This window comes from Pan paniscus, chromosome 16 (assembly GCF_029289425.2).
Source record: "Pan paniscus chromosome 16, NHGRI_mPanPan1-v2.0_pri, whole genome shotgun sequence".
Classification (NCBI taxonomy): domain Eukaryota; kingdom Metazoa; phylum Chordata; class Mammalia; order Primates; family Hominidae; genus Pan; species Pan paniscus.
In genome coordinates this window covers 11,861,375-11,997,962 of record NC_073265.2, presented here as the reverse complement: position 1 = coordinate 11,997,962, position 136,588 = coordinate 11,861,375, and the positions used below count along the sequence as shown (strand labels likewise).

Here is a 136,588-nt window from a genome sequence, read left to right as displayed (position 1 = left end):
TTCCCACACACAAACACACACACACTGAATTTTCCCACTTCCACAATGTGAAGAAACTTGTGGAAGGAGAGTATGTTAGTTTTAGGTCAATGCAGAACGAATTCTCACCAATTTGGGATATTTAAAACAAACACCAGCTCACAGGTCAGAAGTTCTGCTAGGCCAAGTGACCGCCTCCTGCTCAGAGTCACACGAGGGACCTCCAGGATGGGTCTGGCTGTGTGGTCGTCGCCTCCACCCGAGAAGGGTCTGGCTTCGATCCGATTCGAGTTGGTGGCAGAATTCAACAATGCCTTAGGGTTGTGAGCCCCAGGCCCACTTGTTGGTTCTGCCGGCTGCCGTGAGGATGCTCTCAGCTCCTACCCGTGTTGCCCAGGTCTCGGCTGTGAGGCTCCCTGGGTGTGCACAGCCAGTGCTGGGGAATCTCCCACAGGGGAGCGTAATCACAGGGGGGTTCAGTCCTCCCTTACAAAGGGCTCAGATGACTGAATTAGACCCAGCCCTTAGCAGCCATTGGTTCAGGATAGCCCTAATCTAATCAGGAAGTTGGGCCGGCACATCAATTCATGCTTCCGCCCACACCCAAGGGAGGGGAAGACACAGGGCGAGTCTCTGAGGGGCGGGAAATGCAGGGGGCATTTCAGAATTCAGTCTCCTTCACAGAATCGCAAAGTTCACATTTCACAACAGTAAAGAAACTATTTACAGTAAAAAATGAGACATTTTACGAAGTTGAGCATTAGAAAACTTCGATGTCTGAGAAAAAAAAACTCTCTAACGCACAGGGAAACAAGCGGTTTATCAAATACTCTGAAAATAAAATGGGCTGGGTGAGGGAAACGTGAAAATATTATTTCAATTTTATTTTACGTCATTTTATCTTAGTTTAGTTTGGTTTATTTGTTTATTTCTGAGACAGAGTCTCGCTCTGTCCCCCAGGCTGGATTACAGCGGCCCGCTCTCAGCCCACTGCAGCCTCGGCATCCTAGGCTCAACGGATTCTCCTGCCTCAGCCTCCAGAGCGGCTGGGACTAAATGTGCGCGCTGCCACGCCGGGCAAATTTTTGTATCTTTTCAAGTAGAGACGAGGTTTCACCATTTTGGCCAGGCTGGTCTTGAACTGCTGACTTCAGGTGATCTGCCCCACTTTGGCTTCCCAAAGAGAAGGGACTATAGGCGTGAGCCACCGCGCCCAGACTATGAGAGTTTCACGCTGAAGCCCGAAGCTGCTCTGCCTTAGGATTTTTCCTGAGTTTTACTTTCTTGTCAGGATGAGTTGCTAGTTCATCTTTCCTGTTGGATCTTCTAGAAAGGCATTACTGATGAGATTATGGCTTTCTCACAAGAAATACTACTTTGGTGAAACTCTATTGAAATTATCAGTACCTTCAGTTTCCAATACTTATCAAGTACAATAGTTGAACGTGGCATGGTAGCTGAAAGGGTAAGAGGCAGAATTTGGCAGACTCCGTTTTTTTCAGTTTCGATGGTTTCAGGTTTTTTGGTTTCAGCCAAACTAAAGAATGTCCTCACGAGCTGTCAATTCACAGGTCACTACAGAGAATTTTTGAGACGGAATCACAGGGTAATTTTTGGCGTATGATCTGTGAGCTGTGCTGGGAAGGTTCACGCTGATTCCATAATAAATCTCGGGTTTTTACTCTATAGCGAAAAATTACTCTTTTCCATCACGAAGGTAAAGCAGAGTATGTACAAGTAGAGTGTGGAATAACTTTGTCACTCGTGACGAACCGACTTGGTCCAATAGTTTAACGACTTCTCCAATGTCTCCGTACTCAGGTTTGATTTTCTGAGCGGATCATCGGTAGAATGAATAAAATCAAGAATCCTCTAAGGCAATGTTTGGAACTAAATTTCAGTGTCTCCGGAAGCACTGGAAAAGTCACCACGTGTAGCGACAGTGAAGTATCAATGGGCTCTCTCTGTGTCCTTTAAACCGCCCATATGATCGTTACAAATGGCGGCTTGAGGAAAGGTGGTTTTGGAATTGGTTTCTCTCTAGTCTTACATGATGTATCTATACTATATTGCATTATAATGCAGGAAAGGGTCACTTGCTGACATAAAGCACAGCAGGCAGGAATAGAAGAGTCAACTTAGGGGGAAAAAAAGTGCTTTGTGATTTCATTTTGATGTCTGCAGTTTGGAAATCAGTTGATCAGTTTAACTGTTTTCGTGATGGCTCACAAAAATACATATGAGCATTGAAAAGGTACAGGAGAACAACAATCGGGGAAACGTTTCTGCAAGCTCCAATCACTGGAACCCAGACAGAAGCATACAAGCTAAGAGACAGCTACACCAGGCTTCAGCGGGAAACCATACAGATCTCCTGGGAAGGGCTTCCCTCTCTGAATGCGGCTGCCTGTCCACGGGATGCTCTGGGCCCAGGCACCTTGAGTCCTCCAACTGGAAAGACATAGAAAAACGCCTCCACATCCCATTAAAATGCCCAAAGATTTAGCCAAGGCTCCTATGAAGCGATCTGCTGTCTTCATCCAGGTAAGGGCAACTGCACATTTTAAGACACTGAGATCGTGGGTAAATCCAGGTGGGACTGAGATGCAGGAGCTCCAGCACACACACTCCTGTCATTGGAAGATGAACGCGGTACTTCTTCCTGCACAAACAGACCCTGCCCTCTGGCCTCGGGCCTAGAACATGATTCTTTTGCAGTTGCTGTTGGGGAAGAGGCCCTTGGGCTTTAACCTGCGAACGGCCTCCCTTAAATGCTTGGGCTGCAGCGGGGGCGTCTCTCCCCACATCTCACACACGTCCAGGGCCTCTTCCACCACCTCTCCGACAAAGACCTTGGCTATTCCAGCCATGGCAATGGCCGCGTTCTCAGACACCGAACCGCCAGTGATAGCCCGCATCAGACCCGCGATGCGTGCTCTCGGGAAAGCTGACCGGCGACACACTTCGTAGCGGGACAGCTGCTCCTCAGACATGGCAGACAGCAGGGTTGTCATCCTCTGAGCCTCCTCTGCATCCACGGTGGGCTTCCTCTCCTTCTTGCCTTTTGTATGTGTTTTCCGTCTTTTGGCTGCAGGAGGAGCTGAGGCTGAGGCCTCATTGTCACCTTCTGGGAGGTCCATGACATCCTCACTCCTGAGCTCACCTTCCTGATCCCTGGGTTCTTCCGAGTTCCCATCTAGGTCCTCAGGGATTCCATCCTTCTTGCTGCCCTTCAGACCTCGGGGCATGGCGAGCATCTCAGCAGACACACCTGTTTGCCTGCCGGTCTCCATGGGTGAGATTCAAGCCTGCTCCGTGACAGCAGCTGTACAGGCAGAAGTTCCGGCTGGGGTGGTTTGATTCTGGATCTGCGATGAGAACCTTTCAGAGATTTTAGCTGCCGTGCTTCTGCTGAGCCAGTTTCGCCGTAACCGGACACGGCTCCCGGCCTCCCCTTCCCACACACAAACACACACACACTGAATTTTCCCACTTCCACAATGTGAAGAAACTTGTGGAAGGAGAGTATGTTAGTTTTAGGTCAATGCAGAACGAATTCTCACCAATTTGGGATATTTAAAACAAACACCAGCTCACAGGTCAGAAGTTCTGCTAGGCCAAGTGACCGCCTCCTGCTCAGAGTCACACGAGGGACCTCCAGGATGGGTCTGGCTGTGTGGTCGTCGCCTCCACCCGAGAAGGGTCTGGCTTCGATCCGATTCGAGTTGGTGGCAGAATTCAACAATGCCTTAGGGTTGTGAGCCCCAGGCCCACTTGTTGGTTCTGCCGGCTGCCGTGAGGATGCTCTCAGCTCCTACCCGTGTTGCCCAGGACTCGGCTGTGAGGCCCCCTGGGTGTGCACAGCCAGTGCTGGGGAATCTCCCACAGGGGAGCGTACTCACAGGGGGGTTCAGTCCTCCCTTACAAAGGGCTCAGATGACTGAATTAGACCCAGCCCTTAGCAGCCATTGGTTCAGGATAGCCCTAATCTAATCAGGAAGTTGGGCCGGCACATCAATCCATGCTTCCGCCCACACCCAAGGGAGGGGCAGACACAGGGCGAGTCTCTGAGGGGCGGGAAATGCAGGGGGCATTTCAGAATTCAGTCTCCTTCACAGAATCGCAAAGTTCACATTTCACAACAGTAAAGAAACTATTTACAGTAAAAAATGAGACATTTTACGAAGTTGAGCATTAGAAAACTTCGATGTCTGAGAAAAAAAAACTCTCTAACGCACAGGGAAACAAGCGGTTTATCGAATACTCTGAAAATAAAATGGGCTGGGTGAGGGAAACGTGAAAATATTATTTCAATTTTATTTTACGTCATTTTATCTTAGTTTAGTTTGGTTTATTTGTTTATTTCTGAGACAGAGTCTCGCTCTGTCCCCCAGGCTGGATTACAGCGGCCCGCTCTCAGCCCACTGCAGCCTCGGCATCCTAGGCTCAACGGATTCTCCTGCCTCAGCCTCCAGAGCGGCTGGGACTAAATGTGCGCGCTGCCACGCCGGGCAAATTTTTGTATCTTTTCAAGTAGAGACGAGGTTTCACCATTTTGGCCAGGCTGGTCTTGAACTGCTGACTTCAGGTGATCTGCCCCACTTTAGCTTCCCAAAGAGAAGGGACTATAGGCGTGAGCCACCGCGCCCAGACTATGAGAGTTTCACGCTGAAGCCCGAAGCTGCTCTGCCTTAGGATTTTTCCTGAGTTTTACTTTCTTGTCAGGATGAGTTGCTAGTTCATCTTTCCTGTTGGATCTTCTACAAAGGCATTACTGATGAGATTATGGCTTTCTCACAAGAAATACTGCTTTGGTGAAACTCTATTGAAATTATCAGTACCTTCAGTTTCCAATACTTATCAAGTACAATAGTTGAACGTGGCATGGTAGCTGAAAGGGTAAGAGGCAGAATTTGGCAGACTCCGTTTTTTTCAGTTTCGATGGTTTCAGGTTTTTTGGTTTCAGCCAAACTAAAGAATGTCCTCACGAGCTGTCAATTCACAGGTCACTACAGAGAATTTTTGAGACGGAATCACAGGGTAATTTTTGGCGTATGATCTGTGAGCTGTGCTGGGAAGGTTCACGCTGATTCCATAATAAATCTCGGGTTTTTACTCTATAGCGAAAAATTACTCTTTTCCATCACGAAGGTAAAGCAGAGTATGTACAAGTAGAGTGTGGAATAACTTTGTCACTCGTGACGAACCGACTTGGTCCAATAGTTTAACGACTTCTCCAATGTCTCCGTACTCAGGTTTGATTTTCTGAGCGGATCATCGGTAGAATGAATAAAATCAAGAATCCTCTAAGGCAATGTTTGGAACTAAATTTCAGTGTCTCCGGAAGCGCTGGAAAAGTCACCACGTGTAGCGACAGTGAAGTATCAATGGGCTCTCTCTGTGTCCTTTAAACCGCCCATATGATCGTTACAAATGGCGGCTTGAGGAAAGGTGGTTTTGGAATTGGTTTCTCTCTAGTCTTACATGATGTATCTATACTATATTGCATTATAATGCAGGAAAGGGTCACTTGCTGACATAAAGCACAGCAGGCAGGAATAGAAGAGTCAACTTAGGGGGAAAAAAAGTGCTTTGTGATTTCATTTTGATGTCTGCAGTTTGGAAATCAGTTGATCAGTTTAACTGTTTTCGTGATGGCTCACAAAAATACATATGAGCATTGAAAAGGTACAGGAGAACAACAATCGGGGAAACATTTCTGCAAGCTCCAATCACTGGAACCCAGACAGAAGCATACAAGCTAAGAGACAGCTACACCAGGCTTCAGCGGGAAACCATACAGATCTCCTGGGAAGGGCTTCCCTCTCTGAATGCGGCTGCCTGTCCACGGGATGCTCTGGGCCCAGGCACCTTGAGTCCTCCAACTGGAAAGACATAGAAAAACGCCTCCACATCCCATTAAAATGCCCAAAGATTTAGCCAAGGCTCCTATGAAGCGATCTGCTGTCTTCATCCAGGTAAGGGCAACTGCACATTTTAAGACACTGAGATCGTGGGTAAATCCAGGTGGGACTGAGATGCAGGAGCTCCAGCACACACACTCCTGTCATTGGAAGATGAACGCGGTACTTCTTCCTGCACAAACAGACCCTGCCCTCTGGCCTCGGGCCTAGAACATGATTCTTTTGCAGTTGCTGTTGGGGAAGAGGCCCTTGGGCTTTAACCTGCGAACGGCCTCCCTTAAATGCTTGGGCTGCAGCGGGGGCGTCTCTCCCCACATCTCACACACGTCCAGGGCCTCTTCCACCACCTCTCCGACAAAGACCTTGGCTATTCCAGCCATGGCAATGGCCGCGTTCTCAGACACCGAACCGCCAGTGATAGCCCGCATCAGACCCGCGATGCGTGCTCTCGGGAAAGCTGACCGGCGACACACTTCGTAGCGGGACAGCTGCTCCTCAGACATGGCAGACAGCAGGGTTGTCATCCTCTGAGCCTCCTCTGCATCCACGGTGGGCTTCCTCTCCTTCTTGCCTTTCGTACGTGTTTTCCGTCTTTTGGCTGCAGGAGGAGCTGAGGCTGAGGCCTCATTGTCACCTTCTGGGAGGTCCATGACATCCTCACTCCTGAGCTCACCTTCCTGATCCCTGGGTTCTTCCGAGTTCCCATCTAGGTCCTCAGGGATTCCATCCTTCTTGCTGCCCTTCAGACCTCGGGGCATGGCGAGCATCTCAGCAGACACACCTGTTTGCCTGCCGGTCTCCATGGGTGAGATTCAAGCCTGCTCCGTGACAGCAGCTGTACAGGCAGAAGTTCCGGCTGGGGTGGTTTGATTCTGGATCTGCGATGAGAACCTTTCAAAGATTTTAGCTGCCGTGCTTCTGCTGAGCCAGTTTCGCCGTAACCGGACACGGCTCCCGGCCTCCCCTTCCCACACACAAACACACACACACTGAATTTTCCCACTTCCACAATGTGAAGAAACTTGTGGAAGGAGAGTATGTTAGTTTTAGGTCAATGCAGAACGAATTCTCACCAATTTGGGATATTTAAAACAAACACCAGCTCACAGGTCAGAAGTTCTGCTAGGCCAAGTGACCGCCTCCTGCTCAGAGTCACACGAGGGACCTCCAGGATGGGTCTGGCTGTGTGGTCGTCGCCTCCACCCGAGAAGGGTCTGGCTTCGATCCGATTCGAGTTGGTGGCAGAATTCAACAATGCCTTAGGGTTGTGAGCCCCAGGCCCACTTGTTGGTTCTGCCGGCTGCCGTGAGGATGCTCTCAGCTCCTACCCGTGTTGCCCAGGACTCGGCTGTGAGGCCCCCTGGGTGTGCACAGCCAGTGCTGGGGAATCTCCCACAGGGGAGCGTACTCACAGGGGGGTTCAGTCCTCCCTTACAAAGGGCTCAGATGACTGAATTAGACCCAGCCCTTAGCAGCCATTGGTTCAGGATAGCCCTAATCTAATCAGGAAGTTGGGCCGGCACATCAATTCATGCTTCCGCCCACACCCAAGGGAGGGGCAGACACAGGGCGAGTCTCTGAGGGGCGGGAAATGCAGGGGGCATTTCAGAATTCAGTCTCCTTCACAGAATCGCAAAGTTCACATTTCACAACAGTAAAGAAACTATTTACAGTAAAAAATGAGACATTTTACGAAGTTGAGCATTAGAAAACTTCGATGTCTGAGAAAAAAAAACTCTCTAACGCACAGGGAAACAAGCGGTTTATCGAATACTCTGAAAATAAAATGGGCTGGGTGAGGGAAACGTGAAAATATTATTTCAATTTTATTTTACGTCATTTTATCTTAGTTTAGTTTGGTTTATTTGTTTATTTCTGAGACAGAGTCTCGCTCTGTCCCCCAGGCTGGATTACAGCGGCCCGCTCTCAGTCCACTGCAGCCTCGGCATCCTAGGCTCAACGGATTCTCCTGCCTCAGCCTCCAGAGCGGCTGGGACTAAATGTGCGCGCTGCCACGCCGGGCAAATTTTTGTATCTTTTCAAGTAGAGACGAGGTTTCACCATTTTGGCCAGGCTGGTCTTGAACTGCTGACTTCAGGTGATCTGCCCCACTTTGGCTTCCCAAAGAGAAGGGACTATAGGCGTGAGCCACCGCGCCCAGACTATGAGAGTTTCACGCTGAAGCCCGAAGCTGCTCTGCCTTAGGATTTTTCCTGAGTTTTACTTTCTTGTCAGGATGAGTTGCTAGTTCATCTTTCCTGTTGGATCTTCTAGAAAGGCATTACTGATGAGATTATGGCTTTCTCACAAGAAATACTGCTTTGGTGAAACTCTATTGAAATTATCAGTACCTTCAGTTTCCAATACTTATCAAGTACAATAGTTGAACGTGGCATGGTAGCTGAAAGGGTAAGAGGCAGAATTTGGCAGACTCCGTTTTTTTCAGTTTCGATGGTTTCAGGTTTTTTGGTTTCAGCCAAACTAAAGAATGTCCTCACGAGCTGTCAATTCACAGGTCACTACAGAGAATTTTTGAGACGGAATCACAGGGTAATTTTTGGCGTATGATCTGTGAGCTGTGCTGGGAAGGTTCACGCTGATTCCATAATAAATCTCGGGTTTTTACTCTATAGCGAAAAATTACTCTTTTCCATCACGAAGGTAAAGCAGAGTATGTACAAGTAGAGTGTGGAATAACTTTGTCACTCGTGACGAACCGACTTGGTCCAATAGTTTAACGACTTCTCCAATGTCTCCGTACTCAGGTTTGATTTTCTGAGCGGATCATCGGTAGAATGAATAAAATCAAGAATCCTCTAAGGCAATGTTTGGAACTAAATTTCAGTGTCTCCGGAAGCGCTGGAAAAGTCACCACGTGTAGCGACAGTGAAGTATCAATGGGCTCTCTCTGTGTCCTTTAAACCGCCCATATGATCGTTACAAATGGCGGCTTGAGGAAAGGTGGTTTTGGAATTGGTTTCTCTCTAGTCTTACATGATGTATCTATACTATATTGCATTATAATGCAGGAAAGGGTCACTTGCTGACATAAAGCACAGCAGGCAGGAATAGAAGAGTCAACTTAGGGGGAAAAAAAGTGCTTTGTGATTTCATTTTGATGTCTGCAGTTTGGAAATCAGTTGATCAGTTTAACTGTTTTCGTGATGGCTCACAAAAATACATATGAGCATTGAAAAGGTACAGGAGAACAACAATCGGGGAAACATTTCTGCAAGCTCCAATCACTGGAACCCAGACAGAAGCATACAAGCTAAGAGACAGCTACACCAGGCTTCAGCGGGAAACCATACAGATCTCCTGGGAAGGGCTTCCCTCTCTGAATGCGGCTGCCTGTCCACGGGATGCTCTGGGCCCAGGCACCTTGAGTCCTCCAACTGGAAAGACATAGAAAAACGCCTCCACATCCCATTAAAATGCCCAAAGATTTAGCCAAGGCTCCTATGAAGCGATCTGCTGTCTTCATCCAGGTAAGGGCAACTGCACATTTTAAGACACTGAGATCGTGGGTAAATCCAGGTGGGACTGAGATGCAGGAGCTCCAGCACACACACTCCTGTCATTGGAAGATGAACGCGGTACTTCTTCCTGCACAAACAGACCCTGCCCTCTGGCCTCGGGCCTAGAACATGATTCTTTTGCAGTTGCTGTTGGGGAAGAGGCCCTTGGGCTTTAACCTGCGAACGGCCTCCCTTAAATGCTTGGGCTGCAGCGGGGGCGTCTCTCCCCACATCTCACACACGTCCAGGGCCTCTTCCACCACCTCTCCGACAAAGACCTTGGCTATTCCAGCCATGGCAATGGCCGCGTTCTCAGACACCGAACCGCCAGTGATAGCCCGCATCAGACCCGCGATGCGTGCTCTCGGGAAAGCTGACCGGCGACACACTTCGTAGCGGGACAGCTGCTCCTCAGACATGGCAGACAGCAGGGTTGTCATCCTCTGAGCCTCCTCTGCATCCACGGTGGGCTTCCTCTCCTTCTTGCCTTTCGTATGTGTTTTCCGTCTTTTGGCTGCAGGAGGAGCTGAGGCTGAGGCCTCATTGTCACCTTCTGGGAGGTCCATGACATCCTCACTCCTGAGCTCACCTTCCTGATCCCTGGGTTCTTCCGAGTTCCCATCTAGGTCCTCAGGGATTCCATCCTTCTTGCTGCCCTTCAGACCTCGGGGCATGGCGAGCATCTCAGCAGACACACCTGTTTGCCTGCCGGTCTCCATGGGTGAGATTCAAGCCTGCTCCGTGACAGCAGCTGTACAGGCAGAAGTTCCGGCTGGGGTGGTTTGATTCTGGATCTGCGATGAGAACCTTTCAAAGATTTTAGCTGCCGTGCTTCTGCTGAGCCAGTTTCGCCGTAACCGGACACGGCTCCCGGCCTCCCCTTCCCACACACAAACACACACACACTGAATTTTCCCACTTCCACAATGTGAAGAAACTTGTGGAAGGAGAGTATGTTAGTTTTAGGTCAATGCAGAACGAATTCTCACCAATTTGGGATATTTAAAACAAACACCAGCTCACAGGTCAGAAGTTCTGCTAGGCCAAGTGACCGCCTCCTGCTCAGAGTCACACGAGGGACCTCCAGGATGGGTCTGGCTGTGTGGTCGTCGCCTCCACCCGAGAAGGGTCTGGCTTCGATCCGATTCGAGTTGGTGGCAGAATTCAACAATGCCTTAGGGTTGTGAGCCCCAGGCCCACTTGTTGGTTCTGCCGGCTGCCGTGAGGATGCTCTCAGCTCCTACCCGTGTTGCCCAGGACTCGGCTGTGAGGCCCCCTGGGTGTGCACAGCCAGTGCTGGGGAATCTCCCACAGGGGAGCGTACTCACAGGGGGGTTCAGTCCTCCCTTACAAAGGGCTCAGATGACTGAATTAGACCCAGCCCTTAGCAGCCATTGGTTCAGGATAGCCCTAATCTAATCAGGAAGTTGGGCCGGCACATCAATTCATGCTTCCGCCCACACCCAAGGGAGGGGCAGACACAGGGCGAGTCTCTGAGGGGCGGGAAATGCAGGGGGCATTTCAGAATTCAGTCTCCTTCACAGAATCGCAAAGTTCACATTTCACAACAGTAAAGAAACTATTTACAGTAAAAAATGAGACATTTTACGAAGTTGAGCATTAGAAAACTTCGATGTCTGAGAAAAAAAAACTCTCTAACGCACAGGGAAACAAGCGGTTTATCGAATACTCTGAAAATAAAATGGGCTGGGTGAGGGAAACGTGAAAATATTATTTCAATTTTATTTTACGTCATTTTATCTTAGTTTAGTTTGGTTTATTTGTTTATTTCTGAGACAGAGTCTCGCTCTGTCCCCCAGGCTGGATTACAGCGGCCCGCTCTCAGCCCACTGCAGCCTCGGCATCCTAGGCTCAACGGATTCTCCTGCCTCAGCCTCCAGAGCGGCTGGGACTAAATGTGCGCGCTGCCACGCCGGGCAAATTTTTGTATCTTTTCAAGTAGAGACGAGGTTTCACCATTTTGGCCAGGCTGGTCTTGAACTGCTGACTTCAGGTGATCTGCCCCACTTTGGCTTCCCAAAGAGAAGGGACTATAGGCGTGAGCCACCGCGCCCAGACTATGAGAGTTTCACGCTGAAGCCCGAAGCTGCTCTGCCTTAGGATTTTTCCTGAGTTTTACTTTCTTGTCAGGATGAGTTGCTAGTTCATCTTTCCTGTTGGATCTTCTAGAAAGGCATTACTGATGAGATTATGGCTTTCTCACAAGAAATACTGCTTTGGTGAAACTCTATTGAAATTATCAGTACCTTCAGTTTCCAATACTTATCAAGTACAATAGTTGAACGTGGCATGGTAGCTGAAAGGGTAAGAGGCAGAATTTGGCAGACTCCGTTTTTTTCAGTTTCGATGGTTTCAGGTTTTTTGGTTTCAGCCAAACTAAAGAATGTCCTCACGAGCTGTCAATTCACAGGTCACTACAGAGAATTTTTGAGACGGAATCACAGGGTAATTTTTGGCGTATGATCTGTGAGCTGTGCTGGGAAGGTTCACGCTGATTCCATAATAAATCTCGGGTTTTTACTCTATAGCGAAAAATTACTCTTTTCCATCACGAAGGTAAAGCAGAGTATGTACAAGTAGAGTGTGGAATAACTTTGTCACTCGTGACGAACCGACTTGGTCCAATAGTTTAACGACTTCTCCAATGTCTCCGTACTCAGGTTTGATTTTCTGAGCGGATCATCGGTAGAATGAATAAAATCAAGAATCCTCTAAGGCAATGTTTGGAACTAAATTTCAGTGTCTCCGGAAGCGCTGGAAAAGTCACCACGTGTAGCGACAGTGAAGTATCAATGGGCTCTCTCTGTGTCCTTTAAACCGCCCATATGATCGTTACAAATGGCGGCTTGAGGAAAGGTGGTTTTGGAATTGGTTTCTCTCTAGTCTTACATGATGTATCTATACTATATTGCATTATAATGCAGGAAAGGGTCACTTGCTGACATAAAGCACAGCAGGCAGGAATAGAAGAGTCAACTTAGGGGGAAAAAAAGTGCTTTGTGATTTCATTTTGATGTCTGCAGTTTGGAAATCAGTTGATCAGTTTAACTGTTTTCGTGATGGCTCACAAAAATACATATGAGCATTGAAAAGGTACAGGAGAACAACAATCGGGGAAACATTTCTGCAAGCTCCAATCACTGGAACCCAGACAGAAGCATACAAGCTAAGAGACAGCTACACCAGGCTTCAGCGGGAAACCATACAGATCTCCTGGGAAGGGCTTCCCTCTCTGAATGCGGCTGCCTGTCCACGGGATGCTCTGGGCCCAGGCACCTTGAGTCCTCCAACTGGAAAGACATAGAAAAACGCCTCCACATCCCATTAAAATGCCCAAAGATTTAGCCAAGGCTCCTATGAAGCGATCTGCTGTCTTCATCCAGGTAAGGGCAACTGCACATTTTAAGACACTGAGATCGTGGGTAAATCCAGGTGGGACTGAGATGCAGGAGCTCCAGCACACACACTCCTGTCATTGGAAGATGAACGCGGTACTTCTTCCTGCACAAACAGACCCTGCCCTCTGGCCTCGGGCCTAGAACATGATTCTTTTGCAGTTGCTGTTGGGGAAGAGGCCCTTGGGCTTTAACCTGCGAACGGCCTCCCTTAAATGCTTGGGCTGCAGCGGGGGCGTCTCTCCCCACATCTCACACACGTCCAGGGCCTCTTCCACCACCTCTCCGACAAAGACCTTGGCTATTCCAGCCATGGCAATGGCCGCGTTCTCAGACACCGAACCGCCAGTGATAGCCCGCATCAGACCCGCGATGCGTGCTCTCGGGAAAGCTGACCGGCGACACACTTCGTAGCGGGACAGCTGCTCCTCAGACATGGCAGACAGCAGGGTTGTCATCCTCTGAGCCTCCTCTGCATCCACGGTGGGCTTCCTCTCCTTCTTGCCTTTCGTATGTGTTTTCCGTCTTTTGGCTGCAGGAGGAGCTGAGGCTGAGGCCTCATTGTCACCTTCTGGGAGGTCCATGACATCCTCACTCCTGAGCTCACCTTCCTGATCCCTGGGTTCTTCCGAGTTCCCATCTAGGTCCTCAGGGATTCCATCCTTCTTGCTGCCCTTCAGACCTCGGGGCATGGCGAGCATCTCAGCAGACACACCTGTTTGCCTGCCGGTCTCCATGGGTGAGATTCAAGCCTGCTCCGTGACAGCAGCTGTACAGGCAGAAGTTCCGGCTGGGGTGGTTTGATTCTGGATCTGCGATGAGAACCTTTCAGAGATTTTAGCTGCCGTGCTTCTGCTGAGCCAGTTTCGCCGTAACCGGACACGGCTCCCGGCCTCCCCTTCCCACACACAAACACACACACACTGAATTTTCCCACTTCCACAATGTGAAGAAACTTGTGGAAGGAGAGTATGTTAGTTTTAGGTCAATGCAGAACGAATTCTCACCAATTTGGGATATTTAAAACAAACACCAGCTCACAGGTCAGAAGTTCTGCTAGGCCAAGTGACCGCCTCCTGCTCAGAGTCACACGAGGGACCTCCAGGATGGGTCTGGCTGTGTGGTCGTCGCCTCCACCCGAGAAGGGTCTGGCTTCGATCCGATTCGAGTTGGTGGCAGAATTCAACAATGCCTTAGGGTTGTGAGCCCCAGGCCCACTTGTTGGTTCTGCCGGCTGCCGTGAGGATGCTCTCAGCTCCTACCCGTGTTGCCCAGGACTCGGCTGTGAGGCCCCCTGGGTGTGCACAGCCAGTGCTGGGGAATCTCCCACAGGGGAGCGTACTCACAGGGGGGTTCAGTCCTCCCTTACAAAGGGCTCAGATGACTGAATTAGACCCAGCCCTTAGCAGCCATTGGTTCAGGATAGCCCTAATCTAATCAGGAAGTTGGGCCGGCACATCAATTCATGCTTCCGCCCACACCCAAGGGAGGGGCAGACACAGGGCGAGTCTCTGAGGGGCGGGAAATGCAGGGGGCATTTCAGAATTCAGTCTCCTTCACAGAATCGCAAAGTTCACATTTCACAACAGTAAAGAAACTATTTACAGTAAAAAATGAGACATTTTACGAAGTTGAGCATTAGAAAACTTCGATGTCTGAGAAAAAAAAACTCTCTAACGCACAGGGAAACAAGCGGTTTATCAAATACTCTGAAAATAAAATGGGCTGGGTGAGGGAAACGTGAAAATATTATTTCAATTTTATTTTACGTCATTTTATCTTAGTTTAGTTTGGTTTATTTGTTTATTTCTGAGACAGAGTCTCGCTCTGTCCCCCAGGCTGGATTACAGCGGCCCGCTCTCAGTCCACTGCAGCCTCGGCATCCTAGGCTCAACGGATTCTCCTGCCTCAGCCTCCAGAGCGGCTGGGACTAAATGTGCGCGCTGCCACGCCGGGCAAATTTTTGTATCTTTTCAAGTAGAGACGAGGTTTCACCATTTTGGCCAGGCTGGTCTTGAACTGCTGACTTCAGGTGATCTGCCCCACTTTGGCTTCCCAAAGAGAAGGGACTATAGGCGTGAGCCACCGCGCCCAGACTATGAGAGTTTCACGCTGAAGCCCGAAGCTGCTCTGCCTTAGGATTTTTCCTGAGTTTTACTTTCTTGTCAGGATGAGTTGCTAGTTCATCTTTCCTGTTGGATCTTCTAGAAAGGCATTACTGATGAGATTATGGCTTTCTCACAAGAAATACTACTTTGGTGAAACTCTATTGAAATTATCAGTACCTTCAGTTTCCAATACTTATCAAGTACAATAGTTGAACGTGGCATGGTAGCTGAAAGGGTAAGAGGCAGAATTTGGCAGACTCCGTTTTTTTCAGTTTCGATGGTTTCAGGTTTTTTGGTTTCAGCCAAACTAAAGAATGTCCTCACGAGCTGTCAATTCACAGGTCACTACAGAGAATTTTTGAGACGGAATCACAGGGTAATTTTTGGCGTATGATCTGTGAGCTGTGCTGGGAAGGTTCACGCTGATTCCATAATAAATCTCGGGTTTTTACTCTATAGCGAAAAATTACTCTTTTCCATCACGAAGGTAAAGCAGAGTATGTACAAGTAGAGTGTGGAATAACTTTGTCACTCGTGACGAACCGACTTGGTCCAATAGTTTAACGACTTCTCCAATGTCTCCGTACTCAGGTTTGATTTTCTGAGCGGATCATCGGTAGAATGAATAAAATCAAGAATCCTCTAAGGCAATGTTTGGAACTAAATTTCAGTGTCTCCGGAAGCACTGGAAAAGTCACCACGTGTAGCGACAGTGAAGTATCAATGGGCTCTCTCTGTGTCCTTTAAACCGCCCATATGATCGTTACAAATGGCGGCTTGAGGAAAGGTGGTTTTGGAATTGGTTTCTCTCTAGTCTTACATGATGTATCTATACTATATTGCATTATAATGCAGGAAAGGGTCACTTGCTGACATAAAGCACAGCAGGCAGGAATAGAAGAGTCAACTTAGGGGGAAAAAAAGTGCTTTGTGATTTCATTTTGATGTCTGCAGTTTGGAAATCAGTTGATCAGTTTAACTGTTTTCGTGATGGCTCACAAAAATACATATGAGCATTGAAAAGGTACAGGAGAACAACAATCGGGGAAACATTTCTGCAAGCTCCAATCACTGGAACCCAGACAGAAGCATACAAGCTAAGAGACAGCTACACCAGGCTTCAGCGGGAAACCATACAGATCTCCTGGGAAGGGCTTCCCTCTCTGAATGCGGCTGCCTGTCCACGGGATGCTCTGGGCCCAGGCACCTTGAGTCCTCCAACTGGAAAGACATAGAAAAACGCCTCCACATCCCATTAAAATGCCCAAAGATTTAGCCAAGGCTCCTATGAAGCGATCTGCTGTCTTCATCCAGGTAAGGGCAACTGCACATTTTAAGACACTGAGATCGTGGGTAAATCCAGGTGGGACTGAGATGCAGGAGCTCCAGCACACACACTCCTGTCATTGGAAGATGAACGCGGTACTTCTTCCTGCACAAACAGACCCTGCCCTCTGGCCTCGGGCCTAGAACATGATTCTTTTGCAGTTGCTGTTGGGGAAGAGGCCCTTGGGCTTTAACCTGCGAACGGCCTCCCTTAAATGCTTGGGCTGCAGCGGGGGCGTCTCTCCCCACATCTCACACACGTCCAGGGCCTCTTCCACCACCTCTCCGACAAAGACCTTGGCTATTCCAGCCATGGCAATGGCCGCGTTCTCAGACACCGAACCGCCAGTGATAGCCCGCATCAGACCCGCGATGCGTGCTCTCGGGAAAGCTGACCGGCGACACACTTCGTAGCGGGACAGCTGCTCCTCAGACATGGCAGACAGCAGGGTTGTCATCCTCTGAGCCTCCTCTGCATCCACGGTGGGCTTCCTCTCCTTCTTGCCTTTTGTATGTGTTTTCCGTCTTTTGGCTGCAGGAGGAGCTGAGGCTGAGGCCTCATTGTCACCTTCTGGGAGGTCCATGACATCCTCACTCCTGAGCTCACCTTCCTGATCCCTGGGTTCTTCCGAGTTCCCATCTAGGTCCTCAGGGATTCCATCCTTCTTGCTGCCCTTCAGACCTCGGGGCATGGCGAGCATCTCAGCAGACACACCTGTTTGCCTGCCGGTCTCCATGGGTGAGATTCAAGCCTGCTCCGTGACAGCAGCTGTACAGGCAGAAGTTCCGGCTGGGGTGGTTTGATTCTGGATCTGCGATGAGAACCTTTCAGAGATTTTAGCTGCCGTGCTTCTGCTGAGCCAGTTTCGCCGTAACCGGACACGGCTCCCGGCCTCCCCTTCCCACACACAAACACACACACACTGAATTTTCCCACTTCCACAATGTGAAGAAACTTGTGGAAGGAGAGTATGTTAGTTTTAGGTCAATGCAGAACGAATTCTCACCAATTTGGGATATTTAAAACAAACACCAGCTCACAGGTCAGAAGTTCTGCTAGGCCAAGTGACCGCCTCCTGCTCAGAGTCACACGAGGGACCTCCAGGATGGGTCTGGCTGTGTGGTCGTCGCCTCCACCCGAGAAGGGTCTGGCTTCGATCCGATTCGAGTTGGTGGCAGAATTCAACAATGCCTTAGGGTTGTGAGCCCCAGGCCCACTTGTTGGTTCTGCCGGCTGCCGTGAGGATGCTCTCAGCTCCTACCCGTGTTGCCCAGGACTCGGCTGTGAGGCCCCCTGGGTGTGCACAGCCAGTGCTGGGGAATCTCCCACAGGGGAGCGTACTCACAGGGGGGTTCAGTCCTCCCTTACAAAGGGCTCAGATGACTGAATTAGACCCAGCCCTTAGCAGCCATTGGTTCAGGATAGCCCTAATCTAATCAGGAAGTTGGGCCGGCACATCAATTCATGCTTCCGCCCACACCCAAGGGAGGGGCAGACACAGGGCGAGTCTCTGAGGGGCGGGAAATGCAGGGGGCATTTCAGAATTCAGTCTCCTTCACAGAATCGCAAAGTTCACATTTCACAACAGTAAAGAAACTATTTACAGTAAAAAATGAGACATTTTACGAAGTTGAGCATTAGAAAACTTCGATGTCTGAGAAAAAAAAACTCTCTAACGCACAGGGAAACAAGCGGTTTATCGAATACTCTGAAAATAAAATGGGCTGGGTGAGGGAAACGTGAAAATATTATTTCAATTTTATTTTACGTCATTTTATCTTAGTTTAGTTTGGTTTATTTGTTTATTTCTGAGACAGAGTCTCGCTCTGTCCCCCAGGCTGGATTACAGCGGCCCGCTCTCAGCCCACTGCAGCCTCGGCATCCTAGGCTCAACGGATTCTCCTGCCTCAGCCTCCAGAGCGGCTGGGACTAAATGTGCGCGCTGCCACGCCGGGCAAATTTTTGTATCTTTTCAAGTAGAGACGAGGTTTCACCATTTTGGCCAGGCTGGTCTTGAACTGCTGACTTCAGGTGATCTGCCCCACTTTGGCTTCCCAAAGAGAAGGGACTATAGGCGTGAGCCACCGCGCCCAGACTATGAGAGTTTCACGCTGAAGCCCGAAGCTGCTCTGCCTTAGGATTTTTCCTGAGTTTTACTTTCTTGTCAGGATGAGTTGCTAGTTCATCTTTCCTGTTGGATCTTCTAGAAAGGCATTACTGATGAGATTATGGCTTTCTCACAAGAAATACTGCTTTGGTGAAACTCTATTGAAATTATCAGTACCTTCAGTTTCCAATACTTATCAAGTACAATAGTTGAACGTGGCATGGTAGCTGAAAGGGTAAGAGGCAGAATTTGGCAGACTCCGTTTTTTTCAGTTTCGATGGTTTCAGGTTTTTTGGTTTCAGCCAAACTAAAGAATGTCCTCACGAGCTGTCAATTCACAGGTCACTACAGAGAATTTTTGAGACGGAATCACAGGGTAATTTTTGGCGTATGATCTGTGAGCTGTGCTGGGAAGGTTCACGCTGATTCCATAATAAATCTCGGGTTTTTACTCTATAGCGAAAAATTACTCTTTTCCATCACGAAGGTAAAGCAGAGTATGTACAAGTAGAGTGTGGAATAACTTTGTCACTCGTGACGAACCGACTTGGTCCAATAGTTTAACGACTTCTCCAATGTCTCCGTACTCAGGTTTGATTTTCTGAGCGGATCATCGGTAGAATGAATAAAATCAAGAATCCTCTAAGGCAATGTTTGGAACTAAATTTCAGTGTCTCCGGAAGCGCTGGAAAAGTCACCACGTGTAGCGACAGTGAAGTATCAATGGGCTCTCTCTGTGTCCTTTAAACCGCCCATATGATCGTTACAAATGGCGGCTTGAGGAAAGGTGGTTTTGGAATTGGTTTCTCTCTAGTCTTACATGATGTATCTATACTATATTGCATTATAATGCAGGAAAGGGTCACTTGCTGACATAAAGCACAGCAGGCAGGAATAGAAGAGTCAACTTAGGGGGAAAAAAAGTGCTTTGTGATTTCATTTTGATGTCTGCAGTTTGGAAATCAGTTGATCAGTTTAACTGTTTTCGTGATGGCTCACAAAAATACATATGAGCATTGAAAAGGTACAGGAGAACAACAATCGGGGAAACATTTCTGCAAGCTCCAATCACTGGAACCCAGACAGAAGCATACAAGCTAAGAGACAGCTACACCAGGCTTCAGCGGGAAACCATACAGATCTCCTGGGAAGGGCTTCCCTCTCTGAATGCGGCTGCCTGTCCACGGGATGCTCTGGGCCCAGGCACCTTGAGTCCTCCAACTGGAAAGACATAGAAAAACGCCTCCACATCCCATTAAAATGCCCAAAGATTTAGCCAAGGCTCCTATGAAGCGATCTGCTGTCTTCATCCAGGTAAGGGCAACTGCACATTTTAAGACACTGAGATCGTGGGTAAATCCAGGTGGGACTGAGATGCAGGAGCTCCAGCACACACACTCCTGTCATTGGAAGATGAACGCGGTACTTCTTCCTGCACAAACAGACCCTGCCCTCTGGCCTCGGGCCTAGAACATGATTCTTTTGCAGTTGCTGTTGGGGAAGAGGCCCTTGGGCTTTAACCTGCGAACGGCCTCCCTTAAATGCTTGGGCTGCAGCGGGGGCGTCTCTCCCCACATCTCACACACGTCCAGGGCCTCTTCCACCACCTCTCCGACAAAGACCTTGGCTATTCCAGCCATGGCAATGGCCGCGTTCTCAGACACCGAACCGCCAGTGATAGCCCGCATCAGACCCGCGATGCGTGCTCTCGGGAAAGCTGACCGGCGACACACTTCGTAGCGGGACAGCTGCTCCTCAGACATGGCAGACAGCAGGGTTGTCATCCTCTGAGCCTCCTCTGCATCCACGGTGGGCTTCCTCTCCTTCTTGCCTTTTGTATGTGTTTTCCGTCTTTTGGCTGCAGGAGGAGCTGAGGCTGAGGCCTCATTGTCACCTTCTGGGAGGTCCATGACATCCTCACTCCTGAGCTCACCTTCCTGATCCCTGGGTTCTTCCGAGTTCCCATCTAGGTCCTCAGGGATTCCATCCTTCTTGCTGCCCTTCAGACCTCGGGGCATGGCGAGCATCTCAGCAGACACACCTGTTTGCCTGCCGGTCTCCATGGGTGAGATTCAAGCCTGCTCCGTGACAGCAGCTGTACAGGCAGAAGTTCCGGCTGGGGTGGTTTGATTCTGGATCTGCGATGAGAACCTTTCAGAGATTTTAGCTGCCGTGCTTCTGCTGAGCCAGTTTCGCCGTAACCGGACACGGCTCCCGGCCTCCCCTTCCCACACACAAACACACACACACTGAATTTTCCCACTTCCACAATGTGAAGAAACTTGTGGAAGGAGAGTATGTTAGTTTTAGGTCAATGCAGAACGAATTCTCACCAATTTGGGATATTTAAAACAAACACCAGCTCACAGGTCAGAAGTTCTGCTAGGCCAAGTGACCGCCTCCTGCTCAGAGTCACACGAGGGACCTCCAGGATGGGTCTGGCTGTGTGGTCGTCGCCTCCACCCGAGAAGGGTCTGGCTTCGATCCGATTCGAGTTGGTGGCAGAATTCAACAATGCCTTAGGGTTGTGAGCCCCAGGCCCACTTGTTGGTTCTGCCGGCTGCCGTGAGGATGCTCTCAGCTCCTACCCGTGTTGCCCAGGACTCGGCTGTGAGGCCCCCTGGGTGTGCACAGCCAGTGCTGGGGAATCTCCCACAGGGGAGCGTACTCACAGGGGGGTTCAGTCCTCCCTTACAAAGGGCTCAGATGACTGAATTAGACCCAGCCCTTAGCAGCCATTGGTTCAGGATAGCCCTAATCTAATCAGGAAGTTGGGCCGGCACATCAATTCATGCTTCCGCCCACACCCAAGGGAGGGGCAGACACAGGGCGAGTCTCTGAGGGGCGGGAAATGCAGGGGGCATTTCAGAATTCAGTCTCCTTCACAGAATCGCAAAGTTCACATTTCACAACAGTAAAGAAACTATTTACAGTAAAAAATGAGACATTTTACGAAGTTGAGCATTAGAAAACTTCGATGTCTGAGAAAAAAAAACTCTCTAACGCACAGGGAAACAAGCGGTTTATCAAATACTCTGAAAATAAAATGGGCTGGGTGAGGGAAACGTGAAAATATTATTTCAATTTTATTTTACGTCATTTTATCTTAGTTTAGTTTGGTTTATTTGTTTATTTCTGAGACAGAGTCTCGCTCTGTCCCCCAGGCTGGATTACAGCGGCCCGCTCTCAGTCCACTGCAGCCTCGGCATCCTAGGCTCAACGGATTCTCCTGCCTCAGCCTCCAGAGCGGCTGGGACTAAATGTGCGCGCTGCCACGCCGGGCAAATTTTTGTATCTTTTCAAGTAGAGACGAGGTTTCACCATTTTGGCCAGGCTGGTCTTGAACTGCTGACTTCAGGTGATCTGCCCCACTTTGGCTTCCCAAAGAGAAGGGACTATAGGCGTGAGCCACCGCGCCCAGACTATGAGAGTTTCACGCTGAAGCCCGAAGCTGCTCTGCCTTAGGATTTTTCCTGAGTTTTACTTTCTTGTCAGGATGAGTTGCTAGTTCATCTTTCCTGTTGGATCTTCTAGAAAGGCATTACTGATGAGATTATGGCTTTCTCACAAGAAATACTACTTTGGTGAAACTCTATTGAAATTATCAGTACCTTCAGTTTCCAATACTTATCAAGTACAATAGTTGAACGTGGCATGGTAGCTGAAAGGGTAAGAGGCAGAATTTGGCAGACTCCGTTTTTTTCAGTTTCGATGGTTTCAGGTTTTTTGGTTTCAGCCAAACTAAAGAATGTCCTCACGAGCTGTCAATTCACAGGTCACTACAGAGAATTTTTGAGACGGAATCACAGGGTAATTTTTGGCGTATGATCTGTGAGCTGTGCTGGGAAGGTTCACGCTGATTCCATAATAAATCTCGGGTTTTTACTCTATAGCGAAAAATTACTCTTTTCCATCACGAAGGTAAAGCAGAGTATGTACAAGTAGAGTGTGGAATAACTTTGTCACTCGTGACGAACCGACTTGGTCCAATAGTTTAACGACTTCTCCAATGTCTCCGTACTCAGGTTTGATTTTCTGAGCGGATCATCGGTAGAATGAATAAAATCAAGAATCCTCTAAGGCAATGTTTGGAACTAAATTTCAGTGTCTCCGGAAGCACTGGAAAAGTCACCACGTGTAGCGACAGTGAAGTATCAATGGGCTCTCTCTGTGTCCTTTAAACCGCCCATATGATCGTTACAAATGGCGGCTTGAGGAAAGGTGGTTTTGGAATTGGTTTCTCTCTAGTCTTACATGATGTATCTATACTATATTGCATTATAATGCAGGAAAGGGTCACTTGCTGACATAAAGCACAGCAGGCAGGAATAGAAGAGTCAACTTAGGGGGAAAAAAAGTGCTTTGTGATTTCATTTTGATGTCTGCAGTTTGGAAATCAGTTGATCAGTTTAACTGTTTTCGTGATGGCTCACAAAAATACATATGAGCATTGAAAAGGTACAGGAGAACAACAATCGGGGAAACATTTCTGCAAGCTCCAATCACTGGAACCCAGACAGAAGCATACAAGCTAAGAGACAGCTACACCAGGCTTCAGCGGGAAACCATACAGATCTCCTGGGAAGGGCTTCCCTCTCTGAATGCGGCTGCCTGTCCACGGGATGCTCTGGGCCCAGGCACCTTGAGTCCTCCAACTGGAAAGACATAGAAAAACGCCTCCACATCCCATTAAAATGCCCAAAGATTTAGCCAAGGCTCCTATGAAGCGATCTGCTGTCTTCATCCAGGTAAGGGCAACTGCACATTTTAAGACACTGAGATCGTGGGTAAATCCAGGTGGGACTGAGATGCAGGAGCTCCAGCACACACACTCCTGTCATTGGAAGATGAACGCGGTACTTCTTCCTGCACAAACAGACCCTGCCCTCTGGCCTCGGGCCTAGAACATGATTCTTTTGCAGTTGCTGTTGGGGAAGAGGCCCTTGGGCTTTAACCTGCGAACGGCCTCCCTTAAATGCTTGGGCTGCAGCGGGGGCGTCTCTCCCCACATCTCACACACGTCCAGGGCCTCTTCCACCACCTCTCCGACAAAGACCTTGGCTATTCCAGCCATGGCAATGGCCGCGTTCTCAGACACCGAACCGCCAGTGATAGCCCGCATCAGACCCGCGATGCGTGCTCTCGGGAAAGCTGACCGGCGACACACTTCGTAGCGGGACAGCTGCTCCTCAGACATGGCAGACAGCAGGGTTGTCATCCTCTGAGCCTCCTCTGCATCCACGGTGGGCTTCCTCTCCTTCTTGCCTTTTGTATGTGTTTTCCGTCTTTTGGCTGCAGGAGGAGCTGAGGCTGAGGCCTCATTGTCACCTTCTGGGAGGTCCATGACATCCTCACTCCTGAGCTCACCTTCCTGATCCCTGGGTTCTTCCGAGTTCCCATCTAGGTCCTCAGGGATTCCATCCTTCTTGCTGCCCTTCAGACCTCGGGGCATGGCGAGCATCTCAGCAGACACACCTGTTTGCCTGCCGGTCTCCATGGGTGAGATTCAAGCCTGCTCCGTGACAGCAGCTGTACAGGCAGAAGTTCCGGCTGGGGTGGTTTGATTCTGGATCTGCGATGAGAACCTTTCAGAGATTTTAGCTGCCGTGCTTCTGCTGAGCCAGTTTCGCCGTAACCGGACACGGCTCCCGGCCTCCCCTTCCCACACACAAACACACACACACTGAATTTTCCCACTTCCACAATGTGAAGAAACTTGTGGAAGGAGAGTATGTTAGTTTTAGGTCAATGCAGAACGAATTCTCACCAATTTGGGATATTTAAAACAAACACCAGCTCACAGGTCAGAAGTTCTGCTAGGCCAAGTGACCGCCTCCTGCTCAGAGTCACACGAGGGACCTCCAGGATGGGTCTGGCTGTGTGGTCGTCGCCTCCACCCGAGAAGGGTCTGGCTTCGATCCGATTCGAGTTGGTGGCAGAATTCAACAATGCCTTAGGGTTGTGAGCCCCAGGCCCACTTGTTGGTTCTGCCGGCTGCCGTGAGGATGCTCTCAGCTCCTACCCGTGTTGCCCAGGACTCGGCTGTGAGGCCCCCTGGGTGTGCACAGCCAGTGCTGGGGAATCTCCCACAGGGGAGCGTACTCACAGGGGGGTTCAGTCCTCCCTTACAAAGGGCTCAGATGACTGAATTAGACCCAGCCCTTAGCAGCCATTGGTTCAGGATAGCCCTAATCTAATCAGGAAGTTGGGCCGGCACATCAATTCATGCTTCCGCCCACACCCAAGGGAGGGGCAGACACAGGGCGAGTCTCTGAGGGGCGGGAAATGCAGGGGGCATTTCAGAATTCAGTCTCCTTCACAGAATCGCAAAGTTCACATTTCACAACAGTAAAGAAACTATTTACAGTAAAAAATGAGACATTTTACGAAGTTGAGCATTAGAAAACTTCGATGTCTGAGAAAAAAAAACTCTCTAACGCACAGGGAAACAAGCGGTTTATCGAATACTCTGAAAATAAAATGGGCTGGGTGAGGGAAACGTGAAAATATTATTTCAATTTTATTTTACGTCATTTTATCTTAGTTTAGTTTGGTTTATTTGTTTATTTCTGAGACAGAGTCTCGCTCTGTCCCCCAGGCTGGATTACAGCGGCCCGCTCTCAGCCCACTGCAGCCTCGGCATCCTAGGCTCAACGGATTCTCCTGCCTCAGCCTCCAGAGCGGCTGGGACTAAATGTGCGCGCTGCCACGCCGGGCAAATTTTTGTATCTTTTCAAGTAGAGACGAGGTTTCACCATTTTGGCCAGGCTGGTCTTGAACTGCTGACTTCAGGTGATCTGCCCCACTTTGGCTTCCCAAAGAGAAGGGACTATAGGCGTGAGCCACCGCGCCCAGACTATGAGAGTTTCACGCTGAAGCCCGAAGCTGCTCTGCCTTAGGATTTTTCCTGAGTTTTACTTTCTTGTCAGGATGAGTTGCTAGTTCATCTTTCCTGTTGGATCTTCTAGAAAGGCATTACTGATGAGATTATGGCTTTCTCACAAGAAATACTGCTTTGGTGAAACTCTATTGAAATTATCAGTACCTTCAGTTTCCAATACTTATCAAGTACAATAGTTGAACGTGGCATGGTAGCTGAAAGGGTAAGAGGCAGAATTTGGCAGACTCCGTTTTTTTCAGTTTCGATGGTTTCAGGTTTTTTGGTTTCAGCCAAACTAAAGAATGTCCTCACGAGCTGTCAATTCACAGGTCACTACAGAGAATTTTTGAGACGGAATCACAGGGTAATTTTTGGCGTATGATCTGTGAGCTGTGCTGGGAAGGTTCACGCTGATTCCATAATAAATCTCGGGTTTTTACTCTATAGCGAAAAATTACTCTTTTCCATCACGAAGGTAAAGCAGAGTATGTACAAGTAGAGTGTGGAATAACTTTGTCACTCGTGACGAACCGACTTGGTCCAATAGTTTAACGACTTCTCCAATGTCTCCGTACTCAGGTTTGATTTTCTGAGCGGATCATCGGTAGAATGAATAAAATCAAGAATCCTCTAAGGCAATGTTTGGAACTAAATTTCAGTGTCTCCGGAAGCGCTGGAAAAGTCACCACGTGTAGCGACAGTGAAGTATCAATGGGCTCTCTCTGTGTCCTTTAAACCGCCCATATGATCGTTACAAATGGCGGCTTGAGGAAAGGTGGTTTTGGAATTGGTTTCTCTCTAGTCTTACATGATGTATCTATACTATATTGCATTATAATGCAGGAAAGGGTCACTTGCTGACATAAAGCACAGCAGGCAGGAATAGAAGAGTCAACTTAGGGGGAAAAAAAGTGCTTTGTGATTTCATTTTGATGTCTGCAGTTTGGAAATCAGTTGATCAGTTTAACTGTTTTCGTGATGGCTCACAAAAATACATATGAGCATTGAAAAGGTACAGGAGAACAACAATCGGGGAAACATTTCTGCAAGCTCCAATCACTGGAACCCAGACAGAAGCATACAAGCTAAGAGACAGCTACACCAGGCTTCAGCGGGAAACCATACAGATCTCCTGGGAAGGGCTTCCCTCTCTGAATGCGGCTGCCTGTCCACGGGATGCTCTGGGCCCAGGCACCTTGAGTCCTCCAACTGGAAAGACATAGAAAAACGCCTCCACATCCCATTAAAATGCCCAAAGATTTAGCCAAGGCTCCTATGAAGCGATCTGCTGTCTTCATCCAGGTAAGGGCAACTGCACATTTTAAGACACTGAGATCGTGGGTAAATCCAGGTGGGACTGAGATGCAGGAGCTCCAGCACACACACTCCTGTCATTGGAAGATGAACGCGGTACTTCTTCCTGCACAAACAGACCCTGCCCTCTGGCCTCGGGCCTAGAACATGATTCTTTTGCAGTTGCTGTTGGGGAAGAGGCCCTTGGGCTTTAACCTGCGAACGGCCTCCCTTAAATGCTTGGGCTGCAGCGGGGGCGTCTCTCCCCACATCTCACACACGTCCAGGGCCTCTTCCACCACCTCTCCGACAAAGACCTTGGCTATTCCAGCCATGGCAATGGCCGCGTTCTCAGACACCGAACCGCCAGTGATAGCCCGCATCAGACCCGCGATGCGTGCTCTCGGGAAAGCTGACCGGCGACACACTTCGTAGCGGGACAGCTGCTCCTCAGACATGGCAGACAGCAGGGTTGTCATCCTCTGAGCCTCCTCTGCATCCACGGTGGGCTTCCTCTCCTTCTTGCCTTTTGTATGTGTTTTCCGTCTTTTGGCTGCAGGAGGAGCTGAGGCTGAGGCCTCATTGTCACCTTCTGGGAGGTCCATGACATCCTCACTCCTGAGCTCACCTTCCTGATCCCTGGGTTCTTCCGAGTTCCCATCTAGGTCCTCAGGGATTCCATCCTTCTTGCTGCCCTTCAGACCTCGGGGCATGGCGAGCATCTCAGCAGACACACCTGTTTGCCTGCCGGTCTCCATGGGTGAGATTCAAGCCTGCTCCGTGACAGCAGCTGTACAGGCAGAAGTTCCGGCTGGGGTGGTTTGATTCTGGATCTGCGATGAGAACCTTTCAGAGATTTTAGCTGCCGTGCTTCTGCTGAGCCAGTTTCGCCGTAACCGGACACGGCTCCCGGCCTCCCCTTCCCACACACAAACACACACACACTGAATTTTCCCACTTCCACAATGTGAAGAAACTTGTGGAAGGAGAGTATGTTAGTTTTAGGTCAATGCAGAACGAATTCTCACCAATTTGGGATATTTAAAACAAACACCAGCTCACAGGTCAGAAGTTCTGCTAGGCCAAGTGACCGCCTCCTGCTCAGAGTCACACGAGGGACCTCCAGGATGGGTCTGGCTGTGTGGTCGTCGCCTCCACCCGAGAAGGGTCTGGCTTCGATCCGATTCGAGTTGGTGGCAGAATTCAACAATGCCTTAGGGTTGTGAGCCCCAGGCCCACTTGTTGGTTCTGCCGGCTGCCGTGAGGATGCTCTCAGCTCCTACCCGTGTTGCCCAGGACTCGGCTGTGAGGCCCCCTGGGTGTGCACAGCCAGTGCTGGGGAATCTCCCACAGGGGAGCGTACTCACAGGGGGGTTCAGTCCTCCCTTACAAAGGGCTCAGATGACTGAATTAGACCCAGCCCTTAGCAGCCATTGGTTCAGGATAGCCCTAATCTAATCAGGAAGTTGGGCCGGCACATCAATTCATGCTTCCGCCCACACCCAAGGGAGGGGCAGACACAGGGCGAGTCTCTGAGGGGCGGGAAATGCAGGGGGCATTTCAGAATTCAGTCTCCTTCACAGAATCGCAAAGTTCACATTTCACAACAGTAAAGAAACTATTTACAGTAAAAAATGAGACATTTTACGAAGTTGAGCATTAGAAAACTTCGATGTCTGAGAAAAAAAAACTCTCTAACGCACAGGGAAACAAGCGGTTTATCGAATACTCTGAAAATAAAATGGGCTGGGTGAGGGAAACGTGAAAATATTATTTCAATTTTATTTTACGTCATTTTATCTTAGTTTAGTTTGGTTTATTTGTTTATTTCTGAGACAGAGTCTCGCTCTGTCCCCCAGGCTGGATTACAGCGGCCCGCTCTCAGCCCACTGCAGCCTCGGCATCCTAGGCTCAACGGATTCTCCTGCCTCAGCCTCCAGAGCGGCTGGGACTAAATGTGCGCGCTGCCACGCCGGGCAAATTTTTGTATCTTTTCAAGTAGAGACGAGGTTTCACCATTTTGGCCAGGCTGGTCTTGAACTGCTGACTTCAGGTGATCTGCCCCACTTTGGCTTCCCAAAGAGAAGGGACTATAGGCGTGAGCCACCGCGCCCAGACTATGAGAGTTTCACGCTGAAGCCCGAAGCTGCTCTGCCTTAGGATTTTTCCTGAGTTTTACTTTCTTGTCAGGATGAGTTGCTAGTTCATCTTTCCTGTTGGATCTTCTAGAAAGGCATTACTGATGAGATTATGGCTTTCTCACAAGAAATACTGCTTTGGTGAAACTCTATTGAAATTATCAGTACCTTCAGTTTCCAATACTTATCAAGTACAATAGTTGAACGTGGCATGGTAGCTGAAAGGGTAAGAGGCAGAATTTGGCAGACTCCGTTTTTTTCAGTTTCGATGGTTTCAGGTTTTTTGGTTTCAGCCAAACTAAAGAATGTCCTCACGAGCTGTCAATTCACAGGTCACTACAGAGAATTTTTGAGACGGAATCACAGGGTAATTTTTGGCGTATGATCTGTGAGCTGTGCTGGGAAGGTTCACGCTGATTCCATAATAAATCTCGGGTTTTTACTCTATAGCGAAAAATTACTCTTTTCCATCACGAAGGTAAAGCAGAGTATGTACAAGTAGAGTGTGGAATAACTTTGTCACTCGTGACGAACCGACTTGGTCCAATAGTTTAACGACTTCTCCAATGTCTCCGTACTCAGGTTTGATTTTCTGAGCGGATCATCGGTAGAATGAATAAAATCAAGAATCCTCTAAGGCAATGTTTGGAACTAAATTTCAGTGTCTCCGGAAGCGCTGGAAAAGTCACCACGTGTAGCGACAGTGAAGTATCAATGGGCTCTCTCTGTGTCCTTTAAACCGCCCATATGATCGTTACAAATGGCGGCTTGAGGAAAGGTGGTTTTGGAATTGGTTTCTCTCTAGTCTTACATGATGTATCTATACTATATTGCATTATAATGCAGGAAAGGGTCACTTGCTGACATAAAGCACAGCAGGCAGGAATAGAAGAGTCAACTTAGGGGGAAAAAAAGTGCTTTGTGATTTCATTTTGATGTCTGCAGTTTGGAAATCAGTTGATCAGTTTAACTGTTTTCGTGATGGCTCACAAAAATACATATGAGCATTGAAAAGGTACAGGAGAACAACAATCGGGGAAACATTTCTGCAAGCTCCAATCACTGGAACCCAGACAGAAGCATACAAGCTAAGAGACAGCTACACCAGGCTTCAGCGGGAAACCATACAGATCTCCTGGGAAGGGCTTCCCTCTCTGAATGCGGCTGCCTGTCCACGGGATGCTCTGGGCCCAGGCACCTTGAGTCCTCCAACTGGAAAGACATAGAAAAACGCCTCCACATCCCATTAAAATGCCCAAAGATTTAGCCAAGGCTCCTATGAAGCGATCTGCTGTCTTCATCCAGGTAAGGGCAACTGCACATTTTAAGACACTGAGATCGTGGGTAAATCCAGGTGGGACTGAGATGCAGGAGCTCCAGCACACACACTCCTGTCATTGGAAGATGAACGCGGTACTTCTTCCTGCACAAACAGACCCTGCCCTCTGGCCTCGGGCCTAGAACATGATTCTTTTGCAGTTGCTGTTGGGGAAGAGGCCCTTGGGCTTTAACCTGCGAACGGCCTCCCTTAAATGCTTGGGCTGCAGCGGGGGCGTCTCTCCCCACATCTCACACACGTCCAGGGCCTCTTCCACCACCTCTCCGACAAAGACCTTGGCTATTCCAGCCATGGCAATGGCCGCGTTCTCAGACACCGAACCGCCAGTGATAGCCCGCATCAGACCCGCGATGCGTGCTCTCGGGAAAGCTGACCGGCGACACACTTCGTAGCGGGACAGCTGCTCCTCAGACATGGCAGACAGCAGGGTTGTCATCCTCTGAGCCTCCTCTGCATCCACGGTGGGCTTCCTCTCCTTCTTGCCTTTCGTATGTGTTTTCCGTCTTTTGGCTGCAGGAGGAGCTGAGGCTGAGGCCTCATTGTCACCTTCTGGGAGGTCCATGACATCCTCACTCCTGAGCTCACCTTCCTGATCCCTGGGTTCTTCCGAGTTCCCATCTAGGTCCTCAGGGATTCCATCCTTCTTGCTGCCCTTCAGACCTCGGGGCATGGCGAGCATCTCAGCAGACACACCTGTTTGCCTGCCGGTCTCCATGGGTGAGATTCAAGCCTGCTCCGTGACAGCAGCTGTACAGGCAGAAGTTCCGGCTGGGGTGGTTTGATTCTGGATCTGCGATGAGAACCTTTCAAAGATTTTAGCTGCCGTGCTTCTGCTGAGCCAGTTTCGCCGTAACCGGACACGGCTCCCGGCCTCCCCTTCCCACACACAAACACACACACACTGAATTTTCCCACTTCCACAATGTGAAGAAACTTGTGGAAGGAGAGTATGTTAGTTTTAGGTCAATGCAGAACGAATTCTCACCAATTTGGGATATTTAAAACAAACACCAGCTCACAGGTCAGAAGTTCTGCTAGGCCAAGTGACCGCCTCCTGCTCAGAGTCACACGAGGGACCTCCAGGATGGGTCTGGCTGTGTGGTCGTCGCCTCCACCCGAGAAGGGTCTGGCTTCGATCCGATTCGAGTTGGTGGCAGAATTCAACAATGCCTTAGGGTTGTGAGCCCCAGGCCCACTTGTTGGTTCTGCCGGCTGCCGTGAGGATGCTCTCAGCTCCTACCCGTGTTGCCCAGGTCTCGGCTGTGAGGCCCCCTGGGTGTGCACAGCCAGTGCTGGGGAATCTCCCACAGGGGAGCGTACTCACAGGGGGGTTCAGTCCTCCCTTACAAAGGGCTCAGATGACTGAATTAGACCCAGCCCTTAGCAGCCATTGGTTCAGGATAGCCCTAATCTAATCAGGAAGTTGGGCCGGCACATCAATTCATGCTTCCGCCCACACCCAAGGGAGGGGCAGACACAGGGCGAGTCTCTGAGGGGCGGGAAATGCAGGGGGCATTTCAGAATTCAGTCTCCTTCACAGAATCGCAAAGTTCACATTTCACAACAATAAAGAAACTATTTACAGTAAAAAATGAGACATTTTACGAAGTTGAGCATTAGAAAACTTCGATGTCTGAGAAAAAAAAACTCTCTAACGCACAGGGAAACAAGCGGTTTATCAAATACTCTGAAAATAAAATGGGCTGGGTGAGGGAAACGTGAAAATATTATTTCAATTTTATTTTACGTCATTTTATCTTAGTTTAGTTTGGTTTATTTGTTTATTTCTGAGACAGAGTCTCGCTCTGTCCCCCAGGCTGGATTACAGCGGCCCGCTCTCAGCCCACTGCAGCCTCGGCATCCTAGGCTCAACGGATTCTCCTGCCTCAGCCTCCAGAGCGGCTGGGACTAAATGTGCGCGCTGCCACGCCGGGCAAATTTTTGTATCTTTTCAAGTAGAGACGAGGTTTCACCATTTTGGCCAGGCTGGTCTTGAACTGCTGACTTCAGGTGATCTGCCCCACTTTGGCTTCCCAAAGAGAAGGGACTATAGGCGTGAGCCACCGCGCCCAGACTATGAGAGTTTCACGCTGAAGCCCGAAGCTGCTCTGCCTTAGGATTTTTCCTGAGTTTTACTTTCTTGTCAGGATGAGTTGCTAGTTCATCTTTCCTGTTGGATCTTCTAGAAAGGCATTACTGATGAGATTATGGCTTTCTCACAAGAAATACTACTTTGGTGAAACTCTATTGAAATTATCAGTACCTTCAGTTTCCAATACTTATCAAGTACAATAGTTGAACGTGGCATGGTAGCTGAAAGGGTAAGAGGCAGAATTTGGCAGACTCCGTTTTTTTCAGTTTCGATGGTTTCAGGTTTTTTGGTTTCAGCCAAACTAAAGAATGTCCTCACGAGCTGTCAATTCACAGGTCACTACAGAGAATTTTTGAGACGGAATCACAGGGTAATTTTTGGCGTATGATCTGTGAGCTGTGCTGGGAAGGTTCACGCTGATTCCATAATAAATCTCGGGTTTTTACTCTATAGCGAAAAATTACTCTTTTCCATCACGAAGGTAAAGCAGAGTATGTACAAGTAGAGTGTGGAATAACTTTGTCACTCGTGACGAACCGACTTGGTCCAATAGTTTAACGACTTCTCCAATGTCTCCGTACTCAGGTTTGATTTTCTGAGCGGATCATCGGTAGAATGAATAAAATCAAGAATCCTCTAAGGCAATGTTTGGAACTAAATTTCAGTGTCTCCGGAAGCACTGGAAAAGTCACCACGTGTAGCGACAGTGAAGTATCAATGGGCTCTCTCTGTGTCCTTTAAACCGCCCATATGATCGTTACAAATGGCGGCTTGAGGAAAGGTGGTTTTGGAATTGGTTTCTCTCTAGTCTTACATGATGTATCTATACTATATTGCATTATAATGCAGGAAAGGGTCACTTGCTGACATAAAGCACAGCAGGCAGGAATAGAAGAGTCAACTTAGGGGGAAAAAAAGTGCTTTGTGATTTCATTTTGATGTCTGCAGTTTGGAAATCAGTTGATCAGTTTAACTGTTTTCGTGATGGCTCACAAAAATACATATGAGCATTGAAAAGGTACAGGAGAACAACAATCGGGGAAACGTTTCTGCAAGCTCCAATCACTGGAACCCAGACAGAAGCATACAAGCTAAGAGACAGCTACACCAGGCTTCAGCGGGAAACCATACAGATCTCCTGGGAAGGGCTTCCCTCTCTGAATGCGGCTGCCTGTCCACGGGATGCTCTGGGCCCAGGCACCTTGAGTCCTCCAACTGGAAAGACATAGAAAAACGCCTCCACATCCCATTAAAATGCCCAAAGATTTAGCCAAGGCTCCTATGAAGCGATCTGCTGTCTTCATCCAGGTAAGGGCAACTGCACATTTTAAGACACTGAGATCGTGGGTAAATCCAGGTGGGACTGAGATGCAGGAGCTCCAGCACACACACTCCTGTCATTGGAAGATGAACGCGGTACTTCTTCCTGCACAAACAGACCCTGCCCTCTGGCCTCGGGCCTAGAACATGATTCTTTTGCAGTTGCTGTTGGGGAAGAGGCCCTTGGGCTTTAACCTGCGAACGGCCTCCCTTAAATGCTTGGGCTGCAGCGGGGGCGTCTCTCCCCACATCTCACACACGTCCAGGGCCTCTTCCACCACCTCTCCGACAAAGACCTTGGCTATTCCAGCCATGGCAATGGCCGCGTTCTCAGACACCGAACCGCCAGTGATAGCCCGCATCAGACCCGCGATGCGTGCTCTCGGGAAAGCTGACCGGCGACACACTTCGTAGCGGGACAGCTGCTCCTCAGACATGGCAGACAGCAGGGTTGTCATCCTCTGAGCCTCCTCTGCATCCACGGTGGGCTTCCTCTCCTTCTTGCCTTTTGTATGTGTTTTCCGTCTTTTGGCTGCAGGAGGAGCTGAGGCTGAGGCCTCATTGTCACCTTCTGGGAGGTCCATGACATCCTCACTCCTGAGCTCACCTTCCTGATCCCTGGGTTCTTCCGAGTTCCCATCTAGATCCTCAGGGATTCCATCCTTCTTGCTGCCCTTCAGACCTCGGGGCATGGCGAGCATCTCAGCAGACACACCTGTTTGCCTGCCGGTCTCCATGGGTGAGATTCAAGCCTGCTCCGTGACAGCAGCTGTACAGGCAGAAGTTCCGGCTGGGGTGGTTTGATTCTGGATCTGCGATGAGAACCTTTCAGAGATTTTAGCTGCCGTGCTTCTGCTGAGCCAGTTTCGCCGTAACCGGACACGGCTCCCGGCCTCCCCTTCCCACACACAAACACACACACACTGAATTTTCCCACTTCCACAATGTGAAGAAACTTGTGGAAGGAGAGTATGTTAGTTTTAGGTCAATGCAGAACGAATTCTCACCAATTTGGGATATTTAAAACAAACACCAGCTCACAGGTCAGAAGTTCTGCTAGGCCAAGTGACCGCCTCCTGCTCAGAGTCACACGAGGGACCTCCAGGATGGGTCTGGCTGTGTGGTCGTCGCCTCCACCCGAGAAGGGTCTGGCTTCGATCCGATTCGAGTTGGTGGCAGAATTCAACAATGCCTTAGGGTTGTGAGCCCCAGGCCCACTTGTTGGTTCTGCCGGCTGCCGTGAGGATGCTCTCAGCTCCTACCCGTGTTGCCCAGGACTCGGCTGTGAGGCCCCCTGGGTGTGCACAGCCAGTGCTGGGGAATCTCCCACAGGGGAGCGTACTCACAGGGGGGTTCAGTCCTCCCTTACAAAGGGCTCAGATGACTGAATTAGACCCAGCCCTTAGCAGCCATTGGTTCAGGATAGCCCTAATCTAATCAGGAAGTTGGGCCGGCACATCAATCCATGCTTCCGCCCACACCCAAGGGAGGGGCAGACACAGGGCGAGTCTCTGAGGGGCGGGAAATGCAGGGGGCATTTCAGAATTCAGTCTCCTTCACAGAATCGCAAAGTTCACATTTCACAACAGTAAAGAAACTATTTACAGTAAAAAATGAGACATTTTACGAAGTTGAGCATTAGAAAACTTCGATGTCTGAGAAAAAAAAACTCTCTAACGCACAGGGAAACAAGCGGTTTATCGAATACTCTGAAAATAAAATGGGCTGGGTGAGGGAAACGTGAAAATATTATTTCAATTTTATTTTACGTCATTTTATCTTAGTTTAGTTTGGTTTATTTGTTTATTTCTGAGACAGAGTCTCGCTCTGTCCCCCAGGCTGGATTACAGCGGCCCGCTCTCAGCCCACTGCAGCCTCGGCATCCTAGGCTCAACGGATTCTCCTGCCTCAGCCTCCAGAGCGGCTGGGACTAAATGTGCGCGCTGCCACGCCGGGCAAATTTTTGTATCTTTTCAAGTAGAGACGAGGTTTCACCATTTTGGCCAGGCTGGTCTTGAACTGCTGACTTCAGGTGATCTGCCCCACTTTGGCTTCCCAAAGAGAAGGGACTATAGGCGTGAGCCACCGCGCCCAGACTATGAGAGTTTCACGCTGAAGCCCGAAGCTGCTCTGCCTTAGGATTTTTCCTGAGTTTTACTTTCTTGTCAGGATGAGTTGCTAGTTCATCTTTCCTGTTGGATCTTCTAGAAAGGCATTACTGATGAGATTATGGCTTTCTCACAAGAAATACTGCTTTGGTGAAACTCTATTGAAATTATCAGTACCTTCAGTTTCCAATACTTATCAAGTACAATAGTTGAACGTGGCATGGTAGCTGAAAGGGTAAGAGGCAGAATTTGGCAGACTCCGTTTTTTTCAGTTTCGATGGTTTCAGGTTTTTTGGTTTCAGCCAAACTAAAGAATGTCCTCACGAGCTGTCAATTCACAGGTCACTACAGAGAATTTTTGAGACGGAATCACAGGGTAATTTTTGGCGTATGATCTGTGAGCTGTGCTGGGAAGGTTCACGCTGATTCCATAATAAATCTCGGGTTTTTACTCTATAGCGAAAAATTACTCTTTTCCATCACGAAGGTAAAGCAGAGTATGTACAAGTAGAGTGTGGAATAACTTTGTCACTCGTGACGAACCGACTTGGTCCAATAGTTTAACGACTTCTCCAATGTCTCCGTACTCAGGTTTGATTTTCTGAGCGGATCATCGGTAGAATGAATAAAATCAAGAATCCTCTAAGGCAATGTTTGGAACTAAATTTCAGTGTCTCCGGAAGCGCTGGAAAAGTCACCACGTGTAGCGACAGTGAAGTATCAATGGGCTCTCTCTGTGTCCTTTAAACCGCCCATATGATCGTTACAAATGGCGGCTTGAGGAAAGGTGGTTTTGGAATTGGTTTCTCTCTAGTCTTACATGATGTATCTATACTATATTGCATTATAATGCAGGAAAGGGTCACTTGCTGACATAAAGCACAGCAGGCAGGAATAGAAGAGTCAACTTAGGGGGAAAAAAAGTGCTTTGTGATTTCATTTTGATGTCTGCAGTTTGGAAATCAGTTGATCAGTTTAACTGTTTTCGTGATGGCTCACAAAAATACATATGAGCATTGAAAAGGTACAGGAGAACAACAATCGGGGAAACATTTCTGCAAGCTCCAATCACTGGAACCCAGACAGAAGCATACAAGCTAAGAGACAGCTACACCAGGCTTCAGCGGGAAACCATACAGATCTCCTGGGAAGGGCTTCCCTCTCTGAATGCGGCTGCCTGTCCACGGGATGCTCTGGGCCCAGGCACCTTGAGTCCTCCAACTGGAAAGACATAGAAAAACGCCTCCACATCCCATTAAAATGCCCAAAGATTTAGCCAAGGCTCCTATGAAGCGATCTGCTGTCTTCATCCAGGTAAGGGCAACTGCACATTTTAAGACACTGAGATCGTGGGTAAATCCAGGTGGGACTGAGATGCAGGAGCTCCAGCACACACACTCCTGTCATTGGAAGATGAACGCGGTACTTCTTCCTGCACAAACAGACCCTGCCCTCTGGCCTCGGGCCTAGAACATGATTCTTTTGCAGTTGCTGTTGGGGAAGAGGCCCTTGGGCTTTAACCTGCGAACGGCCTCCCTTAAATGCTTGGGCTGCAGCGGGGGCGTCTCTCCCCACATCTCACACACGTCCAGGGCCTCTTCCACCACCTCTCCGACAAAGACCTTGGCTATTCCAGCCATGGCAATGGCCGCGTTCTCAGACACCGAACCGCCAGTGATAGCCCGCATCAGACCCGCGATGCGTGCTCTCGGGAAAGCTGACCGGCGACACACTTCGTAGCGGGACAGCTGCTCCTCAGACATGGCAGACAGCAGGGTTGTCATCCTCTGAGCCTCCTCTGCATCCACGGTGGGCTTCCTCTCCTTCTTGCCTTTCGTATGTGTTTTCCGTCTTTTGGCTGCAGGAGGAGCTGAGGCTGAGGCCTCATTGTCACCTTCTGGGAGGTCCATGACATCCTCACTCCTGAGCTCACCTTCCTGATCCCTGGGTTCTTCCGAGTTCCCATCTAGGTCCTCAGGGATTCCATCCTTCTTGCTGCCCTTCAGACCTCGGGGCATGGCGAGCATCTCAGCAGACACACCTGTTTGCCTGCCGGTCTCCATGGGTGAGATTCAAGCCTGCTCCGTGACAGCAGCTGTACAGGCAGAAGTTCCGGCTGGGGTGGTTTGATTCTGGATCTGCGATGAGAACCTTTCAAAGATTTTAGCTGCCGTGCTTCTGCTGAGCCAGTTTCGCCGTAACCGGACACGGCTCCCGGCCTCCCCTTCCCACACACAAACACACACACACTGAATTTTCCCACTTCCACAATGTGAAGAAACTTGTGGAAGGAGAGTATGTTAGTTTTAGGTCAATGCAGAACGAATTCTCACCAATTTGGGATATTTAAAACAAACACCAGCTCACAGGTCAGAAGTTCTGCTAGGCCAAGTGACCGCCTCCTGCTCAGAGTCACACGAGGGACCTCCAGGATGGGTCTGGCTGTGTGGTCGTCGCCTCCACCCGAGAAGGGTCTGGCTTCGATCCGATTCGAGTTGGTGGCAGAATTCAACAATGCCTTAGGGTTGTGAGCCCCAGGCCCACTTGTTGGTTCTGCCGGCTGCCGTGAGGATGCTCTCAGCTCCTACCCGTGTTGCCCAGGACTCGGCTGTGAGGCCCCCTGGGTGTGCACAGCCAGTGCTGGGGAATCTCCCACAGGGGAGCGTACTCACAGGGGGGTTCAGTCCTCCCTTACAAAGGGCTCAGATGACTGAATTAGACCCAGCCCTTAGCAGCCATTGGTTCAGGATAGCCCTAATCTAATCAGGAAGTTGGGCCGGCACATCAATTCATGCTTCCGCCCACACCCAAGGGAGGGGCAGACACAGGGCGAGTCTCTGAGGGGCGGGAAATGCAGGGGGCATTTCAGAATTCAGTCTCCTTCACAGAATCGCAAAGTTCACATTTCACAACAGTAAAGAAACTATTTACAGTAAAAAATGAGACATTTTACGAAGTTGAGCATTAGAAAACTTCGATGTCTGAGAAAAAAAAACTCTCTAACGCACAGGGAAACAAGCGGTTTATCGAATACTCTGAAAATAAAATGGGCTGGGTGAGGGAAACGTGAAAATATTATTTCAATTTTATTTTACGTCATTTTATCTTAGTTTAGTTTGGTTTATTTGTTTATTTCTGAGACAGAGTCTCGCTCTGTCCCCCAGGCTGGATTACAGCGGCCCGCTCTCAGCCCACTGCAGCCTCGGCATCCTAGGCTCAACGGATTCTCCTGCCTCAGCCTCCAGAGCGGCTGGGACTAAATGTGCGCGCTGCCACGCCGGGCAAATTTTTGTATCTTTTCAAGTAGAGACGAGGTTTCACCATTTTGGCCAGGCTGGTCTTGAACTGCTGACTTCAGGTGATCTGCCCCACTTTGGCTTCCCAAAGAGAAGGGACTATAGGCGTGAGCCACCGCGCCCAGACTATGAGAGTTTCACGCTGAAGCCCGAAGCTGCTCTGCCTTAGGATTTTTCCTGAGTTTTACTTTCTTGTCAGGATGAGTTGCTAGTTCATCTTTCCTGTTGGATCTTCTAGAAAGGCATTACTGATGAGATTATGGCTTTCTCACAAGAAATACTGCTTTGGTGAAACTCTATTGAAATTATCAGTACCTTCAGTTTCCAATACTTATCAAGTACAATAGTTGAACGTGGCATGGTAGCTGAAAGGGTAAGAGGCAGAATTTGGCAGACTCCGTTTTTTTCAGTTTCGATGGTTTCAGGTTTTTTGGTTTCAGCCAAACTAAAGAATGTCCTCACGAGCTGTCAATTCACAGGTCACTACAGAGAATTTTTGAGACGGAATCACAGGGTAATTTTTGGCGTATGATCTGTGAGCTGTGCTGGGAAGGTTCACGCTGATTCCATAATAAATCTCGGGTTTTTACTCTATAGCGAAAAATTACTCTTTTCCATCACGAAGGTAAAGCAGAGTATGTACAAGTAGAGTGTGGAATAACTTTGTCACTCGTGACGAACCGACTTGGTCCAATAGTTTAACGACTTCTCCAATGTCTCCGTACTCAGGTTTGATTTTCTGAGCGGATCATCGGTAGAATGAATAAAATCAAGAATCCTCTAAGGCAATGTTTGGAACTAAATTTCAGTGTCTCCGGAAGCGCTGGAAAAGTCACCACGTGTAGCGACAGTGAAGTATCAATGGGCTCTCTCTGTGTCCTTTAAACCGCCCATATGATCGTTACAAATGGCGGCTTGAGGAAAGGTGGTTTTGGAATTGGTTTCTCTCTAGTCTTACATGATGTATCTATACTATATTGCATTATAATGCAGGAAAGGGTCACTTGCTGACATAAAGCACAGCAGGCAGGAATAGAAGAGTCAACTTAGGGGGAAAAAAAGTGCTTTGTGATTTCATTTTGATGTCTGCAGTTTGGAAATCAGTTGATCAGTTTAACTGTTTTCGTGATGGCTCACAAAAATACATATGAGCATTGAAAAGGTACAGGAGAACAACAATCGGGGAAACATTTCTCCAATCACTGGAACCCAGACAGAAGCATACAAGCTAAGAGACAGCTACACCAGGCTTCAGCGGGAAACCATACAGATCTCCTGGGAAGGGCTTCCCTCTCTGAATGCGGCTGCCTGTCCACGGGATGCTCTGGGCCCAGGCACCTTGAGTCCTCCAACTGGAAAGACATAGAAAAACGCCTCCACATCCCATTAAAATGCCCAAAGATTTAGCCAAGGCTCCTATGAAGCGATCTGCTGTCTTCATCCAGGTAAGGGCAACTGCACATTTTAAGACACTGAGATCGTGGGTAAATCCAGGTGGGACTGAGATGCAGGAGCTCCAGCACACACACTCCTGTCATTGGAAGATGAACGCGGTACTTCTTCCTGCACAAACAGACCCTGCCCTCTGGCCTCGGGCCTAGAACATGATTCTTTTGCAGTTGCTGTTGGGGAAGAGGCCCTTGGGCTTTAACCTGCGAACGGCCTCCCTTAAATGCTTGGGCTGCAGCGGGGGCGTCTCTCCCCACATCTCACACACGTCCAGGGCCTCTTCCACCACCTCTCCGACAAAGACCTTGGCTATTCCAGCCATGGCAATGGCCGCGTTCTCAGACACCGAACCGCCAGTGATAGCCCGCATCAGACCCGCGATGCGTGCTCTCGGGAAAGCTGACCGGCGACACACTTCGTAGCGGGACAGCTGCTCCTCAGACATGGCAGACAGCAGGGTTGTCATCCTCTGAGCCTCCTCTGCATCCACGGTGGGCTTCCTCTCCTTCTTGCCTTTCGTATGTGTTTTCCGTCTTTTGGCTGCAGGAGGAGCTGAGGCTGAGGCCTCATTGTCACCTTCTGGGAGGTCCATGACATCCTCACTCCTGAGCTCACCTTCCTGATCCCTGGGTTCTTCCGAGTTCCCATCTAGGTCCTCAGGGATTCCATCCTTCTTGCTGCCCTTCAGACCTCGGGGCATGGCGAGCATCTCAGCAGACACACCTGTTTGCCTGCCGGTCTCCATGGGTGAGATTCAAGCCTGCTCCGTGACAGCAGCTGTACAGGCAGAAGTTCCGGCTGGGGTGGTTTGATTCTGGATCTGCGATGAGAACCTTTCAGAGATTTTAGCTGCCGTGCTTCTGCTGAGCCAGTTTCGCCGTAACCGGACACGGCTCCCGGCCTCCCCTTCCCACACACAAACACACACACACTGAATTTTCCCACTTCCACAATGTGAAGAAACTTGTGGAAGGAGAGTATGTTAGTTTTAGGTCAATGCAGAACGAATTCTCACCAATTTGGGATATTTAAAACAAACACCAGCTCACAGGTCAGAAGTTCTGCTAGGCCAAGTGACCGCCTCCTGCTCAGAGTCACACGAGGGACCTCCAGGATGGGTCTGGCTGTGTGGTCGTCGCCTCCACCCGAGAAGGGTCTGGCTTCGATCCGATTCGAGTTGGTGGCAGAATTCAACAATGCCTTAGGGTTGTGAGCCCCAGGCCCACTTGTTGGTTCTGCCGGCTGCCGTGAGGATGCTCTCAGCTCCTACCCGTGTTGCCCAGGACTCGGCTGTGAGGCCCCCTGGGTGTGCACAGCCAGTGCTGGGGAATCTCCCACAGGGGAGCGTACTCACAGGGGGGTTCAGTCCTCCCTTACAAAGGGCTCAGATGACTGAATTAGACCCAGCCCTTAGCAGCCATTGGTTCAGGATAGCCCTAATCTAATCAGGAAGTTGGGCCGGCACATCAATTCATGCTTCCGCCCACACCCAAGGGAGGGGCAGACACAGGGCGAGTCTCTGAGGGGCGGGAAATGCAGGGGGCATTTCAGAATTCAGTCTCCTTCACAGAATCGCAAAGTTCACATTTCACAACAGTAAAGAAACTATTTACAGTAAAAAATGAGACATTTTACGAAGTTGAGCATTAGAAAACTTCGATGTCTGAGAAAAAAAAACTCTCTAACGCACAGGGAAACAAGCGGTTTATCAAATACTCTGAAAATAAAATGGGCTGGGTGAGGGAAACGTGAAAATATTATTTCAATTTTATTTTACGTCATTTTATCTTAGTTTAGTTTGGTTTATTTGTTTATTTCTGAGACAGAGTCTCGCTCTGTCCCCCAGGCTGGATTACAGCGGCCCGCTCTCAGTCCACTGCAGCCTCGGCATCCTAGGCTCAACGGATTCTCCTGCCTCAGCCTCCAGAGCGGCTGGGACTAAATGTGCGCGCTGCCACGCCGGGCAAATTTTTGTATCTTTTCAAGTAGAGACGAGGTTTCACCATTTTGGCCAGGCTGGTCTTGAACTGCTGACTTCAGGTGATCTGCCCCACTTTGGCTTCCCAAAGAGAAGGGACTATAGGCGTGAGCCACCGCGCCCAGACTATGAGAGTTTCACGCTGAAGCCCGAAGCTGCTCTGCCTTAGGATTTTTCCTGAGTTTTACTTTCTTGTCAGGATGAGTTGCTAGTTCATCTTTCCTGTTGGATCTTCTAGAAAGGCATTACTGATGAGATTATGGCTTTCTCACAAGAAATACTACTTTGGTGAAACTCTATTGAAATTATCAGTACCTTCAGTTTCCAATACTTATCAAGTACAATAGTTGAACGTGGCATGGTAGCTGAAAGGGTAAGAGGCAGAATTTGGCAGACTCCGTTTTTTTCAGTTTCGATGGTTTCAGGTTTTTTGGTTTCAGCCAAACTAAAGAATGTCCTCACGAGCTGTCAATTCACAGGTCACTACAGAGAATTTTTGAGACGGAATCACAGGGTAATTTTTGGCGTATGATCTGTGAGCTGTGCTGGGAAGGTTCACGCTGATTCCATAATAAATCTCGGGTTTTTACTCTATAGCGAAAAATTACTCTTTTCCATCACGAAGGTAAAGCAGAGTATGTACAAGTAGAGTGTGGAATAACTTTGTCACTCGTGACGAACCGACTTGGTCCAATAGTTTAACGACTTCTCCAATGTCTCCGTACTCAGGTTTGATTTTCTGAGCGGATCATCGGTAGAATGAATAAAATCAAGAATCCTCTAAGGCAATGTTTGGAACTAAATTTCAGTGTCTCCGGAAGCACTGGAAAAGTCACCACGTGTAGCGACAGTGAAGTATCAATGGGCTCTCTCTGTGTCCTTTAAACCGCCCATATGATCGTTACAAATGGCGGCTTGAGGAAAGGTGGTTTTGGAATTGGTTTCTCTCTAGTCTTACATGATGTATCTATACTATATTGCATTATAATGCAGGAAAGGGTCACTTGCTGACATAAAGCACAGCAGGCAGGAATAGAAGAGTCAACTTAGGGGGAAAAAAAGTGCTTTGTGATTTCATTTTGATGTCTGCAGTTTGGAAATCAGTTGATCAGTTTAACTGTTTTCGTGATGGCTCACAAAAATACATATGAGCATTGAAAAGGTACAGGAGAACAACAATCGGGGAAACATTTCTCCAATCACTGGAACCCAGACAGAAGCATACAAGCTAAGAGACAGCTACACCAGGCTTCAGCGGGAAACCATACAGATCTCCTGGGAAGGGCTTCCCTCTCTGAATGCGGCTGCCTGTCCACGGGATGCTCTGGGCCCAGGCACCTTGAGTCCTCCAACTGGAAAGACATAGAAAAACGCCTCCACATCCCATTAAAATGCCCAAAGATTTAGCCAAGGCTCCTATGAAGCGATCTGCTGTCTTCATCCAGGTAAGGGCAACTGCACATTTTAAGACACTGAGATCGTGGGTAAATCCAGGTGGGACTGAGATGCAGGAGCTCCAGCACACACACTCCTGTCATTGGAAGATGAACGCGGTACTTCTTCCTGCACAAACAGACCCTGCCCTCTGGCCTCGGGCCTAGAACATGATTCTTTTGCAGTTGCTGTTGGGGAAGAGGCCCTTGGGCTTTAACCTGCGAACGGCCTCCCTTAAATGCTTGGGCTGCAGCGGGGGCGTCTCTCCCCACATCTCACACACGTCCAGGGCCTCTTCCACCACCTCTCCGACAAAGACCTTGGCTATTCCAGCCATGGCAATGGCCGCGTTCTCAGACACCGAACCGCCAGTGATAGCCCGCATCAGACCCGCGATGCGTGCTCTCGGGAAAGCTGACCGGCGACACACTTCGTAGCGGGACAGCTGCTCCTCAGACATGGCAGACAGCAGGGTTGTCATCCTCTGAGCCTCCTCTGCATCCACGGTGGGCTTCCTCTCCTTCTTGCCTTTCGTATGTGTTTTCCGTCTTTTGGCTGCAGGAGGAGCTGAGGCTGAGGCCTCATTGTCACCTTCTGGGAGGTCCATGACATCCTCACTCCTGAGCTCACCTTCCTGATCCCTGGGTTCTTCCGAGTTCCCATCTAGGTCCTCAGGGATTCCATCCTTCTTGCTGCCCTTCAGACCTCGGGGCATGGCGAGCATCTCAGCAGACACACCTGTTTGCCTGCCGGTCTCCATGGGTGAGATTCAAGCCTGCTCCGTGACAGCAGCTGTACAGGCAGAAGTTCCGGCTGGGGTGGTTTGATTCTGGATCTGCGATGAGAACCTTTCAGAGATTTTAGCTGCCGTGCTTCTGCTGAGCCAGTTTCGCCGTAACCGGACACGGCTCCCGGCCTCCCCTTCCCACACACAAACACACACACACTGAATTTTCCCACTTCCACAATGTGAAGAAACTTGTGGAAGGAGAGTATGTTAGTTTTAGGTCAATGCAGAACGAATTCTCACCAATTTGGGATATTTAAAACAAACACCAGCTCACAGGTCAGAAGTTCTGCTAGGCCAAGTGACCGCCTCCTGCTCAGAGTCACACGAGGGACCTCCAGGATGGGTCTGGCTGTGTGGTCGTCGCCTCCACCCGAGAAGGGTCTGGCTTCGATCCGATTCGAGTTGGTGGCAGAATTCAACAATGCCTTAGGGTTGTGAGCCCCAGGCCCACTTGTTGGTTCTGCCGGCTGCCGTGAGGATGCTCTCAGCTCCTACCCGTGTTGCCCAGGACTCGGCTGTGAGGCCCCCTGGGTGTGCACAGCCAGTGCTGGGGAATCTCCCACAGGGGAGCGTACTCACAGGGGGGTTCAGTCCTCCCTTACAAAGGGCTCAGATGACTGAATTAGACCCAGCCCTTAGCAGCCATTGGTTCAGGATAGCCCTAATCTAATCAGGAAGTTGGGCCGGCACATCAATTCATGCTTCCGCCCACACCCAAGGGAGGGGCAGACACAGGGCGAGTCTCTGAGGGGCGGGAAATGCAGGGGGCATTTCAGAATTCAGTCTCCTTCACAGAATCGCAAAGTTCACATTTCACAACAGTAAAGAAACTATTTACAGTAAAAAATGAGACATTTTACGAAGTTGAGCATTAGAAAACTTCGATGTCTGAGAAAAAAAAACTCTCTAACGCACAGGGAAACAAGCGGTTTATCAAATACTCTGAAAATAAAATGGGCTGGGTGAGGGAAACGTGAAAATATTATTTCAATTTTATTTTACGTCATTTTATCTTAGTTTAGTTTGGTTTATTTGTTTATTTCTGAGACAGAGTCTCGCTCTGTCCCCCAGGCTGGATTACAGCGGCCCGCTCTCAGTCCACTGCAGCCTCGGCATCCTAGGCTCAACGGATTCTCCTGCCTCAGCCTCCAGAGCGGCTGGGACTAAATGTGCGCGCTGCCACGCCGGGCAAATTTTTGTATCTTTTCAAGTAGAGACGAGGTTTCACCATTTTGGCCAGGCTGGTCTTGAACTGCTGACTTCAGGTGATCTGCCCCACTTTGGCTTCCCAAAGAGAAGGGACTATAGGCGTGAGCCACCGCGCCCAGACTATGAGAGTTTCACGCTGAAGCCCGAAGCTGCTCTGCCTTAGGATTTTTCCTGAGTTTTACTTTCTTGTCAGGATGAGTTGCTAGTTCATCTTTCCTGTTGGATCTTCTAGAAAGGCATTACTGATGAGATTATGGCTTTCTCACAAGAAATACTACTTTGGTGAAACTCTATTGAAATTATCAGTACCTTCAGTTTCCAATACTTATCAAGTACAATAGTTGAACGTGGCATGGTAGCTGAAAGGGTAAGAGGCAGAATTTGGCAGACTCCGTTTTTTTCAGTTTCGATGGTTTCAGGTTTTTTGGTTTCAGCCAAACTAAAGAATGTCCTCACGAGCTGTCAATTCACAGGTCACTACAGAGAATTTTTGAGACGGAATCACAGGGTAATTTTTGGCGTATGATCTGTGAGCTGTGCTGGGAAGGTTCACGCTGATTCCATAATAAATCTCGGGTTTTTACTCTATAGCGAAAAATTACTCTTTTCCATCACGAAGGTAAAGCAGAGTATGTACAAGTAGAGTGTGGAATAACTTTGTCACTCGTGACGAACCGACTTGGTCCAATAGTTTAACGACTTCTCCAATGTCTCCGTACTCAGGTTTGATTTTCTGAGCGGATCATCGGTAGAATGAATAAAATCAAGAATCCTCTAAGGCAATGTTTGGAACTAAATTTCAGTGTCTCCGGAAGCACTGGAAAAGTCACCACGTGTAGCGACAGTGAAGTATCAATGGGCTCTCTCTGTGTCCTTTAAACCGCCCATATGATCGTTACAAATGGCGGCTTGAGGAAAGGTGGTTTTGGAATTGGTTTCTCTCTAGTCTTACATGATGTATCTATACTATATTGCATTATAATGCAGGAAAGGGTCACTTGCTGACATAAAGCACAGCAGGCAGGAATAGAAGAGTCAACTTAGGGGGAAAAAAAGTGCTTTGTGATTTCATTTTGATGTCTGCAGTTTGGAAATCAGTTGATCAGTTTAACTGTTTTCGTGATGGCTCACAAAAATACATATGAGCATTGAAAAGGTACAGGAGAACAACAATCGGGGAAACGTTTCTGCAAGCTCCAATCACTGGAACCCAGACAGAAGCATACAAGCTAAGAGACAGCTACACCAGGCTTCAGCGGGAAACCATACAGATCTCCTGGGAAGGGCTTCCCTCTCTGAATGCGGCTGCCTGTCCACGGGATGCTCTGGGCCCAGGCACCTTGAGTCCTCCAACTGGAAAGACATAGAAAAACGCCTCCACATCCCATTAAAATGCCCAAAGATTTAGCCAAGGCTCCTATGAAGCGATCTGCTGTCTTCATCCAGGTAAGGGCAACTGCACATTTTAAGACACTGAGATCGTGGGTAAATCCAGGTGGGACTGAGATGCAGGAGCTCCAGCACACACACTCCTGTCATTGGAAGATGAACGCGGTACTTCTTCCTGCACAAACAGACCCTGCCCTCTGGCCTCGGGCCTAGAACATGATTCTTTTGCAGTTGCTGTTGGGGAAGAGGCCCTTGGGCTTTAACCTGCGAACGGCCTCCCTTAAATGCTTGGGCTGCAGCTGGGGCGTCTCTCCCCACATCTCACACACGTCCAGGGCCTCTTCCACCACCTCTCCGACAAAGACCTTGGCTATTCCAGCCATGGCAATGGCCGCGTTCTCAGACACCGAACCGCCAGTGATAGCCCGCATCAGACCCGCGATGCGTGCTCTCGGGAAAGCTGACCGGCGACACACTTCGTAGCGGGACAGCTGCTCCTCAGACATGGCAGACAGCAGGGTTGTCATCCTCTGAGCCTCCTCTGCATCCACGGTGGGCTTCCTCTCCTTCTTGCCTTTTGTATGTGTTTTCCGTCTTTTGGCTGCAGGAGGAGCTGAGGCTGAGGCCTCATTGTCACCTTCTGGGAGGTCCATGACATCCTCACTCCTGAGCTCACCTTCCTGATCCCTGGGTTCTTCCGAGTTCCCATCTAGGTCCTCAGGGATTCCATCCTTCTTGCTGCCCTTCAGACCTCGGGGCATGGCGAGCATCTCAGCAGACACACCTGTTTGCCTGCCGGTCTCCATGGGTGAGATTCAAGCCTGCTCCGTGACAGCAGCTGTACAGGCAGAAGTTCCGGCTGGGGTGGTTTGATTCTGGATCTGCGATGAGAACCTTTCAAAGATTTTAGCTGCCGTGCTTCTGCTGAGCCAGTTTCGCCGTAACCGGACACGGCTCCCGGCCTCCCCTTCCCACACACAAACACACACACACTGAATTTTCCCACTTCCACAATGTGAAGAAACTTGTGGAAGGAGAGTATGTTAGTTTTAGGTCAATGCAGAACGAATTCTCACCAATTTGGGATATTTAAAACAAACACCAGCTCACAGGTCAGAAGTTCTGCTAGGCCAAGTGACCGCCTCCTGCTCAGAGTCACACGAGGGACCTCCAGGATGGGTCTGGCTGTGTGGTCGTCGCCTCCACCCGAGAAGGGTCTGGCTTCGATCCGATTCGAGTTGGTGGCAGAATTCAACAATGCCTTAGGGTTGTGAGCCCCAGGCCCACTTGTTGGTTCTGCCGGCTGCCGTGAGGATGCTCTCAGCTCCTACCCGTGTTGCCCAGGACTCGGCTGTGAGGCCCCCTGGGTGTGCACAGCCAGTGCTGGGGAATCTCCCACAGGGGAGCGTACTCACAGGGGGGTTCAGTCCTCCCTTACAAAGGGCTCAGATGACTGAATTAGACCCAGCCCTTAGCAGCCATTGGTTCAGGATAGCCCTAATCTAATCAGGAAGTTGGGCCGGCACATCAATTCATGCTTCCGCCCACACCCAAGGGAGGGGCAGACACAGGGCGAGTCTCTGAGGGGCGGGAAATGCAGGGGGCATTTCAGAATTCAGTCTCCTTCACAGAATCGCAAAGTTCACATTTCACAACAGTAAAGAAACTATTTACAGTAAAAAATGAGACATTTTACGAAGTTGAGCATTAGAAAACTTCGATGTCTGAGAAAAAAAAACTCTCTAACGCACAGGGAAACAAGCGGTTTATCGAATACTCTGAAAATAAAATGGGCTGGGTGAGGGAAACGTGAAAATATTATTTCAATTTTATTTTACGTCATTTTATCTTAGTTTAGTTTGGTTTATTTGTTTATTTCTGAGACAGAGTCTCGCTCTGTCCCCCAGGCTGGATTACAGCGGCCCGCTCTCAGCCCACTGCAGCCTCGGCATCCTAGGCTCAACGGATTCTCCTGCCTCAGCCTCCAGAGCGGCTGGGACTAAATGTGCGCGCTGCCACGCCGGGCAAATTTTTGTATCTTTTCAAGTAGAGACGAGGTTTCACCATTTTGGCCAGGCTGGTCTTGAACTGCTGACTTCAGGTGATCTGCCCCACTTTGGCTTCCCAAAGAGAAGGGACTATAGGCGTGAGCCACCGCGCCCAGACTATGAGAGTTTCACGCTGAAGCCCGAAGCTGCTCTGCCTTAGGATTTTTCCTGAGTTTTACTTTCTTGTCAGGATGAGTTGCTAGTTCATCTTTCCTGTTGGATCTTCTAGAAAGGCATTACTGATGAGATTATGGCTTTCTCACAAGAAATACTGCTTTGGTGAAACTCTATTGAAATTATCAGTACCTTCAGTTTCCAATACTTATCAAGTACAATAGTTGAACGTGGCATGGTAGCTGAAAGGGTAAGAGGCAGAATTTGGCAGACTCCGTTTTTTTCAGTTTCGATGGTTTCAGGTTTTTTGGTTTCAGCCAAACTAAAGAATGTCCTCACGAGCTGTCAATTCACAGGTCACTACAGAGAATTTTTGAGACGGAATCACAGGGTAATTTTTGGCGTATGATCTGTGAGCTGTGCTGGGAAGGTTCACGCTGATTCCATAATAAATCTCGGGTTTTTACTCTATAGCGAAAAATTACTCTTTTCCATCACGAAGGTAAAGCAGAGTATGTACAAGTAGAGTGTGGAATAACTTTGTCACTCGTGACGAACCGACTTGGTCCAATAGTTTAACGACTTCTCCAATGTCTCCGTACTCAGGTTTGATTTTCTGAGCGGATCATCGGTAGAATGAATAAAATCAAGAATCCTCTAAGGCAATGTTTGGAACTAAATTTCAGTGTCTCCGGAAGCGCTGGAAAAGTCACCACGTGTAGCGACAGTGAAGTATCAATGGGCTCTCTCTGTGTCCTTTAAACCGCCCATATGATCGTTACAAATGGCGGCTTGAGGAAAGGTGGTTTTGGAATTGGTTTCTCTCTAGTCTTACATGATGTATCTATACTATATTGCATTATAATGCAGGAAAGGGTCACTTGCTGACATAAAGCACAGCAGGCAGGAATAGAAGAGTCAACTTAGGGGGAAAAAAAGTGCTTTGTGATTTCATTTTGATGTCTGCAGTTTGGAAATCAGTTGATCAGTTTAACTGTTTTCGTGATGGCTCACAAAAATACATATGAGCATTGAAAAGGTACAGGAGAACAACAATCGGGGAAACATTTCTGCAAGCTCCAATCACTGGAACCCAGACAGAAGCATACAAGCTAAGAGACAGCTACACCAGGCTTCAGCGGGAAACCATACAGATCTCCTGGGAAGGGCTTCCCTCTCTGAATGCGGCTGCCTGTCCACGGGATGCTCTGGGCCCAGGCACCTTGAGTCCTCCAACTGGAAAGACATAGAAAAACGCCTCCACATCCCATTAAAATGCCCAAAGATTTAGCCAAGGCTCCTATGAAGCGATCTGCTGTCTTCATCCAGGTAAGGGCAACTGCACATTTTAAGACACTGAGATCGTGGGTAAATCCAGGTGGGACTGAGATGCAGGAGCTCCAGCACACACACTCCTGTCATTGGAAGATGAACGCGGTACTTCTTCCTGCACAAACAGACCCTGCCCTCTGGCCTCGGGCCTAGAACATGATTCTTTTGCAGTTGCTGTTGGGGAAGAGGCCCTTGGGCTTTAACCTGCGAACGGCCTCCCTTAAATGCTTGGGCTGCAGCGGGGGCGTCTCTCCCCACATCTCACACACGTCCAGGGCCTCTTCCACCACCTCTCCGACAAAGACCTTGGCTATTCCAGCCATGGCAATGGCCGCGTTCTCAGACACCGAACCGCCAGTGATAGCCCGCATCAGACCCGCGATGCGTGCTCTCGGGAAAGCTGACCGGCGACACACTTCGTAGCGGGACAGCTGCTCCTCAGACATGGCAGACAGCAGGGTTGTCATCCTCTGAGCCTCCTCTGCATCCACGGTGGGCTTCCTCTCCTTCTTGCCTTTTGTATGTGTTTTCCGTCTTTTGGCTGCAGGAGGAGCTGAGGCTGAGGCCTCATTGTCACCTTCTGGGAGGTCCATGACATCCTCACTCCTGAGCTCACCTTCCTGATCCCTGGGTTCTTCCGAGTTCCCATCTAGATCCTCAGGGATTCCATCCTTCTTGCTGCCCTTCAGACCTCGGGGCATGGCGAGCATCTCAGCAGACACACCTGTTTGCCTGCCGGTCTCCATGGGTGAGATTCAAGCCTGCTCCGTGACAGCAGCTGTACAGGCAGAAGTTCCGGCTGGGGTGGTTTGATTCTGGATCTGCGATGAGAACCTTTCAGAGATTTTAGCTGCCGTGCTTCTGCTGAGCCAGTTTCGCCGTAACCGGACACGGCTCCCGGCCTCCCCTTCCCACACACAAACACACACACACTGAATTTTCCCACTTCCACAATGTGAAGAAACTTGTGGAAGGAGAGTATGTTAGTTTTAGGTCAATGCAGAACGAATTCTCACCAATTTGGGATATTTAAAACAAACACCAGCTCACAGGTCAGAAGTTCTGCTAGGCCAAGTGACCGCCTCCTGCTCAGAGTCACACGAGGGACCTCCAGGATGGGTCTGGCTGTGTGGTCGTCGCCTCCACCCGAGAAGGGTCTGGCTTCGATCCGATTCGAGTTGGTGGCAGAATTCAACAATGCCTTAGGGTTGTGAGCCCCAGGCCCACTTGTTGGTTCTGCCGGCTGCCGTGAGGATGCTCTCAGCTCCTACCCGTGTTGCCCAGGACTCGGCTGTGAGGCCCCCTGGGTGTGCACAGCCAGTGCTGGGGAATCTCCCACAGGGGAGCGTACTCACAGGGGGGTTCAGTCCTCCCTTACAAAGGGCTCAGATGACTGAATTAGACCCAGCCCTTAGCAGCCATTGGTTCAGGATAGCCCTAATCTAATCAGGAAGTTGGGCCGGCACATCAATTCATGCTTCCGCCCACACCCAAGGGAGGGGCAGACACAGGGCGAGTCTCTGAGGGGCGGGAAATGCAGGGGGCATTTCAGAATTCAGTCTCCTTCACAGAATCGCAAAGTTCACATTTCACAACAGTAAAGAAACTATTTACAGTAAAAAATGAGACATTTTACGAAGTTGAGCATTAGAAAACTTCGATGTCTGAGAAAAAAAAACTCTCTAACGCACAGGGAAACAAGCGGTTTATCGAATACTCTGAAAATAAAATGGGCTGGGTGAGGGAAACGTGAAAATATTATTTCAATTTTATTTTACGTCATTTTATCTTAGTTTAGTTTGGTTTATTTGTTTATTTCTGAGACAGAGTCTCGCTCTGTCCCCCAGGCTGGATTACAGCGGCCCGCTCTCAGCCCACTGCAGCCTCGGCATCCTAGGCTCAACGGATTCTCCTGCCTCAGCCTCCAGAGCGGCTGGGACTAAATGTGCGCGCTGCCACGCCGGGCAAATTTTTGTATCTTTTCAAGTAGAGACGAGGTTTCACCATTTTGGCCAGGCTGGTCTTGAACTGCTGACTTCAGGTGATCTGCCCCACTTTGGCTTCCCAAAGAGAAGGGACTATAGGCGTGAGCCACCGCGCCCAGACTATGAGAGTTTCACGCTGAAGCCCGAAGCTGCTCTGCCTTAGGATTTTTCCTGAGTTTTACTTTCTTGTCAGGATGAGTTGCTAGTTCATCTTTCCTGTTGGATCTTCTAGAAAGGCATTACTGATGAGATTATGGCTTTCTCACAAGAAATACTACTTTGGTGAAACTCTATTGAAATTATCAGTACCTTCAGTTTCCAATACTTATCAAGTACAATAGTTGAACGTGGCATGGTAGCTGAAAGGGTAAGAGGCAGAATTTGGCAGACTCCGTTTTTTTCAGTTTCGATGGTTTCAGGTTTTTTGGTTTCAGCCAAACTAAAGAATGTCCTCACGAGCTGTCAATTCACAGGTCACTACAGAGAATTTTTGAGACGGAATCACAGGGTAATTTTTGGCGTATGATCTGTGAGCTGTGCTGGGAAGGTTCACGCTGATTCCATAATAAATCTCGGGTTTTTACTCTATAGCGAAAAATTACTCTTTTCCATCACGAAGGTAAAGCAGAGTATGTACAAGTAGAGTGTGGAATAACTTTGTCACTCGTGACGAACCGACTTGGTCCAATAGTTTAACGACTTCTCCAATGTCTCCGTACTCAGGTTTGATTTTCTGAGCGGATCATCGGTAGAATGAATAAAATCAAGAATCCTCTAAGGCAATGTTTGGAACTAAATTTCAGTGTCTCCGGAAGCACTGGAAAAGTCACCACGTGTAGCGACAGTGAAGTATCAATGGGCTCTCTCTGTGTCCTTTAAACCGCCCATATGATCGTTACAAATGGCGGCTTGAGGAAAGGTGGTTTTGGAATTGGTTTCTCTCTAGTCTTACATGATGTATCTATACTATATTGCATTATAATGCAGGAAAGGGTCACTTGCTGACATAAAGCACAGCAGGCAGGAATAGAAGAGTCAACTTAGGGGGAAAAAAAGTGCTTTGTGATTTCATTTTGATGTCTGCAGTTTGGAAATCAGTTGATCAGTTTAACTGTTTTCGTGATGGCTCACAAAAATACATATGAGCATTGAAAAGGTACAGGAGAACAACAATCGGGGAAACATTTCTGCAAGCTCCAATCACTGGAACCCAGACAGAAGCATACAAGCTAAGAGACAGCTACACCAGGCTTCAGCGGGAAACCATACAGATCTCCTGGGAAGGGCTTCCCTCTCTGAATGCGGCTGCCTGTCCACGGGATGCTCTGGGCCCAGGCACCTTGAGTCCTCCAACTGGAAAGACATAGAAAAACGCCTCCACATCCCATTAAAATGCCCAAAGATTTAGCCAAGGCTCCTATGAAGCGATCTGCTGTCTTCATCCAGGTAAGGGCAACTGCACATTTTAAGACACTGAGATCGTGGGTAAATCCAGGTGGGACTGAGATGCAGGAGCTCCAGCACACACACTCCTGTCATTGGAAGATGAACGCGGTACTTCTTCCTGCACAAACAGACCCTGCCCTCTGGCCTCGGGCCTAGAACATGATTCTTTTGCAGTTGCTGTTGGGGAAGAGGCCCTTGGGCTTTAACCTGCGAACGGCCTCCCTTAAATGCTTGGGCTGCAGCGGGGGCGTCTCTCCCCACATCTCACACACGTCCAGGGCCTCTTCCACCACCTCTCCGACAAAGACCTTGGCTATTCCAGCCATGGCAATGGCCGCGTTCTCAGACACCGAACCGCCAGTGATAGCCCGCATCAGACCCGCGATGCGTGCTCTCGGGAAAGCTGACCGGCGACACACTTCGTAGCGGGACAGCTGCTCCTCAGACATGGCAGACAGCAGGGTTGTCATCCTCTGAGCCTCCTCTGCATCCACGGTGGGCTTCCTCTCCTTCTTGCCTTTTGTATGTGTTTTCCGTCTTTTGGCTGCAGGAGGAGCTGAGGCTGAGGCCTCATTGTCACCTTCTGGGAGGTCCATGACATCCTCACTCCTGAGCTCACCTTCCTGATCCCTGGGTTCTTCCGAGTTCCCATCTAGGTCCTCAGGGATTCCATCCTTCTTGCTGCCCTTCAGACCTCGGGGCATGGCGAGCATCTCAGCAGACACACCTGTTTGCCTGCCGGTCTCCATGGGTGAGATTCAAGCCTGCTCCGTGACAGCAGCTGTACAGGCAGAAGTTCCGGCTGGGGTGGTTTGATTCTGGATCTGCGATGAGAACCTTTCAAAGATTTTAGCTGCCGTGCTTCTGCTGAGCCAGTTTCGCCGTAACCGGACACGGCTCCCGGCCTCCCCTTCCCACACACAAACACACACACACTGAATTTTCCCACTTCCACAATGTGAAGAAACTTGTGGAAGGAGAGTATGTTAGTTTTAGGTCAATGCAGAACGAATTCTCACCAATTTGGGATATTTAAAACAAACACCAGCTCACAGGTCAGAAGTTCTGCTAGGCCAAGTGACCGCCTCCTGCTCAGAGTCACACGAGGGACCTCCAGGATGGGTCTGGCTGTGTGGTCGTCGCCTCCACCCGAGAAGGGTCTGGCTTCGATCCGATTCGAGTTGGTGGCAGAATTCAACAATGCCTTAGGGTTGTGAGCCCCAGGCCCACTTGTTGGTTCTGCCGGCTGCCGTGAGGATGCTCTCAGCTCCTACCCGTGTTGCCCAGGTCTCGGCTGTGAGGCCCCCTGGGTGTGCACAGCCAGTGCTGGGGAATCTCCCACAGGGGAGCGTACTCACAGGGGGGTTCAGTCCTCCCTTACAAAGGGCTCAGATGACTGAATTAGACCCAGCCCTTAGCAGCCATTGGTTCAGGATAGCCCTAATCTAATCAGGAAGTTGGGCCGGCACATCAATTCATGCTTCCGCCCACACCCAAGGGAGGGGCAGACACAGGGCGAGTCTCTGAGGGGCGGGAAATGCAGGGGGCGTTTCAGAATTCAGTCTCCTTCACAGAATCGCAAAGTTCACATTTCACAACAATAAAGAAACTATTTACAGTAAAAAATGAGACATTTTACGAAGTTGAGCATTAGAAAACTTCGATGTCTGAGAAAAAAAAACTCTCTAACGCACAGGGAAACAAGCGGTTTATCGAATACTCTGAAAATAAAATGGGCTGGGTGAGGGAAACGTGAAAATATTATTTCAATTTTATTTTACGTCATTTTATCTTAGTTTAGTTTGGTTTATTTGTTTATTTCTGAGACAGAGTCTCGCTCTGTCCCCCAGGCTGGATTACAGCGGCCCGCTCTCAGTCCACTACAGCCTCGGCATCCTAGGCTCAACGGATTCTCCTGCCTCAGCCTCCAGAGCGGCTGGGACTAAATGTGCGCGCTGCCACGCCGGGCAAATTTTTGTATCTTTTCAAGTAGAGACGAGGTTTCACCATTTTGGCCAGGCTGGTCTTGAACTGCTGACTTCAGGTGATCTGCCCCACTTTGGCTTCCCAAAGAGAAGGGACTATAGGCGTGAGCCACCGCGCCCAGACTATGAGAGTTTCACGCTGAAGCCCGAAGCTGCTCTGCCTTAGGATTTTTCCTGAGTTTTACTTTCTTGTCAGGATGAGTTGCTAGTTCATCTTTCCTGTTGGATCTTCTAGAAAGGCATTACTGATGAGATTATGGCTTTCTCACAAGAAATACTACTTTGGTGAAACTCTATTGAAATTATCAGTACCTTCAGTTTCCAATACTTATCAAGTACAATAGTTGAACGTGGCATGGTAGCTGAAAGGGTAAGAGGCAGAATTTGGCAGACTCCGTTTTTTTCAGTTTCGATGGTTTCAGGTTTTTTGGTTTCAGCCAAACTAAAGAATGTCCTCACGAGCTGTCAATTCACAGGTCACTACAGAGAATTTTTGAGACGGAATCACAGGGTAATTTTTGGCGTATGATCTGTGAGCTGTGCTGGGAAGGTTCACGCTGATTCCATAATAAATCTCGGGTTTTTACTCTATAGCGAAAAATTACTCTTTTCCATCACGAAGGTAAAGCAGAGTATGTACAAGTAGAGTGTGGAATAACTTTGTCACTCGTGACGAACCGACTTGGTCCAATAGTTTAACGACTTCTCCAATGTCTCCGTACTCAGGTTTGATTTTCTGAGCGGATCATCGGTAGAATGAATAAAATCAAGAATCCTCTAAGGCAATGTTTGGAACTAAATTTCAGTGTCTCCGGAAGCACTGGAAAAGTCACCACGTGTAGCGACAGTGAAGTATCAATGGGCTCTCTCTGTGTCCTTTAAACCGCCCATATGATCGTTACAAATGGCGGCTTGAGGAAAGGTGGTTTTGGAATTGGTTTCTCTCTAGTCTTACATGATGTATCTATACTATATTGCATTATAATGCAGGAAAGGGTCACTTGCTGACATAAAGCACAGCAGGCAGGAATAGAAGAGTCAACTTAGGGGGAAAAAAAGTGCTTTGTGATTTCATTTTGATGTCTGCAGTTTGGAAATCAGTTGATCAGTTTAACTGTTTTCGTGATGGCTCACAAAAATACATATGAGCATTGAAAAGGTACAGGAGAACAACAATCGGGGAAACATTTCTGCAAGCTCCAATCACTGGAACCCAGACAGAAGCATACAAGCTAAGAGACAGCTACACCAGGCTTCAGCGGGAAACCATACAGATCTCCTGGGAAGGGCTTCCCTCTCTGAATGCGGCTGCCTGTCCACGGGATGCTCTGGGCCCAGGCACCTTGAGTCCTCCAACTGGAAAGACATAGAAAAACGCCTCCACATCCCATTAAAATGCCCAAAGATTTAGCCAAGGCTCCTATGAAGCGATCTGCTGTCTTCATCCAGGTAAGGGCAACTGCACATTTTAAGACACTGAGATCGTGGGTAAATCCAGGTGGGACTGAGATGCAGGAGCTCCAGCACACACACTCCTGTCATTGGAAGATGAACGCGGTACTTCTTCCTGCACAAACAGACCCTGCCCTCTGGCCTCGGGCCTAGAACATGATTCTTTTGCAGTTGCTGTTGGGGAAGAGGCCCTTGGGCTTTAACCTGCGAACGGCCTCCCTTAAATGCTTGGGCTGCAGCGGGGGCGTCTCTCCCCACATCTCACACACGTCCAGGGCCTCTTCCACCACCTCTCCGACAAAGACCTTGGCTATTCCAGCCATGGCAATGGCCGCGTTCTCAGACACCGAACCGCCAGTGATAGCCCGCATCAGACCCGCGATGCGTGCTCTCGGGAAAGCTGACCGGCGACACACTTCGTAGCGGGACAGCTGCTCCTCAGACATGGCAGACAGCAGGGTTGTCATCCTCTGAGCCTCCTCTGCATCCACGGTGGGCTTCCTCTCCTTCTTGCCTTTTGTATGTGTTTTCCGTCTTTTGGCTGCAGGAGGAGCTGAGGCTGAGGCCTCATTGTCACCTTCTGGGAGGTCCATGACATCCTCACTCCTGAGCTCACCTTCCTGATCCCTGGGTTCTTCCGAGTTCCCATCTAGGTCCTCAGGGATTCCATCCTTCTTGCTGCCCTTCAGACCTCGGGGCATGGCGAGCATCTCAGCAGACACACCTGTTTGCCTGCCGGTCTCCATGGGTGAGATTCAAGCCTGCTCCGTGACAGCAGCTGTACAGGCAGAAGTTCCGGCTGGGGTGGTTTGATTCTGGATCTGCGATGAGAACCTTTCAAAGATTTTAGCTGCCGTGCTTCTGCTGAGCCAGTTTCGCCGTAACCGGACACGGCTCCCGGCCTCCCCTTCCCACACACAAACACACACACACTGAATTTTCCCACTTCCACAATGTGAAGAAACTTGTGGAAGGAGAGTATGTTAGTTTTAGGTCAATGCAGAACGAATTCTCACCAATTTGGGATATTTAAAACAAACACCAGCTCACAGGTCAGAAGTTCTGCTAGGCCAAGTGACCGCCTCCTGCTCAGAGTCACACGAGGGACCTCCAGGATGGGTCTGGCTGTGTGGTCGTCGCCTCCACCCGAGAAGGGTCTGGCTTCGATCCGATTCGAGTTGGTGGCAGAATTCAACAATGCCTTAGGGTTGTGAGCCCCAGGCCCACTTGTTGGTTCTGCCGGCTGCCGTGAGGATGCTCTCAGCTCCTACCCGTGTTGCCCAGGTCTCGGCTGTGAGGCCCCCTGGGTGTGCACAGCCAGTGCTGGGGAATCTCCCACAGGGGAGCGTACTCACAGGGGGGTTCAGTCCTCCCTTACAAAGGGCTCAGATGACTGAATTAGACCCAGCCCTTAGCAGCCATTGGTTCAGGATAGCCCTAATCTAATCAGGAAGTTGGGCCGGCACATCAATTCATGCTTCCGCCCACACCCAAGGGAGGGGCAGACACAGGGCGAGTCTCTGAGGGGCGGGAAATGCAGGGGGCATTTCAGAATTCAGTCTCCTTCACAGAATCGCAAAGTTCACATTTCACAACAATAAAGAAACTATTTACAGTAAAAAATGAGACATTTTACGAAGTTGAGCATTAGAAAACTTCGATGTCTGAGAAAAAAAACTCTCTAACGCACAGGGAAACAAGCGGTTTATCAAATACTCTGAAAATAAAATGGGCTGGGTGACGGAAACGTGAAAATATTATTTCAATTTTATTTTACGTCATTTTATCTTAGTTTAGTTTGGTTTATTTGTTTATTTCTGAGACAGAGTCTCGCTCTGTCCCCCAGGCTGGATTACAGCGGCCCGCTCTCAGTCCACTATAGCCTCGGCATCCTAGGCTCAACGGATTCTCCTGCCTCAGCCTCCAGAGCGGCTGGGACTAAATGTGCGCGCTGCCACGCCGGGCAAATTTTTGTATCTTTTCAAGTAGAGACGAGGTTTCACCATTTTGGCCAGGCTGGTCTTGAACTGCTGACTTCAGGTGATCTGCCCCACTTTGGCTTCCCAAAGAGAAGGGACTATAGGCGTGAGCCACCGCGCCCAGACTATGAGAGTTTCACGCTGAAGCCCGAAGCTGCTCTGCCTTAGGATTTTTCCTGAGTTTTACTTTCTTGTCAGGATGAGTTGCTAGTTCATCTTTCCTGTTGGATCTTCTAGAAAGGCATTACTGATGAGATTATGGCTTTCTCACAAGAAATACTACTTTGGTGAAACTCTATTGAAATTATCAGTACCTTCAGTTTCCAATACTTATCAAGTACAATAGTTGAACGTGGCATGGTAGCTGAAAGGGTAAGAGGCAGAATTTGGCAGACTCCGTTTTTTTCAGTTTCGATGGTTTCAGGTTTTTTGGTTTCAGCCAAACTAAAGAATGTCCTCACGAGCTGTCAATTCACAGGTCACTACAGAGAATTTTTGAGACGGAATCACAGGGTAATTTTTGGCGTATGATCTGTGAGCTGTGCTGGGAAGGTTCACGCTGATTCCATAATAAATCTCGGGTTTTTACTCTATAGCGAAAAATTACTCTTTTCCATCACGAAGGTAAAGCAGAGTATGTACAAGTAGAGTGTGGAATAACTTTGTCACTCGTGACGAACCGACTTGGTCCAATAGTTTAACGACTTCTCCAATGTCTCCGTACTCAGGTTTGATTTTCTGAGCGGATCATCGGTAGAATGAATAAAATCAAGAATCCTCTAAGGCAATGTTTGGAACTAAATTTCAGTGTCTCCGGAAGCACTGGAAAAGTCACCACGTGTAGCGACAGTGAAGTATCAATGGGCTCTCTCTGTGTCCTTTAAACCGCCCATATGATCGTTACAAATGGCGGCTTGAGGAAAGGTGGTTTTGGAATTGGTTTCTCTCTAGTCTTACATGATGTATCTATACTATATTGCATTATAATGCAGGAAAGGGTCACTTGCTGACATAAAGCACAGCAGGCAGGAATAGAAGAGTCAACTTAGGGGGAAAAAAAGTGCTTTGTGATTTCATTTTGATGTCTGCAGTTTGGAAATCAGTTGATCAGTTTAACTGTTTTCGTGATGGCTCACAAAAATACATATGAGCATTGAAAAGGTACAGGAGAACAACAATCGGGGAAACATTTCTGCAAGCTCCAATCACTGGAACCCAGACAGAAGCATACAAGCTAAGAGACAGCTACACCAGGCTTCAGCGGGAAACCATACAGATCTCCTGGGAAGGGCTTCCCTCTCTGAATGCGGCTGCCTGTCCACGGGATGCTCTGGGCCCAGGCACCTTGAGTCCTCCAACTGGAAAGACATAGAAAAACGCCTCCACATCCCATTAAAATGCCCAAAGATTTAGCCAAGGCTCCTATGAAGCGATCTGCTGTCTTCATCCAGGTAAGGGCAACTGCACATTTTAAGACACTGAGATCGTGGGTAAATCCAGGTGGGACTGAGATGCAGGAGCTCCAGCACACACACTCCTGTCATTGGAAGATGAACGCGGTACTTCTTCCTGCACAAACAGACCCTGCCCTCTGGCCTCGGGCCTAGAACATGATTCTTTTGCAGTTGCTGTTGGGGAAGAGGCCCTTGGGCTTTAACCTGCGAACGGCCTCCCTTAAATGCTTGGGCTGCAGCGGGGGCGTCTCTCCCCACATCTCACACACGTCCAGGGCCTCTTCCACCACCTCTCCGACAAAGACCTTGGCTATTCCAGCCATGGCAATGGCCGCGTTCTCAGACACCGAACCGCCAGTGATAGCCCGCATCAGACCCGCGATGCGTGCTCTCGGGAAAGCTGACCGGCGACACACTTCGTAGCGGGACAGCTGCTCCTCAGACATGGCAGACAGCAGGGTTGTCATCCTCTGAGCCTCCTCTGCATCCACGGTGGGCTTCCTCTCCTTCTTGCCTTTCGTATGTGTTTTCCGTCTTTTGGCTGCAGGAGGAGCTGAGGCTGAGGCCTCATTGTCACCTTCTGGGAGGTCCATGACATCCTCACTCCTGAGCTCACCTTCCTGATCCCTGGGTTCTTCCGAGTTCCCATCTAGGTCCTCAGGGATTCCATCCTTCTTGCTGCCCTTCAGACCTCGGGGCATGGCGAGCATCTCAGCAGACACACCTGTTTGCCTGCCGGTCTCCATGGGTGAGATTCAAGCCTGCTCCGTGACAGCAGCTGTACAGGCAGAAGTTCCGGCTGGGGTGGTTTGATTCTGGATCTGCGATGAGAACCTTTCAAAGATTTTAGCTGCCGTGCTTCTGCTGAGCCAGTTTCGCCGTAACCGGACACGGCTCCCGGCCTCCCCTTCCCACACACAAACACACACACACTGAATTTTCCCACTTCCACAATGTGAAGAAACTTGTGGAAGGAGAGTATGTTAGTTTTAGGTCAATGCAGAACGAATTCTCACCAATTTGGGATATTTAAAACAAACACCAGCTCACAGGTCAGAAGTTCTGCTAGGCCAAGTGACCGCCTCCTGCTCAGAGTCACACGAGGGACCTCCAGGATGGGTCTGGCTGTGTGGTCGTCGCCTCCACCCGAGAAGGGTCTGGCTTCGATCCGATTCGAGTTGGTGGCAGAATTCAACAATGCCTTAGGGTTGTGAGCCCCAGGCCCACTTGTTGGTTCTGCCGGCTGCCGTGAGGATGCTCTCAGCTCCTACCCGTGTTGCCCAGGACTCGGCTGTGAGGCCCCCTGGGTGTGCACAGCCAGTGCTGGGGAATCTCCCACAGGGGAGCGTACTCACAGGGGGGTTCAGTCCTCCCTTACAAAGGGCTCAGATGACTGAATTAGACCCAGCCCTTAGCAGCCATTGGTTCAGGATAGCCCTAATCTAATCAGGAAGTTGGGCCGGCACATCAATTCATGCTTCCGCCCACACCCAAGGGAGGGGCAGACACAGGGCGAGTCTCTGAGGGGCGGGAAATGCAGGGGGCATTTCAGAATTCAGTCTCCTTCACAGAATCGCAAAGTTCACATTTCACAACAGTAAAGAAACTATTTACAGTAAAAAATGAGACATTTTACGAAGTTGAGCATTAGAAAACTTCGATGTCTGAGAAAAAAAAACTCTCTAACGCACAGGGAAACAAGCGGTTTATCGAATACTCTGAAAATAAAATGGGCTGGGTGAGGGAAACGTGAAAATATTATTTCAATTTTATTTTACGTCATTTTATCTTAGTTTAGTTTGGTTTATTTGTTTATTTCTGAGACAGAGTCTCGCTCTGTCCCCCAGGCTGGATTACAGCGGCCCGCTCTCAGCCCACTGCAGCCTCGGCATCCTAGGCTCAACGGATTCTCCTGCCTCAGCCTCCAGAGCGGCTGGGACTAAATGTGCGCGCTGCCACGCCGGGCAAATTTTTGTATCTTTTCAAGTAGAGACGAGGTTTCACCATTTTGGCCAGGCTGGTCTTGAACTGCTGACTTCAGGTGATCTGCCCCACTTTGGCTTCCCAAAGAGAAGGGACTATAGGCGTGAGCCACCGCGCCCAGACTATGAGAGTTTCACGCTGAAGCCCGAAGCTGCTCTGCCTTAGGATTTTTCCTGAGTTTTACTTTCTTGTCAGGATGAGTTGCTAGTTCATCTTTCCTGTTGGATCTTCTAGAAAGGCATTACTGATGAGATTATGGCTTTCTCACAAGAAATACTGCTTTGGTGAAACTCTATTGAAATTATCAGTACCTTCAGTTTCCAATACTTATCAAGTACAATAGTTGAACGTGGCATGGTAGCTGAAAGGGTAAGAGGCAGAATTTGGCAGACTCCGTTTTTTTCAGTTTCGATGGTTTCAGGTTTTTTGGTTTCAGCCAAACTAAAGAATGTCCTCACGAGCTGTCAATTCACAGGTCACTACAGAGAATTTTTGAGACGGAATCACAGGGTAATTTTTGGCGTATGATCTGTGAGCTGTGCTGGGAAGGTTCACGCTGATTCCATAATAAATCTCGGGTTTTTACTCTATAGCGAAAAATTACTCTTTTCCATCACGAAGGTAAAGCAGAGTATGTACAAGTAGAGTGTGGAATAACTTTGTCACTCGTGACGAACCGACTTGGTCCAATAGTTTAACGACTTCTCCAATGTCTCCGTACTCAGGTTTGATTTTCTGAGCGGATCATCGGTAGAATGAATAAAATCAAGAATCCTCTAAGGCAATGTTTGGAACTAAATTTCAGTGTCTCCGGAAGCGCTGGAAAAGTCACCACGTGTAGCGACAGTGAAGTATCAATGGGCTCTCTCTGTGTCCTTTAAACCGCCCATATGATCGTTACAAATGGCGGCTTGAGGAAAGGTGGTTTTGGAATTGGTTTCTCTCTAGTCTTACATGATGTATCTATACTATATTGCATTATAATGCAGGAAAGGGTCACTTGCTGACATAAAGCACAGCAGGCAGGAATAGAAGAGTCAACTTAGGGGGAAAAAAAGTGCTTTGTGATTTCATTTTGATGTCTGCAGTTTGGAAATCAGTTGATCAGTTTAACTGTTTTCGTGATGGCTCACAAAAATACATATGAGCATTGAAAAGGTACAGGAGAACAACAATCGGGGAAACATTTCTGCAAGCTCCAATCACTGGAACCCAGACAGAAGCATACAAGCTAAGAGACAGCTACACCAGGCTTCAGCGGGAAACCATACAGATCTCCTGGGAAGGGCTTCCCTCTCTGAATGCGGCTGCCTGTCCACGGGATGCTCTGGGCCCAGGCACCTTGAGTCCTCCAACTGGAAAGACATAGAAAAACGCCTCCACATCCCATTAAAATGCCCAAAGATTTAGCCAAGGCTCCTATGAAGCGATCTGCTGTCTTCATCCAGGTAAGGGCAACTGCACATTTTAAGACACTGAGATCGTGGGTAAATCCAGGTGGGACTGAGATGCAGGAGCTCCAGCACACACACTCCTGTCATTGGAAGATGAACGCGGTACTTCTTCCTGCACAAACAGACCCTGCCCTCTGGCCTCGGGCCTAGAACATGATTCTTTTGCAGTTGCTGTTGGGGAAGAGGCCCTTGGGCTTTAACCTGCGAACGGCCTCCCTTAAATGCTTGGGCTGCAGCGGGGGCGTCTCTCCCCACATCTCACACACGTCCAGGGCCTCTTCCACCACCTCTCCGACAAAGACCTTGGCTATTCCAGCCATGGCAATGGCCGCGTTCTCAGACACCGAACCGCCAGTGATAGCCCGCATCAGACCCGCGATGCGTGCTCTCGGGAAAGCTGACCGGCGACACACTTCGTAGCGGGACAGCTGCTCCTCAGACATGGCAGACAGCAGGGTTGTCATCCTCTGAGCCTCCTCTGCATCCACGGTGGGCTTCCTCTCCTTCTTGCCTTTCGTATGTGTTTTCCGTCTTTTGGCTGCAGGAGGAGCTGAGGCTGAGGCCTCATTGTCACCTTCTGGGAGGTCCATGACATCCTCACTCCTGAGCTCACCTTCCTGATCCCTGGGTTCTTCCGAGTTCCCATCTAGGTCCTCAGGGATTCCATCCTTCTTGCTGCCCTTCAGACCTCGGGGCATGGCGAGCATCTCAGCAGACACACCTGTTTGCCTGCCGGTCTCCATGGGTGAGATTCAAGCCTGCTCCGTGACAGCAGCTGTACAGGCAGAAGTTCCGGCTGGGGTGGTTTGATTCTGGATCTGCGATGAGAACCTTTCAGAGATTTTAGCTGCCGTGCTTCTGCTGAGCCAGTTTCGCCGTAACCGGACACGGCTCCCGGCCTCCCCTTCCCACACACAAACACACACACACTGAATTTTCCCACTTCCACAATGTGAAGAAACTTGTGGAAGGAGAGTATGTTAGTTTTAGGTCAATGCAGAACGAATTCTCACCAATTTGGGATATTTAAAACAAACACCAGCTCACAGGTCAGAAGTTCTGCTAGGCCAAGTGACCGCCTCCTGCTCAGAGTCACACGAGGGACCTCCAGGATGGGTCTGGCTGTGTGGTCGTCGCCTCCACCCGAGAAGGGTCTGGCTTCGATCCGATTCGAGTTGGTGGCAGAATTCAACAATGCCTTAGGGTTGTGAGCCCCAGGCCCACTTGTTGGTTCTGCCGGCTGCCGTGAGGATGCTCTCAGCTCCTACCCGTGTTGCCCAGGACTCGGCTGTGAGGCCCCCTGGGTGTGCACAGCCAGTGCTGGGGAATCTCCCACAGGGGAGCGTACTCACAGGGGGGTTCAGTCCTCCCTTACAAAGGGCTCAGATGACTGAATTAGACCCAGCCCTTAGCAGCCATTGGTTCAGGATAGCCCTAATCTAATCAGGAAGTTGGGCCGGCACATCAATTCATGCTTCCGCCCACACCCAAGGGAGGGGCAGACACAGGGCGAGTCTCTGAGGGGCGGGAAATGCAGGGGGCATTTCAGAATTCAGTCTCCTTCACAGAATCGCAAAGTTCACATTTCACAACAGTAAAGAAACTATTTACAGTAAAAAATGAGACATTTTACGAAGTTGAGCATTAGAAAACTTCGATGTCTGAGAAAAAAAAACTCTCTAACGCACAGGGAAACAAGCGGTTTATCAAATACTCTGAAAATAAAATGGGCTGGGTGAGGGAAACGTGAAAATATTATTTCAATTTTATTTTACGTCATTTTATCTTAGTTTAGTTTGGTTTATTTGTTTATTTCTGAGACAGAGTCTCGCTCTGTCCCCCAGGCTGGATTACAGCGGCCCGCTCTCAGTCCACTGCAGCCTCGGCATCCTAGGCTCAACGGATTCTCCTGCCTCAGCCTCCAGAGCGGCTGGGACTAAATGTGCGCGCTGCCACGCCGGGCAAATTTTTGTATCTTTTCAAGTAGAGACGAGGTTTCACCATTTTGGCCAGGCTGGTCTTGAACTGCTGACTTCAGGTGATCTGCCCCACTTTGGCTTCCCAAAGAGAAGGGACTATAGGCGTGAGCCACCGCGCCCAGACTATGAGAGTTTCACGCTGAAGCCCGAAGCTGCTCTGCCTTAGGATTTTTCCTGAGTTTTACTTTCTTGTCAGGATGAGTTGCTAGTTCATCTTTCCTGTTGGATCTTCTAGAAAGGCATTACTGATGAGATTATGGCTTTCTCACAAGAAATACTACTTTGGTGAAACTCTATTGAAATTATCAGTACCTTCAGTTTCCAATACTTATCAAGTACAATAGTTGAACGTGGCATGGTAGCTGAAAGGGTAAGAGGCAGAATTTGGCAGACTCCGTTTTTTTCAGTTTCGATGGTTTCAGGTTTTTTGGTTTCAGCCAAACTAAAGAATGTCCTCACGAGCTGTCAATTCACAGGTCACTACAGAGAATTTTTGAGACGGAATCACAGGGTAATTTTTGGCGTATGATCTGTGAGCTGTGCTGGGAAGGTTCACGCTGATTCCATAATAAATCTCGGGTTTTTACTCTATAGCGAAAAATTACTCTTTTCCATCACGAAGGTAAAGCAGAGTATGTACAAGTAGAGTGTGGAATAACTTTGTCACTCGTGACGAACCGACTTGGTCCAATAGTTTAACGACTTCTCCAATGTCTCCGTACTCAGGTTTGATTTTCTGAGCGGATCATCGGTAGAATGAATAAAATCAAGAATCCTCTAAGGCAATGTTTGGAACTAAATTTCAGTGTCTCCGGAAGCACTGGAAAAGTCACCACGTGTAGCGACAGTGAAGTATCAATGGGCTCTCTCTGTGTCCTTTAAACCGCCCATATGATCGTTACAAATGGCGGCTTGAGGAAAGGTGGTTTTGGAATTGGTTTCTCTCTAGTCTTACATGATGTATCTATACTATATTGCATTATAATGCAGGAAAGGGTCACTTGCTGACATAAAGCACAGCAGGCAGGAATAGAAGAGTCAACTTAGGGGGAAAAAAAGTGCTTTGTGATTTCATTTTGATGTCTGCAGTTTGGAAATCAGTTGATCAGTTTAACTGTTTTCGTGATGGCTCACAAAAATACATATGAGCATTGAAAAGGTACAGGAGAACAACAATCGGGGAAACATTTCTGCAAGCTCCAATCACTGGAACCCAGACAGAAGCATACAAGCTAAGAGACAGCTACACCAGGCTTCAGCGGGAAACCATACAGATCTCCTGGGAAGGGCTTCCCTCTCTGAATGCGGCTGCCTGTCCACGGGATGCTCTGGGCCCAGGCACCTTGAGTCCTCCAACTGGAAAGACATAGAAAAACGCCTCCACATCCCATTAAAATGCCCAAAGATTTAGCCAAGGCTCCTATGAAGCGATCTGCTGTCTTCATCCAGGTAAGGGCAACTGCACATTTTAAGACACTGAGATCGTGGGTAAATCCAGGTGGGACTGAGATGCAGGAGCTCCAGCACACACACTCCTGTCATTGGAAGATGAACGCGGTACTTCTTCCTGCACAAACAGACCCTGCCCTCTGGCCTCGGGCCTAGAACATGATTCTTTTGCAGTTGCTGTTGGGGAAGAGGCCCTTGGGCTTTAACCTGCGAACGGCCTCCCTTAAATGCTTGGGCTGCAGCGGGGGCGTCTCTCCCCACATCTCACACACGTCCAGGGCCTCTTCCACCACCTCTCCGACAAAGACCTTGGCTATTCCAGCCATGGCAATGGCCGCGTTCTCAGACACCGAACCGCCAGTGATAGCCCGCATCAGACCCGCGATGCGTGCTCTCGGGAAAGCTGACCGGCGACACACTTCGTAGCGGGACAGCTGCTCCTCAGACATGGCAGACAGCAGGGTTGTCATCCTCTGAGCCTCCTCTGCATCCACGGTGGGCTTCCTCTCCTTCTTGCCTTTCGTATGTGTTTTCCGTCTTTTGGCTGCAGGAGGAGCTGAGGCTGAGGCCTCATTGTCACCTTCTGGGAGGTCCATGACATCCTCACTCCTGAGCTCACCTTCCTGATCCCTGGGTTCTTCCGAGTTCCCATCTAGGTCCTCAGGGATTCCATCCTTCTTGCTGCCCTTCAGACCTCGGGGCATGGCGAGCATCTCAGCAGACACACCTGTTTGCCTGCCGGTCTCCATGGGTGAGATTCAAGCCTGCTCCGTGACAGCAGCTGTACAGGCAGAAGTTCCGGCTGGGGTGGTTTGATTCTGGATCTGCGATGAGAACCTTTCAGAGATTTTAGCTGCCGTGCTTCTGCTGAGCCAGTTTCGCCGTAACCGGACACGGCTCCCGGCCTCCCCTTCCCACACACAAACACACACACACTGAATTTTCCCACTTTCACAATGTGAAGAAACTTGTGGAAGGAGAGTATGTTAGTTTTAGGTCAATGCAGAACGAATTCTCACCAATTTGGGATATTTAAAACAAACACCAGCTCACAGGTCAGAAGTTCTGCTAGGCCAAGTGACCGCCTCCTGCTCAGAGTCACACGAGGGACCTCCAGGATGGGTCTGGCTGTGTGGTCGTCGCCTCCACCCGAGAAGGGTCTGGCTTCGATCCGATTCGAGTTGGTGGCAGAATTCAACAATGCCTTAGGGTTGTGAGCCCCAGGCCCACTTGTTGGTTCTGCCGGCTGCCGTGAGGATGCTCTCAGCTCCTACCCGTGTTGCCCAGGACTCGGCTGTGAGGCCCCCTGGGTGTGCACAGCCAGTGCTGGGGAATCTCCCACAGGGGAGCGTACTCACAGGGGGGTTCAGTCCTCCCTTACAAAGGGCTCAGATGACTGAATTAGACCCAGCCCTTAGCAGCCATTGGTTCAGGATAGCCCTAATCTAATCAGGAAGTTGGGCCGGCACATCAATTCATGCTTCCGCCCACACCCAAGGGAGGGGCAGACACAGGGCGAGTCTCTGAGGGGCGGGAAATGCAGGGGGCATTTCAGAATTCAGTCTCCTTCACAGAATCGCAAAGTTCACATTTCACAACAGTAAAGAAACTATTTACAGTAAAAAATGAGACATTTTACGAAGTTGAGCATTAGAAAACTTCGATGTCTGAGAAAAAAAAACTCTCTAACGCACAGGGAAACAAGCGGTTTATCGAATACTCTGAAAATAAAATGGGCTGGGTGAGGGAAACGTGAAAATATTATTTCAATTTTATTTTACGTCATTTTATCTTAGTTTAGTTTGGTTTATTTGTTTATTTCTGAGACAGAGTCTCGCTCTGTCCCCCAGGCTGGATTACAGCGGCCCGCTCTCAGCCCACTGCAGCCTCGGCATCCTAGGCTCAACGGATTCTCCTGCCTCAGCCTCCAGAGCGGCTGGGACTAAATGTGCGCGCTGCCACGCCGGGCAAATTTTTGTATCTTTTCAAGTAGAGACGAGGTTTCACCATTTTGGCCAGGCTGGTCTTGAACTGCTGACTTCAGGTGATCTGCCCCACTTTGGCTTCCCAAAGAGAAGGGACTATAGGCGTGAGCCACCGCGCCCAGACTATGAGAGTTTCACGCTGAAGCCCGAAGCTGCTCTGCCTTAGGATTTTTCCTGAGTTTTACTTTCTTGTCAGGATGAGTTGCTAGTTCATCTTTCCTGTTGGATCTTCTAGAAAGGCATTACTGATGAGATTATGGCTTTCTCACAAGAAATACTGCTTTGGTGAAACTCTATTGAAATTATCAGTACCTTCAGTTTCCAATACTTATCAAGTACAATAGTTGAACGTGGCATGGTAGCTGAAAGGGTAAGAGGCAGAATTTGGCAGACTCCGTTTTTTTCAGTTTCGATGGTTTCAGGTTTTTTGGTTTCAGCCAAACTAAAGAATGTCCTCACGAGCTGTCAATTCACAGGTCACTACAGAGAATTTTTGAGACGGAATCACAGGGTAATTTTTGGCGTATGATCTGTGAGCTGTGCTGGGAAGGTTCACGCTGATTCCATAATAAATCTCGGGTTTTTACTCTATAGCGAAAAATTACTCTTTTCCATCACGAAGGTAAAGCAGAGTATGTACAAGTAGAGTGTGGAATAACTTTGTCACTCGTGACGAACCGACTTGGTCCAATAGTTTAACGACTTCTCCAATGTCTCCGTACTCAGGTTTGATTTTCTGAGCGGATCATCGGTAGAATGAATAAAATCAAGAATCCTCTAAGGCAATGTTTGGAACTAAATTTCAGTGTCTCCGGAAGCACTGGAAAAGTCACCACGTGTAGCGACAGTGAAGTATCAATGGGCTCTCTCTGTGTCCTTTAAACCGCCCATATGATCGTTACAAATGGCGGCTTGAGGAAAGGTGGTTTTGGAATTGGTTTCTCTCTAGTCTTACATGATGTATCTATACTATATTGCATTATAATGCAGGAAAGGGTCACTTGCTGACATAAAGCACAGCAGGCAGGAATAGAAGAGTCAACTTAGGGGGAAAAAAAGTGCTTTGTGATTTCATTTTGATGTCTGCAGTTTGGAAATCAGTTGATCAGTTTAACTGTTTTCGTGATGGCTCACAAAAATACATATGAGCATTGAAAAGGTACAGGAGAACAACAATCGGGGAAACATTTCTGCAAGCTCCAATCACTGGAACCCAGACAGAAGCATACAAGCTAAGAGACAGCTACACCAGGCTTCAGCGGGAAACCATACAGATCTCCTGGGAAGGGCTTCCCTCTCTGAATGCGGCTGCCTGTCCACGGGATGCTCTGGGCCCAGGCACCTTGAGTCCTCCAACTGGAAAGACATAGAAAAACGCCTCCACATCCCATTAAAATGCCCAAAGATTTAGCCAAGGCTCCTATGAAGCGATCTGCTGTCTTCATCCAGGTAAGGGCAACTGCACATTTTAAGACACTGAGATCGTGGGTAAATCCAGGTGGGACTGAGATGCAGGAGCTCCAGCACACACACTCCTGTCATTGGAAGATGAACGCGGTACTTCTTCCTGCACAAACAGACCCTGCCCTCTGGCCTCGGGCCTAGAACATGATTCTTTTGCAGTTGCTGTTGGGGAAGAGGCCCTTGGGCTTTAACCTGCGAACGGCCTCCCTTAAATGCTTGGGCTGCAGCGGGGGCGTCTCTCCCCACATCTCACACACGTCCAGGGCCTCTTCCACCACCTCTCCGACAAAGACCTTGGCTATTCCAGCCATGGCAATGGCCGCGTTCTCAGACACCGAACCGCCAGTGATAGCCCGCATCAGACCCGCGATGCGTGCTCTCGGGAAAGCTGACCGGCGACACACTTCGTAGCGGGACAGCTGCTCCTCAGACATGGCAGACAGCAGGGTTGTCATCCTCTGAGCCTCCTCTGCATCCACGGTGGGCTTCCTCTCCTTCTTGCCTTTCGTATGTGTTTTCCGTCTTTTGGCTGCAGGAGGAGCTGAGGCTGAGGCCTCATTGTCACCTTCTGGGAGGTCCATGACATCCTCACTCCTGAGCTCACCTTCCTGATCCCTGGGTTCTTCCGAGTTCCCATCTAGGTCCTCAGGGATTCCATCCTTCTTGCTGCCCTTCAGACCTCGGGGCATGGCGAGCATCTCAGCAGACACACCTGTTTGCCTGCCGGTCTCCATGGGTGAGATTCAAGCCTGCTCCGTGACAGCAGCTGTACAGGCAGAAGTTCCGGCTGGGGTGGTTTGATTCTGGATCTGCGATGAGAACCTTTCAAAGATTTTAGCTGCCGTGCTTCTGCTGAGCCAGTTTCGCCGTAACCGGACACGGCTCCCGGCCTCCCCTTCCCACACACAAACACACACACACTGAATTTTCCCACTTCCACAATGTGAAGAAACTTGTGGAAGGAGAGTATGTTAGTTTTAGGTCAATGCAGAACGAATTCTCACCAATTTGGGATATTTAAAACAAACACCAGCTCACAGGTCAGAAGTTCTGCTAGGCCAAGTGACCGCCTCCTGCTCAGAGTCACACGAGGGACCTCCAGGATGGGTCTGGCTGTGTGGTCGTCGCCTCCACCCGAGAAGGGTCTGGCTTCGATCCGATTCGAGTTGGTGGCAGAATTCAACAATGCCTTAGGGTTGTGAGCCCCAGGCCCACTTGTTGGTTCTGCCGGCTGCCGTGAGGATGCTCTCAGCTCCTACCCGTGTTGCCCAGGTCTCGGCTGTGAGGCCCCCTGGGTGTGCACAGCCAGTGCTGGGGAATCTCCCACAGGGGAGCGTACTCACAGGGGGGTTCAGTCCTCCCTTACAAAGGGCTCAGATGACTGAATTAGACCCAGCCCTTAGCAGCCATTGGTTCAGGATAGCCCTAATCTAATCAGGAAGTTGGGCCGGCACATCAATTCATGCTTCCGCCCACACCCAAGGGAGGGGCAGACACAGGGCGAGTCTCTGAGGGGCGGGAAATGCAGGGGGCGTTTCAGAATTCAGTCTCCTTCACAGAATCGCAAAGTTCACATTTCACAACAATAAAGAAACTATTTACAGTAAAAAATGAGACATTTTACGAAGTTGAGCATTAGAAAACTTCGATGTCTGAGAAAAAAAAACTCTCTAACGCACAGGGAAACAAGCGGTTTATCGAATACTCTGAAAATAAAATGGGCTGGGTGAGGGAAACGTGAAAATATTATTTCAATTTTATTTTACGTCATTTTATCTTAGTTTAGTTTGGTTTATTTGTTTATTTCTGAGACAGAGTCTCGCTCTGTCCCCCAGGCTGGATTACAGCGGCCCGCTCTCAGTCCACTGCAGCCTCGGCATCCTAGGCTCAACGGATTCTCCTGCCTCAGCCTCCAGAGCGGCTGGGACTAAATGTGCGCGCTGCCACGCCGGGCAAATTTTTGTATCTTTTCAAGTAGAGACGAGGTTTCACCATTTTGGCCAGGCTGGTCTTGAACTGCTGACTTCAGGTGATCTGCCCCACTTTGGCTTCCCAAAGAGAAGGGACTATAGGCGTGAGCCACCGCGCCCAGACTATGAGAGTTTCACGCTGAAGCCCGAAGCTGCTCTGCCTTAGGATTTTTCCTGAGTTTTACTTTCTTGTCAGGATGAGTTGCTAGTTCATCTTTCCTGTTGGATCTTCTAGAAAGGCATTACTGATGAGATTATGGCTTTCTCACAAGAAATACTACTTTGGTGAAACTCTATTGAAATTATCAGTACCTTCAGTTTCCAATACTTATCAAGTACAATAGTTGAACGTGGCATGGTAGCTGAAAGGGTAAGAGGCAGAATTTGGCAGACTCCGTTTTTTTCAGTTTCGATGGTTTCAGGTTTTTTGGTTTCAGCCAAACTAAAGAATGTCCTCACGAGCTGTCAATTCACAGGTCACTACAGAGAATTTTTGAGACGGAATCACAGGGTAATTTTTGGCGTATGATCTGTGAGCTGTGCTGGGAAGGTTCACGCTGATTCCATAATAAATCTCGGGTTTTTACTCTATAGCGAAAAATTACTCTTTTCCATCACGAAGGTAAAGCAGAGTATGTACAAGTAGAGTGTGGAATAACTTTGTCACTCGTGACGAACCGACTTGGTCCAATAGTTTAACGACTTCTCCAATGTCTCCGTACTCAGGTTTGATTTTCTGAGCGGATCATCGGTAGAATGAATAAAATCAAGAATCCTCTAAGGCAATGTTTGGAACTAAATTTCAGTGTCTCCGGAAGCACTGGAAAAGTCACCACGTGTAGCGACAGTGAAGTATCAATGGGCTCTCTCTGTGTCCTTTAAACCGCCCATATGATCGTTACAAATGGCGGCTTGAGGAAAGGTGGTTTTGGAATTGGTTTCTCTCTAGTCTTACATGATGTATCTATACTATATTGCATTATAATGCAGGAAAGGGTCACTTGCTGACATAAAGCACAGCAGGCAGGAATAGAAGAGTCAACTTAGGGGGAAAAAAAGTGCTTTGTGATTTCATTTTGATGTCTGCAGTTTGGAAATCAGTTGATCAGTTTAACTGTTTTCGTGATGGCTCACAAAAATACATATGAGCATTGAAAAGGTACAGGAGAACAACAATCGGGGAAACATTTCTGCAAGCTCCAATCACTGGAACCCAGACAGAAGCATACAAGCTAAGAGACAGCTACACCAGGCTTCAGCGGGAAACCATACAGATCTCCTGGGAAGGGCTTCCCTCTCTGAATGCGGCTGCCTGTCCACGGGATGCTCTGGGCCCAGGCACCTTGAGTCCTCCAACTGGAAAGACATAGAAAAACGCCTCCACATCCCATTAAAATGCCCAAAGATTTAGCCAAGGCTCCTATGAAGCGATCTGCTGTCTTCATCCAGGTAAGGGCAACTGCACATTTTAAGACACTGAGATCGTGGGTAAATCCAGGTGGGACTGAGATGCAGGAGCTCCAGCACACACACTCCTGTCATTGGAAGATGAACGCGGTACTTCTTCCTGCACAAACAGACCCTGCCCTCTGGCCTCGGGCCTAGAACATGATTCTTTTGCAGTTGCTGTTGGGGAAGAGGCCCTTGGGCTTTAACCTGCGAACGGCCTCCCTTAAATGCTTGGGCTGCAGCGGGGGCGTCTCTCCCCACATCTCACACACGTCCAGGGCCTCTTCCACCACCTCTCCGACAAAGACCTTGGCTATTCCAGCCATGGCAATGGCCGCGTTCTCAGACACCGAACCGCCAGTGATAGCCCGCATCAGACCCGCGATGCGTGCTCTCGGGAAAGCTGACCGGCGACACACTTCGTAGCGGGACAGCTGCTCCTCAGACATGGCAGACAGCAGGGTTGTCATCCTCTGAGCCTCCTCTGCATCCACGGTGGGCTTCCTCTCCTTCTTGCCTTTCGTATGTGTTTTCCGTCTTTTGGCTGCAGGAGGAGCTGAGGCTGAGGCCTCATTGTCACCTTCTGGGAGGTCCATGACATCCTCACTCCTGAGCTCACCTTCCTGATCCCTGGGTTCTTCCGAGTTCCCATCTAGGTCCTCAGGGATTCCATCCTTCTTGCTGCCCTTCAGACCTCGGGGCATGGCGAGCATCTCAGCAGACACACCTGTTTGCCTGCCGGTCTCCATGGGTGAGATTCAAGCCTGCTCCGTGACAGCAGCTGTACAGGCAGAAGTTCCGGCTGGGGTGGTTTGATTCTGGATCTGCGATGAGAACCTTTCAAAGATTTTAGCTGCCGTGCTTCTGCTGAGCCAGTTTCGCCGTAACCGGACACGGCTCCCGGCCTCCCCTTCCCACACACAAACACACACACACTGAATTTTCCCACTTCCACAATGTGAAGAAACTTGTGGAAGGAGAGTATGTTAGTTTTAGGTCAATGCAGAACGAATTCTCACCAATTTGGGATATTTAAAACAAACACCAGCTCACAGGTCAGAAGTTCTGCTAGGCCAAGTGACCGCCTCCTGCTCAGAGTCACACGAGGGACCTCCAGGATGGGTCTGGCTGTGTGGTCGTCGCCTCCACCCGAGAAGGGTCTGGCTTCGATCCGATTCGAGTTGGTGGCAGAATTCAACAATGCCTTAGGGTTGTGAGCCCCAGGCCCACTTGTTGGTTCTGCCGGCTGCCGTGAGGATGCTCTCAGCTCCTACCCGTGTTGCCCAGGTCTCGGCTGTGAGGCCCCCTGGGTGTGCACAGCCAGTGCTGGGGAATCTCCCACAGGGGAGCGTACTCACAGGGGGGTTCAGTCCTCCCTTACAAAGGGCTCAGATGACTGAATTAGACCCAGCCCTTAGCAGCCATTGGTTCAGGATAGCCCTAATCTAATCAGGAAGTTGGGCCGGCACATCAATTCATGCTTCCGCCCACACCCAAGGGAGGGGCAGACACAGGGCGAGTCTCTGAGGGGCGGGAAATGCAGGGGGCATTTCAGAATTCAGTCTCCTTCACAGAATCGCAAAGTTCACATTTCACAACAATAAAGAAACTATTTACAGTAAAAAATGAGACATTTTACGAAGTTGAGCATTAGAAAACTTCGATGTCTGAGAAAAAAAACTCTCTAACGCACAGGGAAACAAGCGGTTTATCAAATACTCTGAAAATAAAATGGGCTGGGTGACGGAAACGTGAAAATATTATTTCAATTTTATTTTACGTCATTTTATCTTAGTTTAGTTTGGTTTATTTGTTTATTTCTGAGACAGAGTCTCGCTCTGTCCCCCAGGCTGGATTACAGCGGCCCGCTCTCAGTCCACTATAGCCTCGGCATCCTAGGCTCAACGGATTCTCCTGCCTCAGCCTCCAGAGCGGCTGGGACTAAATGTGCGCGCTGCCACGCCGGGCAAATTTTTGTATCTTTTCAAGTAGAGACGAGGTTTCACCATTTTGGCCAGGCTGGTCTTGAACTGCTGACTTCAGGTGATCTGCCCCACTTTGGCTTCCCAAAGAGAAGGGACTATAGGCGTGAGCCACCGCGCCCAGACTATGAGAGTTTCACGCTGAAGCCCGAAGCTGCTCTGCCTTAGGATTTTTCCTGAGTTTTACTTTCTTGTCAGGATGAGTTGCTAGTTCATCTTTCCTGTTGGATCTTCTAGAAAGGCATTACTGATGAGATTATGGCTTTCTCACAAGAAATACTACTTTGGTGAAACTCTATTGAAATTATCAGTACCTTCAGTTTCCAATACTTATCAAGTACAATAGTTGAACGTGGCATGGTAGCTGAAAGGGTAAGAGGCAGAATTTGGCAGACTCCGTTTTTTTCAGTTTCGATGGTTTCAGGTTTTTTGGTTTCAGCCAAACTAAAGAATGTCCTCACGAGCTGTCAATTCACAGGTCACTACAGAGAATTTTTGAGACGGAATCACAGGGTAATTTTTGGCGTATGATCTGTGAGCTGTGCTGGGAAGGTTCACGCTGATTCCATAATAAATCTCGGGTTTTTACTCTATAGCGAAAAATTACTCTTTTCCATCACGAAGGTAAAGCAGAGTATGTACAAGTAGAGTGTGGAATAACTTTGTCACTCGTGACGAACCGACTTGGTCCAATAGTTTAACGACTTCTCCAATGTCTCCGTACTCAGGTTTGATTTTCTGAGCGGATCATCGGTAGAATGAATAAAATCAAGAATCCTCTAAGGCAATGTTTGGAACTAAATTTCAGTGTCTCCGGAAGCACTGGAAAAGTCACCACGTGTAGCGACAGTGAAGTATCAATGGGCTCTCTCTGTGTCCTTTAAACCGCCCATATGATCGTTACAAATGGCGGCTTGAGGAAAGGTGGTTTTGGAATTGGTTTCTCTCTAGTCTTACATGATGTATCTATACTATATTGCATTATAATGCAGGAAAGGGTCACTTGCTGACATAAAGCACAGCAGGCAGGAATAGAAGAGTCAACTTAGGGGGAAAAAAAGTGCTTTGTGATTTCATTTTGATGTCTGCAGTTTGGAAATCAGTTGATCAGTTTAACTGTTTTCGTGATGGCTCACAAAAATACATATGAGCATTGAAAAGGTACAGGAGAACAACAATCGGGGAAACATTTCTGCAAGCTCCAATCACTGGAACCCAGACAGAAGCATACAAGCTAAGAGACAGCTACACCAGGCTTCAGCGGGAAACCATACAGATCTCCTGGGAAGGGCTTCCCTCTCTGAATGCGGCTGCCTGTCCACGGGATGCTCTGGGCCCAGGCACCTTGAGTCCTCCAACTGGAAAGACATAGAAAAACGCCTCCACATCCCATTAAAATGCCCAAAGATTTAGCCAAGGCTCCTATGAAGCGATCTGCTGTCTTCATCCAGGTAAGGGCAACTGCACATTTTAAGACACTGAGATCGTGGGTAAATCCAGGTGGGACTGAGATGCAGGAGCTCCAGCACACACACTCCTGTCATTGGAAGATGAACGCGGTACTTCTTCCTGCACAAACAGACCCTGCCCTCTGGCCTCGGGCCTAGAACATGATTCTTTTGCAGTTGCTGTTGGGGAAGAGGCCCTTGGGCTTTAACCTGCGAACGGCCTCCCTTAAATGCTTGGGCTGCAGCGGGGGCGTCTCTCCCCACATCTCACACACGTCCAGGGCCTCTTCCACCACCTCTCCGACAAAGACCTTGGCTATTCCAGCCATGGCAATGGCCGCGTTCTCAGACACCGAACCGCCAGTGATAGCCCGCATCAGACCCGCGATGCGTGCTCTCGGGAAAGCTGACCGGCGACACACTTCGTAGCGGGACAGCTGCTCCTCAGACATGGCAGACAGCAGGGTTGTCATCCTCTGAGCCTCCTCTGCATCCACGGTGGGCTTCCTCTCCTTCTTGCCTTTCGTATGTGTTTTCCGTCTTTTGGCTGCAGGAGGAGCTGAGGCTGAGGCCTCATTGTCACCTTCTGGGAGGTCCATGACATCCTCACTCCTGAGCTCACCTTCCTGATCCCTGGGTTCTTCCGAGTTCCCATCTAGGTCCTCAGGGATTCCATCCTTCTTGCTGCCCTTCAGACCTCGGGGCATGGCGAGCATCTCAGCAGACACACCTGTTTGCCTGCCGGTCTCCATGGGTGAGATTCAAGCCTGCTCCGTGACAGCAGCTGTACAGGCAGAAGTTCCGGCTGGGGTGGTTTGATTCTGGATCTGCGATGAGAACCTTTCAAAGATTTTAGCTGCCGTGCTTCTGCTGAGCCAGTTTCGCCGTAACCGGACACGGCTCCCGGCCTCCCCTTCCCACACACAAACACACACACACTGAATTTTCCCACTTCCACAATGTGAAGAAACTTGTGGAAGGAGAGTATGTTAGTTTTAGGTCAATGCAGAACGAATTCTCACCAATTTGGGATATTTAAAACAAACACCAGCTCACAGGTCAGAAGTTCTGCTAGGCCAAGTGACCGCCTCCTGCTCAGAGTCACACGAGGGACCTCCAGGATGGGTCTGGCTGTGTGGTCGTCGCCTCCACCCGAGAAGGGTCTGGCTTCGATCCGATTCGAGTTGGTGGCAGAATTCAACAATGCCTTAGGGTTGTGAGCCCCAGGCCCACTTGTTGGTTCTGCCGGCTGCCGTGAGGATGCTCTCAGCTCCTACCCGTGTTGCCCAGGTCTCGGCTGTGAGGCCCCCTGGGTGTGCACAGCCAGTGCTGGGGAATCTCCCACAGGGGAGCGTAATCACAGGGGGGTTCAGTCCTCCCTTACAAAGGGCTCAGATGACTGAATTAGACCCAGCCCTTAGCAGCCATTGGTTCAGGATAGCCCTAATCTAATCAGGAAGTTGGGCCGGCACATCAATTCATGCTTCCGCCCACACCCAAGGGAGGGGCAGACACAGGGCGAGTCTCTGAGGGGCGGGAAATGCAGGGGGCATTTCAGAATTCAGTCTCCTTCACAGAATCGCAAAGTTCACATTTCACAACAATAAAGAAACTATTTACAGTAAAAAATGAGACATTTTACGAAGTTGAGCATTAGAAAACTTCGATGTCTGAGAAAAAAAACTCTCTAACGCACAGGGAAACAAGCGGTTTATCAAATACTCTGAAAATAAAATGGGCTGGGTGAGGGAAACGTGAAAATATTATTTCAATTTTATTTTACGTCATTTTATCTTAGTTTAGTTTGGTTTATTTGTTTATTTCTGAGACAGAGTCTCGCTCTGTCCCCCAGGCTGGATTACAGCGGCCCGCTCTCAGCCCACTGCAGCCTCGGCATCCTAGGCTCAACGGATTCTCCTGCCTCAGCCTCCAGAGCGGCTGGGACTAAATGTGCGCGCTGCCACGCCGGGCAAATTTTTGTATCTTTTCAAGTAGAGACGAGGTTTCACCATTTTGGCCAGGCTGGTCTTGAACTGCTGACTTCAGGTGATCTGCCCCACTTTGGCTTCCCAAAGAGAAGGGACTATAGGCGTGAGCCACCGCGCCCAGACTATGAGAGTTTCACGCTGAAGCCCGAAGCTGCTCTGCCTTAGGATTTTTCCTGAGTTTTACTTTCTTGTCAGGATGAGTTGCTAGTTCATCTTTCCTGTTGGATCTTCTAGAAAGGCATTACTGATGAGATTATGGCTTTCTCACAAGAAATACTACTTTGGTGAAACTCTATTGAAATTATCAGTACCTTCAGTTTCCAATACTTATCAAGTACAATAGTTGAACGTGGCATGGTAGCTGAAAGGGTAAGAGGCAGAATTTGGCAGACTCCGTTTTTTTCAGTTTCGATGGTTTCAGGTTTTTTGGTTTCAGCCAAACTAAAGAATGTCCTCACGAGCTGTCAATTCACAGGTCACTACAGAGAATTTTTGAGACGGAATCACAGGGTAATTTTTGGCGTATGATCTGTGAGCTGTGCTGGGAAGGTTCACGCTGATTCCATAATAAATCTCGGGTTTTTACTCTATAGCGAAAAATTACTCTTTTCCATCACGAAGGTAAAGCAGAGTATGTACAAGTAGAGTGTGGAATAACTTTGTCACTCGTGACGAACCGACTTGGTCCAATAGTTTAACGACTTCTCCAATGTCTCCGTACTCAGGTTTGATTTTCTGAGCGGATCATCGGTAGAATGAATAAAATCAAGAATCCTCTAAGGCAATGTTTGGAACTAAATTTCAGTGTCTCCGGAAGCACTGGAAAAGTCACCACGTGTAGCGACAGTGAAGTATCAATGGGCTCTCTCTGTGTCCTTTAAACCGCCCATATGATCGTTACAAATGGCGGCTTGAGGAAAGGTGGTTTTGGAATTGGTTTCTCTCTAGTCTTACATGATGTATCTATACTATATTGCATTATAATGCAGGAAAGGGTCACTTGCTGACATAAAGCACAGCAGGCAGGAATAGAAGAGTCAACTTAGGGGGAAAAAAAGTGCTTTGTGATTTCATTTTGATGTCTGCAGTTTGGAAATCAGTTGATCAGTTTAACTGTTTTCGTGATGGCTCACAAAAATACATATGAGCATTGAAAAGGTACAGGAGAACAACAATCGGGGAAACATTTCTGCAAGCTCCAATCACTGGAACCCAGACAGAAGCATACAAGCTAAGAGACAGCTACACCAGGCTTCAGCGGGAAACCATACAGATCTCCTGGGAAGGGCTTCCCTCTCTGAATGCGGCTGCCTGTCCACGGGATGCTCTGGGCCCAGGCACCTTGAGTCCTCCAACTGGAAAGACATAGAAAAACGCCTCCACATCCCATTAAAATGCCCAAAGATTTAGCCAAGGCTCCTATGAAGCGATCTGCTGTCTTCATCCAGGTAAGGGCAACTGCACATTTTAAGACACTGAGATCGTGGGTAAATCCAGGTGGGACTGAGATGCAGGAGCTCCAGCACACACACTCCTGTCATTGGAAGATGAACGCGGTACTTCTTCCTGCACAAACAGACCCTGCCCTCTGGCCTCGGGCCTAGAACATGATTCTTTTGCAGTTGCTGTTGGGGAAGAGGCCCTTGGGCTTTAACCTGCGAACGGCCTCCCTTAAATGCTTGGGCTGCAGCGGGGGCGTCTCTCCCCACATCTCACACACGTCCAGGGCCTCTTCCACCACCTCTCCGACAAAGACCTTGGCTATTCCAGCCATGGCAATGGCCGCGTTCTCAGACACCGAACCGCCAGTGATAGCCCGCATCAGACCCGCGATGCGTGCTCTCGGGAAAGCTGACCGGCGACACACTTCGTAGCGGGACAGCTGCTCCTCAGACATGGCAGACAGCAGGGTTGTCATCCTCTGAGCCTCCTCTGCATCCACGGTGGGCTTCCTCTCCTTCTTGCCTTTCGTATGTGTTTTCCGTCTTTTGGCTGCAGGAGGAGCTGAGGCTGAGGCCTCATTGTCACCTTCTGGGAGGTCCATGACATCCTCACTCCTGAGCTCACCTTCCTGATCCCTGGGTTCTTCCGAGTTCCCATCTAGGTCCTCAGGGATTCCATCCTTCTTGCTGCCCTTCAGACCTCGGGGCATGGCGAGCATCTCAGCAGACACACCTGTTTGCCTGCCGGTCTCCATGGGTGAGATTCAAGCCTGCTCCGTGACAGCAGCTGTACAGGCAGAAGTTCCGGCTGGGGTGGTTTGATTCTGGATCTGCGATGAGAACCTTTCAAAGATTTTAGCTGCCGTGCTTCTGCTGAGCCAGTTTCGCCGTAACCGGACACGGCTCCCGGCCTCCCCTTCCCACACACAAACACACACACACTGAATTTTCCCACTTCCACAATGTGAAGAAACTTGTGGAAGGAGAGTATGTTAGTTTTAGGTCAATGCAGAACGAATTCTCACCAATTTGGGATATTTAAAACAAACACCAGCTCACAGGTCAGAAGTTCTGCTAGGCCAAGTGACCGCCTCCTGCTCAGAGTCACACGAGGGACCTCCAGGATGGGTCTGGCTGTGTGGTCGTCGCCTCCACCCGAGAAGGGTCTGGCTTCGATCCGATTCGAGTTGGTGGCAGAATTCAACAATGCCTTAGGGTTGTGAGCCCCAGGCCCACTTGTTGGTTCTGCCGGCTGCCGTGAGGATGCTCTCAGCTCCTACCCGTGTTGCCCAGGTCTCGGCTGTGAGGCCCCCTGGGTGTGCACAGCCAGTGCTGGGGAATCTCCCACAGGGGAGCGTAATCACAGGGGGGTTCAGTCCTCCCTTACAAAGGGCTCAGATGACTGAATTAGACCCAGCCCTTAGCAGCCATTGGTTCAGGATAGCCCTAATCTAATCAGGAAGTTGGGCCGGCACATCAATTCATGCTTCCGCCCACACCCAAGGGAGGGGCAGACACAGGGCGAGTCTCTGAGGGGCGGGAAATGCAGGGGGCATTTCAGAATTCAGTCTCCTTCACAGAATCGCAAAGTTCACATTTCACAACAATAAAGAAACTATTTACAGTAAAAAATGAGACATTTTACGAAGTTGAGCATTAGAAAACTTCGATGTCTGAGAAAAAAAACTCTCTAACGCACAGGGAAACAAGCGGTTTATCAAATACTCTGAAAATAAAATGGGCTGGGTGAGGGAAACGTGAAAATATTATTTCAATTTTATTTTACGTCATTTTATCTTAGTTTAGTTTGGTTTATTTGTTTATTTCTGAGACAGAGTCTCGCTCTGTCCCCCAGGCTGGATTACAGCGGCCCGCTCTCAGCCCACTGCAGCCTCGGCATCCTAGGCTCAACGGATTCTCCTGCCTCAGCCTCCAGAGCGGCTGGGACTAAATGTGCGCGCTGCCACGCCGGGCAAATTTTTGTATCTTTTCAAGTAGAGACGAGGTTTCACCATTTTGGCCAGGCTGGTCTTGAACTGCTGACTTCAGGTGATCTGCCCCACTTTGGCTTCCCAAAGAGAAGGGACTATAGGCGTGAGCCACCGCGCCCAGACTATGAGAGTTTCACGCTGAAGCCCGAAGCTGCTCTGCCTTAGGATTTTTCCTGAGTTTTACTTTCTTGTCAGGATGAGTTGCTAGTTCATCTTTCCTGTTGGATCTTCTAGAAAGGCATTACTGATGAGATTATGGCTTTCTCACAAGAAATACTACTTTGGTGAAACTCTATTGAAATTATCAGTACCTTCAGTTTCCAATACTTATCAAGTACAATAGTTGAACGTGGCATGGTAGCTGAAAGGGTAAGAGGCAGAATTTGGCAGACTCCATTTTTTTCAGTTTTGATGGTTTCAGGTTTTTTGGTTTCAGCCAAACTGAAGAATGTCCTCACGAGCTGTCAATTCACAGGTCACTACAGAGAATTTTTGAGACGGAATCACAGTGTAATTTTTGGCGTATGATCTGTGAGCTGTGCTGGGAAGGTTCACGCTGATTCCATAATAAATCTCGGGTTTTTACTCTATAGCGAGAAATTACTCTTTTCCATCACGAAGGTAAAGCAGAGTATGTACAAGTAGAGTGTGGAATAACTTTGTCACTCGTGACGAACCGACTTGGTCCAATACTTTAACGACTTCTCCAATGTCTCCGTACTCAGGTTTGATTTTCTGAGCGGATCATCGGTAGAATGAATAAAATCAAGAATCCTCTAAGGCGATGTTTGGAACTAAATTTCAGTGTCTCCGGAAGCACTGGAAAAATCACCACGTGTAGCGACAGTGAAGTATCAATGGGCTCTCTCTGTGTCCTTTAAACCGCCCATATGATCGTTACAAGTGGCGGCTTGAGGAAAGGTGGTTTTGGAATTGGTTTCTCTCTAGTCTTACATGATGTATCTATACTATATTGCATTATAATGCAGGAAAGGGTCACTTGCTGACATAAAGCACAGCAGGCAGGAATAGAAGAGTCAACTTAGGGGGAAAAAAAGTGCTTTGTGATTTCATTTTGATGTCTGCAGTTTGGAAATCAGTTGCTCAGTTTAACTGTTCTCGTGATTGCTCACAAAATTACATATGAGCATTGAAAATGTACAGAAGAACAACAATCGGGGAAACATTTCTGCAAGCTCCAATCACTGGAACCCAGACATAAGCATACAAGCTAAGAGACAGCTACACCAGGCTTCAGCGGGAAACCATACAGATCTCCTGGGAAGGGCTTCCCTCTCTGAATGCGGCTGCCTGTCCACGGGATGCTCTGGGCCCAGGCACCTTGAGTCCTCCAACTGGAAAGACATAGAAAAACGCCTCCACATCCCATTAAAATGCCCAAAGATTTAGCCAAGGCTCCTATGAAACGATCTGCTGTCTTCATCCAGGTAAGGGCAACTGCACATTTTAAGACACTGAGATCGTGGGTAAATCCAGGTGGGACTGAGATGCAGGAGCTCCAGCACACACACTCCTGTCATTGGAAGATGAACGCGGTACTTCTTCCTGCACAAACAGACCCTGCCCTCTGGCCTCGGGCCTAGAACATGATTCTTTTGCAGTTGCTGTTGGGGAAGAGGCCCTTGGGCTTTAACCTGCGAACGGCCTCCCTTAAATGCTTGGGCTGCAGCGGGGGCGTCTCTCCCCACATCTCACACACGTCCAGGGCCTCTTCCACCACCTCTCCGACAAAGACCTTGGCTATTCCAGCCATGGCAATGGCCGCGTTCTCAGACACCGAACCGCCAGTGATAGCCCGCATCAGACCCGCGATGCGTGCTCTCGGGAAAGCTGACCGGCGACACACTTCGTAGCGGGACAGCTGCTCCTCAGACATGGCAGACAGCAGGGTTGTCATCCTCTGAGCCTCCTCTGCATCCACGGTGGGCTTCCTCTCCTTCTTGCCTTTTGTATGTGTTTTCCGTCTTTTGGCTGCAGGAGGAGCTGAGGCTGAGGCCTCATTGTCACCTTCTGGGAGGTCCATGACATCCTCACTCCTGAGCTCACCTTCCTGATCCCTGGGTTCTTCCGAGTTCCCATCTAGGTCCTCAGGGATTCCATCCTTCTTGCTGCCCTTCAGACCTCGGGGCATGGCGAGCATCTCAGCAGACACACCTGTTTGCCTGCCGGTCTCCATGGGTGAGATTCAAGCCTGCTCCGTGACAGCAGCTGTACAGGCAGAAGTTCCGGCTGGGGTGGTTTGATTCTGGATCTGCGATGAGAACCTTTCAAAGATTTTAGCTGCCGTGCTTCTGCTGAGCCAGTTTCGCCGTAACCGGACACGGCTCCCGGCCTCCCCTTCCCACACACAAACACACACACACTGAATTTTCCCACTTCCACAATGTGAAGAAACTTGTGGAAGGAGAGTATGTTAGTTTTAGGTCAATGCAGAACGAATTCTCACCAATTTGGGATATTTAAAACAAACACCAGCTCACAGGTCAGAAGTTCTGCTAGGCCAAGTGACCGCCTCCTGCTCAGAGTCACACGAGGGACCTCCAGGATGGGTCTGGCTGTGTGGTCGTCGCCTCCACCCGAGAAGGGTCTGGCTTCGATCCGATTCGAGTTGGTGGCAGAATTCAACAATGCCTTAGGGTTGTGAGCCCAAGGCCCACTTGTTGGTTCTGCCGGCTGCCGTGAGGATGCTCTCAGCTCCTACCCGTGTTGCCCAGGTCTCGGCTGTGAGGCCCCCTGGGTGTGCACAGCCAGTGCTGGGGAATCTCCCACAGGGGAGCGTAATCACAGGGGGGTTCAGTCCTCCCTTACAAAGGGCTCAGATGACTGAATTAGACCCAGCCCTTAGCAGCCATTGGTTCAGGATAGCCTTAATCTAATCAGGAAGTTGGGCCGGCACATCAATCCATGCTTCCGTCCACACCCAAGGGAGGGGCAGACACAGGGCGAGTCTCTGAGGGGCGGGAAATGCAGGGGGCATTTCAGAATTCAGTCTCCTTCACAGAATCGCAAAGTTCACATTTCACAACAATAAAGAAACTATTTACAGTAAAAAATGAGACATTTTACGAAGTTGAGCATTAGAAAACTTCGATGTCTGAGAACAAAACTCTCTAACGCACAGGGAAACAAGCGGTTTATCAAATACTCTGAAAATAAAATGGGCTGGGTGAGGGAAACGTGAAAATATTATTTCAATTTTATTTTACGTCATTTTATCTTAGTTTAGTTTGGTTTATTTGTTTATTTCTGAGACAGAGTCTCACTCTGTCCCCCAGGCTGGATTACAGCGGCCCGATCTCAGCCCACTGCAGCCTCGGCATCCTAGGCTCAACGGATTCTCCTGCCTCAGCCTCCCAAGCGGTGGGACTAAATGTGCGCGCTGCCACGCCGGGCAAATTGTTGTATCTTTTCAAGTAGAGACGAGGTTTCACCATTTTGGCCAGGCTGGTCTTGAACTGCTGACTTCAGGTGATCTGCCCCACTTTGGCTTCCCAAAGAGAAGGGACTATAGGCGTGAGCCACTGCGCCCAGACTATGAGAGTTGCACGCTGAAACCCGAAGCTGTTCTGCCTTAGGATTTTTCCTGAGTTTTACTTTCTTGTCAGGATGAGTTGCTAGTTCATCTTTTCTGTTGGATCTTCTAGAAAGGCATTACTGATGAGATTATGGCTTTCTCACAAGAAATACTACTTTGGTGAAACTCTATTGAAATTATCAGTACCTTCAGTTTCCAATACTTATCAAGTACAATAGTTGAACGTGGCATGGTAGCTGAAAGGGTAAGAGGCAGAATTTGGCAGACTCCATTTTTTTCAGTTTTGATGGTTTCAGGTTTTTTGGTTTCAGCCAAACTGAAGAATGTCCTCACGAGCTGTCAATTCACAGGTCACTACAGAGAATTTTTGAGACGGAATCACAGTGTAATTTTTGGCGTATGATCTGTGAGCTGTGCTGGGAAGGTTCACGCTGATTCCATAATAAATCTCGGGTTTTTACTCTATAGCGAGAAATTACTCTTTTCCATCACGAAGGTAAAGCAGAGTATGTACAAGTAGAGTGTGGAATAACTTTGTCACTCGTGACGAACCGACTTGGTCCAATACTTTAACGACTTCTCCAATGTCTCCGTACTCAGGTTTGATTTTCTGAGCGGATCATCGGTAGAATGAATAAAATCAAGAATCCTCTAAGGCGATGTTTGGAACTAAATTTCAGTGTCTCCGGAAGCACTGGAAAAATCACCACGTGTAGCGACAGTGAAGTATCAATGGGCTCTCTCTGTGTCCTTTAAACCGCCCATATGATCGTTACAAATGGCGGCTTGAGGAAAGGTGGTTTTGGAATTGGTTTCTCTCTAGTCTTACATGATGTATCTATACTATATTGCATTATAATGCAGGAAAGGGTCACTTGCTGACATAAAGCACAGCAGGCAGGAATAGAAGAGTCAACTTAGGGGGAAAAAAGTGCTTTGTGATTTCATTTTGATGTCTGCAGTTTGGAAATCAGTTGCTCAGTTTAACTGTTCTCGTGATTGCTCACAAAATTACATATGAGCATTGAAAATGTACAGAAGAACAACAATCGGGGAAACATTTCTGCAAGCTCCAATCACTGGAACCCAGACATAAGCATACAAGCTAAGAGACAGCTACACCAGGCTTCAGCGGGAAACCATACAGATCTCCTGGGAAGGGCTTCCCTCTCTGAATGCGGCTGCCTGTCCACGGGATGCTCTGGGCCCAGGCACCTTGAGTCCTCCAACTGGAAAGACATAGAAAAACGCCTCCACATCCCATTAAAATGCCCAAAGATTTAGCCAAGGCTCCTATGAAACGATCTGCTGTCTTCATCCAGGTAAGGGCAACTGCACATTTTAAGACACTGAGATCGTGGGTAAATCCAGGTGGGACTGAGATGCAGGAGCTCCAGCACACACACTCCTGTCATTGGAAGATGAACGCGGTACTTCTTCCTGCACAAACAGACCCCTCCGTCTGGCCTTGGGCCTAGAACATGATTTTTTTGCAGTTACTGTTGGGGAAGAGGCCCTTGGGCTTTAACCTGCGAACGGCCTCCCTTAAATGCTTGGGCTGCAGCGGGGGCGTCTCTCCCCACATCTCACACACGTCCAGGGCCTCTTCCACCACCTCTCCGACAAAGACCTTGGCTATTCCAGCCATGGCAATGGCCGCGTTCTCAGACACCGAACCGCCAGTGATAGCCCGCATCAGACCCGCGATGCGTGCTCTCGGGAAAGCTGACCGGCGACACACTTCGTAGCGGGACAGCTGCTCCTCAGACATGGCAGACAGCAGGGTTGTCATCCTCTGAGCCTCCTCTGCATCCACGGTGGGCTTCCTCTCCTTCTTGCCTTTTGTATGTGTTTTCCGTCTTTTGGCTGCAGGAGGAGCTGAGGCTGAGGCCTCATTGTCACCTTCTGGGAGGTCCATGACATCCTCACTCCTGAGCTCACCTTCCTGATCCCTGGGTTCTTCCGAGTTCCCATCTAGGTCCTCAGGGATTCCATCCTTCTTGCTGCCCTTCAGACCTCGGGGCATGGCGAGCATCTCAGCAGACACACCTGTTTGCCTGCCGGTCTCCATGGGTGAGATTCAAGCCTGCTCCGTGACAGCAGCTGTACAGGCAGAAGTTCCGGCTGGGGTGGTTTGATTCTGGATCTGCGATGAGAACCTTTCAAAGATTTTAGCTGCCGTGCTTCTGCTGAGCCAGTTTCGCCGTAACCGGACACGGCTCCCGGCCTCCCCTTCCCACACACAAACACACACACACTGAATTTTCCCACTTCCACAATGTGAAGAAACTTGTGGAAGGAGAGTATGTTAGTTTTAGGTCAATGCAGAACGAATTCTCACCAATTTGGGATATTTAAAACAAACACCAGCTCACAGGTCAGAAGTTCTGCTAGGCCAAGTGACCGCCTCCTGCTCAGAGTCACACGAGGGACCTCCAGGATGGGTCTGGCTGTGTGGTCGTCGCCTCCACCCGAGAAGGGTCTGGCTTCGATCCGATTCGAGTTGGTGGCAGAATTCAACAATGCCTTAGGGTTGTGAGCCCAAGGCCCACTTGTTGGTTCTGCCGGCTGCCGTGAGGATGCTCTCAGCTCCTACCCGTGTTGCCCAGGTCTCGGCTGTGAGGCCCCCTGGGTGTGCACAGCCAGTGCTGGGGAATCTCCCACAGGGGAGCGTAATCACAGGGGGGTTCAGTCCTCCCTTACAAAGGGCTCAGATGACTGAATTAGACCCAGCCCTTAGCAGCCATTGGTTCAGGATAGCCTTAATCTAATCAGGAAGTTGGGCCGGCACATCAATCCATGCTTCCGTCCACACCCAAGGGAGGGGCAGACACAGGGCGAGTCTCTGAGGGGCGGGAAATGCAGGGGGCATTTCAGAATTCAGTCTCCTTCACAGAATCGCAAAGTTCACATTTCACAACAATAAAGAAACTATTTACAGTAAAAAATGAGACATTTTACGAAGTTGAGCATTAGAAAACTTCGATGTCTGAGAACAAAACTCTCTAACGCACAGGGAAACAAGCGGTTTATCAAATACTCTGAAAATAAAATGGGCTGGGTGAGGGAAACGTGAAAATATTATTTCAATTTTATTTTACGTCATTTTATCTTAGTTTAGTTTGGTTTATTTGTTTATTTCTGAGACAGAGTCTCACTCTGTCCCCCAGGCTGGATTACAGCGGCCCGATCTCAGCCCACTGCAGCCTCGGCATCCTAGGCTCAACGGATTCTCCTGCCTCAGCCTCCCAAGCGGTGGGACTAAATGTGCGCGCTGCCACGCCGGGCAAATTGTTGTATCTTTTCAAGTAGAGACGAGGTTTCACCATTTTGGCCAGGCTGGTCTTGAACTGCTGACTTCAGGTGATCTGCCCCACTTTGGCTTCCCAAAGAGAAGGGACTATAGGCGTGAGCCACCGCGCCCAGACTATGAGAGTTTCACGCTGAAGCCCGAAGCTGTTCTGCCTTAGGATTTTTCCTGAGTTTTACTTTCTTGTCAGGATGAGTTGCTAGTTCATCTTTTCTGTTGGATCTTCTAGAAAGGCATTACTGATGAGATTATGGCTTTCTCACAAGAAATACTACTTTGGTGAAACTCTATTGAAATTATCAGTACCTTCAGTTTCCAATACTTATCAAGTACAATAGTTGAACGTGGCATGGTAGCTGAAAGGGTAAGAGGCAGAATTTGGCAGACTCCATTTTTTTCAGTTTTGATGGTTTCAGGTTTTTTGGTTTCAGCCAAACTGAAGAATGTCCTCACGAGCTGTCAATTCACAGGTCACTACAGAGAATTTTTGAGACGGAATCACAGTGTAATTTTTGGCGTATGATCTGTGAGCTGTGCTGGGAAGGTTCACGCTGATTCCATAATAAATCTCGGGTTTTTACTCTATAGCGAGAAATTACTCTTTTCCATCACGAAGGTAAAGCAGAGTATGTACAAGTAGAGTGTGGAATAACTTTGTCACTCGTGACGAACCGACTTGGTCCAATACTTTAACGACTTCTCCAATGTCTCCGTACTCAGGTTTGATTTTCTGAGCGGATCATCGGTAGAATGAATAAAATCAAGAATCCTCTAAGGCGATGTTTGGAACTAAATTTCAGTGTCTCCGGAAGCACTGGAAAAATCACCACGTGTAGCGACAGTGAAGTATCAATGGGCTCTCTCTGTGTCCTTTAAACCGCCCATATGATCGTTACAAATGGCGGCTTGAGGAAAGGTGGTTTTGGAATTGGTTTCTCTCTAGTCTTACATGATGTATCTATACTATATTGCATTATAATGCAGGAAAGGGTCACTTGCTGACATAAAGCACAGCAGGCAGGAATAGAAGAGTCAACTTAGGGGGAAAAAAAGTGCTTTGTGATTTCATTTTGATGTCTGCAGTTTGGAAATCAGTTGCTCAGTTTAACTGTTCTCGTGATTGCTCACAAAATTACATATGAGCATTGAAAATGTACAGAAGAACAACAATCGGGGAAACATTTCTGCAAGCTCCAATCACTGGAACCCAGACATAAGCATACAAGCTAAGAGACAGCTACACCAGGCTTCAGCGGGAAACCATACAGATCTCCTGGGAAGGGCTTCCCTCTCTGAATGCGGCTGCCTGTCCACGGGATGCTCTGGGCCCAGGCACCTTGAGTCCTCCAACTGGAAAGACATAGAAAAACGCCTCCACATCCCATTAAAATGCCCAAAGATTTAGCCAAGGCTCCTATGAAGCGATCTGCTGTCTTCATCCAGGTAAGGGCAACTGCACATTTTAAGACACTGAGATCGTGGGTAAATCCAGGTGGGACTGAGATGCAGGAGCTCCAGCACACACACTCCTGTCATTGGAAGATGAACGCGGTACTTCTTCCTGCACAAACAGACCCCTCCGTCTGGCCTTGGGCCTAGAACATGATTTTTTTGCAGTTACTGTTGGGGAAGAGGCCCTTGGGCTTTAACCTGCGAACGGCCTCCCTTAAATGCTTGGGCTGCAGCGGGGGCGTCTCTCCCCACATCTCACACACGTCCAGGGCCTCTTCCACCACCTCTCCGACAAAGACCTTGGCTATTCCAGCCATGGCAATGGCCGCGTTCTCAGACACCGAACCGCCAGTGATAGCCCGCATCAGACCCGCGATGCGTGCTCTCGGGAAAGCTGACCGGCGACACACTTCGTAGCGGGACAGCTGCTCCTCAGACATGGCAGACAGCAGGGTTGTCATCCTCTGAGCCTCCTCTGCATCCACGGTGGGCTTCCTCTCCTTCTTGCCTTTTGTATGTGTTTTCCGTCTTTTGGCTGCAGGAGGAGCTGAGGCTGAGGCCTCATTGTCACCTTCTGGGAGGTCCATGACATCCTCACTCCTGAGCTCACCTTCCTGATCCCTGGGTTCTTCCGAGTTCCCATCTAGGTCCTCAGGGATTCCATCCTTCTTGCTGCCCTTCAGACCTCGGGGCATGGCGAGCATCTCAGCAGACACACCTGTTTGCCTGCCGGTCTCCATGGGTGAGATTCAAGCCTGCTCCGTGACAGCAGCTGTACAGGCAGAAGTTCCGGCTGGGGTGGTTTGATTCTGGATCTGCGATGAGAACCTTTCAAAGATTTTAGCTGCCGTGCTTCTGCTGAGCCAGTTTCGCCGTAACCGGACACGGCTCCCGGCCTCCCCTTCCCACACACAAACACACACACACTGAATTTTCCCACTTCCACAATGTGAAGAAACTTGTGGAAGGAGAGTATGTTAGTTTTAGGTCAATGCAGAACGAATTCTCACCAATTTGGGATATTTAAAACAAACACCAGCTCACAGGTCAGAAGTTCTGCTAGGCCAAGTGACCGCCTCCTGCTCAGAGTCACACGAGGGACCTCCAGGATGGGTCTGGCTGTGTGGTCGTCGCCTCCACCCGAGAAGGGTCTGGCTTCGATCCGATTCGAGTTGGTGGCAGAATTCAACAATGCCTTAGGGTTGTGAGCCCAAGGCCCACTTGTTGGTTCTGCCGGCTGCCGTGAGGATGCTCTCAGCTCCTACCCGTGTTGCCCAGGTCTCGGCTGTGAGGCCCCCTGGGTGTGCACAGCCAGTGCTGGGGAATCTCCCACAGGGGAGCGTACTCACAGGGGGGTTCAGTCCTCCCTTACAAAGGGCTCAGATGACTGAATTAGACCCAGCCCTTAGCAGCCATTGGTTCAGGATAGCCCTAATCTAATCAGGAAGTTGGGCCGGCACATCAATTCATGCTTCCGCCCACACCCAAGGGAGGGGCAGACACAGGGCGAGTCTCTGAGGGGCGGGAAATGCAGGGGGCATTTCAGAATTCAGTCTCCTTCACAGAATCGCAAAGTTCACATTTCACAACAATAAAGAAACTATTTACAGTAAAAAATGAGACATTTTACGAAGTTGAGCATTAGAAAACTTCGATGTCTGAGAACAAAACTCTCTAACGCACAGGGAAACAAGCGGTTTATCAAATACTCTGAAAATAAAATGGGCTGGGTGAGGGAAACGTGAAAATATTATTTCAATTTTATTTTACGTCATTTTATCTTAGTTTAGTTTGGTTTATTTGTTTATTTCTGAGACAGAGTCTCACTCTGTCCCCCAGGCTGGATTACAGCGGCCCGATCTCAGCCCACTGCAGCCTCGGCATCCTAGGCTCAACGGATTCTCCTGCCTCAGCCTCCCAAGCGGTGGGACTAAATGTGCGCGCTGCCACACCGGGCAAATTGTTGTATCTTTTCAAGTAGAGACGAGGTTTCACCATTTTGGCCAGGCTGGTCTTGAACTGCTGACTTCAGGTGATCTGCCCCACTTTGGCTTCCCAAAGAGAAGGGACTATAGGCGTGAGCCACTGCGCCCAGACTATGAGAGTTGCACGCTGAAACCCGAAGCTGTTCTGCCTTAGGATTTTTCCTGAGTTTTACTTTCTTGTCAGGATGAGTTGCTAGTTCATCTTTTCTGTTGGATCTTCTAGAAAGGCATTACTGATGAGATTATGGCTTTCTCACAAGAAATACTACTTTGGTGAAACTCTATTGAAATTATCAGTACCTTCAGTTTCCAATACTTATCAAGTACAATAGTTGAACGTGGCATGGTAGCTGAAAGGGTAAGAGGCAGAATTTGGCAGACTCCATTTTTTTCAGTTTTGATGGTTTCAGGTTTTTTGGTTTCAGCCAAACTGAAGAATGTCCTCACGAGCTGTCAATTCACAGGTCACTACAGAGAATTTTTGAGACGGAATCACAGTGTAATTTTTGGCGTATGATCTGTGAGCTGTGCTGGGAAGGTTCACGCTGATTCCATAATAAATCTCGGGTTTTTACTCTATAGCGAGAAATTACTCTTTTCCATCACGAAGGTAAAGCAGAGTATGTACAAGTAGAGTGTGGAATAACTTTGTCACTCGTGACGAACCGAGTTGGTCCAATACTTTAACGACTTCTCCAATGTCTCCGTACTCAGGTTTGATTTTCTGAGCGGATCATCGGTAGAATGAATAAAATCAAGAATCCTCTAAGGCGATGTTTGGAACTAAATTTCAGTGTCTCCGGAAGCACTGGAAAAATCACCACGTGTAGCGACAGTGAAGTATCAATGGGCTCTCTCTGTGTCCTTTAAACCGCCCATATGATCGTTACAAATGGCGGCTTGAGGAAAGGTGGTTTTGGAATTGGTTTCTCTCTAGTCTTACATGATGTATCTATACTATATTGCATTATAATGCAGGAAAGGGTCACTTGCTGACATAAAGCACAGCAGGCAGGAATAGAAGAGTCAACTTAGGGGGAAAAAAAGTGCTTTGTGATTTCATTTTGATGTCTGCAGTTTGGAAATCAGTTGCTCAGTTTAACTGTTCTCGTGATTGCTCACAAAATTACATATGAGCATTGAAAATGTACAGAAGAACAACAATCGGGGAAACATTTCTGCAAGCTCCAATCACTGGAACCCAGACATAAGCATACAAGCTAAGAGACAGCTACACCAGGCTTCAGCGGGAAACCATACAGATCTCCTGGGAAGGGCTTCCCTCTCTGAATGCGGCTGCCTGTCCACGGGATGCTCTGGGCCCAGGCACCTTGAGTCCTCCAACTGGAAAGACATAGAAAAACGCCTCCACATCCCATTAAAATGCCCAAAGATTTAGCCAAGGCTCCTATGAAGCGATCTGCTGTCTTCATCCAGGTAAGGGCAACTGCACATTTTAAGACACTGAGATCGTGGGTAAATCCAGGTGGGACTGAGATGCAGGAGCTCCAGCACACACACTCCTGTCATTGGAAGATGAACGCGGTACTTCTTCCTGCACAAACAGACCCCTCCGTCTGGCCTTGGGCCTAGAACATGATTTTTTTGCAGTTACTGTTGGGGAAGAGGCCCTTGGGCTTTAACCTGCGAACGGCCTCCCTTAAATGCTTGGGCTGCAGCGGGGGCGTCTCTCCCCACATCTCACACACGTCCAGGGCCTCTTCCACCACCTCTCCGACAAAGACCTTGGCTATTCCAGCCATGGCAATGGCCGCGTTCTCAGACACCGAACCGCCAGTGATAGCCCGCATCAGACCCGCGATGCGTGCTCTCGGGAAAGCTGACTGGCGACACACTTCGTAGCGGGACAGCTGCTCCTCAGACATGGCAGACAGCAGGGTTGTCATCCTCTGAGCCTCCTCTGCATCCACGGTGGGCTTCCTCTCCTTCTTGCCTTTTGTATGTGTTTTCCGTCTTTTGGCTGCAGGAGGAGCTGAGGCTGAGGCCTCATTGTCACCTTCTGGGAGGTCCATGACATCCTCACTCCTGAGCTCACCTTCCTGATCCCTGGGTTCTTCCGAGTTCCCATCTAGGTCCTCAGGGATTCCATCCTTCTTGCTGCCCTTCAGACCTCGGGGCATGGCGAGCATCTCAGCAGACACACCTGTTTGCCTGCCGGTCTCCATGGGTGAGATTCAAGCCTGCTCCGTGACAGCAGCTGTACAGGCAGAAGTTCCGGCTGGGGTGGTTTGATTCTGGATCTGCGATGAGAACCTTTCAAAGATTTTAGCTGCCGTGCTTCTGCTGAGCCAGTTTCGCCGTAACCGGACACGGCTCCCGGCCTCCCCTTCCCACACACAAACACACACACACTGAATTTTCCCACTTCCACAATGTGAAGAAACTTGTGGAAGGAGAGTATGTTAGTTTTAGGTCAATGCAGAACGAATTCTCACCAATTTGGGATATTTAAAACAAACACCAGCTCACAGGTCAGAAGTTCTGCTAGGCCAAGTGACCGCCTCCTGCTCAGAGTCACACGAGGGACCTCCAGGATGGGTCTGGCTGTGTGGTCGTCGCCTCCACCCGAGAAGGGTCTGGCTTCGATCCGATTCGAGTTGGTGGCAGAATTCAACAATGCCTTAGGGTTGTGAGCCCCAGGCCCACTTGTTGGTTCTGCCGGCTGCCGTGAGGATGCTCTCAGCTCCTACCCGTGTTGCCCAGGTCTCGGCTGTGAGGCCCCCTGGGTGTGCACAGCCAGTGCTGGGGAATCTCCCACAGGGGAGCGTACTCACAGGGGGGTTCAGTCCTCCCTTACAAAGGGCTCAGATGACTGAATTAGACCCAGCCCTTAGCAGCCATTGGTTCAGGATAGCCCTAATCTAATCAGGAAGTTGGGCCGGCACATCAATTCATGCTTCCGCCCACACCCAAGGGAGGGGCAGACACAGGGCGAGTCTCTGAGGGGCGGGAAATGCAGGGGGCATTTCAGAATTCAGTCTCCTTCACAGAATCGCAAAGTTCACATTTCACAACAATAAAGAAACTATTTACAGTAAAAAATGAGACATTTTACGAAGTTGAGCATTAGAAAACTTCGATGTCTGAGAACAAAACTCTCTAACGCACAGGGAAACAAGCGGTTTATCAAATACTCTGAAAATAAAATGGGCTGGGTGAGGGAAACGTGAAAATATTATTTCAATTTTATTTTACGTCATTTTATCTTAGTTTAGTTTGGTTTATTTGTTTATTTCTGAGACAGAGTCTCACTCTGTCCCCCAGGCTGGATTACAGCGGCCCGATCTCAGCCCACTGCAGCCTCGGCATCCTAGGCTCAACGGATTCTCCTGCCTCAGCCTCCCAAGCGGTGGGACTAAATGTGCGCGCTGCCACGCCGGGCAAATTGTTGTATCTTTTCAAGTAGAGACGAGGTTTCACCATTTTGGCCAGGCTGGTCTTGAACTGCTGACTTCAGGTGATCTGCCCCACTTTGGCTTCCCAAAGAGAAGGGACTATAGGCGTGAGCCACTGCGCCCAGACTATGAGAGTTGCACGCTGAAACCCGAAGCTGTTCTGCCTTAGGATTTTTCCTGAGTTTTACTTTCTTGTCAGGATGAGTTGCTAGTTCATCTTTTCTGTTGGATCTTCTAGAAAGGCATTACTGATGAGATTATGGCTTTCTCACAAGAAATACTACTTTGGTGAAACTCTATTGAAATTATCAGTACCTTCAGTTTCCAATACTTATCAAGTACAATAGTTGAACGTGGCATGGTAGCTGAAAGGGTAAGAGGCAGAATTTGGCAGACTCCATTTTTTTCAGTTTTGATGGTTTCAGCCAAACTGAAGAATGTCCTCACGAGCTGTCAATTCACAGGTCACTACAGAGAATTTTTGAGACGGAATCACAGTGTAATTTTTGGCGTATGATCTGTGAGCTGTGCTGGGAAGGTTCACGCTGATTCCATAATAAATCTCGGGTTTTTACTCTATAGCGAGAAATTACTCTTTTCCATCACGAAGGTAAAGCAGAGTATGTACAAGTAGAGTGTGGAATAACTTTGTCACTCGTGACGAACCGACTTGGTCCAATACTTTAACGACTTCTCCAATGTCTCCGTACTCAGGTTTGATTTTCTGAGCGGATCATCGGTAGAATGAATAAAATCAAGAATCCTCTAAGGCGATGTTTGGAACTAAATTTCAGTGTCTCCGGAAGCACTGGAAAAATCACCACGTGTAGCGACAGTGAAGTATCAATGGGCTCTCTCTGTGTCCTTTAAACCGCCCATATGATCGTTACAAATGGCGGCTTGAGGAAAGGTGGTTTTGGAATTGGTTTCTCTCTAGTCTTACATGATGTATCTATACTATATTGCATTATAATGCAGGAAAGGGTCACTTGCTGACATAAAGCACAGCAGGCAGGAATAGAAGAGTCAACTTAGGGGGAAAAAAAGTGCTTTGTGATTTCATTTTGATGTCTGCAGTTTGGAAATCAGTTGCTCAGTTTAACTGTTCTCGTGATTGCTCACAAAATTACATATGAGCATTGAAAATGTACAGAAGAACAACAATCGGGGAAACATTTCTGCAAGCTCCAATCACTGGAACCCAGACATAAGCATACAAGCTAAGAGACAGCTACACCAGGCTTCAGCGGGAAACCATACAGATCTCCTGGGAAGGGCTTCCCTCTCTGAATGCGGCTGCCTGTCCACGGGATGCTCTGGGCCCAGGCACCTTGAGTCCTCCAACTGGAAAGACATAGAAAAACGCCTCCACATCCCATTAAAATGCCCAAAGATTTAGCCAAGGCTCCTATGAAACGATCTGCTGTCTTCATCCAGGTAAGGGCAACTGCACATTTTAAGACACTGAGATCGTGGGTAAATCCAGGTGGGACTGAGATGCAGGAGCTCCAGCACACACACTCCTGTCATTGGAAGATGAACGCGGTACTTCTTCCTGCACAAACAGACCCCTCCGTCTGGCCTTGGGCCTAGAACATGATTTTTTTGCAGTTACTGTTGGGGAAGAGGCCCTTGGGCTTTAACCTGCGAACGGCCTCCCTTAAATGCTTGGGCTGCAGTCGGGGCATTTCTCCCCACATCTCACACACGTCCAGGGCCTCTTCCACCACCTCTCCAACAAAGACCTTGGCTATTCCAGCCATGGCAATGGCCACGTTCTCAGACACCGAACTGCCAGTGATAGCCCGCATCAGACCCGCAATGCGTGCTCTCGGGAAAGCTGACCGGCGACACACTTCGTAGCGGGACAGCTGCTCCTCAGACATGGCAGACAGCAGGGTTGTCATCCTCTGAGCCTCTTCTGCATCCACGGTGGGCTTCCTCTCCTTCTTCCCTTTCGTATGTGTTTTCCGTCTTTCGACTGCAGGAGGAGCTGAGGCTGAGGCCTCATTGTCACCTTCTGGGAGGTCCATGACATCCTCACTCCTGAGCTCACCTTCCTGATCCCTTGGTTCTTCCAAGTTCCCATCTAGGTCCTCAGGGATTCCATCCTTCTTGCTGCCCTTCAGATCTCGGGGCATGGCGAACATCTCAGCAGACACACCTGTTTGCCTGCCTGTCTCCATGGGTGAGATTCAAGTCTGCTCCGTGACAGCAGCTGTACAGGCAGAAGTTCTGGCTGCGGTGGTTTGATTCTGGATCTGCGATGAGAACCTTTCAAAGATTTTAGCTGCTGTGTTTCTGCTGAGCCATAGTTTAGCCACAACTGGACACAGCTCCCGGCCTCCCCTTCCCACACACAAACACACACACCGAATTTTCTCACTTCCACAATGTGAAGAAACTTGTGCATGGAGCGTATATTAGTTTTAGATCAATGCAGAACGAATTCTCACCAATTTTGGATATTTAAAACAAACACCAGCTCACAGGTCAGAAGTTCTACTAGGCCAAGTGACTGCCTCCTGCTCAGAGTCACAAGAGGGACTTCCAGGATGGGTCTGTTTGTGTGGTCATTGCCTTCACCTGAGAAGGGTCTGGCTTCGATCTGATTCGAGTTGGTGGCAGAATTCAATGCCTTAGGGTTGTGAGCCCCATGCCCACTTGTTTGTTCTGCCTGCTGCCGTGAGGATGTTCTCAGCTCCTACACGTGTTGCCCAGGTCTGAGCTGTGAGGCTCCCTGGGTGTGCACAGCCAGTGATGAGGGATCTCCCACAGGGGAATGTAATCTCAGGGAGGTTCAGTCCCTTATAAAGAGCTCAGATGATTGAATTAGACCCAGCTCTTAACAGCTAATGGTTCAGGGTATCCCTAACCTTATCAGGGATTTGGGCAGGCTCATCAATTCATGGTTCTGCCCACACTCAAGGGGGGGCAGATGCAGGGCGAGTCTCTGAGTGGTGGGAAATGCAGGGGGCATTTCAGAATTCAGTTTTCCTCACAGAATCGCAAAGTTCACATTTCACAACAATAAAGAAACTATTTACAGTAAAAACGAGATATTTTATGAAGTTGCACATTAGAAAACTGCAATGTCTGAGAAAAATTCTCTAACTCACAGGGAAACAAGTGTTTTATCAAATACTCTGAAAATAAAATGGGCTGGGTGAGGGGAATATGAAAATACTATTTCAATTTTATTTAATCTTATTTTATTGATTTATTTTTGAGACAGAGTCTCACTCTGTCCCCCAGGCTGGATTGCAGTGGCCTGATCTCAGCTCACTGCAGCCTCTGCCTCCTGGGCTCAAGCGACTCTCCTGCCTCAGCCTCCAGAGTAGCTGGGACTAAATGTGCACCCCACCAAGCTGCGATAATTTTTGTATTTTTTAAAGTAGAGAGGAGGTTTCACAATTTTGGCCAGGCTGGTCTTGAACTGCTGACTTCAAGTGATCAGCCCCTCTTGGTTTCTCAAAGTGAAGTGATTATAGGCATGAGTCACTGTGCCCAGACTTCAATTTATATATTACATGTATATCTATACATAGGTCACAGGGAAGCACCAAAGAGACACAAAATTATGTCATGCACAGAGACATAAATCACATTTAGGGAAAATTATGTTGAGAAATGGCATAAAAAGTACTTCAGAAGATAAAGCAGGCACTCAAATATCTGACTTTTAAAGAGCTTTTGTTTATTCAAAAATTGTTGGTAGAAGATATGAAATTACTGCTCTGGCGTGGTGGCTCATGCCTGTAATCTCAGCATTTTGGGAGGCCGAGGTGGGTGGATCTCCTGAGGTCAGGAGTTCAAGACCAGCCTGGACAACATGGTGAAACCCCTCTTTTCCAGCAACACATTTACATCAGAACTTTTGTAAGATACCAAACTGTGTGTCATCCATGCCAGGAGCTTCCCAATTATGTCCAGAATCATGCAGCTGGCCCACAGCCTCCGTGGAGAGGGTGCTTAAGAGCCCACATTCCTGGGAAATCTTGCATTGCAAATGGTTCCTTTGTGTTGTGTTGTGTTTTTCTCTGTTCATGGTTTCTTTTTTGTTGCGTTGTGTTTTCTCTCTGTTAATGATAGATATGATGTTAGAAGTTCTGTTCAGAGTTAGTGTCGTTTCTCGCATAGGGTCAAAAAGTAGCTAAGCATATGATTGGGAATAAAAACAGAAGCAGAAATCACAGGTAGTGACTGTGTTTCAATTTTGTTTTGTTTGTAAACTTTCAATCTACATTGAGGGTCTAATGCATTTGTGGAAATGTCTCAGTGAACACATTTCTGCATTTCACATCAAGAACAATTGTGGAGAAATGTGTTCCTTAATATTATTGAAAACCAAGTAAACGTATAGGTGCCAAATAGACAGTGTCTCCTGCAATTGATCAAACAGTAGATGGGATCCACATTTTAACTTTTTCTATATGCAGCTCCATGTTTCACAGACTGCTCCTGCTGGTTTGCTATGAACAAACATTGATCTCTACTTTCTAAAATGTGAAAATACTCTTTATCCACAGTCGCTTCACATTATGGGAGGCAGAAAAACCAGTGTAGGTCTGTTTGTGGGTGGAAAAGGGAGAGAGGCAGCCTTTAGAAGTCCGATGCAGTCCATCACCAGCAGTTCAGTGTCCTAGAACGTGGTCATGGCCGTAGCCATGGCTGGAATGACCCAGGTCTTGGTCTGGGAGCTGGTAGAAGAGGCACTGGAGATGTGTGAGATGTGGGGAGACACGCACCTGCTGCAGCCCAAGCCTTTCACAGGGGACAGCCCAGGGCCCATTACCCCAACATCGAGAAAAAAAAAAAAACCCCATCTTCCTCCAGATCCCAGCCCAGATAGAAAGGCCTGATTTTAGAGGAGAAAGTACTGCTTCTAGTCTTTCTATGAGAGCACACTTTCTATGCTGGAGCTTCAGTATCTCAGCCCATCCTGGACTTACCCGTGATTTAACGTCTTTCTTACATCTTACATTGGTTACACCCAGATGAAGGCAGCAGCCTGTTTGATCATCCCTTTCAATCATATTTGTATCTCAGACCGTGCACAGTGGCTTATTCCTGTTATCCCAGCATTTTGGGTGGCCGACCTGGCAAATCACTTGAACTAGAGTTCCAGACTGCCTCTCTTTAACAACAACAACAAAAAAAATTAGCTGGGCGTGGTCACTAGTTCCTGCTGTTTCACCTACTCATTCTGGAGTGTGTGGTAGGAGAATTGCTTGCGCTTCAGAGGTGGAGGTTGCAGTAAGCAGAGATGGCGCCACTGCCCTCACACCTGGCCAACAGGGTGAGACCCTGTCTCAAAATTAGTAACAATCATCACCATCATATTTGGAGCTCTGAGGTCCACGCATGCTCAGGCATTGTTCTGGGGCTTCCTGGTTGAGAGAAGAATGGTGCATTAGCCTCGAGAATCCTGTGAATGGGGAGCTGTTTTTACAAAGAGAAAAGAAACTCTTTTCAGAGACTGTGATGAAATCACACTGAATTCTGAAGTTGCTATGACTTAGGATGTTTTTGCTCCTATATGATTTGTAGGAGATACAACAGAGTCGTCCCTTATAATACTTTTGCCTGAAGGCCCTGGCTTTCTAAAAGCATTGGAATAGTTCCCCTTATAAACATTTATACTTTTCATAACTGCCCGGGGAATCAACAGTTTTGAACTTGCAAAAATAAAAATTAAATTAAATACCAGATTTTCCTCTACAATGATTTTTTTCACGTTCTGGCCAAAATTGCTTCATGTCAGAGAGCAATCTTTGAGGATGTTAGAATGGTAACACACTCTAGGAGCCATATGGAAATCTAGACAGAGAAATGCAGACCAAAGAAACCCTGTCTAACCTCTGCATTCATTTCCACGCCTTCACCTCCAAAGAACTGGTCCCAAAGTAACCTTTGTTTATGACTGAAATAACATATTGATCTCTGTTTTGTCCTTCTCTAAAATGGAAATGCATATAATAATAATATATTTTATTTTAGATAATATTCCATTTTTACTTTATTTTTCAAATGATTAAGAAATACAGAAATTAAAAACAAAATTTGCTCTCTCTATAGGATTTGAACATTGAATATTTTGTATAACTGAACCCTATTTGTCATTATATGAACAAGTAATTGATCATATATCTTGAATATAAGATAAACTGTAACAAATGTATAGCAACAATAAAATGGAGTTCCAGTTTTCAGGATGGCCCATAAAAAAAGATTCCATGTCATTACTCTGTCTTAACAATCAGTAAAAAGCTGAAAAACAAAAAAATCTATATCTCTTTGACATCTGTCTGAGTGGTGCTGTCATAGGGCAAACCATAGAGAAAATAAAAAAATCCATGCCTTCCTTGCTTCAAAGTATTCTATCAAGCTGTAGGAACAAAAATGGCCTAAGAATGGCATCAAAACAGAAATCAAAGCCAATGGAACAGAGCAGAGAGCCCAGAAATCCCTCCAAATGTGTACAGCCAATTACATTTTTACAAACGTGCCAACAACACACAATGACAAAAGGACAGTCTCTTCCATCAGTGGTGATAGGAAACTGGGTATCTACAGGCAGGAAAATGAAACTGGGCCCTAATCTCTTGCCATACACAAGAATCAACCAAAATATAGTCAAAACTTTAAACTATGAGCCTACTAGAAGAAAACAGGGGACATCCTCATTGACATTGGTTAAGCCAATAATTTTTGAAATATGTCCCAAACACATAGGCAGCAAAAGGGAAAATAGACAAATGGATTGCATCCAAATGAAAAAAAAATTCTGCACAGTAAAAGAAATAATTAACACCACGAAGAGACAAAATCATCATGAGAAAAAAATACCTGCAAACACTATATCCAATAAGGCATTAATTAGTTACTGTTCAAAATATACCATGAACTCAAAGGACTCAACAGCAAGAAACAACACAATTTTAAAACTGGGCAAAGGACCTAAATAATAGACATCTCAGGAGAGAAGATATACAAGTGGCCAGCAGGCATATATATATATATATATATATATATGCTCGATGTCACCAATCTTCAGAGAAATGCATATAAAAACTAAAAGAAGGCATCACCTCACACTCTTTAGAATGGCTGTGATCAAAACATCAAAGGACAACACTTGTTGATGAGGATGTGGAGGAAAGGGAACCCTTGCATTATTCCTGGGAATGTAAATTAGGGAGCCATTCTAGAAAACACTATGGAACTTCCTCCAAAAACTACATAAATACAGCTACCATATGATCCAGCAATCCCACACTGGGAAGTGTATATGAAAAGGAAATGAAATCAGTCTATTGAAGAGATATCTATACTCCCATGTTCATTGCAGCGCTATTTACAAGACCTAAGATAGGGAATCCACCTAAATGTCCAAAAGCAGATAACAGGATGAGGAAAATCCGATATACATACACAAGGGAATACTATGCAGCCTTAAAGAAGGAAATCTTGTCCTTTGTGTACACATGGGTGCACTTGGAGAACATCATGCTAAGTGAAATAAGCCAGGCATAAGAATACAACCACTACATGGTCTCCATGATACCTGGAATCTCACAAAGTTAATCTGATAGACGCAAAAAAATAAGAAAGATGGTCGTCTGGGGCTGTGGTGGCTGGGGATGGGGAATTTGAGGAGATGTTGGTCAAAACACACAACACGTCAGTTACATGGGGGAACAAGCTCAAGAATTATTGTACAACGTGGTGACTATAGTTAACAATATACTGTTACTGGTACCAAGGTTAAAAAAAAAAAAGAGCCAGAGAGCCTCAGTGACAGGCACATAGGACAATTTGATCAAAAAGCCACAGCTTTGCCTGAAGGCTACCGCAGATTCCCATGAATGTCACTTTGGGGGAGAAAAATGCCCCCAGGAGCATCCCTGTTAGAGGAGTGATCATTTAGGTTTTCCATCTTTCCCTCCCCGTTTCACCTCATCCTCAGGGAACCTGAGAGACACCTCATGATCGCACCCTTGGTGTTTTGCAGCAGTCACCGATGTCGGGTAACATGCAACTTTATTCAAATGTCTTTTTCATTGTAATGACTTCCATGATGGTCATGAAATGTAAACTTTCAGAATCTCCTTGGCACCCAGAATTTTTTCTAACTCACACCTACCATCCCTCCCACGATGCACACGGCAGAGGTTCCTCCCTCTCTGGGGTGTGTGCAGAACCCAGGGACTCGATTGGATTTTCACAGCCCTTATGAGGTTGAGGATCTAGTGAAGCAGTGAGTACAACGGAAGGGAGCTGGGTGGGTCTAATGCAATCATCTGAGCTCCTTATAAAGAAGCAGGGCTTTACTGAGACCACAGAGATCTCCAGTCAGAAAGAGACTGCCTGCGAGGGAGATTCCTGGCTGCTGCTGTGTAGACCAAGGAAACCCAAGACCCTCCGGGAAGACTAAGCAGCGTGGCCTCCGACCCACAGACCTGAGAGCTGGTAAGTGTGGGGCTGGGTTGGCAGGGGTTAAGTGTGTGGGAGAGTCATGCGCATGGATCTCAACTCACAGCCTCTCTGAATCCTGTCCACAGCACCACTGCCCTTGTTTTCTGACGCCAGTACCGCCTGCAGCCGGCCAGGCTCAGCCTCAGAGAGGAGAGAGCACAAGGCCCCACAACATGGCACGCACCAAGCAGACCGCCCGCAAAGCCACCGCCTGGCAGGCCCCCAGGAAGCCCCTGGCCACCAAAGCCGCCAGAAAAAGGGCGTCGCCTACAGGAGGGATCAAGAAGCCTCACCGCTACAAGCCTGGCACCCTGGCGCTGCGGGAAATCAGAAAGTACCAGAAGTCCACGCAGCTGCTCCTGCGCAAGCTGCCCTTCCAGCGCCTGGTGCGCGAGATCGCCCAGGCCATCAGCCTGGACCTGCGCTTCCAGAGTGCGGCCATTGGCGCCCTGCAGGAGGCCAGCGAGGCCTACCTGGTGCAGCTCTTTGAAGACACCAACCTGTGTGCCATCCATGCCAGGCGCGTCACAATTATGCCCCAAGACATGCAGCTGGCCCGCCGCCTCCGTGGAGAGGGTGCCGGAGAGCCCACGCTCCTGGGAAACCTTGCACTCTAGAGGACTTCTTTTCTGTTTGCTTGTGTTTTCTTTTTTCTCTTCCCCCGTAACTGGTAGTTCTGATGTGAGAAGTTTTGTTCTGTTTTGGTTTCTTTTCCCTCCGGGGGTCCAAAGGTAGCTAAGCATAAGATTGCCAGTGGAAACGCAGGCAGAAATCAGGTGGCGGTTGTGTTTGTGTGTGCTTGTTAGTAAACGTCTCATCTACTTTGAGGCTCCCAAGGCACTAGTGTCAAGTGGAAATGTCTCTGTGAGCGAGTTTCAGTTCAACTCTATAAAATTATAAAGAAATCTTATTTTTTTTTTCTTTACTATGTCTGCATACGGGTTCTGTAAACAAAATAAATTTCTTATTAATTTGAGCTAAAAGATGTTTATTGCATTTTATGAAACAATAGATTCCAGGTATACTTGGAGGTTTTATGTATGCAACTCTGTGTTTTCAATGTTCCCTGTCTCCTGTGATGTTTCCGCTAGTTTGCTATGAAAATACATTAAACTTCATTTTCTACAATTTAAATAGACTCTCTATTTACAAGTCAATGCACACTATGAAAGGCAGTGTGGGTAAAATCCAGTGTGGTAAATCTGTGTGTTGAAGGGAGTCAGAGGCACCCATTGGGCGTCTGATGCAGTCCATCCCTGGTGGTCTAAATTCCGGAATGTGGTCAATGTCATGGCTGGAATGGTCAAGGCCTTGGACACAAAGGTTGTAGAAGAGGCTCTGGACATGTGTGAGATTTGAAAAAGAGATGCCCCTGAGAAAGCCTGCCTGCACATTCAAGTTTAAGAGCCACATTTTTATCAAGTACCAAAAAATTATGTGAATTCCAGCCCAAGACTAGAAAAGTAATCCTGTTCCTGAGGGAATAAGTACCGGCTCCATCTTCCCATGACAGAAGACTGTGTGCTGAAGCTTCCATAGCTCAGTCTACCCTGGACTTACCCTCAATTTTAACATCTTCCTCAAACTCTGACATGGTCTCACCTAAATCATGGAAGCAGCCTTTTTCATAATCACTTTGACTAAATATTTCTCTCTCCTTGAGTGAATTGAATCATTTCTCTACATCTTCCTAGTTAGAAGGAGAAAAGTGCATGGTCCCTGAGCACCTTTTGAACAGACAGCTTCTTTGAGAGAGAAACATCTCCCAAGAGACTGCGATGGTTTCACACTGAAGCCTGAGGTTGCTCTGCCTTAGGATTATTTCTGGGTTTTCTTTTCTTCTCATAATCAGTTACTTGTTCATATTTTCTGTCGGATTTTCTGTTGGATAATCAGTTACTAGTTCATATTTTCTGTTAGAAAGGGCTTACTGATGAGATTATGGCTTTCTCATAAAAAATACTACTTTGGTGAAAGTATATTAAAATGAACAATACTTGAATTTCCAGTACTTACAATAGTTGAATATGGCACGGTAGGTGAAAGTGAGAAGTAGAATTTGACAAACACCATTTTACCAAACATTAGTATGTTCCCTTGAATATGTGACTAAGAAAAACTAAGTAATTAGAAAAAAGAAACACCTTATCTATCTCATTAATAGATTTGTTTAAAAAAATATTTTTTACAAAATGCTAGCTATGTCTTGATATTCCTAGACATGACACTAGCTTAAAATTTCATGAATCGTCTCTCTAATATTCATGTTACTTAAGAAACTATTACAAAAGATTTGACTGCATTCATTTTCTAAGAGCCCTGCTATATATGTATGTTAGCACTCTGCATTGTACTCTCTTCCGTAAAAAACACAAATCCATCAATTTATCATTTCAGCTTTTTTAGTTTGGGTACAACTTTTTGTGAGTTATACTTTTAAACTTTTTACTTTGTACTTTTAGAGACTAGACCCTAGATATCATGTGCTTGAGAATAGTGGAGATAGATTGCTTAAACTTTATTTGGGCATATGCTAAGTACTTTTGTAGGGGCAAAGGCAGGCAGTGAGGATGTTAAGCTTATCCCAAAATATTGAATTATTGAAAATAGTCAAGTACAGTCACTTTACTTGTTAGAAATTTCATCACCACCTTACCAGACACCACATTTTTCTAGGCAGTCTCCAAAGGCACATTATCAGATAGACTTTAAGAATAGTGATGAAGCTCCAGGAAAAACTTTATTGTCATTAACATGTAATACAACCAGCCATGAAAGCTAACAAAGATTTTGCCTAGAAAGATACCACCTTCTACAGATTCCTTTCTCGAGAGCTGTGGCTATGTGATATTACATATTGAGAAGATTTTGAATGTGTAGGGACACTGAACCTTCCCAGCTAATCCATTTTTTTCTCTTTGAGAAACAGCGCTGTGTTCCTGCTCCTGAGCTGACCTCTGAGATCTTGATGGGAACTTGTTTCTGTTTTCAGCAGTTCAGCTTTACTCAGACCCCACTCAAAGCATTGAGTTCTATGGGGGGCCAGAAAAACGTTCTAAGCTTGTGTGTCCAATCACCACTGTCACTGCTCTCTGCAGTGGCTCATCCCCACTTCAGGCTACTTGGGCCAGGTTTTCTTTACTCTAGTGTTAAGAGACTGCTAGGCCTGCCACGTCTGCCAGAACACAGCTCCCAAGACTCCTCAATGCCATGGGAAAGGAATGAGCTGAGAGCAATCTAACGACTGGAAGACAATGAGTCTCTTGGATCTTACTTCTTTTGGTTGCTCAAGCACTTTAATTCCTGAGAGAGCCCTCCCATCTCCACCAGTTCTTCCAAGAACCTGTGCCCTGCTTGTGTCTCTCTAAGACACACTGGTCTAACTTGTTATATGCCTTTACATGGAAGCTGGTAAAATAAAATGAAAGCTAAACAATGTCAGAATATGGAGGTATGAAACAGAATTTCCCCATGCTTGGTAAAATGTAGAAATTTATGTAATGCTCAGCCAAAGATAGATTCTATGTACAATAAGTTCTATTTTAAGAGCAAAAGCTTGAGTGTATGAGGAAATAAAACAACATTTTGTGGAGGTATCTTTGGCTTCAAGAAGAAAGAATAGATGTTATTCTCCACTCAATGTGAGAGACTGAACTGTGGGGGCTTTTAGATCTTTTTGCTTATACTCTGTGATTCAGGGGGCACATGGCAAAGGTAAACAGACTGAAGTAGCACCGTGGATATCTGTGAGCTGTGCTGGGAAGGTTCACGGTGATTCCATAATAAATCTCAGGTCTTTAGTCTATGATGAAAAAGTACCCTTTTCCACAGAGAAGGTAACATAAAGTATGAACAAGTGGAGTGTGGAATAACTTTGTAACTCATGATGAACCTACTTTGTCTGGTATTTTAATAACTTCTTTTCCTCTGTTGCTGTACTCGGGTTTGATTTTCTGAATGGATCACTGGTAGAATGAATAAAATCAAGAATACTCTAGGCTGGGCGCAGTGGCTCACGCCTGTAATCCCAGCACTTTGGGAGGCCGAGGCAGGCAGATAACGAGGTCAGGAGATCGAGACCATGCTGGCTAACATGGTGAAACCCCGTCTCTACTGAAAATACAAAAAATTAGCCAGGCATGGTGGTGGGCACCTGTAGTCCCAGCTACTCGGGAGGCTGAGGCAGGAGAATGGCATGAACCTGGGAGGCAGAGCTTGCAGTGAGCCAAAATCGTGCCACTGCACTCCAGCCTGGACGATAGAGTGAGACTCCATCTCAAAAAAAAAAAAAAAAATACTCTAAAGCAATGTTTTGAACTAAATTTGGGTACCTATAGAAGCACCACAGCAAACCTGAACTATCAATACACTCTTTCTATCTGTGTCTTTTAAACTGCTTAGATGATCATTACGAATGGGTCTTTGCAGAAAGGTGGTATTTGGATTCTGTTTCTGTCACTCTAGTCTTATAAGATGCTCCTGTATTATGTTACTTTATAATAATGTAAAGGATCACTGGCTGACATAAAGCACAGTAGGTAGGAATATGAGAACAGTCAAATGAGAGAAAAAAAATGCTTTGTGATTTTATCTTTATTTCTGCAGGTTGGAAAACAGTTTAACAGTTTAACTGTTTTTAAGATGAGTCACCAAAATCCATACCAGAATTTAAAATACATACAAGGACAACGATTCCAGTGCCCCTGCTCAGGCACAGATTTCAGGGCAGAATATCACTAGGGAAAAGTTTTCGGAGGCTTCACTTATTGAAACCCAGCACACAAGCTAAGACACAGCAACTCCAGGCTTCAGTATGAAACCATACAAGACTCTTAGAAGGGATTTCCCTCTCTGAAAGCAGCTATCTGTCTACAGGATGATCAAGACCCATGCATCTTTCTTCTTCCAACTAGGAAGACACATAAAAATGACTCAGTATGTTCTAGGTGACCCAAATATTTAGTCAAGGTGATTATGAAACAATGTCACAGTTTGAGAAAGATTGTGGCTAAATCCAGGGTAGACAGATGCAGAAGCTCCAGCAAACATAGTCCTATCATAGCAGACTGGATGCAATACTTATTCCTGCACAAACAGACCTTTCTCTCTGGCCTTGGGCCTAGAACATGATTTTTTTGTAGTTGCTGTTGGGGAAGAGGCCCTTGGGCTTTAACCTGCGAACAGCCTCCCTTAAATGCTTGGTCTGCAGCGGGGGCGTTTCTCCCCACATCTCACACACGTCCAGGGCCTCTTCCACCACCTCTCCAACCAAGACCTTGGCTATTCCAGCCATGGCAATGGTCGCGTTCTCAGACACCGAACTGCCAGTGATAGACTGCATCAGAGCTGCAATGCGTGCTTTTGGGAAAGCTGACTGGCGACACACTTCGTAGCGGGCCAGCTGCTCCTCAGACATGGCAGACAGCAGGGTTGTCATCCTCTGAGCCTCCTCTGCATCCACAGTGGGCTTCCTCTCCTTCTTTCCTTTGGTATCTGTTTTCAGCCTTTTGGCTGCAGGAGGAGCTGAGGCTGAGGTTTCTTTGTCACCTTCTGTGAGGTCCATGACATCCTCACTCCTGAGCTCACCTTCCTGATCCCTTGGTTCTTCCAAGTTCCCATCTAGGTCCTCAGGGATCCCATCCTTGTTGCTGCCTTTCAGACCTCGGGGCATGGCGAACATCTCAGCAGACACACCTGCTTGCCTGCCTGTCTCCATGGGTGAGATTCAGGTCTGCTCCATGACAGCGCTGTAGAGGCAGAAGTTGTTCTGGCTGGGGTGGTTTGATTATGGATCTGCAATGAGAACCTTTCAAAGATTTTGGCTGCTGTGTTCCTGCTGAGCCATAGTTTAGCCACAACTGGACACAGCTCCCTGCCTCCCACTCCCACACACAAACACACACACTGGTTTTTCTCACTTCCACAATGTGAAGAAACTTGTGGATGGAGAGTATATTAGTTTTAGATCAATGCATAATAAGTTCTCACCAATTTCGGATATTTAAATCAAACCCCAGCTCACAGGTCAGAAATCCCACTAGGCCAAGTGACTGCCTCCTGCTCAAGGTCGAACAACGGACCTCTATGGTGGGCCTGGCTGCGTGGACGTTGCCTTGACCTGGGAAAGGTCTGGCTGTGATCTGATTCCATGGTGGAATTCAATGCCTTAGGGTTGTGAGACCCAGGCCCACTTGTCTGTTCTGCCTGCTGCTGTGAGGATGCTCTCAGCTTCCAAAGTTTCTCCCAGGTCTGGTCATGGGGCTCCCTGGATCTGCAGAGCCGCCACAGGAGAATCTCCCGCATGGGGGAAGGGGGGCAAATCTCCCTCTAGCTGGAGAGCACGGTTATTTCAGGGGTTATAACCAGAAACAAATGGCAACTCAAAGAGGGGAAATCACCCAAAACTTGAAAATTAACCCCTGAAATAAAACAGAGATACATAATATTTTAATAAAAATCAACTACTGTATACACTTATCTCTCATTATGATAACTCAGATGATTGAATTATACCCAGTACTTAATGTCCGTTGTTTCAGGGTATTCCTAACCTAATCAGGGATTTATAGGCACATTAATTTCATGGTTTCATCCACACTCAGTGGAGGGGCAGATGCGGGGCGTGCCACTGAGGGGCAGGAAATGCATGGGACATTTCAGAATTCTATCTGCCTCAGATATTCTGAATGTTTGCATTTCACAATAATAAAGAACATATTTTCTCTGAAAATTTGACATTTTATGAAGTTGCGTGTTGGACAACTTAAATGTCTGAGCAAAAATCCCCCACCGATTCAGCAACAAGTCGTTTATCAGGTACTCTGAGGATAAACTGGGCTGGTAAGGGGAATATGGAAATATTTATTTCAATTTTTATATTATATACATATATGTATACACAGGTTGCAGAGAAGCATGTAAGGGATAAAACTATTTCAAGCACAAAAATATGTATCACATTTGGAGAAAATTAAGTTGGGCAAAAAGCATAAAATTAGTTCAGAAGATAAAGTAGACACTAAAATACCTGACTTTTAAAGAGCTTTCATATATTTTAAAATATTTGGTAGCAGATATGAAATTACTATATTATTGCCATTATGCTGAACATATTTAAAATAATGATCTAGTTATTTTATCTTTAAATAACAGAATTTGCAATATGTCAAACATCTTTTGCAACTGTTTAAACTCGTAATGAAAACTTAGATGTCTACATCAAAATATATGAGGACTATAAAGATTTTAAAACTTTTAAAGATTAAAGACCAATGCCCCCCATACTTTATTTATGCCATTAATTACTAAACTGAGAATTACTCAACTTCTCAGTTCAACAAATTAATATAAATGTTAAACTTAGAATTACTCGAGTTCTAAGCAATTTGCCTTCTCAACATTTCTTTCCTAATTCTGATTTTGCTGGTACAAAATCAAAGGTCCTAAAAGAATCTGAGAACTTGGCAGCACTTCACTGCATATGAAGATATTAGTCTGTACTTGAATCAAGTAGTTGAAGCATTCCTTTGATGGGTTTTCTTTATTTTTTGAGAAAATAAAAATAAATTTACATTTTATTATATTGGCCTCTAATTAACATCATACTAAGTATTAAAGAAAATAGATTTTAATACTTCAATGTAAAAATTGGTCCATGTTTGATGTGGGCTTCTTTGACTTGCCTTCTGGTATTTAATTGAATGCAGAACATGATAGCAAGACCTGGAACTCATGTGACAATGATATTTAATGCAAGTTCATTTAATATTAACATTGTTGAAAATTTTTCCGTGCTGTAACATTAAGGATAATCTAATCACTTGGATTACTGTTGCTTCAGGAATAAAATTAACAATGAGAATAACATAGTGATAGTCTTCAATAAACGGAGCTTAAAATGGAATCTATGACAGTCAATGAAAAGAGTGACTCGAAGTTCTGAGACCTTATTATACCTTGATACTAAGTAACCAGTTTTACTTAACTCACCTGAGGGGGCATGAATGTGGTATAAGAACACATGTGAAAGTCATGCATAATCCAACACCTTCACTTCCCCGTCTCAGCAACACATATTTACATCAGAGTCTTCGCAAGCCACCTAAGGCCTTCCCTTTTCAATATTTACTTAGTACTAAAGGCATGATCAGTAGGTTATAAGCAGAAACAAATGGTAACTCAAAGAGGGAGAACCATCCAAAACTTGAAAATTAACCCCTGAAATAAAACAGAGATACATAATCTATTAATAAAAATCAACTACTGTATACAGTTATCTCTCATTATACTCTAAGGAGAGACTGAATGTATCTAAGCTTTTTATATCCCCCATTTGTCTCTTAAAGACTATGTGGTTCTTTACCTACAGGCTAGAGAAAGGCCTACATTTATGATTTCTAAAATGAAGTGGGGATGAAAAGGCTATATACCCCAAGAAATATGCAAGATAGTTGAGGCATAAAGAAAAAAATTAATGTCCATTTATACTTATTTTTATCTAAAAAGCAAGAATTAAATTTCTAATATTTAATATACAAAATATAGCACATAAATAACGTTTATAAATAACAAGATACATGCTGCATTATTCCAAAATATTTTACTGGCTCACTCCTATAATCCCAGCACTTTGGGAGGCCAAGGCAGGCAGATCACTTGAGCCCAGGATCTGGAGACCAACCTAGGCAAGATAGTGAAAACCTGTATTTATTGCAAAAACCTCAATTGCTTTTGCATCAGGCTAATAAAAAAATACTAAAATTATCTGCGCGTGGAAGCCTGTGCCTGTAGTCTCAGCTACTTGGGAGGCTGAGGTGGGAAGATAGCTTGAGCCTAGGAGGTAAAGGTTGCAGTGAGCAGAGATTGCACCCATGCACTCCAGCCTGCGTGACAGAGCAAGACTCAGCCTCAAAAAAAAAAAAAAAAAAAGACATGATCTTCTGCACAGATTAGATAACCTTCCATGTAAACTATCACAGATGGGGGAGAACCAGCTCATATTTTATAGTGCTTCAGAGAAAAATTACAGACACTTTCTAAGCATCAGTGTCAGGATAATTTTTGAATTGCTTTTTAAAAGGATAAAAGCACTTAAAATTTTTTCCACTAAACAGTGTCATCATTCTTCATCCCATTATGCTTATTTCAGAGCATTATTCTTGCTCTGAAATCCCTTGTAATGTTTTTAAAGCATTTCTTCCATTTCTGTTCTATGCCCAATTAAATTTAAAAAAAAATTTATGTCAGAACTGCCGTTATTATTTTGCAGAATGTTTGCAAAAGCATTCATGACAATCAGAGCCTTTCTGGATACATCTATAAAGGTGCTGGCAGAGGAAAGTTGTAAAACTGTTACTCCCCCAAAATAATGATGTGGCTCTGGTTTTCAAATTAAAAATAAGAAAGAAACATACCAATTAGGTGGCTGTTTTTCAGATCCTTGACAGGCTCTTTTTAGATGTATCCTTTTTTTTGAATACATACTCAAAAAATATTTTCAACAAATATCTATTGAACATTTTTCTACATGCTATGTATCATGGAGGAAATGGTGTGAATATGTACAAAATTTAAACTCTTCCTGCCTAGACATGAAAGATCTGATATTTTAAAGTTTTTTTTTTTTAATTTTATCCCTGGCAGGGGAATTTCTTAACTGTCATGGTCTTTCAGAAAACCAGTCAATGCCTTAGATGCCCTAAATCTACCAAGCATAGTTCCAGGCACTTATTTCCTACTTGGTTTATCCTGTTGTAATTTCTTTAATTATTACACAGATACTGAATTTAAACACATAACTGAAACTGTTTATGATATTCAGAGACCATAAGTGTTTCATTTTATTGTCGCAAAATTTCTTGTTGGGTATCAAATAGGTATAAGCAGAAGTTAGCTCTCTGATGACTCTAAAACGAATCTGAAGTTTACAAAGACCAACACAGTGCTTACAAATTATTTTGATGCTTCCTTTTTTAGCTGAACAATATAAAAGGGAGCCGGGAAAGAAAGATGAGTTCCCTTCATGGTAGAACATAGAAGATACATGGACTGGGAAGATTCATTCCAACTCTTCATTCTACCAGATCTGAATCGACTCTGCTCTCTAGTGGGCACCCCCATCCTTTAATTTCGGGGTATGGAAAGATCAAGACAGAAGAAAATAAAAGAAGAAGAAAATAAGGGGCAAGGGAACAGAAAAGAAAGAGCGGTGTGCTCTATAGGAACTGGCATTTCCTTAGGAGTGGAAAAAGAAAATTCAAACCCAACTATGCCCCTCCGTCCCCTAACCTTTCCCTATCGAAGCAAGCTGCCTCCTCTGAACCACTGTACTGAGATCTCTAACAATGCTGTGCCAGCTTTCCCCTGCCTTGTTCCTCTAACAGCTCTCCTCCCATCCTTGAATAATGAGAATCAGCTGACAAACTCTGGGTCTTAGAGATGTATATGCTTCACTTGTTTTTAGCATTGGGCATGAAGATCCAAGGGGGTAGCAATCACAGAGCGTGGTAAGAAACACGTATTTATTCCTAAAGGCTTTCAGGTTGACTGTAGGGTGCATTTACATTGGATGATTTGATTTCTGGGGTGTATGTGTGTGCGTATGAGCATGTGTGTGTTGTGTAAGGATTGTATTACCACTAAAACTCTCTGGAATATAGTAAGACCAATTTAGATTTAACACTTCAGTTAGTTGGTTGATTTTATTTTATTTTTTCTCCATAAAAATAAATAATTATTTTATTTTTTCTCCATAAAAATAAATGATTATTTTATTTTATAATTTCTGTTTAGGTACCATCACTGAGTGTTATTAAAAAGGGGGGAAAATACAAGCTAAAAAGAAAAAAAAGGGAGAAAAAGGTAATTACCAACAAATTGTTAAGAATACATCTTTTTTTAACATTGCTTATTAGCATTTATTCCATAAGTATTTGGTGTTCACTGAGATTATAGCAATAGTCTCCAGCTTCTCAGCAGACCACATTGTCACCTCCCTCAAAAAATTATATATATGTATAATATATAGTACTTGTATCTATTATATATTATACTTATATATAATTTTTATATTAGGTATGTATATCTATATGCCTATTAGATATATACACACCTATATATGTGTGTGTGTGTGTATATATATATATAAAGCACATATATATCAGATGGAAACACATCGGTTCCTACCCTCAAACGTGTCTACATCTGTATCCAGATCAGATTTTTCAGATTTCTCCCTTCTCTTTCATCACAATGATGATTCCTCCCCCACCTATAAATTATTCTCTACCTGTGGTCTAAGTCCCACAGTAGCCTCTCTGAAAATATCCCTTATTTATTTATTTCTGTCTTTCCTCTCTACTACCTTTATCCCAGAAGCAGATAAATACTGTCAAATGTCTCCTGCCTTGAAAATAATTAACTTCACTCTCCTCATCTACCCACTAGCTATTGGCTATTCTCCTCCCACCTAAGAACTGGGCTCCTTCTGAGAGTTGTCAGTCCGGCCTGTCTCCTCTTGGTCAACTTCTGTTGACTTCTCAAGTCTGGCTTCTGCCTTCATCACACCACTGACACTCCTCTCATATGTCAAATGCAGGATTTGACAATGTTCACCACTCACTTCCTTTAAAAAAAAAATCCTTTTCCTGTGGCTTCTGGATCAGGTCCCCAAGCTATTCTAGGTTGATTTCCCTGTGTTGGCATACTTCTTTTTTTTTTTTTTTGAGACAGAGTCTTACCCTGTCGCCCAGGCTGGAGTGCAATGGCACCATCTCGGCTCACTGCAACCTTCACCTCCTGGGTTCAAGTGATTCTCCTGCCTCAGCCTCCTGAGTAGCTGGGATTACAGGCGCATGCCACGATGCCCAGCTAATTTTTTGTATCTTTAGTAGAGATGAGGTTTCATCATGTTGGTCTCGAACTCCTGAACTTGTGATCTGCCCGCCTCGGCCTCCCAAAGTGCTGGGATTACAGGAGTGAGCACGACGCTAGGCCGACATACTTCTAAGTCTCCTACTGAACTCATCTTTTTCTAGTTGGCTGAATGGTCATCAATTATCAGGGTCGCTCTCTCAGCCTCTTACTTTTCCCCTTTTCCTGGTTCTCCTGACAACCTCATCCATTCTTGCCTCTTACAACCATCTCTATGCTAATGAATACACCTCCCATTTTCTCCCTTCATTTTCAACTCATAGAATTTCAAAAATTAAAGAAACACAATGGAAAGAGGAATAAAAAATGTATTCCTCACACCATAGGTCTGGCGCCAACTTTGAAGTTGTTTTATTTCCCCAAAACTCTGTAGCATTTATGCATCTAAAAGTTGCATCACAGCCTTTGGTTGTGGAGATCTTGATAAAAGCAGAATTCTTTGCACAGTATGTTTTTAAACTGGAGATTAAATTGTCAACAAATTGCTTATTATATGTTTAATAATATGACAAGAGGGGTTAGATGATGTTAACTTTGAATTGAATTATTAAATGTTGAATCTGGGTAATGAGTGCATAGGGACACATTATCTAGCATATGTTTAAATTTTCCATAATAAAAAGTTTCTTTTTAATTTCTACCCTCATAGTGCTTACATGCTACTTTACAAAATACAGAATTCTCAATTCAAAGGAATTGAACCAAAAATTAACCTAATCCTATCACCCTTCAATGGGACTAGAGAAACTAAGTGACTTTTTCATGTTTCCTAGTTTTTTACACAAAAGTATTGATGAAAATGACAGCATATAGACTCATCTATTAAATATGAAATTTAACCAGAGCTGACTGTGTATTGAGCCCTTTCCAAGGGTCAAGAGAATTGAGATGAATCATTTGTGCAAAATTTATACTACAGCCTTTGAACCAGTGAACAAGCTAGAATAATGTAGAACATTTAGGGCAGACATCTTTAAGGTTCACTATAAAAATCACAGAGAAAGGAGTATACCACAAAAGCCTTCCACTCCTGACAACATGGAAAACATGGATCTCTGAATCAGCTTTGAGAAGGTGACAGCTTTGGGTTTTGTGCTTTGAGGAACACCTAGTTTAAAAATGAAGGTGCCTTGCATGTGCACTGAACACCTTCCCAAATGTTGTCATGTTGCCTGCTGGGATTTTTTTTTTTTTTTTTTTTTTTTTTGAGACAGAGTCTCACTCTGTCACCCAGGCTGGAGTGTGATGGTGCGATCTCAGCTCATCACAACCTCCGCCTCTCAAGTTCAAGCAATTCTCCTGCCTCAGCCTCCTGAGTAGCTGGGATTACATGCGCGCACCACCACGCCCAGCTAATTTTTGTATTTTTACTAGAGAAACATGGTTTCTCCATGTTGGTCAGGCTGGTCTCAAACTCCCGAACTCAGGTGATCTGCCTGCCTTGGCCTCCCAAAGTGCTGGGATTGCAGGTGTGAGCCACCGCACCTGGCCTCCTGCTTGAATATCTTAAACACTCCTATCAACATAGGTGCTTGTAGTGGGCTGAATGGTGGCACCCAAAAAGATGCGCAACCAGTATCATCTGTCTGGGCTCTCAGTGCAGTCACATGTTCTGGGCTCTCAATGCAACCACCTGTATCGTTTTAGGAAAGGGTCTGAGTTTGGGGACAGACACACAGAGGAGAGATACACATAAGAGGAGTAGGTGACATGAAGATGGATCAAGGAGAGACACAGCCACAGGCCAAGGGACAGCTGCAGCCACCAGAAGCTGGAAAAGGAAAGGATCACATTCATCCCTACAGCCTCTGGGGAGTAAGGCTCTGCTGCTACCTTAATTTCAGACTTCTGGTCTCCAGAATTGTGAGGAAAGTAATTTCTGTTGTTTTAAGCTACCCAGTGTGTGCTGATGTGTTACGGCAGCCCTGGGAAACTAATGCAGTGCTACGTTTCCTTCCTTCTGTTAAAGCTACTCAGCTATGCAACATGCTACTGGCTGCTATCTTAGAGTTGAAGAGACTTTGTGTCTCTAATAACATGATGACAGACTTTAAGAGGATTCCTTCAAGAACTTATTTGCATGAAGTAAAGATTCAGTCTTAGAGTTTTCAATATTCATCACATAAGGCTATGAGAAAGTCCCTTACTCTTCATTGCATGGGCCTCAGTGTGGGAGGGGGTGTGGAGTGAGTGCTTAACATCTGCAGATAGAGCGGAGTTCACTTAAACACTTACTGATCCGTATCATGAGCAAAGTGGTGTGCTGTCACTGCTACTGTAATGGGCACGGCTGAAGACTGGTCCTATGACTTTCTGCAGCTCAGAAGGATGCTTAATGGCATTTTGAAATAGGACTGCCTCTATAATTGGCAGAAACCTGTGAAAAATAAAAATGTAGGGCTTCTTGTTCAACAATTATTCAGAATATCAAAACAGCAGAGAATTAAGTCAAGTAAGTACCAGGCTCTTCTGATAATGGACCCTGTGCAACTGCACAGATCAAATGTCCGTGAAACCAACTGTGTTTAGACATATTCAGTTCAAGGAGAGTGTATTGTCAGGGAAAAACCTTCAGAGATGATTCTTCCAGCAAAAAAAAAAAAAAAAAGTGGGGAGTGGAACAAGCTTCCCCTATACCTCAGTGTGGCAGAGACCCAGGGACAGAAAACCCTGGCAGCTGGTGAAGACAGAACCTCTCAAAGCAGAATGAGAGGCAACGAGCCACAGTACATCTCCCAAATAATTAGAGACAGTGATGGGAAATAAACTGAAGCTCGGCCTGGTGATGGGTATCAGAGGAAAGCAAGAGCGCCTTAGCAACATAATTAACAAAGGCTCTAATCTAGTCTTGAGCAAGCATATTTATTAACAAGCTAAATATAGATACTAGTACACAGTAATAACATCAAACATATTAATATGTGTATGCTAACATATTGAAATTTATGTACATATACATGTATATCTATCTTTTAGCCATTTTCTCCTTATTGTCTTTATCCCATAGCATTTAAATACTGCCAAATATTATATATTACATGTATATACTACTATTTCATATATATTAGCATACAATAATATTTTCTGTAATATATTTAATATTTTATAAAATTATATATAAATTATCTTATACAATATATGATTGTGTATGTAATACATGTGGCTTTTTTTGAGACAGAGTCCCGCTCTGTCATACAATATATGATTGTGTATGTTAATATATGTGGCTTTTTTTTTTTTGAGACAGAGTCTCACTCTGTCATACAATATGTGATTGTGTATGTAATACATGTAGCTTTTTTTTTGAGACAGGGTCTTGCTCTGTCACCCAGTCTGGAGTGCAAGGGCGCGATCTCGACTCACTGCAACCTCCACCTCCCAGGTTCAAGCAATTCTCCTGCCTCAACCTCCTGAGTAGCTGGGACTACAGGCACATGCTGCCATGCCTGGCTAATTTTTTGCATTTTAGTAGAGACAGAGTTTGTGTGCCCAGGCTGGTCGGGAACTCCTGAGCTCAGGCAATCTGCCTGCCTTGGCCTCCCAAAGTGCTGGGATTACAGGCGTGACCCACTGCGTCCGGCCAATGCGTGTGTATTTTATACTATGGAGGGACCTCATGGGTGCACTGAAGGAAGCATTTAGACCAGTGAATTTTTTTTTAACCTTTATCTTAAGTTTGCGGTACAAGTGAAGGTTTGTTAAACAGGTAAAAACGTGTCATGGGGGTTTGTGGTACATAGTATTTCATTACCTGGGTACTAAGCCCAGTACCCAATAGTTATCTTTTCTGCTCCTCTTCCTCCTCCCACCCTCCACCCGCAAGTAGACCCCAGTGTCTGTTGTTTCCTTCTTTGTTTCTTGGTTTCTCTTTTTTACAAGACACAGTTTTACTCTGTCACCCAGGCTAGAGTGCAGTGACACGATCTTGGCTCACTGCAACCACCTCCCAGGTTCAAGTGATTCTTGCACCTCAGTCTCCTGAATAGCTGGGATTACAGGCATGCACCACCAGCCTGGCTAATTGTTGTATTTTTAGTAGAGATGGGGTTTCACACTATGTTGGCCAAGCTGGTCTCAAACCCCTGACCTCAGGTGATTCACCCGTCTTGGCCTCCCAAAGTGCTGGGATTACAGGCGTAAACCACCATGCCAGGCCACTGTTTCCTTCTTTGTGTTCACAAGCTCTCATCATTTAGCTCCCACTTATAAGTGACAACATGCAGTAGTTGGTTTCCTGTTCTTATTTTAGTTTGCTAAGGATAATGGCCTCCAGCTCCACCCATGTTCTCTCAAAAGACATGATCTCATTTTTCATGGCTGCATAGAATTCCATGGTGTATATATACCATATTTTCTTTATTTAATCTGTCATTGATGGGCATTTAGGTTATTTCCTGTCTTTGCTATTGTGAATAGTGCTGCAATGAACATTTGTGTGCATGTATCTTTATGGTAGAATTATTTTTATTTCTCTGGGTATATAAGCAGTAATAGGATTGCTGGGTCAAATGGTAGTTCTGCTTTCAGCTCTTTGAGGAATCACCATACTGCTTTCCACAATGGTTAAACTAATTTACACTCGCACCAACAGTGTACACATGTTCCTTTTTCTCCACAACCTTGCCGGCATCTGTTATTTTTTGACTTTTTCATAATAGCCATTCTGACTGGTGTGGGATGGTACCTCATTGTGGTTTTGATTTGCATTTCTTTGATGATCAGTGATATTGAACTTTTATTCATATTCTTGTTGGCTGCATGTAGGTCTTCTTTTGAGAAGTGTATGTTCATGTCCTTTGCCCACTTTCTCATGGGGTTGTTAGTTTTTCTCCTGTAAATTTGTTTAAGTTCCTTATAGATGCTGGATACTAGACCTTTGTCAGATGCATAGTTTGCAAGTATTTTCTCCCATTCTGTAGGTTGGCTATTTACTCTGTTGATAGCTTCCTTTTCTGTGCAGAAGTTCTTAAGTTTAATTAGATCTCACTTGTCAATTTTTGCTTTTAGTTGCAATGGCTTTTGGTGTCTTTGTCATGAAATCTTTGCCCGTTCTTATGCCCAGGATGGTATTGCCTAGGTTGTCTTCTAGGGTTTTGATAGTTTTGAGTTTTACATTTAAGTCTTTAATCCATCTTGAGTTGATTTTTGCATATGGTCTAAGGAAAAGGTCCAGCTTCAATCTTCTGCATATGGCTAGCCAGTTATCTCAGCACCTTTTATTGAACAGTGAGTCTTTTCCCCATTTCTTGTTTTTGTCAGCTTTGTCAAAGATCAGATGGTCATAGATGTGCAGCCTTATTTCTGGGCTCTCTATTCTGCTCCATTTGTCTATATGCCTGTTTTTATACCGTGCTGTTTTGCTTACTGTAGCCTTTGTAGTATAGTTTGAAGCTGGGTAACATGATGCCTCCAGCTTTGTTCTTTTTTCTTATGACTGCCTTGGCTATTCAGGCTCCTTTTTGGTTCCATATAAATTTTAAAATAGTTTTTTCTAGTTCTGTGAAGAATGTCTTCGGTAGTTTGATACAGATAGCACTGAATCTGTAAATTGCTTTGGAGAGTATAGCCATTTTAATGATATTGATTCTTTTTATCCATGAGCATGGGATGTTTTTCCATTTGTTTGTGTCTTCTCTGATTTCTTTGAGCAGTGTTTTGTAATTCTCTTTATAATTTGTAATTGAACAATATTTTGCCAATTCTTTCACCTCCCTGGTTAGCTATACTCCTGTGTATTTTATTCTTTTTGTGGTAATTGTGAATGGGATTGTCTTTCTGATTTGGCTCGAGATTTGGCTGTTGTTGGTTTATAGGAAAGCTCAGGATTTTTGTACATTGATTTTTGTATCCTGAGACTTTGCTGAACTTATTTATCAGCTGGAGGAGCTTTTGGGCCAGGACTATGAGGTTTTCTAGATATAGAATCATGTCATCTACAAACAGAGATATTTTGACATCCTCTCTTCCTTTTTGGATGCCCTTTATTTCTTTCGCTTTCCTGATTGCTCTGACTAGGACTTCCAATGTTACGTTGAATAGGAGTGGTGAGAGAGGGCATCCTAGTCTTGTGCTGGTTTTCCAGGGGAATGCTTCCAGCTTTTGCCCATTCAGTATAATGTTGGCTGTTGGTCTGTCACAGATAACTCATTATTTTGAGGTATGTTCTTTCACTATCTAGTTTACTGAGAGTTTTTAACATGAAGGAGTGTTGAATTTTATCAAAAGGCTTTTCTACATCTATTGACATAATCATGTGGTTTTTGTCTTTAGTTCTGTTTATGTGATGAATCACATGTATTAATTTGCATATGTTGAACCAGACTTGCATCCTGGAGATGAAGCCTACTTGACAGTGGTGGATAAGCTTTTTGATGTGCTGCTGGATTTGATTTGCCAATATTTTATTGAGGATTTTTGCATCCGTGTTCATTAAGGATATTGGCCTGAAGTTTTCTTTTTTTGTTGTGTCTCTTCCAGTTTTTGGTATGAACATCATGCTGGCCTCATAGAATGAGTTGGGGAGGAATCCCTCCTCCTCGATTTTTTAGAATGGTTTCTGTAGGAACGGTACCAGCTCTTCTTTGTACATTTGGTAGAATTCAGCTGTGAATCTGTCTGGTCCTGGTCTTTTTTTCTTTTTTTTTTTTTGGTTAGTAGGTTATTTATTACTGATTCAATTTCAGAGCCCATTATTGGTCTGTTCAGGGAATGAATTTCTTTCTGGCTCAGTCTTGAGAGAGTGTATGTGTTTAGGAATTTATCCATCTCTTTTAAGTTTTCCAGTTTTTGTATTTTATATGTAATTCTATATTATATGTATAGGATACTAAGGAGGGACCTGATAGAAACACTGAAGGAAGCATTCTAACCAACAGATTTCAAAAAAAAAATTTTTTTTAGACAGGGTCTCATTCTGTCCTCCAGGATGACTGCAGTGCTGCAATTATAGCTCACTGCAGCCTCAAACTCCCTGGTCAAGCAATCTTCCCATCTCAGCCTCCCAAGTAGCTGGAACTATAGGCATGCACTACCATGCCCGGCTAATTTTTTTTTATTTTTTTGTAGAGGCCGGGATCTTGTTATGTTGCCCAGGATGGTCTTGAACTCTTGAACTCAAGCTATCCTCCTACCTTAGCCTCCCAAAGTGCTGGGATTACAAGCATAAGCTATTGCACCTGGACTAAAAACAATTTTTTATTTTTAATTTTTATGGGTCCATAGTAGCTGTATATGTTTATAGGGTACATGACATATTTTGACACAGGCATACAATGCATAATGATCACATCAGAGTAAATGGGGTATCCATCACCTCAAGCATTTATCCTTCCTTTGTGTTACTAACAATCCTTATATTTAAATGTACAATAAATTATTGCTGGCTGTCACCCTGTTCTACCACCATTCTGTCTAATTCATTCTGTCTAATTATATTTTTGTACCCATTAACCATCCCCACTTCCCCCTAACCCCGTCCCCACTACTCTTCCCAGCCTCTGGTAACATACTTCTATTCTCTATCTCCACAAGTTCAATTGTTTCAAGTTTTAGCTCCCACAAATGAGTGAGAACGTGCAAAGTTTGAGTATCCGGATTATTTCAGTTAACATAATAACCTCCGGTTCCATCCATGTCCTTGCAAATGACAGGATCTCTTTCTTTTTTATGGCTGAATAGCACTTCGTTGTGTATATTACCAGCTTTCCTTATCCATTCTTCTGTTGATGAACACTTAGGCTGCTTTCAAATCTTTGCTATTGCTTTCAAATCTTTGCTATTGTGCCTCAATGAACATGGGACTGTAGATCTCTCTCTAATATACTGATTTCCTTTCTTTTGGGTATATATCTAGCAGTGGTATTGCTGGATCATATGGTAGTTCTATTTTTAGTTTTTTGAGAAACCTCCAAACTGTTCTCCATAGTGGTTACTGATTTACATTCCCACCAACAGTGTACAAGGGTTCCCTTTTCTCCACATCCTTACCAACATTCATTATTGCCTGTCTTTTGAATACAAGCCATTTTAACTGTTGTGATATCTCATAGTACTTTTGATTTGCATTTCTCTGATGATCAATAATATTGAGCAGGTTTTCATATGCCCGTTTGCCATTTGTATGTCTTCTTTGGGAAATGTCTATTCAAATATTTTGCCCATTTTCTAATTGGATTATTAGATTTTTTTTCTTATTAAATTGTTTGAGCTCCTTGGGTATTCTAATTATTAATCCCTGGTCAGATGGATAGTTTGCAATTATTTTCTTCCATTCTGTGGGTTGTCTCTTAACTTTGTTGTTTGTTTCCTTTGCTTTGCAGAAGGTTTTTAACTTGATATGACCTCATTTGTCCATTTTCACTTTGGTTGCCTGTGCTTGTGGGGTATTACTCAAGAAATCTTTGCTCAGACCAATGTCCTGAAGAGTTTCCCCAATGTTTTATTTTAGTAGTTTCATAGTTTGAGGGCTTAGATTTAAGTCTTTAATACATTTTGATTTGATTTTTGTATATGGCGAGACATACGGGTCTAGTTTTGTTTTTCAGCATACAGATACCCAATTTTCCCAGCACCACTTATTGAAGAAACAAGTCCTTTCCCCAATGTGTGTTCTTGCCACATTTGTCAAAAATGAGTTCACTACAGATGTATGGATTTGTTTCTGGGTTTTCTAGTCTTAAGCCACTGGATTTTATCATGGCTGAAAAACAGAAACAATGAGAGAAATAAGTAGTAGAGAAATACGTTCTAAAGAACTTGTAGAACACAAGAAGTGGATTCTAGGATAAATCTGAATAGAAATTTTTCTATATCATATCCAACTGAGGGCTTTTCACTGATCTTTAATTAGAAGGCAAATGAGTTTATTATCATATGCAATCATGTTTTAAGGTTTTATAGCAATTTAAGCTTCCATTAACTTCCTGGTAAAATGAATGTACTTTATATTACATGGTGTAATTCAGTCATACTCAATCAAACTTTTAGTCATCTCAAAATGCCATGGGGTTTTAAAAAAAATGTGTAATCACAGTTACAGAGAGCAATGTAGATCACTGTATAAATTCTGTCATCAAAGTCTAGCATTCCACAATAAGCAACTCCAGAAAACAAGAGCCGTTTACAGAATGTTATCACAACCGAAAATGTATTTCTATCTTGGCACTGTATTTCACCAAGCACAGGCGAGGATAGAGCGAAGAGTCAGACAAAGACCTTGCCTCAGAGAGCTTACACTCCAGGAACCAAAACCAAAATAGATATCCCTATATCTGTATATCAACCTGTATTTATATCTATAAGAAAAGTGGTAAATTCCAACGGAGCCTGAAATTTAGAAGTTGGAATAATCTCAATACTTCTTGAAACTCTCAAAATTGTCAATTTTCTCATTCCAATCCAAGTACTGTTAGTTGCCTGCATCCTTTCGTCTGTTCATATAGTGATACGTCTTCATGATGAGCCATCTCCTGGCTCACCAGGGCCCAGTTACATTTTCAATAATCGAAATCCTTTTGCCTCTCATTCTCTCAGAGGAAATCACCATCTTACTAATAGCTAACACTGATTGAGCACTCTCCTAATTCCTGGCATGAATTATCTCATTTAGTACTTATAAAAATGCACAAGGGAAGTACTTTAATGTTTGCATTTTACTATTGAATAAACTGAGGTCCAGGGAATATAGGAAATTTGCCCAGCATCATGGGTAATAGGTGGAGGAGTGAGCATTAGGGACTGTGAACAGCTTGAACTCTTATTCTGTCTCTTGTACTGCCTCTGGATTAGGGAGAGCAGCTGCACTCCCAGTAGGTGAAATATTGTAACACATGTGCCAGAGTGAGAATTACAGCTTAGAACTGGGCCCCAAGTACAGTAAATTATCAGAGCTTTTACTCTGGATACAGCTTCTTTCAGTGCTTTCTTATCCTCCCTTTTATGTGTCTTATGTAATTCCTGTCTCATACAACCTGGCCTCAATATTTAGATTGCCCCTTCACTGTGTTGTAGGGGTTTTTTTGATAGAAAATTTGTTACTGATTATGCGCTTTCCCAAGGTTTATTCAAAGCATTGACTGTTTCCCAGTGAAAGAATTGCTTCAGCTCATATGCTGTATTTTCCCGGGAGTGGACTGGGGAAAAGAGTTCTATTCACACAATCCTGCACCTTCCTTATTCTTGGTAGAGTGCTTTGTTCTGACTACCTGCCTTTGAGGCTGCATCCCCTCCATTCCCCATGCCTCCCCCCTTCCAGGTGCTATAAACCACCATTCTAAAAGTTTGAACCCTTGAACTCCTGTGGCAGGTAATCAAGCGAGGAACTGCTCATTTAGTCCAAGCAGAAAACAAATTCCCCTATTCTGTAGAACATAAACAGGGTTACACCTATATCACACCCTTAAATACCTCTGATCTGAAGAATCCTGGAATTCATACTGTCTACTCATGTTCCTCCCAACATCACCTATGCTACCTTTATCACATATATGTGTTCTTCTTGTTAAAATGAAGGTATATAAAAATGCTGCTTAAGTATAATCAACACACACACACACACACACAAACACACACGCACACTAAAGATTCTTTCCAGAATGCATGTATTTATCCCAAGTAAGAGTAGCAAAAAGAGAGTAAAATGTGTAGAATTCTGATATGTTGGAGAGCTTCTTCAAAGAATGGAATATGGCCTCAAATTCCACCTGTAAACTGGCAACCTTGATTTACAAACAAGAGAACAGGGTAATATACTCACATAATTAACACTACCCAAAGACTGTAAAAAGTAAAGTAATATGTAAAGTACCTAGTAAATCTATGAGTCAACAATCCTTTGTCTTTTCATTGCATTTATGTTCTTAACCATTGGTGTTTGGGGGCTTAACCATTGGAGCTTTGGGGCCTCAATATTTCAAATATTCTGTCTAGAAAATCTTTTACATAAAAATATACTGTCATTCAGCTTTTTCACATCTTTGATCTTTTTTTCTTAATTTTTTTACTTTGACCTTCATTTTGGTTCATTCCTTTAAGTATTTCAAACTCATCTTACTGAAGGTACCCTCTCCCCTGATTTCACATCTCAAAGCAAATGAATACAGACACACACACACACACACACACGCCAAGATGGCAAAGGATGATTCCAAATTCACAAGAGCAATCAATAGCAAAACAGACACATTTAAGTACAAATATTTTTACATTCTAGTTCAGTCAATGTTATGCCCACTGAACCATGCTACTGCAGTAGGACATCTAGTACATTGTTACTGATCAGCAATTGCCAAATGTTTAACTACGAGTAAAAACAGCTTTGTGTTCAACCTATGAATGATACCCAGGTCAAAGCCAAACCGCCTCCAACCACTGCATTATTATCCCATCTATTGTTCCCAATTCAATGCTGCAGCCAGCCAACGCAAATCAGCCCTTCCTGGTGGGTTTATTACCTTTCTATCAGAGCCATACCTCCCCCAGCAAGAATAGGAACTCTGACTAAAGCAAATCACAATGTTACCATTCTGGAAAGAGGGGCTTGAATGCAGGCAGCCACCAATACCAGCATCTCCTGCCAGGTGGAAGCACAGCTCTGTGTCACAGGACTTCTCAACAAAGACACATTTGGTTACCTCCTGACACAGAGGGTCAGATGGGCTTCATCAGCTATTCATTAAATTTTACCACAGTTCTTCATTTTCTCTGCCTACATCAAGCTTCCCCTATCTGGAATTTTCTCAGATGAACTGAGCTTTTAGCAGCATCCACTCTACTTCCAAATCATCAGTTTATTACAGGATTTATTCACCGAAATAGGTGCAGTTAAAAACATATTCAAATAGTATACTTTTACTTTTGACTGTTCTACTGTCTTCAGAGAAAGAGTATTTCAAGGAGGAAATAATTTGATAATTACAAAACGTTGGAGCCAGAAGGGCCTCAATTCCAACTGCTGTCTTGGAACTGTCTCTACACCTCGGTATAGAGAAGGTATAGAGAAGTTGAGGCAGTTTCAGGTCACACTAGAAAACCAGGCTAATATCTCAAACCGAAACTGAGGCCCCCAGACTCTCTGTAGAAACTTTTCATCACCCACAATGTGTTGCCCCCTTGCTGCACTATCAACGTGAAGCAGCCGCTATCAGCATCCGGTCATTAGGCATCGGCAAGTGACTCGCATGCTAGGCTGGCTTTTATTCTCATTATTAGCTATTGATTTTCTTCATATTAAGTAAAAAAGATAAAAAAAAGTAATCCAATAGCTCTTGTAAATTTTATTTCCTATTCTTATTCACAAAACAAGTGAACAAGTATAAAGCTCTTATTACATGATAAATAGAAATACTCATTACATTCATAAGCATTATCACTCATATATAGATAACGGCAACCAGAACCCTTACCAATGGATTGGCTTTTTAAAAAAACTAATTTGAGATATTCAAAAAGTCTTACTTTCATTGTTAATCATTATGATATCAGAATAGTAACTATATAAAACATCTTTTTATTCTGTAATTATTTAGAAAGAAAAAAATTAAATTAGCATCAACGGACCTGGTTACAGGATTTAGTTGGTATCATGGGAACCACGGCATAGCACCATGGTTCTCAGTCTCAGCTGCACATTTGAAACATCTGAGGAACTTTCAAAATCTCAATAGCCAAATCATAGTTACAACTGGTTATTTTTTTTAAAAGTCTGTAGAGTTGGTATCAAACCATCAGTAGTTTTAAAACTCCCCAAGAAATTTCAATCTGCAGCCAAGTCTGATAATCACTGGCATAATTACAAGCTTTATACAAAATATATACAACATTGGGGGCGGGGGCGGTGGCTCACGCCTGTAATTCCAGCACTTTGGGAGGCTGAGGCGGGCAGATCGCGAGGTCAGGAGATCAAGACCATCCTGGCTAACATGGTAAAACCCCGTCTCTACTAAAAATACAAAAAATTAGCCAGGCGTGGTGCCGGGCGCCTGTAATGCCAGCTACTCCGGAAGCTGAGGCAGGAGAATGGCGTGAACCCAGGAGGCGGAGCTTGCAGTGAGCGGAGATCGTGCCACTGCAATCCAGCTGGGCAACAGAGCAAGACTACGTCTCAAGGCCAGGCGCGGTGGCTCACGCTTGTAATCCCAGCACTTTGGGAGGCCGAGGCTGGTGTATCACGAGGTCAGGAGTTCGAGACCAGCACGGCCAACATAGTGAAACCCCGTCTCTGCTAAAAATACAAAAATTAGTCGGGTGTGGTGGCACAGAGTCCCAGCTACTCTGGAGGCTGAGGTGAGAGAACCACTTGAACCCAGGAGGCAGAGGTTGCAGTGAGCTGAGACCATGCCATTGCACTCCAGCCTGGGTGACAGAGTGAGACTCCTTCTCAAAAAAAAAAAAAAAAAAAAAAAAAAAAAGACTACTTCTCAAAAAAAAAAAAGTATATATATACACAAAATTGAATCCTGCATCTGTCCCTTACTTTATAAACTTGGGCAAGTTTGTTATCACTCTCTGCCTCAGTTTCTTTTCAGTAATACGATGGTGATGATTGATGATGATGATGACAATGATGATACTTATCTTGTAGTGTTGTTATGTGGATCATTGTTAAGGTACATAAATCTCTCCCACAGCACATGACAAAGGACTGGCAGGCAACTAATGTTAGATATCAGTTTATGCAAAAATTCTGTTTCCATTTGTGGTAGAATAGCTCATATCAGACTAAATCTCCTATAATAAGAATATAAACTCCAGATACATTTTTTTAAAACTGTTTGAAGGCACTGGTATACAATCCAAAGCAGGCAGAAACTGAAGGAGCACAGTAGGTGAGCTCTGTAATTAGTTGGCTTTTCCCCTGATAACACATTCAGGCTCCCTGCAGTACAAAGAGAAAATGAAAATCAACCAAGAAATGTAATCCTATCGGGAAAAGGACAGGAAGACTGAAGTTCAGAGATTCTAGCAGAACATGAAATTGGAAGAAAAATATTCAGAAAAAAGGGAGACTGCCAAATCTGCAAACAAACTCTCCTCGAATCCTTGGCTTTTACCTAAACTGTCTATTTTCGTGGTGAGAATCTAAGCAATCCAGAAGAAAGCAGCACCTGAAAGGATAAAGAACTGAGAAACTATCTCAGCGCTACCTAGTGAGTCTCCAGCCTACAGCTCAAATCTGGCTAGGTTAGAGGAGCTTGATAAATACCGTTGCTGCTCATTAAGACTCTACAAGGACCACACATTAGGAATAAGAAACACATATCATGACTAAAGTCTATGGCACAGAACTAAGGGAAAAACTATAGCAGATGCCCATTCAAAAACTCTAAAACCAAGCCTCCAAAAGTTCAAGGGAATATGCTAGTAACTTAGACACCTTCCAAAGCAAAATTTAACACTCTATAAAAAGATAACAAAAGGTTTATCATCTTAAATGTTTATCATCCAATCAAAAATTACTAGGCATACAAAAACACATGGAAATATGACCCACAACTAACAGAAAAAAAAATAGTAAATAGGAGCAGACCCTCAGACTGGTGATGTTGACATGTTGACTTTGATGTTGAAATTAGCAAAGGCTTTAAAACAGTTAATAGAATTCTGATTAAAAATTTGGGGGAAAAGGTGGACAAAATAGATGAACAGATGTGGAATCTCAGCGCAGATGTAGAAACCTAAAAGAAAAAAACCAACCAAATCATAAACATTATGAAACTGAAAATACATCACCATAAATAAAAAGTTTGTTAAATCAGTTGAATTGCAGGCCAGACCTACAGAAGAAAGAATAAGCAAATTAACTTAAAAACAGAAATATAGAAAAAAAAGAATAAATTCACACACAGGATCAGAGCATACAAGACCTCTGGGGCAATATTTTATCATCTAACATATGTGTAATTGAGGTCCCAGAAAGAGATTAGAATGAAACAAAGGAAATACTTGAAGAGATAATAGCTAAAACCTATTCTAAAACTGATAAAAATACATCAACAGATCCCAAAAATGTGCAAAGTGCAAGCAGGGCAAACACAAAGATAAACCCATCCAGGAATTTTTTGGCCAAACTGGTGAAAACTAATGATTAAAATAAAATATATTAAAAACAATTAAAGAAAAAAATTATGCATTATATTCAGGGTGACAGCAATAAATATGATGGCTGACTTCTCATAAAAAAAAGAAAGAAGATAATGAAATGATATCTTTAAAATGCTAAATGAAAAATGTTAACTGTTCATTTTTCAAAAACGAAGGTGAATTAAAGCCATTTTCAGACAATGGCTTAGAGAATATATTGTAAGCAAAACCTCACTACCAGAAATGTTAAAGCAAGTTCCTCAGGCTGAAGGAAATGACAACAGATGAAAAGCCCAATCTGCAGAAAAGAATTAAAGAGTGGCTGGGTGCAGTGCCTCACGCCCGTGTGGGAGGCCGAGGTGGGCAGATCATTTCAGGCCAGGAGTTCCAGACCTGCCTAGCCAACACGGCAAAACCCGTCTCTACTAAAAATACAGAAATAGGAGGGGCCAGGATGGCCGACTAGAAACAGCGGCATTGGGTGGCTCCTATTAAAAAAAAAAAAAACCATAATAAGCATGTGACTCCTTCACCGGCAACCAAGGTGTCCAGGTTCTCTCATCAGAACTGACTAGAAGGCTGGTGTGGCCCACGGAGAGGAGGAAGAACAGTGTGGTGCTGCAGCCACGTGTGGCAGGGGAGCACCCTCCCCTCAGCCGAAGGAGGCGGTGAGTGAGTGTGCTACCTAGCCCGGGAAACCGTGCTTTTTCCACAGAACTGTGCAACCCATGGATCGGAAGATCCCATTTGTGAACCCATGCCGCCAGGGCCTAGTGTCCCAACCCCAGAACACACAGATTCTCAACAGTTGGAATCTGCTTAAACCCACCGAACCTCGGGGAGGAGGGTCAACCAGCAACACAGCTGAGGCTGCCTGCTGTCTAAGCCATTTGAGCTCCTTGGAGAAGGGGCAGCAGCCAGCACTAGGACTTGCAACTGCCTAACACGGAAGCTCCCTGGGTGGGGGAAGGGTGGCATCCATCTCTAAAGCTCCAGGCTGCTCTTTTCCCCTGCTGGAGCCAAGGAGACTGGACGGCTTGCTCCCAAGGCTTGTACCCACAGCCTAACACACCAGTTGTGGCAGTCAGCAGCCAGAGTGCCTCTTCAGGCCTGACCCTGACCCTGACCCATCCTTCCTCACTGGGCGGGGCTTCCCTGCAGAACTCCAATAACTCCAGCCAGAGGCTCAGGGGAATAAGCTGAATCTCCCTGGGCCTAGCCCCTCAGAAAGGGGGTGGCCACAGTCTCTGCAAACCTTTCCTCCCGGTAGTTCTGAGGAATCCGGGCAGCCTAGACAAGTGGGTTCCCCCCCAGAGAAGCACAACCCCTTCACCAAGACACAAAGTGCTTTATTAATGGGTCCTGCTCTCCGTGCCACCAAACTCGATGAGACCCTCCAACAGGGGTTGTCAGATGCCTTATATAGAAGCAGTCCTACTGGCATTAAGTTAGTGCCCCTCGAGGTCAGAGGTCCCAGAAAAAGGAGCAGGCACCCAACTTTGCTGTTCTCCAGCCTCCTTGAGTGACATTTCCAGGCACCGGAGCGAATCAGATGAATAGAGCCTGAAGTGAACTCCCAGCAAACTGCAGCAGCCCTACGGAAGGACCTGACCATTGAAAGAAAAACAAACAAGCAAAAAACAACAACAACAGCATCAACAACAACAACAAAAAGCCCCCACAAAAACCCCACCTGAGGGTCAGGTGGGGTTTTTAAAGACTGAAACTAGACAAACTCACGAAGATGAGAAAGAATCAGTGAAGAAATGCTGAAAACGCAAAAGGCCAGAGTGCCTCTTCTCCAAATGATTACAAAGTCTCTCCATCAGGGGCACAGAACTAGATAGGGGATCAGATAAACAAATTGACAGAAGTAGGCTTCAGAAGATGGGTAATAAAAAACTACGCTGAGTTAAAGGAGCATGTTCTAACCCAATGCAAAGAACCTAAGAACCTTGATAAAAGGTTAGAGGAATTGCTAACTAGAATAACCAGTCTACAGAGGAACATAAACAAACTAATGGAGCTGAAAAACACAGCATGAGAACTTCGTAAAACATACACAAGTATCAATAGCCAAATCAACTAAAGAAAATAAAGGATATCAGAGTTGGAAGACCACCTTGCTGAAATAAGACATGCAGACAAGATTAGAGAAAAAAGAATGGAAAGGAATGAACGAAGCCTCAAGAAATACGGGACTTCATAAAAAGAGCAAACCTGCAATTGATTGGAGTACCAGAAGGAGACAGGGAGAAAGGAAATAAACTGGAAAACACACTTCAGCATATTATCCAGGAGAACATCCCCACCCTAGCAAGACAGGCCAACATGCAAATTCAGGAAATACAGAGAACACCATTAAGATACTCCATGAGAAGATCAACCACAAGATACATAATCATCAGATTCACCAAGGTCAAAATGAAGGAAAAACTGTTAAGGGCAGCCAGAGAGAAAGGCCAGGTCACCTACAAAGGGAGGCCCATCAGACTAACAGTGGATCTCTCAGCAGAAACCCTATAAACAAGAGGAGATTGGGGGCCAATATTTGACATTCTTAAAGAAAAGAAATTTCAGCCCAGAATTTCATATCCAGCCAAACTAAGCTTCATAAGTGAGGGAGAAATAAAATCCTTTCCAGAGAAGCAAATGTTGAGGGACTTCATTGCCACCAGGCCTGCCCTACAAGAGCTCCTGAAAGATGCACTAAATATGGAAAGGAAAAACTGGTACCAGCCACTGCACAAACACAACAAAATATAAACACCAATGACACTATGAGGAAACTGCATCAACTAGTGTGCAAAATAACCAAATAGCATCACGAAGACAGGATTAAATTCGCACATAACAATGCTAACCTTAAATGTAAATGGGCTAAATGCTCCAATTAAAAGACACAGACTAACAAATTGGATAGAGTCAAGACCCATCAGTGCGCTGTATTCAGCGGACCCATTTCACATGCAAAGACACACATAGGCTCAAAATAAAGGGATGGAGAAAAATTACCAAGCAAATGGAAAGCAAAAAAAAAAAAAAAAAGCACGGGTTGCAATCCTAGCCTCTGACAAAACAGACTTTAAACCAACAAAGATCAATAAAGACAAAGAAGGGCATTACATAATGGTAAAGTGAACAATTCAACAAGAAGAGCTAACTATTGTAAATATATATGCACCCCAATACAGGAGCACCCAGATTCATAAAGAAAGTTCTTAGAGACCTACAAAGATACTTAGACTCCCACACAATAATAGTGGGAGACTTTAACACCCCACTATCAGTATTAGATCAACAAGACAGAAAATTAATAAGAATATTCAGGACTTGAACTCATCTCTGGATCAAGTGGACTTAGTAGACATCTACAGAACTCTCTACCCCAAATCAACATAATATTCATTCTTCTCAGTGCCACATGGCACTTATTCTAAAATCGACCCCATAATTGTAAGTAAAACACACCTCAGCAAATGCAAAAGAACTGAAATCATAAGAAACAGTCTCTCAGACCGCAGTGCAGTCAAATTAGAACTCAGGATTAAGAAACTCACTCAAAACCACATGATTACACGGAAATTGAACAACCTGCTCCTGAATGACTCCTGGGTAAATAATGAAATTAAAGCAGAAATCAGGAAGTTCTTTGAAACCAATGAGAACAAAGAGACAATGTACTGGAATCTCTGGGACACAGCTAAAACAGTGTTAAAAGGGAAATTTATAGCACTAAATGCCCACATCAGAAAGCTAGAAAGATCTCAAATCAACACCCTCACATCACAATTAAAAGAGCTAGAGAGACAAGAGAAAACTAATCCAAAAGCTAGCAGAAGACAAGAAATAACTAAGATCACAGAAGAATTGAAGGTGGTAGAGACAGGAAAAACCTTCCAAAAAAAC

At 46.7% G+C, this 136,588-nt stretch overlaps 29 protein-coding genes across 29 annotated transcripts; 1 reads left to right on the top strand and 28 right to left on the bottom strand.

Annotated features, from left to right (window-relative positions):
• Positions 1-2,675: 2,675 nt before the first annotated feature.
• On the bottom strand, positions 2,676-3,421 carry LOC134729139 (TATA-box-binding protein-associated factor 11-like protein 5). The gene has a single exon (XM_063597006.1). It carries the CDS (start codon positions 3,270-3,272, stop codon positions 2,676-2,678), a length of 597 nt encoding a protein of 198 aa, XP_063453076.1. The 5' UTR covers positions 3,273-3,421.
• A 6,122-nt stretch (positions 3,422-9,543) lies between these two features.
• On the bottom strand, positions 9,544-10,140 carry LOC134729157 (TATA-box-binding protein-associated factor 11-like protein 5). The gene has a single exon (XM_063597024.1). It carries the CDS (start codon positions 10,138-10,140, stop codon positions 9,544-9,546), a length of 597 nt encoding a protein of 198 aa, XP_063453094.1.
• A 2,837-nt stretch (positions 10,141-12,977) lies between these two features.
• On the bottom strand, positions 12,978-13,722 carry LOC134729154 (TATA-box-binding protein-associated factor 11-like protein 5). Its single transcript, XM_063597021.1, has one exon. It carries the CDS (start codon positions 13,572-13,574, stop codon positions 12,978-12,980), a length of 597 nt encoding a protein of 198 aa, XP_063453091.1. The 5' UTR covers positions 13,575-13,722.
• A 2,689-nt stretch (positions 13,723-16,411) lies between these two features.
• On the bottom strand, positions 16,412-17,157 carry LOC134729138 (TATA-box-binding protein-associated factor 11-like protein 5). Its single transcript, XM_063597005.1, has one exon. The coding sequence runs from the start codon at positions 17,006-17,008 to the stop codon at positions 16,412-16,414; it is 597 nt and encodes a 198-aa protein (XP_063453075.1). The 5' UTR covers positions 17,009-17,157.
• A 2,688-nt stretch (positions 17,158-19,845) lies between these two features.
• LOC134729137 (TATA-box-binding protein-associated factor 11-like protein 5) lies at positions 19,846-20,591 on the bottom strand. Its single transcript, XM_063597004.1, has one exon. It carries the CDS (start codon positions 20,440-20,442, stop codon positions 19,846-19,848), a length of 597 nt encoding a protein of 198 aa, XP_063453074.1. The 5' UTR covers positions 20,443-20,591.
• A 2,688-nt stretch (positions 20,592-23,279) lies between these two features.
• On the bottom strand, positions 23,280-24,025 carry LOC134729136 (TATA-box-binding protein-associated factor 11-like protein 5). Its single transcript, XM_063597003.1, has one exon. The coding sequence runs from the start codon at positions 23,874-23,876 to the stop codon at positions 23,280-23,282; it is 597 nt and encodes a 198-aa protein (XP_063453073.1). The 5' UTR covers positions 23,877-24,025.
• Positions 24,026-26,713: 2,688 nt separating this feature from the next.
• On the bottom strand, positions 26,714-27,459 carry LOC134729135 (TATA-box-binding protein-associated factor 11-like protein 5). Its single transcript, XM_063597002.1, has one exon. The coding sequence runs from the start codon at positions 27,308-27,310 to the stop codon at positions 26,714-26,716; it is 597 nt and encodes a 198-aa protein (XP_063453072.1). The 5' UTR covers positions 27,311-27,459.
• A 2,688-nt stretch (positions 27,460-30,147) lies between these two features.
• LOC134729155 (TATA-box-binding protein-associated factor 11-like protein 5) lies at positions 30,148-30,744 on the bottom strand. The gene has a single exon (XM_063597022.1). The coding sequence runs from the start codon at positions 30,742-30,744 to the stop codon at positions 30,148-30,150; it is 597 nt and encodes a 198-aa protein (XP_063453092.1).
• Positions 30,745-33,581: 2,837 nt separating this feature from the next.
• Positions 33,582-34,178, bottom strand: LOC134729141 (TATA-box-binding protein-associated factor 11-like protein 5). Its single transcript, XM_063597008.1, has one exon. The coding sequence runs from the start codon at positions 34,176-34,178 to the stop codon at positions 33,582-33,584; it is 597 nt and encodes a 198-aa protein (XP_063453078.1).
• Positions 34,179-37,015: 2,837 nt separating this feature from the next.
• Positions 37,016-37,612, bottom strand: LOC134729153 (TATA-box-binding protein-associated factor 11-like protein 5). The gene has a single exon (XM_063597020.1). The coding sequence runs from the start codon at positions 37,610-37,612 to the stop codon at positions 37,016-37,018; it is 597 nt and encodes a 198-aa protein (XP_063453090.1).
• A 2,830-nt stretch (positions 37,613-40,442) lies between these two features.
• Positions 40,443-41,187, bottom strand: LOC134729147 (TATA-box-binding protein-associated factor 11-like protein 5). The gene has a single exon (XM_063597014.1). It carries the CDS (start codon positions 41,037-41,039, stop codon positions 40,443-40,445), a length of 597 nt encoding a protein of 198 aa, XP_063453084.1. The 5' UTR covers positions 41,040-41,187.
• A 2,682-nt stretch (positions 41,188-43,869) lies between these two features.
• Positions 43,870-44,614, bottom strand: LOC134729146 (TATA-box-binding protein-associated factor 11-like protein 5). The gene has a single exon (XM_063597013.1). It carries the CDS (start codon positions 44,464-44,466, stop codon positions 43,870-43,872), a length of 597 nt encoding a protein of 198 aa, XP_063453083.1. The 5' UTR covers positions 44,467-44,614.
• Positions 44,615-50,737: 6,123 nt separating this feature from the next.
• On the bottom strand, positions 50,738-51,334 carry LOC134729140 (TATA-box-binding protein-associated factor 11-like protein 5). The gene has a single exon (XM_063597007.1). It carries the CDS (start codon positions 51,332-51,334, stop codon positions 50,738-50,740), a length of 597 nt encoding a protein of 198 aa, XP_063453077.1.
• Positions 51,335-54,171: 2,837 nt separating this feature from the next.
• Positions 54,172-54,768, bottom strand: LOC134729144 (TATA-box-binding protein-associated factor 11-like protein 5). The gene has a single exon (XM_063597011.1). The coding sequence runs from the start codon at positions 54,766-54,768 to the stop codon at positions 54,172-54,174; it is 597 nt and encodes a 198-aa protein (XP_063453081.1).
• Positions 54,769-57,605: 2,837 nt separating this feature from the next.
• On the bottom strand, positions 57,606-59,126 carry LOC134729134 (TATA-box-binding protein-associated factor 11-like protein 5). The gene has a single exon (XM_063597001.1). It carries the CDS (start codon positions 58,200-58,202, stop codon positions 57,606-57,608), a length of 597 nt encoding a protein of 198 aa, XP_063453071.1. The 5' UTR covers positions 58,203-59,126.
• Positions 59,127-61,038: 1,912 nt separating this feature from the next.
• On the bottom strand, positions 61,039-61,635 carry LOC134729152 (TATA-box-binding protein-associated factor 11-like protein 5). Its single transcript, XM_063597019.1, has one exon. It carries the CDS (start codon positions 61,633-61,635, stop codon positions 61,039-61,041), a length of 597 nt encoding a protein of 198 aa, XP_063453089.1.
• A 2,837-nt stretch (positions 61,636-64,472) lies between these two features.
• Positions 64,473-65,218, bottom strand: LOC134729143 (TATA-box-binding protein-associated factor 11-like protein 5). Its single transcript, XM_063597010.1, has one exon. It carries the CDS (start codon positions 65,067-65,069, stop codon positions 64,473-64,475), a length of 597 nt encoding a protein of 198 aa, XP_063453080.1. The 5' UTR covers positions 65,070-65,218.
• A 2,688-nt stretch (positions 65,219-67,906) lies between these two features.
• Positions 67,907-68,651, bottom strand: LOC134729145 (TATA-box-binding protein-associated factor 11-like protein 5). Its single transcript, XM_063597012.1, has one exon. It carries the CDS (start codon positions 68,501-68,503, stop codon positions 67,907-67,909), a length of 597 nt encoding a protein of 198 aa, XP_063453082.1. The 5' UTR covers positions 68,504-68,651.
• Positions 68,652-71,340: 2,689 nt separating this feature from the next.
• LOC134729151 (TATA-box-binding protein-associated factor 11-like protein 5) lies at positions 71,341-71,937 on the bottom strand. Its single transcript, XM_063597018.1, has one exon. The coding sequence runs from the start codon at positions 71,935-71,937 to the stop codon at positions 71,341-71,343; it is 597 nt and encodes a 198-aa protein (XP_063453088.1).
• Positions 71,938-74,774: 2,837 nt separating this feature from the next.
• Positions 74,775-75,371, bottom strand: LOC134729150 (TATA-box-binding protein-associated factor 11-like protein 5). Its single transcript, XM_063597017.1, has one exon. The coding sequence runs from the start codon at positions 75,369-75,371 to the stop codon at positions 74,775-74,777; it is 597 nt and encodes a 198-aa protein (XP_063453087.1).
• A 2,836-nt stretch (positions 75,372-78,207) lies between these two features.
• LOC134729149 (TATA-box-binding protein-associated factor 11-like protein 5) lies at positions 78,208-78,804 on the bottom strand. Its single transcript, XM_063597016.1, has one exon. The coding sequence runs from the start codon at positions 78,802-78,804 to the stop codon at positions 78,208-78,210; it is 597 nt and encodes a 198-aa protein (XP_063453086.1).
• A 2,836-nt stretch (positions 78,805-81,640) lies between these two features.
• On the bottom strand, positions 81,641-82,237 carry LOC134729133 (TATA-box-binding protein-associated factor 11-like protein 5). Its single transcript, XM_063597000.1, has one exon. The coding sequence runs from the start codon at positions 82,235-82,237 to the stop codon at positions 81,641-81,643; it is 597 nt and encodes a 198-aa protein (XP_063453070.1).
• A 2,836-nt stretch (positions 82,238-85,073) lies between these two features.
• Positions 85,074-85,670, bottom strand: LOC134729142 (TATA-box-binding protein-associated factor 11-like protein 5). Its single transcript, XM_063597009.1, has one exon. The coding sequence runs from the start codon at positions 85,668-85,670 to the stop codon at positions 85,074-85,076; it is 597 nt and encodes a 198-aa protein (XP_063453079.1).
• Positions 85,671-88,503: 2,833 nt separating this feature from the next.
• LOC134729160 (TATA-box-binding protein-associated factor 11-like protein 5) lies at positions 88,504-89,100 on the bottom strand. The gene has a single exon (XM_063597027.1). The coding sequence runs from the start codon at positions 89,098-89,100 to the stop codon at positions 88,504-88,506; it is 597 nt and encodes a 198-aa protein (XP_063453097.1).
• A 2,834-nt stretch (positions 89,101-91,934) lies between these two features.
• On the bottom strand, positions 91,935-92,531 carry LOC134729159 (TATA-box-binding protein-associated factor 11-like protein 5). The gene has a single exon (XM_063597026.1). The coding sequence runs from the start codon at positions 92,529-92,531 to the stop codon at positions 91,935-91,937; it is 597 nt and encodes a 198-aa protein (XP_063453096.1).
• A 2,834-nt stretch (positions 92,532-95,365) lies between these two features.
• On the bottom strand, positions 95,366-95,962 carry LOC134729161 (TATA-box-binding protein-associated factor 11-like protein 5). Its single transcript, XM_063597028.1, has one exon. The coding sequence runs from the start codon at positions 95,960-95,962 to the stop codon at positions 95,366-95,368; it is 597 nt and encodes a 198-aa protein (XP_063453098.1).
• A 2,819-nt stretch (positions 95,963-98,781) lies between these two features.
• LOC130540840 (TATA-box binding protein associated factor 11 like protein 2-like) lies at positions 98,782-99,378 on the bottom strand. The gene has a single exon (XM_057299886.2). It carries the CDS (start codon positions 99,376-99,378, stop codon positions 98,782-98,784), a length of 597 nt encoding a protein of 198 aa, XP_057155869.1.
• Positions 99,379-105,843: 6,465 nt separating this feature from the next.
• On the top strand, positions 105,844-106,975 carry LOC117980225 (histone H3.X). Its single transcript, XM_034959757.3, has one exon. The coding sequence runs from the start codon at positions 105,844-105,846 to the stop codon at positions 106,285-106,287; it is 444 nt and encodes a 147-aa protein (XP_034815648.2). The 3' UTR covers positions 106,288-106,975.
• Positions 106,976-109,230: 2,255 nt separating this feature from the next.
• On the bottom strand, positions 109,231-111,459 carry LOC129393983 (TATA-box binding protein associated factor 11 like protein 2-like). Its single transcript, XM_055098586.2, has one exon. It carries the CDS (start codon positions 111,384-111,386, stop codon positions 110,790-110,792), a length of 597 nt encoding a protein of 198 aa, XP_054954561.2. The 5' UTR covers positions 111,387-111,459; the 3' UTR covers positions 109,231-110,789.
• Positions 111,460-136,588: the final 25,129 nt, after the last annotated feature.

Coding starts and splice junctions, on each gene's coding strand:
- LOC134729153 (XM_063597020.1), bottom strand. CDS start 37,612: ATGGAGACCGGCAGGCAAACAGGTGTGTCTGCTGAGATGCTCGCCATG.
- LOC134729157 (XM_063597024.1), bottom strand. CDS start 10,140: ATGGAGACCGGCAGGCAAACAGGTGTGTCTGCTGAGATGCTCGCCATG.
- LOC134729160 (XM_063597027.1), bottom strand. CDS start 89,100: ATGGAGACCGGCAGGCAAACAGGTGTGTCTGCTGAGATGCTCGCCATG.
- LOC134729155 (XM_063597022.1), bottom strand. CDS start 30,744: ATGGAGACCGGCAGGCAAACAGGTGTGTCTGCTGAGATGCTCGCCATG.
- LOC134729136 (XM_063597003.1), bottom strand. CDS start 23,876: ATGGAGACCGGCAGGCAAACAGGTGTGTCTGCTGAGATGCTCGCCATG.
- LOC134729141 (XM_063597008.1), bottom strand. CDS start 34,178: ATGGAGACCGGCAGGCAAACAGGTGTGTCTGCTGAGATGCTCGCCATG.
- LOC134729134 (XM_063597001.1), bottom strand. CDS start 58,202: ATGGAGACCGGCAGGCAAACAGGTGTGTCTGCTGAGATGCTCGCCATG.
- LOC134729149 (XM_063597016.1), bottom strand. CDS start 78,804: ATGGAGACCGGCAGGCAAACAGGTGTGTCTGCTGAGATGCTCGCCATG.
- LOC134729137 (XM_063597004.1), bottom strand. CDS start 20,442: ATGGAGACCGGCAGGCAAACAGGTGTGTCTGCTGAGATGCTCGCCATG.
- LOC134729133 (XM_063597000.1), bottom strand. CDS start 82,237: ATGGAGACCGGCAGGCAAACAGGTGTGTCTGCTGAGATGCTCGCCATG.
- LOC134729140 (XM_063597007.1), bottom strand. CDS start 51,334: ATGGAGACCGGCAGGCAAACAGGTGTGTCTGCTGAGATGCTCGCCATG.
- LOC134729144 (XM_063597011.1), bottom strand. CDS start 54,768: ATGGAGACCGGCAGGCAAACAGGTGTGTCTGCTGAGATGCTCGCCATG.
- LOC134729150 (XM_063597017.1), bottom strand. CDS start 75,371: ATGGAGACCGGCAGGCAAACAGGTGTGTCTGCTGAGATGCTCGCCATG.
- LOC134729142 (XM_063597009.1), bottom strand. CDS start 85,670: ATGGAGACCGGCAGGCAAACAGGTGTGTCTGCTGAGATGCTCGCCATG.
- LOC134729145 (XM_063597012.1), bottom strand. CDS start 68,503: ATGGAGACCGGCAGGCAAACAGGTGTGTCTGCTGAGATGCTCGCCATG.
- LOC117980225 (XM_034959757.3), top strand. CDS start 105,844: ATGGCACGCACCAAGCAGACCGCCCGCAAAGCCACCGCCTGGCAGGCC.
- LOC134729143 (XM_063597010.1), bottom strand. CDS start 65,069: ATGGAGACCGGCAGGCAAACAGGTGTGTCTGCTGAGATGCTCGCCATG.
- LOC134729159 (XM_063597026.1), bottom strand. CDS start 92,531: ATGGAGACCGGCAGGCAAACAGGTGTGTCTGCTGAGATGCTCGCCATG.
- LOC134729154 (XM_063597021.1), bottom strand. CDS start 13,574: ATGGAGACCGGCAGGCAAACAGGTGTGTCTGCTGAGATGCTCGCCATG.
- LOC134729146 (XM_063597013.1), bottom strand. CDS start 44,466: ATGGAGACCGGCAGGCAAACAGGTGTGTCTGCTGAGATGCTCGCCATG.
- LOC129393983 (XM_055098586.2), bottom strand. CDS start 111,386: ATGGAGACAGGCAGGCAAGCAGGTGTGTCTGCTGAGATGTTCGCCATG.
- LOC134729147 (XM_063597014.1), bottom strand. CDS start 41,039: ATGGAGACCGGCAGGCAAACAGGTGTGTCTGCTGAGATGCTCGCCATG.
- LOC134729138 (XM_063597005.1), bottom strand. CDS start 17,008: ATGGAGACCGGCAGGCAAACAGGTGTGTCTGCTGAGATGCTCGCCATG.
- LOC134729152 (XM_063597019.1), bottom strand. CDS start 61,635: ATGGAGACCGGCAGGCAAACAGGTGTGTCTGCTGAGATGCTCGCCATG.
- LOC134729139 (XM_063597006.1), bottom strand. CDS start 3,272: ATGGAGACCGGCAGGCAAACAGGTGTGTCTGCTGAGATGCTCGCCATG.
- LOC130540840 (XM_057299886.2), bottom strand. CDS start 99,378: ATGGAGACAGGCAGGCAAACAGGTGTGTCTGCTGAGATGTTCGCCATG.
- LOC134729151 (XM_063597018.1), bottom strand. CDS start 71,937: ATGGAGACCGGCAGGCAAACAGGTGTGTCTGCTGAGATGCTCGCCATG.
- LOC134729161 (XM_063597028.1), bottom strand. CDS start 95,962: ATGGAGACCGGCAGGCAAACAGGTGTGTCTGCTGAGATGCTCGCCATG.
- LOC134729135 (XM_063597002.1), bottom strand. CDS start 27,310: ATGGAGACCGGCAGGCAAACAGGTGTGTCTGCTGAGATGCTCGCCATG.